Below are 144,179 nucleotides of genomic sequence, written 5' to 3' on the forward strand. Positions count from 1 at the left end.
CTTACAGCTTTCCTAGAAGTAGAACAAGAGCAGGAGAATGATCACATTGAAAATAAATGGAGTCAAGTTTTCTAGGCAGTCCTGATGGCTGTCTATTAGTGGGGATTTACTGCAATGAATGCATGGAATTAATCCAGAATTTAACATTTATGCTAGTTTACATCTGTTTACAAGTCCTACTTCCTATTCAATTGAGAAGCATGACTCTTTTCTCACATCAGCCAGGAATATCATTATTAACTGATAACAACCTCAATTTGCAAATTACTTAAGTCTAATGGGGCTATATTTCATTACCACACTGGCTGTAATTCCAAGCCAACATTCATTAGTGACATAGTTCCATTTTAATGCATTGCTGAGAAGTTATTTATAATATCCTAAATATTTGACTATGAAAGAAATGTGCCCTTTTGGCTAGGAAAAGGGTAAGAAAAAACCCAACACCACTGCATAAAGAAATGAAAAGCTGAATTCAGGACTTCCTTGCCTACAATCATGTAGAACATATAATTAAAGAGCTACATGCCCAGACAAAGTTCTACACAGCGAGGAGGTATTCTTCCCCTTACATATCTGCTTCCTCACCATATCAAGAGCATACTTAGCCAAAACCTGTTCTTCTCTTCCGACTTTCAAGTCTTAAAGAGGCAATTACTGCAGCATGCTATTAATTCATTTCAAACCTGTGCCACACAAGCATCTGGGTCAGAACTCATTTTTCCACAGCACCAGGCAACAGGAGCGCAGCACATCCTTCCACAGAGCTGTCACAAATTCAGTGTTTCTCCAAGTGACACAATACCCTGTGTAAGGAGCAGAAGGATGCAGGAACTGCTCTGGCATCTCTAAGGACAGCAGCAAATGCACCCACAATAAACCCAAGCTGAACAGCTCTGGGAAGTTCACCATTATTTGCAGCTCCATTGCATTTGCAGACTGGATGTGCAGCCAGTCTGGACAGCTGCCTTCAGGACCAACTTCCTGAAGAAGTTATATTCCTCCCAGGGATTAAAGTTTGTGCCTTAACCCGGAGTCTGAAATGCATCCAGCTGTTTTTCAAATTGGATTTTTCTCTGTCAGCCTGATTCCAGTCCTAGAACAGATCAATGTTCTAGTCCATTGCTTCCATTTTCTTCTCTCCCCTTGTACGGACAACTCCTGTTTTCTACCTTTAATTGCATCTTTGTGGATTAATGCTCTCCAGCTCAGACCTGGTTCCTCTCTCCAGCAGCAGAAGATCGAACCTTATCTGGTTAGTCACTCCCACCTGAGAGAGTTACCTGACAGCAAGAAGGCAGCAAATATAAACACAATGTGCATAATCTCTTTCTAGCAGGCCCTTTTCCAAAAATTCTTTTAGATAAGTACAGCAAGTGAAGTTGCACAAGTTTTTCTTAGCTGGGTCACTGCCCATGAACTGTTAGGAAGCAACCCTGGCAATTTACTTTGAATGGGCCTTGGCAAACAGTCAGGAGCACTCAATCTCATGGAGCCAGAGGCTCTTTTCCATTTCCTGTATTTGGGACATTTCACACCTTCCAGAGGATGCTTATTTAAGCATAAGACATCACCTCAAACTGCTTTATCAGGAGCCAGCCATTCAGAGACTGAGACTTTAGTCCCAGAATTCTGCTACCAACAAAGTATGAGCCAGGAATTCTGGACTCAATAATTCATTCAGTAACAATTTTAACTCCAGCAAATGCTCAAATCCACCAGAATCCAGAGGGGAATTGTTTGCAACTCACCATGGTAACAGTGCACCAAGGCCAGCCATAAAAGTTCACCCCTCTCCAATAAATGATTTTCCTACAGGAATAAACAGAGTATCAACAACTCCTTTTGCTTCTAATACAGACGTCATTACCATGCTTTGGAAATGGTGTGGAGGTAATTTGTGGTATTTTGTTGTTGGGTTTTTGGGGGGTGTGGATTTTTGTTTGGTTGGGTTTGTTTTTGTGGGGTTTTTTTTGTTTGTTGGTTTGCATTTTAAATTTTTTTCTTTTTAATTTTTACATTTTTATTTCTGTGCCAAATCAAAACACTGAAGAGCTCTTTGTGCAGCCCCTGTACAAGCCAAGCCTGCTCCCATCAATGCCAACAGAAGCCTTACAATTGACTTCCAGGGAGAAGAGCATATATTACTGTTGTTAAGCACACTAATAATTTGTCTCACCTTCACCCATGTCAACCTCTTAAAAGGTTTATATTTATGGGCAACAGTGTCTGCTCCTCTCAGAAGGGTTTTCAAATGTCTAGCCTTAACCTATCATTTGATTTCCCACTTGATCCTGTGCACATGCTGAGGCAAAGAGCAGCACTGAGGTGTGTGGGTAATGACGCCCCTGGATAAATCCATGCATATTTTACATTACAGGGTGACCCTTGCAGCTTGGGCTCCTTTTTTCCCACAAAAAGTGATTTGCATCAGGCTGGCTTCCTTCCAGATGGAGACCAGGAAGGGCCCAGGGAGGTTCCCACAGGACACCCCCAACATTCCAATGGCCTCAGTGTGACATTTTGAGTGCCATTATGTGACACAAAGCCATCCTTCAGCAAGGACAGCTGCACAGCATTAGGGCTTTGTTCTTATCTGATCCACAGTATGATTTTTAGTTCATTTAGTTTGAAGTAGGAGGCAAGGAGAACATCTGAGTCCCATCACAGTAGACACTACACACCTGCTATGCATTTCTCTGAGTCTTGCTGCTCTGAATCCTCATGTTATCTCCCAGCTTCACCTTACACTTCTGATGTAGTCATTTATTGCAAGAGCATTTCTAGACTAGCCCATTTCTTTCTAATGGAACAGCTGAGATAAAAGCAATAAACAGGCTCAAGAATTGAATCCTTTCCTGCATCTCTACAGAGATTGCTGCAAGCTGCATGTTCAAAATGAATTGCAGTGATGCAGTTCAAGCATGTTTAAAGTAATGATCCATTCATTCCCAGGTATGGGGCTTTGGCAGGTAAGGCAAATAAAACAACTTCTGTGGTTTGCCAGGGAAATGGCTGAGAAACATTTGATTCTTTCCTGCCTATAATCCATGTCTTCTGATGGCACTGAAGGGAGCAGATTCTGTCTCCCTGTGCTCTCTCTCAGGTGGGCTGTGGCACTGCTTTGCCCTTCCACCACTTCCACAGCAGGTGTTCCACACTGATTTCTGCTCTCTGTGCTCTCCCACAGGATCCAAGAATTTGATCCAAAACTTCTGGCAATGCAGGCTTTAGTTAATGCAACTGCTTCACAAACAATGGGCTCTGCCCTTGTGGCTGCTCATCTGTTCCTGGCTACCCCTGCTCCCTTTATTCCCTGCTGGTGCCCACCACTGGCTCTGACTCACCTGATGGGTTTGTGATTCAGTGGTTTTCTCACCCAGATGCATTGCTGCTCTGAAGCACCCTGTGCACACATATTTCACATGAGGATGGCCCCTCTGGGCCCCTTCCCTGCTCACCAGGGACAGCTATACAGTTATCTCTGCCATCAGCCACGGTCTCAGCTCCCTCCCCACATCTGACAGCTCTTTAGAAGGGAGCTTGATAATCCTCACGTTCCAGGCACCCCTTCCAACAGCAATTACTCTGACTGGAGTTGTGGAACTGAGAAATACCTTTTATAATTACCAAATACCTTTTTCTGCTGCAGCACAGGTTCTGCTCAGGCTCCAGGGCTCGCAGGGTTATCCACAGCAGCATTAGGATTTCATCTCCTGCATGAACAAATCCAGCCTTGTGTCCTGTTCAGAGCCCCATGGCACTGCTGGTGCCTCCGGCTCATGGTCTCAGCTTGCCCCCACAGCAGGCACAGCTGCACATCAGGAATTCCTCAGACCACACAATTTGTGATTTTTATAAATATCATGAATGCAAAGTATGGAAACAGATATAGAACTGCTGAATGGAGAGCACAACAAACCATTGCTTTCCCCCATCTCTGCCTAAATTACACCATGCTAGAAGGTAGCAACACTGGCAGAGCTGGTGTTGCCCTATCAGTACTCTGCAATCTCCTATCCAACTCTCAAATACCACTTCACACCTCAAAAATTAACCCTTTACTGACACAGACTATTAACAAGTTAATAGGACTTCAGGCCATTCATCAACAGTCACACAAACTCTGCTTTAATTAATGAGCCATTCTTACCATTTATGTTATGTTCACTGTCCTTAATGTTCAAGCATCTCAATAGAAGCAGATTTCAAAAGTAATTAATATTCAAGTAGCTCAAAGACTTAAATTTGCATATTAATCATGGCTTTCTAAGTCACGTGGAAAGGTATTTGAAAGGCTGGGCTCTGATCCTGTTAAAATAAAAGTGTTAGAATTCTTAGATTTTCAAAACCTTTTGGGCAATGGTTCTGAGATCACAGATCCTCTTTTTGCTTCTCCCGTGACAACTCTGGGTCCTTCAATGAAAACTGGGACTTGAAAGAATTTGAATCTGTTCCTGGTGCAGTCCTAGGAACCAGACTGAGGGTGCACAGCAAAGAAATGTCTGAAATGGTTGAGTTTTCAAAGCAAGACTAAGTACATCCAGGGTTAAAGCACAATGTTGATTTTGCTGCTTGTGTGATTGTAGCAGAGACATTTCCTAGCAGAATTACCTTGATTCCCTCCCATCACCCTGGAGTCCTAAACCATGTAGTATTTGTTAAATTAAAATAGAGAACAACATCCATTCTATTCATGCATACACACACAGCAGCTGAAATGCACTCATAGCCTCTAATGTGTATCTTTAACACAAAAGCTAAAAACCCCTTCAGACATCCCACAGAAATACAGAACAAACACATTTCGCAGCACTGGAGGTCTCTCACAGCCTGGGAGCCACAGGGAAGCAGTTGAACCAAGTCCAGGAACTGAAATTTACCCCCTAAAACACAAGAGCAGGGAAAAATAAAGATCCCAACAGTCTCTGCCAGGGTAAACAAGGATGAGAGGGTGGGAGAGAGGAGGCAATTCCTTACTCCCCTCAAATCTGCCAACTGCACAGCAGATGGCATTGCCAAACATGGGTGGAAAACAAACAGGATCATTAAGATTTCCCATAGGAATAACAGTATGGCATGTTCAGACTCCCATCTTTGTTCCGAGCAAAGAAACAAACAAACCAACCCAACAAATGTAATGATGAAAAAAAAATGTATAGTGGAAAGATAGGAAAAAAGTTATTATTCAATCCTTTAGGTAATTAGTGACAATCATCAACTAAGATAATTGATTAAAAGCAAAAGTTTAACAACTGTTCCTAATCCATTTAAATATACAAGAACATCCTAGGGAATCATATAGCTCCTTCCTTGAATTCATCAAGATCTATTTTCAAATCCTGTGCTCTTTAGCCTTCTGCTCTACTTCAAAGTTAATTTCATAACTTCAGTTGTGCTGTTTACAAATTCAGTTGCAGTGGTGAACTAGCCATGAAAACACTGGACAGAGCACAGAATCCCAGCTCTGCCATCCTTACTGATAGTTTGTTTAAGAACATTCAATAGCAGAGAATAGTGGAAATCTATAAACTTTATTCTCATTGTTTTTCATATTAGAAGAGGCATTTCATTACCACCAGGATTTCACCCATGGCTTCCAAACACAAGGTGACAAGACTAAAAATGTTATCTGGAAAAATACTCCAAAGAGGCACCTCAGAAAGCACAGAATGTTATACAGGAAATATATGTAAGAGTTAAACCAAACTTCCCCCCTCCTCTTCAAGAACCTCACTGGCTGCCTTTTCCAGACATCAGCCCAACCCAAATAACCCCAGACTTTCCCATCATATCTCCTCTACCAGGCCAGCCAGGCACAGCTCTCAGCCTGACTCCTTCCCCTGAAATGGACAGTGTTATCTCAGTTTTCCATCCTCATTGTTTTATACCAGCTTTACCTTCAGCTCTAGTGCTGCTTCTCATTTCCTGTTCCCTAAATGAAGAGAAAATTAGGTTCTCAGTGCACATCCCAAATCCTATCTTCTTTCTTTCCTGCCAAAAATAGCTCATTTCAGCAAGCTCTCTGGAATCATCACACCACTCAGATTCAGCAAGGCTGTTTATAGCCTGTTTAAACAATATATTTGATGACATCCCATCTGCAGCTGGTCTGAACTAAACCAGAAATACTCACACAATATTTGTTAAGCTACTGTCTCCACAGTTAGAAACATAAACTTGGTAACACACGTGGCATTTCCTTCAGAACCCCTTCCCTGCTCATTTCAAACACTTAACAAATACTCAGCTAAAGTTAGACATCAAGATTTGCTATGAAAGCAGAACGCCTTCAAAATCTTCAAAATAAATTTAAAAGAACTAAGTCAAGTTTTGGTTCCACCACAGCATTTCTGGCTACTCTGAAGCTGCATTTCACCTGCAAAGGAACAAATCAGAACATAATCCACAGCCATTGAGCAGCACATTTCAGAGCTGAGTTAACATGGGAAACAGATGGAAATGATCTTCAGGAGCAATGAATGGTTAAAAACCACCACTTTGTACTCCATACAAATATCAAGTGCCTTTTGTCAGGACTCTGCTAGTAAATCTTAACTCAGTGTGTTAGCATCAAGACAGAATTTCAGGTTGTTGGTATTGGGGATTTCCTTGAGCAATCTCTGAGCTAATGCCATCCATACCTTTCACCAATGCACGTTACTCATTCAAGAGAAATCCTAAATGTGCTGCAGCCTTCTTACACCCACCCATTTTTCAGCAAGGCACTAGCATGTCACTGAGATTGCTGCAAGAAATCTCTTACACTGGAAGTTATTTCAGATACTGCATGCTTTGGTTTGGGGAGGTTTTACTCTTTCAGAAAAACACAATTAAAGGCTTTAGGCTCACAGCAGCTGTCAGTGCTTGTTTTTAAAACACAGTCAAGGTTTGCTGTTCCTCAGTAGATTTTTCTTCCAGTCTTACCCCACATATTCTCCACAAAACCTGCTGCCTGCTAACTTTTGCTACTGGCAGTGCCATCAATATCCATCACTTGCACAGGTCTCTCCTCCCCTCTGAGACTGGAATTACAAAAGCTCTTCCTGCATATATAGCTCTGTGTCTTGCAGAGAAGTTCTCAGAGCCCACATCTCATTTTGGTTTCAATAATTTCCAGTAACATCTGACCTTGCTGAGCATGCTGTTGGCAATGGTGGAAATAACACAGCTTTCCATACTCAGTGCAGGACACAAACATCCTTTTCTCTTCTGGCTGCTCCTTCTGCTGCAAACAGTTCTGCTTTTCAGCTTTTACTCTTGCACAGGGCTTTTACAAGGAAAGCAAGAAACAACTGCCCCAGAACATTGAAATGCACATTTATTGCATTCATATTGCTGTTATATTATTATATTCATATTGCTACTATATTATTGTAGAGTCCTGTGCCTTATGAGCAGCTCTTCTCAGCAGTGTTGTTCCTGCTGCTTAGTCAGGGCTCCTCCCAGGCTCTCCCTGACCAGAAAGCCCACCCCCTTTTATCCCAGTTATCTTCATTAGCCACAGCTGCTGCCCAATTAAGGACATCACAGCTGTAACCCATCTAGAACAACTAGGACTGGGGCAATGCCACTTATACAATATGTAGATTTTACAGGGACTCCTACTTCCTCCTTTGCTTTTACTATCAGATATTCAAATACAATATATACATTTCCCCACAATACATGTTTTTACCCCAACACAATACATATCTTTCACTGTGACTCAAAGGCCACGTTAAAATACATACATTTTCCCATGACTCAAAGGCCACACACACAGCTCCTTACTCAAAGGCCATGTTCTTCACAGCTCTTGGCTGTCACAGCTCCTCGACTCAAAAGCTATGTTCTTCACAGCTCTTGGCTGTCTTATCCCCAGCTCCTGGCTCAAAGGCCATCCACAGCTCTTGGCTGTCTTATCTCTGCCAACTATCACATCGGGGCCACCACTTATTGCATCCATATTACTGTTATATTACTGTAGAATCCTGTGCCTTACTAGCAGCTCTTCTCAGCAGTGTTTTTCCTGCTGCTTCACCAGGACTCCTCCAAGGCTCTCCCGGACCAGAAAGCCCACCCCCTTTTATCCTAGTTGCCTTCACGAGCCACAGCTGCTGCCCAATTAAGGACATCACAGCTGGGGCCCATCAAGAACAACTAGGATTGGAGCAAGGCCACTTATACAATACATAGATTTCACAGGGACTCCTATACACAAATTCTTTTCTCAGCCTACTTATATGAAGTGTTAGGATACTGTCAGGGGTTTTATCTCCATTTTGTTACCTGTGAGAAGGTTCATTGCAAGTGTCTTTCCCTACCAGGTATGTTTATAATGCTGGACTTCTGTACCAGCCCAGCCACAGCCATGAACCCATTGCATTCAAATGTGCAGCTCCTGTTCCTGCTGCAGCTCCTCACTGCACAGCTGCCACAGAGGCCTGCAGGCAAATGGAACAAAACAATCTGCTCTTCCCCAGCACTGTGTGGAGTCCTAAACGACCTGGATGGGTTGGGGGATCTTAACTTCTCCCAGGTAAGCTCACATTTTAAAGCTCCCTACATTTCCAGTCCCATATTCCCATATATTCTGTCCACTCTTTCCATTACTCAGGATTTCTGCAGAAGCTCCTGTCTTCACTCAGCCTTTCTCCTGGCTTCATTTTTATCTGCAAACTACAACTTTTAATTTACCTTTCTTTTTATTCTAAGACCCTTCAGCTTCTTCTTCAACATCTCCAAACTTACTGTAGTTTGTAATAATATTTTTATTTTCACTTTCCTATATCTCCTTCAACTGTGCAGTGGAATGCATGCACCTACAATCTTTCACCTGCCAGGCATGATGAACTCTAAGTAAATATTTCATATATAATTTTATATCAAATATCTCACTTGTCACCTTAAAGGATGTCTGCTTTTACAGCTTTGATATAGCAAGGCATGCACCATAAAGAATATGGTCTGTTAGCAAGGCTTGGAACTCACATTCCCTGGAAAGGTCTTCCACAGCCCAAAAACCTCTGTTTTGCTTGATTTGTTACAAGTTACTCCTGAATAAACACCCCAAAGACCTGAGGACTTCCAAAGAGGATTACATATTCTTCTACATTAACAGCTGAGCATTTTACACTAATACCACTGCTTTTGGGCTTTATTTAACTCTGCCCCATCTCCCAATGGCAGAACAATACCAAATTTCTTCTTAGCAATACTGTGTAAAGCATAACATTTATTAATTTATTGTGCTACTTTCCAGGCAAGCCAATCTAATAGACAATGCTTGGGACTAAGCAATATGTATTGTAGTTACCACACATATTACCCCGTAAAAATTCATGTACAGCAAACAGAACAGACACTCATCTCAAACATGCCAGTATAAAACCTTTGCAAACAATAGCTTGTGTTTTTCTGGTATTATTTCAGCTTTAAGTTTATTGCACATCTGTTATAGCAGAATGAGAAAGTGGAATGTGGCCCAAGGACTACTTCTGACAAATCCTTTCCTTTATTAGTAGAAACAATGTTATTCACCATAGAGCATATGTTCCTTTAATTATGTTTTTGAGCAAAATGACATTTTGGCCATATGTCTAGTTATTCTTCTCAGAGTAAGCCTGGGGATTTTTGATACATATAATGGTCAGAAACTTTAATTAAAAGTTTGAGATTTCAGCATCTCTTATTTAAAGTAAAATAGAAGCCAAATGCAGACCCATCCAATGATTTTGAGCAGTACTCAGCTACTCAAAACCATTTTTATGATTTTCCAACATTCCAGCATTATGTAGGCTTTTGAAGAATCTATTTATATCAATGGTACACCTTTATTAGGATATGAATAAATGGAATTTTAAATGTTTACCTCTGTCTATCCTTGTAATTCCAACACAAATCCTTAAAGCATGGGGAAATAAAATGGGATGGAAATTTGAAACAGAACATTCCACTGGTTTTGAGGGAGAAGTAAATTTTGTAATCTGGTCATCGTCAACAGTGTCTTTGCAAATTCTTTCATGACTGAAGCAAGGTATTGAAAAAGGAAATACTCCTAATTATTTCTATGTTTCTTCTGAAAATTCTAGACAATCAACATAGCTTTCAAGAGTCAAGCAACTACCAAGATATTCTATGAAAATTGCACACATGGATTATAATATAAACTTGGATTAGCATTATTCTAGCAATGAAAATAAATAGGCCATACTAAAACCAAGTATAAAGCAAAAAAATAAATAGGCCATACTAAAATCAAGTGTAAAGCAAAAATTCAGCATTTCCTTAAACCATCTGATATCTATATTGTCCTCTTTGCCTGCTTTTGTATTGCATCCTCTGAATAACCAGAGAGAATAATGTTACCTGTGCTTTCTTTTATATCCACGGCTTCCTTCCTTCAGCAATCTTAGAAAATGTGTTCAAAGCCACAGAAGCAAACAATGCTGGTGGTAAGTTTGTTTTTTGGGAGGCTGTACTGTGAATTCCTGAAGATGAGGAGAGCTGCACCAATAAAAATCCCCAGGTACATTAAAGAACAAATTAAAGACTCGGGTCATGCATTCGGTTTGGTAAAGTTTAAACATATGAATTTTGATATCTCTGAACATTAAGTCCAATACCTGGAGCTGTTAGAAAGTTATATGCTTGCAGACTAAACCTGCCTTAATCCTAGGAGTGCAAACAAACTTGTCAATAAAACCATGTCTTAAGCATGGTGGATTTTGAGAAATTGAAAGAAAAGGTAAGAATTTCCTTTTGTGCTCAGCATAAAAGCTTTCAAGTAAATGAAAATACAAGACTTAAAATATTTTCTTATTTAAGTATTATTGCACACCAGATAATATTTCCTTGAGATAATAACAGTTGTTACCCAGAATAGCAAAGAACATCTTCATTACTATAAAAGAGGCATGTCTCCAGGCTGTCATGAAAAATGCTCTCATGATTTAAAAATGAAAATGGTCTTGTTAGTGGAAAATCTGAAGAAAGTTATAAAACAACCATATGAATTAGAAAGTATTGGTCTTCAGCTCATAACTCATGCTGTAAAATCAAAATCAAAATGGTAATTAAAAAAAAACAACAAAAAAGTATCTATAGCCTTGGGAAGCTCAACTTTATCCAAAAAGCACAGTGAGGATTCCTGTATTTCCAAGCTTTTTATTACTAATGGGTAAGGCCAGCTTGGTAGACCTGGTTTTAGAATCAGGAACAAACTTGATCTAATTCCTTCAGAAGTTGATCAATGCTGCCCTGAAATAAAATAAACTGAAGGTCGATACTTCTAATGGCTCAAACAGCACTCTTCCATCATTCCTGATTATATGGGGAGGGAAAAAATATTAAAAACCCCATTAAAACCCCAATTCCAATGGTCTTTTTTTTTTTCCTCCTGTTTTTATCTTCTTACCCTAAAATTCTGACTCAGCTATTACTTCAGGGAGAGTAGGATCAAGCCTTGAATGAATAAAAACACTCAGTGGACATGGAGGGAAATATGTGTCAATCTGAAACTAAATTTCTGTGAGATACTTCTGCTTAGTGCATTTGAAACAATCAAACGTTGCTGCTGAAACCTCAGGACTGCAAATACAGTATTAACTAGTCACAATAATAATGACATAGTTTCAACACATTTTCATTGTGAACCCAGCAGCAAATTAATGAAACCCATCCAGGCCCGTGCCTGATGCTGATCTACAAGTTCAGCTAGCACAAATGAGCAAAGCTATCAGAGTTTCTTTCACATACTCGATAAAATGGAAATATTCAAATGCCCAGGGCCTCCTGACTGGTGCAGGCGATGGTTTCCCTGAAGTGATGCTGCCATCTTGTGAGGGAAAGGCTTAAATCCACTTTTATTTTCATTCCTGAGATGTATCCACAGTAGATCTGGGACACACAGGACAGGGATGGCAGGGAGGGGAGCTGGACATTGGCTCTCCCTGCCCAGAACCAGCTCTTTGCACACAGAGTGAAGAGGACACGCATCCCTGGCCAGAAATTAAGGATTCTTCAAAGCAAGCTCACCCTTGGTGGAGCAGAATATTCAGATTGTAGTGGGACATTCAAAACAAAGAGAACTTGCATTTCAGGTGGAAATGAAAGCAGAGGAACCACGGGCAGTTCACGCTAAAAGTTGGTGAACTCCACTTCCCTTCTTCTAAATTCCACTGTACAGCTGGTACCTTGTGCTGCTAGACTGGGAAACCCAAGCAAATTTTAAAAATGCCTTTTGCATAGCCAGATATTCCATCCGTCCGGCAGCCCTTGACATTAGGGATCAAGGGACAGGGTACAGCTAAAGTGAACAAAGTAATTTCTTGAGTGTTTCACCAAATAACACACCACTGTCATTCTAATTCTGATATAATATCTTACATTCTTCTGAATCTCTGTATTCTAATTCTCCATACTCTCATCCAAATGCACACACACCAGATTTCAAGACAAGAACTAGAAGCACCTACAGTTGGATTGAATTTCACAGCATGGGCTAAAGAAACTGACTGCTATTAAATCTAGAGTGAAATTTCCCAACAATGCTTCTGCAACTGAAAATGTCACTTCAAGTGTTGCATGCACTCAGCGTGAATCTGTTTTGGAAAAGGAATAAAGTAACTTCAGTATGATCAAAATATTCTGACTTCATATTTGTGAATGGAGTATTTAAATCTTCTATTTCCACATTTATAACATGTAATGCAGAAAACACAATTTTATAACGTTTCATTTCTTGAAAGCAACTAGAACATGTGTGGTATTCTAGAGGCCATACACCACAGAGTCTGTGTACATTCAGTTTTCACATGGGTGTACAGAGAAATGTCCCTAAAATTAATTTTATTAGCACACCTAAAGGTTTACTGTTGCTAGAAAAAAAAATCACCTGCTATCCTGGCTGCAAAATCCATGTTTTTCTGCAGACTCCCCACACCAGAAATAGTATCCTGCTGTTTGGGTTTAGAGTTGTAGCTCTAAGCAGTGACCTCTCTGCTCTCCCAATATGCAAACTTGTTATGTTACAAGAAGGTATTTTAATAATCCCTCACAGGTGTTACTGAAATGAATCTGTTCCTTTGTAGTTGGAGCAGCTGGTGAGGAGACAGTGCCCACCACACTGTTAGATTTTATTCCTGCTCTGTCACAGGCTGTTACAGCTCTGGGTCTTCATTTATTCCTCTGGAAAAAGAGTGGAAATCACCATGGTGCCCTGTCCTTGAACAGCACAGCTATTCACACAGAAGTAAAATGTTTTGGAATCTCTGAAAGAAATGACTGCAGCCTCAATTATCAGGCATTTTGGCAGTTTCCAGTTGCAAACTATTTTTGTGGTGTTGTGAGGGTCCTCAGGACAAGGTGAGAGATGAGAATTTGACTCCAAGTTCTCAGAAGGCTAATTTATTATTTTATGATATTATAAGAGATTATAGACTAAAACTGTACTAAAGAAAGAGAAAGGAGACATCAGAAGGCTGGACAAGAATGAATAATAAAAACCCGTGACAGACCAGAGAGTCTGACACAGCTGGACTGGGATTGGTCATTGATTAAAACAATTCACATGGAACCGATCAAAGATGCACCTGTTGGTGAGCAACCTCCAAACCACATTCCAAGCAATCAGATAATTATTGTTTGCATTTCTTTTCTGAGGCTTCTCAGGAGATAAATCCTGGTGAAGGGATTTTTCAGAAGATGTCATGGTGACAAACCATGTGCAATGTATTCATTAGCTTGCAGCACACCCCAGCATGCATGGTGTGAGCCAAGAACACCTTTTTCTCTCTGCTGCTCCTTCAGAAGGGCTGGAAGAAGAGGGGAAGTTCTGCCCCAGGCTTTCCAAAGAACAGCTTTTCACTGGGAAACTGTAAACCAGACAATCTGGTCCTACCTAATTATAAAATGTTTTTGTTTCTTGACTTAACAGCAAGATCTGCTCCTTGTAATTACTTGGAAGAGCACTGAGTCAAAAGATACATTCTACTGCCTCCTCTGTAAAACACGTGGCCTTTTATTCACCACAACAATGGCCCTGAATTTTATTTTTAATTCAATATGCTTAGCGAGTCTGGAGTCTCTACACTCTATATTCAATTATCTAATCTGAAATCACAGCCTAAAATAAACTGTGTTCATCAGAGATTAGAATATGTTGTACTTCTCTATCTGCAAAACTGTTGTGGACTTTGGGCAAGAGCTTCTGAATCCTTTGATGTTCCACATGCCCACGTTAATTCCTGTAAATATGAATGTTTCTGGCCTGAGAGGGGAGCAGGTAAGGGGAAAGGATGATGTGACCCACACTCACAAGCAAAGCCCTCTCATTGTGTTTCCTGGTACTGGTTACCCAGCTGACAAATGGAGCTTTTTAATTTGCTGGAGTCTGAGAACTCTTTGAAAAATGGACTCAGGAGATGTATCTATTTCATTGGGAAAGCAACCTTACACTGCCAGCATGCAGGTGTTCTTTCAAAGCTCAGGGGCTTTGGTTTTAATGTGATTTATCTCTGTATCTCACCTCAGAATGTTGGTCTGCCCTCAGGTATTTCACCTCTCCCTCACACCTGGTCACTGTGGGGACTCAGTGACAGAGCCTGGGGTCACTGTGGGGATGCAGTGACAGAGCCTGGGGTCACTGTGGGGACTCAGAGCTTGGGGTCACTGTGGGCACTCAGTGACAGAGCCTGGGGTCACTGTGGGGATGCAGTGACAGAGCCTGGGGTCACTGTGGGGACTCAGAGCTTGGGGTCACTGTGGGCACTCAGTGACAGAGCCTGGGGTCACTGTGGGGATGCAGTGACAGAGCCTGGGGTCACTGTGGGGATGCAGTGACAGAGCTTGGGGTCACTGTGGGCACTCAGTGACAGAGCCTGGGGTCACTGTGGGGATGCAGTGACAGAGCCTGGGGTCACTGTGGGCACTCAGTGACAGAGCCTGGGGTCACTGTGGGGATGCAGTGACAGAGCCTGGGGTCACTGTGGGCACTCAGTGACAGAGCCTGGGGTCACTGTGGGCACTCAGTGACAGAGCCTGGGGTCACTGTGGGGATGCAGTGACAGAGCCTGGGGTCACTGTGGGCACTCAGTGACAGAGCATGGGGGTCACTGTGTCCCCACAGCCCCTCTGCAGCCCTGGCCACCCAGCCAGCCACAGCCAGAGCCTCCTGCAGGGCCCAGGGACAGCTTTGGCCACCTGGACAACACAAATTCTGCTCCAAACAACTCCAGGAGTTTGGGAACCAGAACAAGAACCAAGAAGTCTGAATCTCTGAGCTCCCCTGAGCTGATTTGAGCTTCCTACAAGAATTCTCATGTCAGAAAAACCTTTCCTTGGCAAGCAGTGAATTTTCACACCTCTATTTGAAGTGCAAAGGAGGTGAAAAGACTAAGGTACTTCCAGAGTTGCAAAATTCTACTTCTGTCTTCTTTTTAAAGCCTTTTTTTCCTTTCTTCTTTTGAAGGAGTGTCAGTTGTGGCTACAAGTTCATGGGGAAGATGTACAGAAGTATCTCCAGCTGAGCTGAGCCAAGTACCCAACATAGCTGCAGGGAGATGATCATTATCGGTACCTGCAACCACCATGAATATTCAGATTTTAACCCTCTGGGTCCCTTCTTCTAAATGGACTTCTTTACAGAAAAGTTCTGTCAGCAAAATGAAAGATCATTTTCTCAAACTGGATGAGTTCTTACCAAAAAAAAAAAAGTTTAGAATGAGAATATTTAGAATGAGAATGTTTCTAAGCATTTTTCAGTAATGCAATTCAGCAACTTGAAATATCCATATGAGTTAAGATATAGCTCCCTGCTCAGCCAAACATGACTAAATAGGAGACATCTTGTTCCCTCTGATTCACAAAGTACATCCTGAGAATACTGTGGTGAAAACTTTCTATGCATTTATTATCTGATGAGTTATATGTGATGAAACTGTTTTTAGCTGTTTATAAGAGTATGGTAAGGGATGCAGAATTCTAAACATTTCCAGGACAGTTTCTGGAAAAAAGGTTATTTCCTGAATCAACACCTAAGGATTCAGACCTATTCAGGGTACAGTTGGCCCTCCCTCAAAAAATTAAACCAAAAGACTAAGTGCTTCACCTTGCTGGTCTAATATATTGCAAACATCAATTAAAGAATGACTACTTACCTCAACTGAGGCTTTAAGAGAGATGTTTTCCTTTTTAATGTCCACAATTGTCAATGCTACACACAACCAATATTGCTACTTAAAATATAATTGTCCAAAATGAGATTTAAGAAAAGCAGCAGACATTAAAGAAAACAAAACACAAAGAAAAGTTACCAAAGAAAGACAATTTTATTTTAATCACAAGGCTGCTCAAACCCATTAATTTCTAGAATAAATTACCTTCACCTGAACTATTCATCATACTTAAGCTTGTACTGGTTAAACGACTTTCTTTTTATTAATTTCTTCTTTGGTTATCATTCCTGGCCGCAGTAATTATTTCTGCACAGCAAATAAACACACAACAATACACACAGTGAAATAATTACAGAGGAGCTAAAAATTAATGGAACCTTTCACCACAGAAGCAAAGGAAAAAGAAGTCCCAAATTACTTGGAATTTTGGGAAATGCAGGATTTCTCTTGCAGAACATCTCTATAACAGCAGGAAGCCTCCAAAAAGTGTAACCCATCCAGCAGAAAGTCCAACACCCAAAGCAGTGGTGCTGAGGTCCTCTTGTGTTTTATAGAACATCTGAATAACAAGTTCTCAGATGAAAAGGCAGGGCAAGATTAAGAGAAGGGCAGCCTACAACTGTTCTGTTGGAGCTATGCCTTAAATAGTTCATGAGGTTACCTCTGAAGGTTTAAAAAAGAATGTATGAGTGATGCAGATTGCTAGATGAAGGAGAAGGATCGTGTTCCCTGCATAGAAATGCAATACTGAATTTTACATTAATACAGGGCTTTCTAGAAAATATACAAGAAGCACCAAAGAACTTTATTTAAATAACTGCATTATTTAAATCAAAACCGAGTAGGAATTCTTTTGATGAATAAGAAACTAATTTGCCATGAAAGATTAACAAGACAAGCAAAATATTTTCCCAACTTATGCTATTTTTGGACTAGTATTTTTCTTAAATAGCCAGAACACAGCATTTCTTTGACATTCTATGAACTCCTTTCAATTTGATAGCTCCTAATCCAACAGTCAGTTCAACCTTCTGCCTCTCTTTTTCTTGTCTCCCAACACAACCAACTGCACAAACAGAGATTTGCTAGGTGTTCCTTGAAAATAAACACATTCCTAAAACAGTCTAAACATGACCTACAGTGAGTTATTGCAGGACTTCACAGATGCCCGGGATGAACACTTGTCACAGTACCAAGGACAATTCCTACAGTGTCAGAAAAGAACAGCACAAAGGTTTTTCTGTAATGCTGACCTTTCTTTCCAGTTACCAGAACCTAACATTAACATTGAAACATGGTTGTTGAGCTTGAGTTATTCAGCTAGAACCTAATTAAACTATTCCCAGCTCAGAAATTAGAAAAAAAGTATATTCTTCTAAGACACCCTAACTGGCTGATGTTGTACAATGGAGCACAGAGGTCTCTGGATGTTATTGTGCAGAAGGCTTGGGGAGAACACAATAAGATAAATCAAACATTCTTTATCTCTGCTAGAGGTGTAATAATTCCAATGTAAGGGCACACTTCTTTACAATCCACTCACTATGTTCTGCTATACTGAAATAAATCAGCCCTAGCAACTGCCAGTGGATCCATGTAAATACATTCCTTGTGGTTTGCTTAGCAGTGGAACGCAAAGATGTTTCAGTCTTATTAAATTCCTGGTGGGTTTGGGTGTTTTTCACCCTGTTTTCTGGCACTGGATTCATGTCTGGTGTTCTGGAAAACCCAGCATCTGAGTAAAGAAACAAGATTAATGTAGCAGCATCTGATCATAACATTAAATATTTATTACTTGGTGAAATCACGATTTTCCCTTTCCTGTGACAACACTACACCTGCAGGAAGATGTTTAATTGGTCCAAATATTTACACATGCTTAGAAAATACGTGGAAATGTTACCAGCATCTCCTAGTGGGGAAAGCACTCATTATCATCACCTCTAATTGTGCAAGGCAAAGGGAGGCCAGCTGGCTGAGTCAGCCTGCAGGTATTTCCCTGCTTCAGGAGGAGTAGGGAAAAACTGTGGATGGTCTCTGCTTGCATTGCTCATTCTCTTGAGGCTGAAGAACTGTGGATGGTCTCTGCTTGCATTGCTCACTCCCTTGCTGGGAAATTCCTCTTCCCCATCTCACTGTCAGGCTAAGAAACCTGACTCTCTTCACCACACATTTCTCTGCTCAAAGAACCTTAGGAAAATTTGTAAAATACTTCTACATCATCGGGGAACGGAGAGGTAAGGGCAGTGGGCAGGGCTTTCAACTTCTATGTGTGTCTATTAAAGTTAGCTTACTGAATAAATAAAAATACTGGCAGAAGCAGCTTCTGGGTTTAAAAAGCTCTGGTCTCTGCTCCAAAGCACCACATTTACCCTGTTCCCAAGGGTCTGTGATGTTAGGAAAATTAATCCACAAATGCCAGAGGTTTATGTCCAAAAAGGAGGCAGAGGAGTCCTTTTGCTTTATTCAAATAAAGGGAGAGGCCGTGGGGCATTTCCCTGGGATCTCTCAGATTTTTGGAGGATGCTGCCTCCTTTTTATCCCAATTTCCCATATTTCCCTTCTCTCATTCCCCATTTCAGAGGTACTTGAGAGGCACAGACTTCCCAAAACACCTGATACCAGAGATTTCCCTCTAACAGATAACCCTCCATTTAATTTTGAATTCTTACAGAATTTAGGAGTTTGTCTTCCCCATTGTTTTTTTTCATCTTTCAATGCCTAATTTCATTTCTCAGCAAACCTAAAGCTTATTTGTAAAAGCAAATATCTTTTTCCATTCATCAACCAGTGGAATCCTTCCCGTTGTTTCTTTTATTCTCCCAGTCTAGTTTTACCTGCAAGGTTGTTTGGAAAGACAAATCTGCTATTCCTCTCAGTGACAAGCTCCCTTACCCCATGGGCTTCCCTGAATGCAGGCCCTGAGCTCCCAGCTCCCATTGCCAGTGCTGTCAGGCTGGATGACAAAAGGGACACTGTGCTGTGCACAGATGTTTATCCCAGTGCCACTGGCTCCCAGTAAACAACCAATAGAGAGTCCTTATGCAATTTCCTGCTCTCCTCAAAGCTCTCTCCAATTGCAGCCCCAAAGCAGCTCCCAGCAGAGCCACAGAGCTCCTGGCTGAAGGTGTCCCACACCTACAGCTGCCTCTGTGTGCCTTATATTAGGCTCAGCTTCTCAGCAACAAGACTATTGTGAAATAGAAAGGACACAGACATTGATTTATTTCACTTGATATTAAAGTTTTAGCGTTTTTATAATATATTTTTTTAACCAAGCTTTCTCAATTGTCACTGTCTAATGCAGTATCAGGAAGTAGCTTTGTTGCTTTTGCTTTCTGTCCTATAAAAGCACCTGGGAAAATGTTTTGGTTCTTCCCAGAATGTCTTAGGGTACAAAAACAATACAAAAAAAGCAGCTGGACAGTGTCCTGCTTGTTCTTTTCAAGATGCTGATTCCTTCTATGATCACCATCATTGCTATCCATGCATTTTCCCAGGGACACAGATTTCATCTGTAGAGGTCACATTTCACTCTCTCTCTTTTTCACTTTGTCTCTCATTATTTTCCAAACTTTTTGGATTTGCCTTTCACCTTGCCACATCCATTTCTGGGGGGTTCTTTATCATCACGTTAACCTTCAAATTTACATAACTTAAGCAAGTTTAGTTCCTTCTTCCAGGTTTAACTGGGAGAGCTTAGGAAAAGAGAGAAGTCTTGAAATTATTGTGAAAAAAACTCCAGTATATACAGTAATTTGCAAAATTTGAAGTGTCATAAGTGGCATCATGCATGGCAAAGACTAATGTTCACATGCATCTATGTGATGCTGTTCCCACACTTCCCACATTTGAAATTTCCATCTTCTTTTCACGTGCTCACTGAGCACAAGGAAACATAGCTAAATATGCTGTTAGAGCACGCTATTAGATTTAAAATAGTCTCGCTGCAGACCCTAAGGAATGTGAATCTGTTCACCTCAAACCTCTTAGCACAGTGGTAGAGGAAGGTCTAACTGTGCTCTCCAGAAAACCTTGGGTTGCTGGTTCCTTTAATGACATCAAGGCACGTTATAAATTCAAAGAAGAAAAAACATCAAGCTGCAGTTAACATTTCACAAAAGGATTCTAATATCTAACTTCTTCTAATGTACAGATACACCCAGTTTATGGCAGAAGAGACTGTCTGAGTTACTCTCAGTTTTGAAAACCAGAAATTTCATTCTCTGGGTAGCAGCACTCATCACTACTCTAATTATCTCAGGATTTGTATACTTGATACAAAACTCTAAGCTCAACTATTCCAGCTGTGACAGTGTGGACTCAGATGTTTGCTAAGTAGAAATAAATAATGCAAATAGGCAAAGGGACTTCCCTTTTAGAAATGGAAGAAAAAGCAAAATTGCTAATGAAATCTAAGGGGATATTCCAAATCATAAACCTCAGCTATTTCCAAGACTCAAAGCTGCAGCAACACTGAACATCTCATGTACCTAAACAATAAATTACAGACTGCTGTGATGTACTGCAGCAAACAGTCAAGGGAACAACAGGACTAAACATAACCTTGTATTCAAAATCAAACTTCTCACCCTCAAGCCTCAAGGCTTTAGACAGATGAGGTAGAAGAAAGTGCCTTGGGTTTGTATTTCATATCTCTCTCTCTAGTTCTGCCTGTGAATGTCCCCCAGCTATTGCAGTTTTAACCAGATTTCTCCACACTGCATATTAGTACCAAACTAACTCTGGTTGAAACACCACCTTCCCCAACTACTGTTTTACAACACAACAGTGCCCAGAAAAATGGCATTAAGCAATCCAAGTAAACTGAGTGGCACCATTCTCAGTCATATGATGGAATTAAAATAGCCAGAGCAGCACTAGTAACTACTCTGGAATCTCAATAAATAATCACTTTGATTAAAGATTTTTAAAAATTGCATGTCCACTTTAATTCTTGGTGCTTTCAGTTTTCCCCTTCCTCAATTAAAAAGAAAAAAAACAGTTAAATATTTCATCCTGAGGTAGTGCCATGGTTTAAGCAGCCAAAGGACCAGAATCAGATTAGCAGTGAGGCTTTGAGAAGCATTTCTTATGCCATAAATTTATTTCCAAAAATTAAATCACAAAAGCATCTTCAAAACACCTTTGTATGAATATTATTTCTGTTCATTTCAACATAGGAATTTTTGGTTTCATTACCTGTCACAAAAAGCTGCCCTTTCAGTTTTCAAAGTGCTGTTACAGCCAAGGACTGTACAAAAGGACTCCCCTGAAGACCCTGTTAAATCTACTTTGGCTGAACAGAAATGTGGAAATCAAAGAGGAAAAAAGTCCTTGGATGTGACAGGAACCACCATCCCCAGGCTGCCAGGAATATGGGTGTTATCATGAGGCAGTCAGCCCAAGCTTCATTAACCTCTCCATGCCTGAAATGTGTACTGCATTAGTGCCATCCTGGGTAAATTCAAATACATGACAGTGAATAGCATGGAGATACAAAAAGCAGATTAACAAAAGACAAACTACACTTTCAGCCTGTCTCTGAAGGAAGAGACTAAGGGAGTAGCCATAACATAAGGAAGAACAGACTGAGGAATGATCAGGGTATTAGCAGAAAATCTGCAGTTAGAAAAGTATGTCATCATCATGCTTTCATTTTTCTTAGAATTCAGAGGTCAGAAGAGATAAAACCCCTAAAAGACAAATACATCTGCTTTGATTATCTTTGTTTATAACTTCTTGAGCAGTAGGGATAAAAAGTTTCTGACAGTCTGAGGCTTGCATTTTCCCCATTTGGGAACCCTGCCAGACTTCAAAAGGACAAACCTGCCTTACAGCCCAGGTCTGGGATGCAGAGCAGGATGGGAGCTTTACTGTGTGTGCAAGTTTTCTTGTAGGCAGAAACAAACCTAGAACATCAAACAGTTGATGTAAGATTACACTAAACCTAGTAAAGAGCATTCCCATCAGCAAGACTGGAATCTGGCTCCCTCTAAGTATTTGCATTGCTGGTGGTATCAAAAGCACAGCTCTAGTACATGTAAGAATTTAAAATTGGTCTGGGCTGCTTAACATAAATCTTTTGCTCCCATAAGGTACACAAAGGTAGCTTCTATGCAAAGGAGCACGTTTCCAGCACAAGGAAGGACACAGATTAATTCCATATGTAAAGCACTGTGGTAAATACTGCAGTGGCTAGCCTATGATTACATCTCTGAGCCTGGCACTGAGACCCTGCTGATTCATGCCCCCCTGCATTCCATGGATGCACACCCCATGCAGCTAATGGTTGCATATTAGTAACCAGCCACCCCAAAACCCCAAGGAGCCCCTCTTCCTTTAACTACTGCATAGAAAAGAATGCTCTGCTGAAGACTTAAATCTCAGGAGAGGATTTGGATTCAGTCCACATTACCTGGAACTTATGTGGATACCTCTGCAAGATGTGCTTACATCCAACAGGCCCAATTAAGAAGCCTGGTTTAAACTACAGGTGAGAGGTAAATGGGTATGCATCTAACTTAAAATAGCCAGCACAATTCACTGCAAATAACTAACAATATTGAAAGAAATCTATTTCCCATACTAAAAGCCAACACAAGATTCCAATTCTGCAGCCAAGCCTTCTAATCCAAATGTTGAAGAAACAACTGCTCTCCAGACACATCTATTCACAAAGGCAATGATGACAAGCAAGAACAGTAGTTACAATTTTTTTTTTTTATTTATCTCATGTTAATTCAGTTCAATCAACAGATAAATTACAAATAAATTACAAATTTGAAAGAAGAAGAATCCATTAAAAAGAATTAAAATTCAGATACATGGGACAAAAATTTCAGAAATTACATTCTCTCAACACTCTTACCACCCATGCTTTGCTCTACTCTTCCAGCCAGAAGAGAGACTCCCAGCACCACGGGATCAGTGCACACCCCACACTCTGACAGCTGCTGACAGTCAGGGCTGAGTACAAGCCACAACACCCAGGAGCATTTCCGTGTCTGTGACCAAAGCAGCACCAGTGAGAGAGACATTTCAAAGGGCATTTCACCAACGTCAGGATACTCTGTACACAAGTCCCTGCCCTGGCTGACTCATGCTGTGTCCACACTGGCATTCCCTGCACTTGTCCTGTGACAACATTCCCCCTGCCAGAGCTCCGGTGCTGGCAGCTGGTGTGCTCTGGCAGCTGACATTTGAAATGCTATGTAAGACCTCTGGCAGCTCCCTTTGCTGCTGCCAAAGGTAAAGCTACGTTAATTAATGCAAGAAAGAGCTCAGCAAGCCCCACAGCAGAGTGGCCCTTAAAGCCCCAGAAGGCTGCAGATGTTCAGGACACACACAGCACGTTGCAAAACAAGGACAAGGTTGAGCTTGGAGAGCTGCAGAGCCAGCAGCTGGTTTTAGACCAAGGCTCCCACCAGCTATGCAGAGACTGCCCAAAAGCTGCTTTAGCAAGGTCCCAGCACAGCCTGCTCCAAGCCCTGGCATGAGGAATGAGGGAAGATGAAAAGCACCTCCTGTCCCATCAGAGATCCTAAACCAGCTAGGAAATAACCAGGTCCAGCCCAGCACTCCTCAAAGTACAAAGTTCCTCCCACCACCAGCAGAATGAAGTTATCTGAGAGCACAGAGCAAAGCAGAGAGTGGTGTCAGCACTGAGAGGAAGCACCAATCCAGCAGAAATGGGGAGACGGAGACAGTCCCCACCTGCCCTCCAGCCCTGCCCAGTCAAGAGGCTGGCAGGTCTGCACTGCTGGGCACTGCCCAGGCCCAAGGCACATGACACCAAATCCTGCTGCACCTACTGTCCTGGCACTCCGTGCCATGGGATTTGAGACATTCTAAAGGTGCCTTTTCTTCCCTCTTCTCAGTGAGGGGATGGGGTGGAACCCAGGCAGCTGTGAGGTGTCTTTACACTGATTATCACGACACCTTAGAAAGAAAAGGTGAAGAAAACAACTTTGATGCAGGGTAAGGCCACCTAGGAACCCAGCTCTGGGAGGATGGAATGTTCTGTATGTGCTAGGGCATGCTGAGGATGGGAAACCACTTCCTGCTTGCCCAAAGAGCTGCAAGCAGCATAATTAGCACTCACTGGGAATATTACACGTCACCAGATGTAATCTGAAGGGTCACTGGGAGCCCCTGGTGCAAACCCCAACTATGAAATTCCCCAGGAGCCAAGGGCAGCTAGAAATACCTTGAGTGTCCATACTGAGAGCTCCTGAGTACCGAGGGCACGCTGAATCCAGGCTGCTCTGTTCCTTTTGCACATGACAGCCTCTTGTTTACTGCTGCCTTTGTGTCCCAGGCTGACTCTGCAACAGCAATTCCTCACATGCAGCAAGTGTTAACTCAGTGCTTTTAAATACACTGGCTGTGGCACAGCGAGCTCTTTTTGAACCTCCAAAGTAACTGAACCATGTTGATGACTAGTTTATTGTCATGGTATGAATTCAAGGCAGCCCTCCTTCCTTCTTGCTTTCCCATGGGCAATATCTGTATCTGCAGACAGACAGTTCACTTATGCAATTCAGATTTCAGAAGAATTGTGGAAAAATAATTACATTTTCCTGACACCTCCATATTTTCCTGTTAACTGCAAGCAGCAGGGAAGGCTCAGGCAATTCTATTTCCCAGGTTCTGAAGTTTTCTGTTAGTGTCCTTCAGGGGAAGAAAGGCAAAACCACAATGCTGAAAATTTTAAGCCAAGCTGGTAAAAGAATTCAGTGTTAATAAAGGAATACACAGTCCTGCAAATCTCTCTGTAGTACTTCTACTTCTTTTTACAACTGTCATTTGAGTTCCAAACTCTTGTGGGAATTCATACATAAGATTAGTGCTATCATGGAAAAGACAACTAACTTCCTAAGCCAGTATCTGAACACTTGGTGTCTTGAAAGTAGAGTAATAAGATAATCTTTAACAAAAATGTTAATGAATCTAGGCTGCTGATTTATAATTAATTAAACTAATCCCCTATTGGTTTTGATCAAAAAGATGTTGGCATGAAATACCATGCCAGAGGAGAGAAAAGCACTTGCCTGTTCATAAAGATTATGGCAGAAAACACTGCTTAGGAACTGCAGAACACAATGTTTAGCACTGAACATAAACATTTTTTTTCCTTAATCTCATGATGTTTCACTTCAGAGGGCTGCTTATCTACCTATTACAACCACAAGACCTGCAACACTGGTCCCTCTAAAGCAAAATAATACTTTTTCCATAGTATGTCTCCCATTTAATGGTTTAATTTTCCCTACCATTCTCAACTCTTTCAAATTAATTCTTTACTTTCCAAAATTCTGCTTCAAAATATTAATCTTCAAACATAAAAGTCTATATTGGGGTTTTAAAATACATATAATAGAAAATAATTTTAAAATTTTTTATCTTTACTGTCTTGATTCAAGTACTTAACACATTCAAGAAACAGTCTACAATACTGAAATATAGAAGCATTTTAATAGATACAGAATAATTAAAAATAATTAGTGTTCTTTTTTCAAAGACCTTATTTGCTCTTTAGCCTTTTATTGATCTGTTTCATACTTAAGGAGCTAAAATCAAAGAGCTTATTATCTAGTTAAAAGGGCATTTAAAGATGCTGAGTTCCATAATTTTCTCTTTTTTACTTCTACTAATTCTATTTATTCTTCCTATTAGTTCTCCCCTCCATCCATTTAAGGGCTGAATTTACTGATTATGTTTTTAACTTTCCTTGTTGAAAGGACTGGATGGTACAGGCAGATTTTCAGAGAAATACTCCAAATTTTGCTGTGCAAGTGGGGAAAAGTGACTTGAGGCTCAAACTGCAAAGTAAATCAGCAGTGCAATGACCTGCTGGACTGTGATATCCTGAACTTTCACACATCTCTTCTATCAGCAGATGTGGAATTGCCAAAGATTGAAAAGGGAAGAGGCCTTGAGCTGTATTTTCTGAGAGTGCTGACAGTGCAGACGAGCTCTGAGTGAACACTGCCAGGGCTGGGACATTTGGGGGAAATGGCAGCACCTTGCCAAGGACTGCAAACTTCAGCTTTAGGGGTTTTGAGAATTGGGGGATTTTTTGGGGTTTTTTTAGTTGGTTGGTGGGAAGGAGGTTTTTTGTAGCTTTTTTGGTTGGGTGTTTTTAACAGGACAATACAGAAAAAAACCAAGCAAGTTGGTTCCACCTCTCAAACAGGCCATGGATGTCCCACCGACGGCCTATTTGAAAAACCAAAACCAGGAGTTTCAGAGAAGACATCCCAAATCCATGGCATCAATCCACACAATCCTCTTTCCATTTCAAAGAGGTAGGCTAACATGCTAACATTCCTTTGGGAAAGACATCAGTTTACAGCATCTAACTGCACATAGGAAAGAGCTAGATGGCAGCACTCCATTTCATTCTCAGAACTTTCTTCAAAACTTTATTAATTATTTGTCAAATCGTGGGACAAGATTCAGTGAGTCCTTACAGACAAGGAGGAATGATAAGTGCACAATCTTTAAGGAGGTATCCCATTCCTACAGACTAATTTACAAGTTCGGCATCCTTTAAAATAGAGGTTTTCTATTTCCTTCAGCACATTGACATTGCATAACTGTATTTCCATTATTCCAGTGCATACATTAGTGTGACAAGCATTGTACTGAAAACAGACACACTGCAGCATTTGTGACTCTCATTAATGTGTCTCTGAGCAAGTCTGACAATCAACAGCCCAACAAATTTACCTGTACCTGCAAATCCAGAATCAACTGCAGTCTGAGGCATCAGTTTTTCTCCTTCAACATTAATAACAAGTTAAACCTGTGCTGTATTAAATAAGCCTTTATGTAAGGCCAGGATTCTCTTAGTGAAACTCAAATACTGAATATTCCTCTTTAAGAAGTCTCACATAAGGAGATTAAATGTTGTAGCATCCACAAATTACAAAAGCTCCTGGAGATTTAATTATTAACTAGAGATTATTACTCCATTAAAGATGTTTTATGCACACATGCTACACTGGACATTTGCACAGTTTTAAAGGCTGAGTGGAGGATCTAACAAAGTATTTATTAAAAAAGCAACTCTAGCAGGCACATATTTATGGTAGCTACCTCTTTATTGTAATAGAACAATATATTTCAAAAAGTCATTGAGTTGTGCAGCTTTTTCCCTTGATATGCACAAACGGCAGCAAAAACAAACATGTAAGATCATCACATTTTAGAGAGTCAAAAGAACTTTCCAAAGTAACATCTCTGAAAGCTTCTTGTCCCTGAATTCTGGATTCCTTACAACCCAGAGGAAGAATCCTCCAAGTCTGAGAGGTTTTGTGGGGTGTGAGTGGGGGAGAGGGGGAATTACAGCAGACAGTAAGACACACACAGTTTTGCCCCAGTGCTTGGATCCCTTGCACTGGAAGCTTGGCTCTGTTCTGGCTCTTCAACTCGAGCACCTGCTCATTCATCTCCTGGGCCTCTGGGCACCTCTGGGCAACTGGAGATCACCAGGCAGCTGAGCTCCTTCAGGTAGCTACACATCTTGATCGTTTCTCACTCCTGCACCTTTTCTCATACCTAGATGCTCACAAGAAAGAATTGTTTCTAATATTCAGTGTTGTTATTTGCTTCCCAGTTCTGCTCAAGAATACCATTTAACGATCAGCACCTCGTTTTGCTAAGCTCCACAAAAACGGAGCCCTTGCCTGACAAAGCTCTCAATAAAACCCCAACTAAATCCCAAACCTTTTAATGCACAACACAGCTGATAAGCATGAGTAAAACGCCTCTTTTCACAATTACAGGAGTTCATTCATTTCACACTGCCTTTCCTATCAAAACCCCTACTATTTTAGATATTTTTCTTCCTCTTGTAGGGGGGCAGCTCTACAAAACCCCGTGCTAACATGAAGTAACATTAACAGCAAGGGACTCACAGGTTCCTGTCTCAGTACTTGATTTTATCATAATAGAGCTCAAAGGTCTAAGATGAGGGGCTTTCAGGTGCAACATGTTTCAAACCCACAGGGCAAGAGCTCCTGTGCCAAAGAACCCTCTGACCTTTACAAGATAAATAACTTGAACCCATTAAGTTACATAATGCAAAACAGAAATATACTTAAAAACTGCTTTAAGTTTTTCAATGAGAGGATTTCTGTGTTTAATTCAAGGAGCAAAAATTTAAGAAAAAACAAACAAACCCCAACAAAGCCAGAAATATAGCATTTCCACAGCACACTTAAAAGATGAAAATAAAACCACTGATGATGTTTACAGAAATTACCATTTTGAAGCCTTTTTTTGAAGCATTAATATACTATAGGAATAGAAACACTACCAACATATCCTAATTCTAAAAGCTGCCACTTATCTATGAGAAAGCAGAGGAAGCTGACAAGTTACACACTTTGAACATGAAAAGCAAAATGAGATCATTCAACTTTATCAAATCTTCAGTAGCCTCCAGTACAATGGGTTTCAAAAATTACCCCAACTCCAAAACTTCATGGACACAAACCAAAACCTATGCTCAGTACTGCATTTTTCCACAAGAGGACACTAACATAATAAGAAAAACAGTTGTGCAGAAATGTACAGCTACAAAACAGCATCGTTCATTAGCCAAGTAGAATGCTTTTCACTTACAAACTATTTTGCAGTGAAGTAGACATCAACTACTTTCCCTCTAAGTGTGCGTTTTAGTCATTCCAGTATTTTGGCTTTTAGCGTGTTTTAGGTGGCACTAAAAAACAGATATAGTTCAGCTTGTTGTGGACAAAACCCAACAATTAAGCAATGCCACAGAAACAGCCTTGCACTCCGTTTGAAAACGAGCTATCAACATTGGATTTACAGCGAGCACATGCTGAACTCCATCGCATGACTTCAAGGAACAACTGGGCATCAGTACGGGCTCGCATGCCAGCGGGAGCGGGCTGTGCTTACGCGTCCCCTCCAGCTGGCACCAGCACCGTAACGGGGCGAGGGAATCGCACGGAGAGAGCCTCCGGTGTCCGCCAGGGGCGGCCGGGGAGCTGCGAGGGCACGGAGCTCGTGTGGCGGGGCCTGGCGCTCCGAGCGCGCCCATGGCCGGGTGCCGACGAGCTCCGAGACTGCCCGCAAGCCCCGCTCCCTGAGCGCCCCCGAGCCCCGCTCCCTGAGCGCCCCCGGCCGGCCCCGAGCCCCGCTCCCTCAGCGCCCCCGGCCGGCCCCGAGCCCCGCTCCCTGAGCGCCCCCGAGCCCCGCTCCCTGAGCGCCCCCGGCCGGCCCCGAGCCCCGCTCCCTGAGCGCCCCCGGCCGGCCCCGAGCCCCGCTCCCTCAGCGCCCCCGGCCGGCCCCGAGCCCCGCTCCCTGAGCGCCCCCGGCCGGCCCCGAGCCCCGCTCCCTGAGCGCCCCCGGCCGGCCCCGAGCCCCGCTCCCTGAGCGCCCCCGAGCCCCGCTCCCTCAGCGCCCCCGGCCGGCCCCGAGCCCCGCTCCCTCAGCGCCCCCGGCCGGCCCCGAGCCCCGCTCCCTGAGCGCCCCCGGCCGGCCCCGAGCCCCGCTCCCTCAGCGCCCCCGGCCGGCCCCGAGCCCCGCTCCCTCAGCGCCCCCGGCCGACCCCGAGCCCCGCTCCCTCAGCGCCCCCGGCCGGCCCCGAGCCCCGCTCCCTCAGCGCCCCCGGCCGGCCCCGAGCCCCGCTCCCTCAGCGCCCCCGGCCATGTGCCGACGAGCCCCGAGCCGCAGCTGGGGCAGTGGCCCCGGCGCGCTCCCTGCCCGCTTGCCTCCCGCCGCTGCATTTGCGCGGCCTCAATCAGTTTAGCAAACAGCTCTGAGATCATCCAGGCCACCCCATGAGCGAACACCCCCGCGGCACGTGCAGTCTTTCCCTAAATAAGCCCGCAGACGGCGCCCACTCCATTTATTGCCTCCCTGCTCCCCCGCAGGCCCCACGGCGCTCCCCAGAGCAGGATAACGTGACGGAGTTATCCCGGCGCCACGAATAACCCGTGCGCGGGGCAGCTCTGGCCCGGCCGCCCACGGAGGTTCCGCGTTGCGGCTCCGACACCGCTCCTCGTGCTCGGTGAACACCGCGCGGCTCGGCCGGGCCGGGCAGCGGCAGCAGGGCCGGGAGCGGGACCCGCCGCGGCCGGGCCGAGCGCGATGAGCGCGGCGGAACGCAGCGAGCCCGGGGTGGGGCGGCTCTCGCGAGACCCGCGCCGGCGGCCATTTTGCCATGGATTGGCGGCGGGGCGGGGCCGCGGCGCTGCCCGCGGGAGCGGAGGAGGTGGAAGCGGAGGAAGAGGAGGAGGAGGAGGTGGAAGAGGAAGAAGAAGAAGAGGAGCAGGAGGAGGAGAAGAAGGGGGAGGATGAGCCGCGGGCGTCCCCCCGCCTCCCGCTGCTGCTGACGACGGCGCTCGGTTCAGCCTGCTGCGGGATCCGCGCCGCGCCGCCGGCCATGGTGCCCAGCGAGGAGAACCAGCTCGTCCCCAAGGAGGTGAGGCGGGAGATGGAGGCGGCGGCGGCGGGCAGGAGGCCCGGGGCACCGGCGCCGCCCCAGGAGGGAGTGGAGGAGGCCCGGCCCGGCCTGGCCTGGCTCGGCTCCGCTGCGCTCCCTCGGTGCGCGGCCCGGCGGGCGCGGGCCTGTCTTTGTGCAGGCCCGGGGGTGATGGTGGAGCGCGGGTGAAGCGGCTGGCCAGGGCAGGAGGAGGAGGCTGGAGCTGAGCCCGGGCTGCGCAGGGCCCCGGGCGGCCCGAGGGCTGCACCTGTCCGTGCCGCGGCATGCGGGGAGCCCGGCCTGCGCGGCGGGGCCCGGCCGGGCCGCTCCGGTGTCACGGGGCTGGGAGGCAGCGCGGCCGCTCCTGCCGGCCCGCGGGGCTGCGGCTGAGGGGCAGAGCGGGGAGCCGGCCCCGGGAACCGGGCGGGTCTCGGCCGAGGGGCCGGGAGCGGGGCAGGGCGGGCGGCAGTGCCCGCGGTGTTTGCCGGGGGGAACGGGTCGAGCAGCGGCTTGTTTGCTCTGCTCTGGGCCCCTCATCTCTCCCCTGCTGTAGGGAGAAGGGGAAAGGCTTGTTTTTGGCCATAGGCTGGAGATAAGAGCCCGAGAGAAAGAGGAAGGCGAAGCCTCTGTCCTGCAGCGATAGGCGAATGACACGTGTCAAGTTGGAGCGATACCGCGCACAGGAAGGAGTTCAAGTGATGGCATAAAATATTTGGAAACAGCTGCTGGTAGAGTAGTATCAGCATAAACTTTGTTTCCTGAGCAGGTACACGTTTTGCCAACTTTTCTGACAGTTCTGACAGCAATTACTCAAAGCCTTCCCGGAGTTTTCGTCGAACGTCAGTAACAAAAACCTCATTTTGTTACATTTACCTGTCCCGTCGTGTGTCCTTACGGGAAGCTTTGTCAGGCAAGGGCTCCGTTTTTGTGGAGCTTAGCAAAATGAGGTGCTGATCCTTAAATGGTATTCTCGAGTAGAACTGGGAAGCAAATAACAACACTGAATATTAGAAACAATTTTTCGTGCATGTAAACACAGGGCATATGTAGGAAAAAGGTAACATTACCTCGTATCCTTACTTTAAATACTAAGGTATAAAAGACTATATTTTGTCTTTTACACGAAAGTGAAATCTCCAGAAACTTTAAAAGAGATGGAATGTAGTAGCTAATATACTTGAATATTGACTTCTAACAAAAATCTTCACAAATATAAAACTAGGCCAGAAGACAGAGTAGCTGATATACTTAAAGATTTAATTTTAAAACCAAAGAAACAGATAAGGGATAGTGGCAGGAGAAACATTGTGGCAGCAGCTGTAGAGAAGTGGAATAGACAAGATATTAATAAAAGCAGCTAGCCAAGGCTGTGTCTTTAGTTATATGTATTAATAGTATCCCCCTTGGCTTTAGAGTTGTATTCAGAATATGCTTATGATTCAGCTGTGTATTTTTAACTGACTCATTGGAGGAGCCTTTTGAATGTACTTTTATCTGTAGGGGGGGAAGTATGGGGAAAGGAAGACGAATCTATGTGATTATAGCTATGGGTATCTTAAACAAACAGTGTGAAATCTATAAACTTTGTACATTGATAATGCTAACGGGAGGAGTTGTTTTTTCTCAGCAAGTTTTGTCAAGTTCTTTGTTGTGTCTCTAAATGAAACTGAACAGAATATTAGTGAAATCAAATTGAGAAAGAAAAGAGATGAACTACTTGTGTCAAGTCCATCTGGTTATATCTATATATGTGTTGTAACAGAAGTTTATCTTCAACTTTTCCAGTGTTTTTCAGTATAACCTCATTTTTTTAGTGATAGGGAATTTTAACATGCTACACTGCAGCATTCCCATTAAGTCCTTCTGAGATTCATTAATAGTCCCATTGCAGAGCACGCTGAGCTATGAGTAAACAGAATTCGCCAAGTCTCTGAGTTCTCAACAGCCTGCTCCTAAATATTCCTGCAATGCCCCTAGGAGCAGTTGGAGGCAGAGCAGATCGTTGGGAGTTTCAGCTGTGCCCCCCAGGGATGGATAGAGGAGCACAGTTGATGTTTTGTCCCTTCCTGGTGGGCTGGCTGGTGTCACTGTGCCGCTTCAGAGATTTCAGCTGGGCGCTGAACCAGCCTCTGCTGAAGATGAGCCCACAGCCAGAGTTGCCTTGGCATTCCAGTGTGCAGGAATGAGAAGAAATGTAATGAGTTTGCTTTGGGCTGGTTTAGGGAATGACTAATCATCCAAAGCAGTGGATGGGAAAAGGATTTTGGTTCTTGTCTACAAGTTAGTGATGCCTTGGTAGATAAGTGGTGGGAGGTGTCTCTAACTCTGCCAGTCTGCATGTGGTGGAGGCGAAGGATGAGTATTAAGTTGATTATGAGTCTTCAATTTGTGTTTTTATCCATATTTTTGTATATTAACAGGAGCTCAGGCTGCTGTTTGCAAAGTAGAATTGCTAGGATGTTTTCATTAGGTTTTGTGAGTAGCACTATGTTTTCATGGATACAGAGTCCATACAAAGGTTCATCTTTTATTAGTCTGTTATGAAAGGTTTTCTTTTGGACATTGCATAGCTTCGCCTGCGTCTCGGAAGTCCGAGTAATCAGGGCCTTGTCATTTTCTCTTGCTCCTAACTTTGAGACAAAGTTCTTTTTCCTTTGGAGGAGATGTATGAAAGCAGGTTCTAATAGATCAGTGTTGGGATTTCTTTTTGCATAAAGGTTTTTGGCTGGGCTATGCAGGCACTTGGTGAGTTCCCTCTTGCATCCCTACTGCTGCCCAGTGCTTTCCCTGCAATGGTGTGACCAGTAATTCCCCATGAGAATCCCTGTTCTCTGCTTCTGGGGCTCAGTGTAAACTGCTCCCTGTTCCTTTCCCTTCCTTCCTTTTCCTCATCCTCGATTACTTTGCTTTCTTCATCTAAAAGATGAAAAGAATCAATTCAGTTTCCTTTTATATCCAATAAAAAGAAGTCACTGAGTAAAAAGTGTTCATTGCTGCACCCTGGTAGCAAAATTTGAGCATATTCTATAAAATTTGCTGTATTAATAGGTGTGGATTTTTACCCAGGAACCCTGGGAAGGGAGGGTGAATAGTATGAGTTAGATAAATATGAAAATAAGAAAATGCTGCTATCAGATGGGAGAACATTTCTATGGCTCTCAGTGTTTCTTACAGGAAAAGTTGACTTGAAACTTATTTTGGGAAAATCTACCTCAAATAGAAAATAATAAAATACTCTTGCCAACACAGTTGGTGAGAAAGATGCCTATGTGTGTTTACTGGTAATGTAAGTGAACTTTACAAAGACTTATCTTGAAAATCAAGATGTATGAGAACTTAGTGAGTATTGGTCATAATATGAGAAGTGTGTTCTGCTATGAGATTTTTGAAGTGTTTGTGCTACTGATTAAATAAATGCTGTGCAGATGCTTTTTCAACATGTTCTAGCATGAACTATCTAAAGTACACCTGTCAGAATGAATAAATAAATACATATAAATATATAAATATATACTTGCTGCCATTAAATTGACCAAGGTGGTGTGAGTTCTCTCAGCTCACTAATGGGAATCTTTTCATCCCTGCACTAATGAGTCCATTTTAATCATCTGCACTGAACAAATCAAATGTGCCTCTTGATGGGTATCGTTCTGACTTCCTCATTATACGAGCAGGAATCTGATTAAGATATTTTGCAATTCTCTTTAGTAAAGGGATGCTGTTCTTTTCAGTGCTGATGACATCCTTGTTTTTTCTTTCCATGTATCAAAAGATTCTACAAGTGGTTACAGCTTGCATAATTTATCCTGCTTTCCTTCTCGTGTGCTCCATTACAAAACATAAAGGAATGGTTGTGACAACTAGAGAAACTGTCTAATTCATTGACTGAGAAGCAATTTTGGAAATCAAATTTAGGAAACAAACAGAAAATTCACAGGGAAGTTCACCAAATAATTTGTTCCTTGCAAACAGACACTTTCTGAATGATGTTCATGTAGATATTGAGTTTGGTGAATAAAGTAGAAAAATTCTACTCTTTGGAGTAGAATTCCAGAGCGTTCCTGCTTTTTTCCAGCCATGGGGCTTCCCAGTGAGCGTTCACTTTCCCTTGCTGTCAGCTGGGTGTTTAATCTGAGCATGGAAGGATGATCAGGACAGGGAAGTATCAGCACCTCTCAATCATCTGATGAAATGCTCTTGCCTGAGAGGTACCAGTGCCTGATGGGCACCCCTTGGTACTGCAGCCTCAGACTGGAAATGCTGCTGGTGGAAGTTACTACCCTGGAGAACAGTCTGACAACTAAATAACTGAATCCTTCTTTTTTCCCTGCAGTGAGATGTTCTGAACATCATCACAAACAATAAATGCTATTTTATGTCATTACCGTTTTGTGTGTCACTGGTGATTTAAAATTTCACATTCAAAAGCATCAGTAGTGAAAATATTTTTTTGGTGCCATTTTCTGTTCTTTTTAAAGCCTGTGGATACAATCAAGGCATCCTTGCATTATAGTTTTAAAATGTTAGTTGTACAATCACATAGTGATTAAAATTATTATTGTGCTGCCTCTTTTTCTGACAGAATGTAGTGATATCAATATAAGATTAAAACTTGTGGTGATTTACTGAAATAAGTTAGTACCTTGAATTTGTGCTACCTTTGAATCACATGTTTCAGTCTTGTCAGAATTAAATGGGAGTGGGGGAAATGTTTTGTTCTAAACCTTCCCCCACCAGTACATTACAACTGGTACTGCAATGTACTATATTATGTACAAATATTCATATATATTCATAAATGTTCATAAATATTCCCAGCTTCATTTTTTGTTGTGTTTGAAAATATGTTGACTTTTACCTAAGAGAATAAAGGAGAAAGCTACGTTTGTAGAAAATGGAGTGATTGAGTTACATGTACATATTCAGCTTTTTTATGCAGTTTGAAAAAGTTTTTTTAAATTCCTTTTTGAACATTTAAAGCTGCTCTTTTACACTTCACCCTTTAAGATTTAATGTGGCATACCTTTGGCTGGGCTGCCATTTATAATCTTGTTATTTTCTTGTCTTGACTGAAATATTCACAAAACAATGCCACTAGTTACTAAAGAACTGATAATTTTAAGTCACAGAATTTTTTTTGTGGAGCTCTGATAAAATAACAATGAACTTGACCACAGTTTTAGGCACTGTGACATGCTGAGATTTTTATTTTCTTTGGTTTCTGCAATGCTTGGCATGTAGTCAGCTTGCACTGAGCAAATGCTCTTGCACAGCATTGGCAGATGAAATAATTTCTAAAAAGGATGTTGTGCATGTTCTAAAAATACTGAGGGGTGAAATTGGTACAGATCATTTGATTCAATATAATTGTTGAGATTGTAATCACAGGGGTGCTTTAGGTGCTTCTGAAAAATGGCAACAGATTATTTTTAGATTGGCATTTCTGTGAATAGCTTAGAGCTGGTATCGTGCTGCAGTTCAGGTGTAGCTTCTCAATAAGCACATGTGATGAAAGCTGCCTCAGTAACACGAGCAAGTGTGCCTGGATTCCTGAGCATTGCTGAATGCTCTGGTTTTGGAGCTTCATGAGAAATATGTTTGATATAGCATGAAAGTTTGCCCAGTAAAATAATGTCTGAACATATAAACAGCATTTTCTGAAGAAGTTTGGCAGTGTTCTGCAGGAGCTGAAGGAATGGAAGGCAGCCATGCTCACTCATTGGGTTGAGATCAGCAACAGTGAAGGAAAAGAAAAAAATAGCAGATGCAGAAACTCTTATGTAGTACCTTTTTTTTTGTTCATCAGTTTGTATATGGAAAAATTGTCTAAGTCCTTTCTCACATGCACATTGTGATGCCTGTTCCTGCTGTGGGGACATTGCCCCAGAGTTGTGTGCTCTCCCTGCAGCCCTTGGTGGCAGTGGCAGCAGGCAGAGTTTATGGTGCTTCCACTCTGGCCTGGATCCTTTGTTCTGTGCAGAGTTCCCAGGGAGCTGCACAAAGAATGCCTGCTCACATACCTTGCTGTTCCGTTTCCATCTTTCCTTCCCCAACAGAAGCTGGACAGCTGAAAATTAGAGAGCTGTTAAAGAATTAAAAACTTTGCCTGCAGTCATGTTTAATGTCTGAACTGGATTTTAATTTTTTACCATACATGTCTGTTGGTGATTTTGTAGGGAAGTAAACTTTCATTTCAAAATTCTCCATGAAGAGAAAGCTCTTCTGAGTACTTATGCTAATATTGCATTTGTAATTCAATCCAGCAGAAAGTTCTTCAGAATAGGAGCAGCAAAGGAAAACATTTCCATAAAATTCATACTTGAAGAAATGAAGGGCAAGTTCATCCACTACTTCTGCAACTCTCAGTAGGAGACAAATATTATAAGTATTGAGCAATATATAAAAGTGTAGTAAATGTCTTGGGCATTCTCATATCCCCATTTTTAGCTTTTTTGGGTTTTGTTTTTTAAGGAAAACCAAGGAGCATGCTGATTAGGAAGGTGGAGAGAAGTTACAAGCAAAGGAAGTTCTATAAAAATGAGGCTGTTTCAGATCTGAGTGTAAAGGTTACACTGTAATAAATGTAGAGAGTCTGGCAGATAGATTGTGAATGTAGAGAACTTCATTGACATTTAATTCTCACAATTATTTTAGTGTGGTTACAAAACCCTTTGCAAGTTCAACTTGGGTCAGAGGAAAGAAAATAGGATCAGCTGAAATTAAAAATTTTAAGAGTAAGAGAGTGAAATACAATATCTAGTGGTTAAGAGATTGCTGTAGATATATAAACTATTCTTTGTTACCCCTGAAGAAAACTTTGTTTGTTCTTGTGTGATCTGCAGGTATGACCAGGAAATATTTGCACACTTTTTTTATTGACAGCTGCTTTGTTTGACTTTTTTTAGGGGAAGTAATTTATCTTGAATCACCTTAATTTACTATATTTAAAAGACCATAAGGAGATAAGTGTAAGAAGACTGGTTCTTCAGGATGTCCTTAGTAAGACATATTTAAAATCTTGCTTTAAATATGAAAAATGCATTCTGTAAAACTGAAAAGTGGATCTTTTGGTCTTTAGTTCAGCTCTCCCAAGGCATGTGTCCCCTTACACTATATTTTTTTCTATAGTCTGGATTTTGCCTGAAGTCTCCCCAGGTATAATGAAGAATTCAGAGATGAGGACAAAGTATGTTGTTGAGGTACTCACAAACCTGATACTTCAAAATCAGTCAGATTCAAGATTAAATGATTGTATCTAAAGGTTGTTCAGATTTTTTTTTTGCTTCAGGAAACATTCCAACATACAATACATCAAGTTAACAGCTCAAAATTGCTCTATTTAAGACATTCTGGGATCTGTGTTTTAAGAAGTGTGTTCAATTTGCCACAAGTGTGCTATTAAATACATCTTTAAGTGTTTTGGTTCAGGCATTGTAACAGGATTCGAAGTGCACTGTTCTCTCATTAAAGACTGGGCTGTGGCAAAGCACCTGTGTTGAGTAACAAACCCCTCAGTGCTCTGACAGGATTAGTTTAGAACCTGTATTTCAAAAAGAAGGTGCTGCTTTCCTCTGAAATAAAGCCCAATGTGAGTCTGAGAGCACCCGCTCAATGCCTCCTTCATGATGAGAACCTTTGTCACCCTGTGTTCCCCTCCCCTGGCTGTACCAGGGAAGTTGGCCTCTGAAAGAGCTTCCTTGGGCTTGGAAACAACCATGGAGCATGGGTAGCTCTGCTGGGGTGGAAGGGGTGGTGGGTTGTTGTGGGATCTCAGCACCTCAGGATGGAGGTGCAGAGTGGCCGAGACCACCCTTGGGGGGCTCGGGAGTCCTGGAATGTTGCCAGAAGTGTCTGGTGGCTGGACTTTGATCCGACACAGGAGACGACACCTGTATGAGGACTGGGAAGGTTTCACTGGGTGAATGGTGAAGGGATAAGTTAATTAGAGTGTAAGACACAGGGTTTAGGATTTCTGTACAGGGGGGTCTAAAGAAGTAAGATGGAGGAATTGGGGCGTGTCCTGTTCTTCTTCTTCTTCTTCTTGGCCTCCATCTTCTGTGGTGATGGTGGCACTTTGGGATTGGTTATTACTAAAAGTGCACGGGTTAATAAAGGTAAAAGGTATTGGGGAAAAATGATAAATATTGTACACGTAACTTCGAGTATAAAGATAGGTGACTGCCCCGGGGGCTCGCAGTGTGCTCATGGCTGACTGCTGAGCAGACCTCTGTCGGGCCAAGAGAAAATCTTTTAGATAAACAATTAATAAACACCGAGACCGAGAAAAGATCTGGAGCCTCTTCTCGTCCTTTGAAGCGCCGGTTGTCCAAGGCCACCCCGGGCCTTTCCAGGTCACCTAAACAGAAAAAACCCGGCAGGTTGTAGGAGTCTGTGGTTCAAAAGCACAGGGTAGAAGGAGGGGGAATGGTACCCCGGTTCTCACTGACTCTTCTCCCCTTATTTGCTGTCTATTGGAAAGATCTCTGATCTTTGCATTTTCTGCAGGAAGCAGTGTTATCAGCGTGTATCCAGTGTGGCATTTAATGGATTGGACCTCTTGAAATAGGTGGGAAAATTCCTAAATTATGGTTGTGGGTTCTCAAGGAGCTGATTTGATAGTATTTGGTCATTGCTGAGAGAGAAAGGAACATTCAGACACTGACAATGGTTCAGCTGAACAGAAGCTTGTTTCAACTGTGATTATACTTCAGAAGTAAAGTTACACATGCAGACTACTTGTGTGTTATTGAAGGTCCCACATTTCACTTGTCCTTGTAACTGCTGGAAATGTGCATCCAGTCATTTACAGCACCTGGAATGTGCACCCCAGAGTTTGCCCAGCAGTGATGTGACTGGCAGTAGTCACTCGTGCACTTCATGTGGGAGTCTGAAGTTGCTGAAGGTACATTAGGTTTAAGAATTGCTGTCTTGGGCTTAATCATCCAAGTAATTCTGTGAATGTGAGCTTGATGTCTGCTGCTTCCTACTGATCTCTTTGTCTTTCCTCTGTACTGCAGTGATTTGTGAGAATTATTTATGGGGTGTGGACATGCAGAGTCTTCTCTAGTGGTGATCCTTTTAAGTCTCAGTAGGCCACTAAGTTTACTTGGCAGTAAAACTTCACACATCTATTAGTTCAGCTCTTGACCTGGAATTTGGAAATATTGGGTAGAATTTGTATGAAGTTTGACCTTAGCTTTAGGTTTTGCTTTCAGTCTCTAAAGTAATATAGTAGGAGTGCTAGTAAAATATCTGTATTGTATTTGAATATCTGTATATAGCCCCGGTTGTTCTAGACGGGCTGCAGCTGTACCTAATGAAGATAACTGTGATAAAAGGGGGTGGGCTTGGCCAGGTAGGGAGAGTCTAGAGGGAGCCCTGACTAAGGAGCAGCAACAACACTGCTGTGAAGAGCTGTGTGTGAGAAAACCACCCAGAAGGTATAGGACTCTAAAAATATGCTAACAACAATATGAATACAACAAAGTAATTTTATAAAAATGAAGCTGGAGTTAAAATAGTGAAACGCTGCTATAGAATTTTAATTAACTCAGTGATTCAAGGCTGAAAAATAGCAAGCCACTTCTAAATGCAGTGTTAAAACCACTGCAGTTGTACATTTGAATATTGTTGTGACAGATCTAGTAACACTCTATTTTTATTGTTCCTTTATTTTCAACAAATACAGAACCTATATGGTCTAAGCAAATGTCTGTCTTGCAGATGGTACTAATAACAATGCTGCCTTTGTATATACAGAAATACAGCAACAACATGCTTTATGCTCTGCAACTTGCAGGTGCAGATCTTTCATGGAAGAAAGATGAAATATATTTTAGAAAGGTACATGGGGTATGAATTCTTGTGTAGCATGGCCCTCTAGAATGTCCACCCAGGTCAGACTTGTGTGTTGATTGCATGTTCCTATTGTAAATTGTCTTTTTTAAGTCTGGTCTAATAGTCAGAAATCTTATACGTGCAGTTTATCATCATCACCTTTCTAGAAATGGAGCAGTGTAAAGGGCCATAGAATGGTGTGGGTTGGGAAGGACCTTTAATATCATCTAGCTCCACTCTCTTGCCATGGGCAGGAACACCTGCCACTAGAGCTGGTCACTCAGGGCCCCATCCTATAGTAGGAGTCCTAGCAAAATATGTGTATTGTGTAAGTGGCTTTGCCCCAATCCTAGTTGTTCTTGATGGGCTGCAGCTGTGATGCCCTTAATTGTGCAGCAGCTGTGGCTAGTGAAGATAACTGGGATAAAAGGGGGTGGGCTGGCTGGTCAGGGAGAGCCTTGGAGGAGCCCTGATGAAGAAGCAGGAACAACACTGCTGTGAAGAGCTGTGTGTGAGAAAACCACCCAGAAGGTATAGGACTCTAGAAATATGATAACAACACCATCCAGACTGGCTGTGAATGCTTCCAGGGATGGGGCATTCTTCTACAACTTCCCTGGGTAAACTGTGCCAGTGCCTCACCACCCTCATGTAAATGATTTCTTCCATATATCCAGTCTAAATTTGCCCTTTCAATGTGAACCCATTACTCCTTGTCTTACCACTACAGTTCCTGATGAACAGTTGCTCTCTGGTTTCCATGTATGCCCTTCAGATGCTGCTGTTATGAGGTCTTTGTGCAACTTTCTCTTCTCCAGGCCGAACAGCCCCAGCTCTGGCAGCCTGTCTTTGTAGGCAAGGCACCTGAGTCCTCTTATCAACTTCATGTCCTGCTCTGGACTTGCTTCAACAGCTCCATGTCCTCCTTATGCTGTGGGCACCAGGAATGTCCCCAGCACTTGGGGTGGGGGCTCAGGAGGGCAGAGTGGAGGAGGATCCCCTCCCCTGACCTGCTGATCACTCTCCATTTGATGCAGCCCAGGATACTTTTGGCTTTCTGGGCTGCTAGCTCACACTGCTGGCTCATGGCAAGTTTTTCATCAGCCATCACCCCCAAGTCCTTTTCCTCAGGGCTGTTCTCAGTCACTTCTCTGCACAGCCTCTAGGTGTGTTTGGCACAGTCCCAACTCAGGTGTAGGACCTTGCACTTTGCTTTGTTGAAATTCATCAGGGTCACACAGCCCCCCTCTCAAGCTGTCAGTGTCTCTCAGGATGGCATTTTTCCATCCAACATGTTGACAGCACCACCCAGCTTATTGTCATCAGCAGACTTGCTGAGAATGCTCTCCATCCCACAGGATTCCCAGCCTCAGCAAGATGGAGTGACTTGGGATCAAAGTGTCAGTGTTTCACTATTTTTTTTAAATTACAATTAACACTTGAAATTACAATTTCAAATATTTGTTGACCAAAATATTAGCCTGAGAAGACTGATGTGCTAAAATAATAGTGGGATGATTTTGTGAATTATAGCTTTAATTAACAGTCTGCAGTCTGTAGTTAATTTGCCCTTTAGGTCCCTATGCAGTTGAGGGTCTGCAGCTTGTTTTCCTAAGCCACTGGTGTACTATGTCACACTTTGGCAAAGTAGCAGCATGGAACTTTGAGCATGGAGCTTTGAGGACTTCTCCCAAGCACTGGATAGATGTGCTTGCTACCTGAGCAGTTGCTCTTATGAGGAAAAGGCAGTAAGGTGTTCCTGCATTTGCTGTGAATAGTGTGTATGTTCATTTGAAAGCCTTGAACTGTGTAGTTAATTGCCTGTTGATTTTGTGAGGTGTAATAAGAAATTGGCTTGGTGCATTCCGGAATAACTTTTATGAGGGTAAAAATTTCTATAGAAGACCTTTGATCTCTTACTTGTACCTTAAATATGTTTCCATGCTGAGAGGAGCTTTTTTGTAAAATGTAGAATTGCACTAGTGGTTATTATAAAGTTTATTTGGAGTGTGAGTGAACACTTTAATTGAAAAGTAGAGAATGAATTGAAAAAGTAGAGAATTTGAGAGATGGACACATCCTTGTGATTTGAGCGAGGCCAGGTGCTGTGTCCTGCACTTGGGTCACAACCCCATGCCTTGCCCCAGGCTTTGGGGAGCCTGGCTGGAAGAGGACATGGGGGTGCTGATTGCCAGCAGCTGGAAGTGCTCAGGTGGGCAGTGCCACCCTGGCCTGTACCAGCAGTAGTGTCCCCAGCAGGCCAGGGCAGTGGCTGTCCCCTGTGCTGGGCACTGCTGAGGCCAGGCCTCGAGTGCTGTGCCCAGCTCTGGGCCCCTCAGTTCTGGAAGGACATTGAGGGGCTGCAGTGGAGCTGGGAGGGTCTGGAGGGTAAAAGCCCTGTGAGAAGCAGTTGAGGGAGCTGGGGATGTTCAGCCTGGAGCAAAGGAGGCTCAGGGGTGACTTTGTCACTTTCTGGAAGTGCCTGACAGGAGGGTGGAGCCAGGTGGGGATCGGCCTCTCCTCCCAGGCAGCCATGGACGGGATGAGGGGACACGGCCTCAAGCTGCATCAGGGCAGGTTGGACATCAGCAGGAATTGCTCCACAGAAAGGATTGTCCAGCATTGGAAGGGGCTGCCCAGGGAGGTGGTGGAGTCTCCATCCCTGGAGGTGGTGATGAAACAACTGGATGTGGCGCTTGGTGCCATGGTCTAGGTGACATGGTAATAGTCAGTTAAAGGTTGGACTCAGTGATCCTGGAAGTCTTTTCCAACCTAAATGCTTTTGTGATTCTGTGACTTGTCTTGTCTAAGAAGCTCTCAGTTATTTCTAAAATTTCTGAACATCATATAAACAGTATAATTTATAAATCTGATTTGTTTGATCTGTTACATGGAATTTGTTTAGTGAAGTAGCTCTTGAAAATCTTCCAGCAGACCTTAAGTGAAAAAACAAGAGCTGATAACCCAGCACAGGAATGTTTTTATAAAATAAGCAACCTGTAGATAGTTCTGTGCGGGCGATAGCTGGAGCCTGTCCTCCCCTTCCACCCTCTGCTGTGTGCAGCAAGTCAAATAGCACACTACAAAATTACACGTGCCCCTGTGTGTACCAGACTTGGATTGCCTGTCTCTGGAGAGAACAAATTCAGGCTGAAGTCAGGGGTCTTTGGAGTCCCTGATTAGGAAGAAAATTTTTTTGTCTTAATTAAGTCCTTGACACAGGGCAATGCATTTGATAACAGTGATAAAATTACAAATCAGCGGTTTCAGATTGGTGGCTCTGGGACTCCATTAACCTTTGTGTCGTTTTAACAAAATGTATATGGCTTTTGATTAAGAGCAGGTAAAACCGTAGGCAGCAAAACATTTAAATTGTGTCATGTAAATCTGAAATCTCTCAAATCTGAAATTACAGACTGGTGTGTAAAGGAAACTGCTAGACACAGTCTTGTCAGGGTAAGACTTCCAAACTGGATCTTCAGTTCAGTTTGTGAAGAAAAAAACGATGCTTTGTGTGTCATCCTGCTGGGAAATTAAATGCAGTGGTCTAATTTGGGCTAATTTTGTAGGTCATTTGGTGGGCAAACAGGGCATGTCAGTAAAGATTTGTCAGGGCTTTTTGTTTTGGTAATCTTTACCAAGGGCACAGTTGAAGGAATTTGGAGAAAATCAGTGATGTTATGAGCATCTTCATTCTCACTTCCTGTTTTTCCTTTCTGGAGAAATACAAAGTGCACCGCTTGAGATTCAGAAACTGGTTAATTTGATGTTTAGTCAGAAAACAATTGTGTGCAGTCAATGTTTGTTGTTGAATTTTTGATGATCCATCAGAGATACCAAGGCAAGATTTCTTTAAGAGTAGTAGAAATAAAACCAATAACTTCATCTCTTTACTACCTTCAGCTGCATACTTAAAAATGGGCTCGTAATAATAAACCTTCCCTACAGGAAATAATTTAGGCAGGAAAGAATAGTTTCATATGAAACTGGACAGCTTCATAATTTATAAATACATTAATAAATTGAACTACAGGGTTATATGCTAATCCTACCCTTGAATCATTTGAGGTAAAATGTTTACCTCTGTCTGTGGCATATTTTAAAGATAATCAAGGAAAGTGTTAATATGAATTTGTATCTTGAATTGTTATTTACATTTTCTTATCCATTCACTTCTTTCTTTAGGAGGTGTAGTCTGTGTATTACAACTTAACTGACATTGTAACGTTGCTCCTATGATAATTTAAATATTAAAATAGGCTATTCCTTCTCGAGTTACTCTGTGATTGGTATTTCCAAACTCAGTAATGATTTTTTAGTAGTATAAAATAAAAGTCAATTAACACCTTTCAGTTATTATGACTTGTTAATTTTGTTTTTATATACTGTAGGATATGTTTTGGAGTTGCAGACAGAGTATCTTTGCTGAAATGAAGAAGAAGTTTGCACAGGTAGACAGATGAAATCAGCTTTATAAAGTGATAACCAATAAATATAGCAGCAGCATGATGCTGTAGCTTCTATTTATTTTAACATGAGCATGAGCTATCGACACTAAACTCTGTGCATGTTCTTGAATACAAAGATGATGTACATATGCAATTCAGTCTAAGTGGTACCTTCAAACTGAGTATGTGTTGTTATGCTTTTACACTGGTGTGTGAGGCTTTGGCTGTCTCTGCGTTTAAAAAAGTCATTGTTTTGCTCTCAAAATATATCAGATTATGTAATGGTTTCAATTAATTTCTGTGTTCCTGTTGTGGATTTGGTTTGCTAACAGCCTGTCAGAATAGCTGAGGCATCTATCACTCACCAGTCTTGCTTTTCACGCTATTTCTGTAGTAAAGTAGCCCCACAGGTGTTGCATTGTCGTCTCCTAGTTCAGCTGGTGTGTGTGAATGCTTTAGGTGAGTAGAGTTGGGCTGAGGTTATTTTTGCTTTATCTGTTTACTCCTAACAACTTGAAGTGGTGACAGTGTGAATGAATGACAGCTTAATACCCTTTGCTGTACTGACCGTGAGTTAGAGCAGTTCAGTCTGTCAGAATTACATCTGTGAAGAAGAAAGAGAGGATTTGTGTGACGTGCTACATCCAGCAACCCAACCAGCAAATCTTCTGTAATAGTCTATAATTTGTTCCCTTAATGTTATTTCCATCCCTCAGATACTGTGTGCCTAATTATTTTCTGTAGCAACTCTAATGCAAGTCACAACTGATTCACCATCCAGGGTAGCAGGGAGAGTGGGAGTGGGAGGAGTTCCCTTCCCAGGGAGTTCCTGCAGGGAGGAGGGGAGTCAGTGCTGGTTATGTAAAGGCAGGAGCACAAGGAATTGAGTGTCCAGTGGAGAACTGCTCATGACACGTTTATACACAGTTACATCGAGTTACAGCATCAATACAAAATCAGCGTGGGGATAATTAAATCCAAAGTACCTTCTGGTTTCTGAGATGAGCCTGTGTGAGTAGTAGTAAATACCTCTTAACCCCCCTGCAGAGTTCTGTAGAGGAGGGTGGGCTCCCACCCACAGCAAGCCTTCACCATTGCTGAGGCACCTGCATGTAAGTATGTGTTGATCTTCCAAGTTTGTTGGGTCTTAGCTGCTGCTCACCTTCTCAAAAAAAACCAAAAAAAGACCACTGAACAAGCTTTACCTTCTCTTCCTAACCACACAGTGAATGAGAGAACTTGCTTTTTCAGCAAAAAAGAAAAAAAAAAAAAACACCAACAAAATAAAAAAGATGCTGTGCTGGGAAATTTCAAGGGAGTAGCCCAGGAGAAGAAATCACTGGTGAAATTTAATTTTAGTCTACTTAAGTACAGCACTATGTGTCCCTGTGGGTGCAATAGATGAAAGTGAGAATATACTATGTCAAAATTACTTGGACTTTCAAACTCTGTTTTCTTCTTAATGTGTGGTTAATGTTTCAGAAATAGTTTTCTGTGTCTTCTTGGAAAGTAGTTCATAAATGTAAAATTCTCCCATAAAGATGAAATATATGAAGTGTTACAGATTTGCTGCAAATAACACTTTGAATCTTTTTGAGCATGCAGTTAATGAAGGCTTCCACACAGGATATTTCATTTATTAAACCTAAAGAAATAGGACTCCAAAGTCTTTAAAAACAATCCCAATGAAAAGCAAACTAATGTCATTCAGATTGGATTGAGGGTGGTTTTATTTGCCTTCCTCTAACAACTTTTTTGTGATGCTGATAGGAATAGATGCTGCAGTCAGCTAACATTTTATTCTATCCCTGTGTGAGCACTGCCAGCAGATCTTGCAATCCCCTGGAATGAAGGCATCAGCTGGAATGTCCGTGTTCCTTTTCCACGGGTTTGGTGATGTAAGAGCTCTCAGAAGGGGCTGTACCACTTTGGTGGTGCTCATCTGTGTTGAGAGGCTGGGTGTGTAGAAACACAGGAGATTCTGAAGATGTTCAAATCTGCTTTGCAGTTCTCTATTCTCTAGAAGCTGCCTGTGATGTTTGGCTGAGGGTTTGGGCGTGAATGTAATTATTGCCATTTATTGTTCTTGTCCACTGAGAATGGTGATAGCACCACATGTGGTTTTTTGCCTTTTTGGGTGCTGTGGCCTTTATCCATGTTCTGAGATTTGGGCGCTTTGACAATGCATTACTAATGCTTCTGTGTGTGACAGCTTGAAAAGGCTGAGTACCTGAAGGACTAATTCCTTTTACTTACCTGATCCTTTCCTATGAGATGTGTATTTAAATATCACTTATTCTTGTTCTATGGTTTTGGATAATTAAGATAATTAATTGATTGTGCTTAGATTTTTGACTTGCTCGGTTTTCAGTGTTGGCAAAGTGCTGTTTTTCTTGACTTACTGGGTCCAGAAACTTTTATTATTATTCCATTACCACTGTCATTCAGGATCATTATTGTTCTGATTTCAGATACATTGAAGTTTCTATTTAAACTCCCTTTACTTTGTTCAGTAGCCATTTGTCAGTGTTGATTTATTCAGGCAGAAGAATATCTCCTGCAACTCAGACAGTTGTGGAGTTAGTAGGAAGTTGGTGGCTTGATTATGAAACTTTTTGTTTAGTGGTCAGCTTCCAAGGTTGCTTGGAAGCTTGCAAATTTTCTGGGTTGCATTCCTGAAAGTCACAAAAGGTATATTCTGCCTCAGCAGGATGAAGTGATGACTTGGAAGTCTGTTCCTGATTTTGAAGGAGTCTCCTATGCGCTTGCTAGCTGGAGTTCTGTGTGGAACCTGAGCGGTTTCTCTGTCCCCACACCAGAACAAATTCCTTCTTGTTCTATAAAAATGAAGCTTGTCTTTATAGATTTTTCAAAACTGGGAGGTTCTTAATTTTCTCATGCTCACTTCAGAAAATAAAGTCCAGTTTTAGGAACCTTAGTTTTTAAAAGTACACTACATTTTATTGGTGAAGTCTCGTTTTGATTTTTCAGTTAAGCTCCTAAATGTTCCTGCTGTTGCTCCTGACTTGTTGTGTGCTGTGATTGCAGGCAGAATGTGCTGCTGAGGAGCCCAGGGTGCTGTGTATAATCCAGGACACCACCAACTCGAGGAGGGTGAACGAGCGCGTCACCCTGAACCTGCCCGCCTCCACCCCGCTGCGGCGCCTCTTCGCAGACGTGGCTGCCAAAGTGGGCTACGAGAACGGCTCCTTTGATCTGGTGTGGGGCAACGGAGACACTGCCACTGCCACGGTAGGGACTGAGCCTGCTGCTCCTCTGGGCTCCGAGCACTTCACAGTGCAGCAAACCTCCTGCTCTGTGCTGGTGAATTCCTGTGATGTTTGGTTACAGCACAGCAAACCACCTCCTTTGCTGGTGCTGTTCAATTCCTGTGATGTTTGGTTACAGCACAGCAAACCACCTCCTTCTCTGGTGCTGGTGAATTCCTGTGATGTTTGGTTACAGTGCAGAAAACCTCCTTCTCTGGTGCTGGTGAATTCTGTAATGTTTGGTTACAGCACAGCAAACCTCCTTCTCTGTGCGAGTGAATTCTGTAATGTTTGGTTACAGCACAGCAAACCACCTCCTTCTCTGGTGCTAGTGAATTCTGTAATGTTTGGTTACAGCACAGCAAACCTTCTCTGTGCTAGTGAATTCTGTAATGTTTGGTTACAGCACAGCAAACCTCCTTCTCTGTGCAAGTGAATTCCTGTAACGTTTGGTTACAGGACAGCAAACCTCCTTCTCTGTGCTAGTGAATTCCTGTAAAGTTTGGTTACAGTGCAGAAAACCTCCTTCTCTGTGCGAGTGAATTCCTGTAATGTTTTCCTGCTGTGTTGATTTGGCTGAATTTTAGTCTCAAAGCATGCTCTTTAATGATATATCTGTTTAATCATTAAACAAAAACTAATATGATCATTCAGATGTATTATTAGTTTTTGTTATCAGTATGTATTTTTAATAATAATACCGTGATAAATAGTCTCAATTTCCTCTAGTCTTGTTTGAGAAATGCTTTCTTCTCAGCAGCAGCATGTTGTGTAGCAAGTCCTGATGTTTCTTAGACCTATTTGAATATATTACATTAAAAAAATTATTTATATCACTCCTATGCTTTATTGTAAATCAGTGTTGATTTTAGTTAATATTATTTCTATAGATGCATCTAGAAAACTTTCTAAGTTAAGAAATAGACATTAGTTTGTTTCAGGTCAGGTTTATGCCTGCTGAAAGTAATTAATTGCTTCCTCTTTTAAAGAAAAGTGTCTGCATGCTATAGAGTTCACTGGATAATGTGATGTTTACAAGAAACTTACAGACTGGCTCCTGAATAGATTAACCAGCTGTTAACATTAGTTAACTGCATTAGACTGTAATGTTTCTTAAACTGTTTGCAAGTTATTTCAGTACTGATGATGTGTTTTGTTTACTGGATAATTATTTATTTTCATGTGGTCTTACTGTGTCAGCAACCACATCAAGCAATGTACTTGGATGGAATCTGTTAATTGCATATAGATCTGTTTCTAAAAAATGTTGTTTCACTCTTTTTTAGCAGACTCCAATAGATCAGAACAGTGACAAAACCATTCTTGATGCTGGTTTTGAGCCAGGGAAGAAGAACTTCCTGCATTTGACAGACAAGGATGGTGAGCAGCCTCATGTAATGCAGGTAAAATCTTCACTCAGCTGCATAACCCAGTGTCGTGGGAGAGGTGTGTGTTCTCTGTAGTGCTTGTCTAAGATTAGAACATGAAATAAAACTGGGCTGAATATTTCATCCTAAGCTTCTTTGGGAACCTTCTCAACAACTTTGACTATATTTACATCTATGTTCACATTTCTCCTGAGTGGGACTAATTCCATTAGTAATAATTTGCTGTCGTTCTGTTCATGCTTGTCAATATTTATGTGATGTTTGCTGCAAGCAATTTTCTAAATCTAAAGTTATATAATTAATTAATCTTTGATACATTCAGAGATAAGTCTTAACAATACATATTTAATCATATATCCAATCCCTTTCCTCTGGGTATTTGAAAGCAATGTTTGGCCTTTCTGGCAGAATTCTCAGAAATGGCAACCCTGCATTGACAGCAATGAGCTGATTCCACATTTATCTTTATGGAAAAATGAATAAATAAAAAAAATTATAGAAGAAGAGTCAGCAGAGTTGCTAGAAGCCACTGTTTGCCATAACAAAGACTTGGAAATTTTCTGTTTCTCAAATACATGATGCACAATGCTACAGTATCATCAAATCAAGGGTTGGATAGACTAGTGATATATTAAGATTTATTGCCTAGCTCCTGTATCAGCATAATGCTGGCTGGCTTAGCCTTTGTTGTGGAGTTTAATTACCTGAAAAAGAGGGAAAAAAAACCCATATGTAAATAATTGTGCTCAAGATCAGAATTTAAAAATGGTTCTGGAAGAGTAATGGAATGAAATTGGTATGTCTAGAAAAAACCTATTCTGTATTGCAGTGCTGAAAACTTGAGGCACAGGAGATGCTGAATTGCCAGCTTGCTTGTTGTGTACATTGTAATAGCATATTTGGTTGTGCAGTGTTCCAAAGGACCTGTCTTTCTGCCAGTGCTAAAGAATAATGTGTCAAGGGAACTAAAGTTACACTGTGTATCTGCAATGTTGAAAAAATTGTGTGATGTGCCTAAGCAAAATTGGTTTCCTAGCCAGGAGAGAAAAGCAGATCTCATAGGTACTTCAGTAAAAACGTTTTGTTTAACTTGTGCACACCGTGGGTGTGTTTGTGTTTCAGGAGGAGTCAGGTTCAACAGAGGATGGTGCACAGGAGAGATTTATAGGCCCCCTTCCCAGAGAAGGCTCCATTGGATGTACCCATGACTATGTCAGTCAAAGCTATTCTTATTCTTCAGTCCTGAGCAAATCAGAGACAGGTATTGTGTTCTCCCTTGTAAAGGCAATGCTAGTTTGTAATTATTTTAGCACATTTTCAAATAGCAGCACTTCAAGATTTTTTTTTTAATAAATTGCAATTTATTTTAAAAATACCCACATCACTGCTACATTTTTTATTCATGTTTTTTATTATATTCTCCCATCCCTTTAGAAATGGAAGAACTGTGTTCTAGCCTTTCCTTACCTGGGACAGGGTAATTCAGACTCTGTCAGGGTGCTCCTTTGCAGTGCTGGACCAGCAGTGCCAGCTCCAGCTGTGCTCACTCCCAGCTGAGGGAGGACTGGATTCCCTGTCACTGGAGGGGCTCCTGCCACATCTCTGCTTGGCCAGAGAATTCCTGCCAGGGCTGCAGGTCTCTGTGCCTCCAGGGAGAGGAGGCTGCCCCTCTTGGAGAGGCTCCTCTGCATCCCCCAGGCAGCAGGCCCTCCTGGGGTTCTGGGGGGCTGCTCTGCAGGGCAGGAGGAGACAGCGCGTTACAGCTGAGGTGAAGGTGCTGAGCAGCCACTAAACTGACACTCTGTTGCACTACTTCTTACCTGTTCGAGGCTTTTTGGCAAATAACAAAGTTTATCTGCCTTTTTGTTGATTTAATGAAACTGAAGAGATGATTTATATAGAGTAATAAATAAAATACAAATGTTCTGATTTGGTCTCTTCACAGAAAATGCCTGTGTGTGAATTAGCTGCTTTTTCATTACTAGTATGATACTGAGATTATTTTTTTTCGAGAATTTTGGGAGTATAAACAAACATTTTTAATTCCTTTATTATATGATGCTTCAGTATATGCTCCTTGCTTATCAGCTGTTGCTAATATTGCGTATTTTGGAGAAAATCTTAATATTACAGCTTAGATTAATATAAGTAAATAATTTCATTTTCAGCTAGTAAAAATGACTTTTAGTAGTTCAGTTAGTTTTTAAAATTAGTTATTTAAGGGGGAAGGGTTTAGAATAGTAGTGTTGTGTGGGCACTTGGGATTTTTTTTTTTTTCTGATTTGAAAACAATAATAAAACCAGTGCAGATACATATTATAATAATATTATTACTGGGATAATATATATATATAATATTATTACTTATATATTATTACTTATATATATTATTATATATATTATTATAATATATATATTATTACTTATATATAATATATAATAATAATATTATTACTTTTAGCAGACATAAAGCAATAAACAAGCTGATACACAATTGATTCTTAGAAAATTCTAGTTTATTCTGTGAAATATTTAAATCTGCTATTATTTATAGTTACCTACACCCCCATTAGTGTAGTATTTAGCATTAAATATTGCTTTTTAATGTGATCAAAAAACAGCTTCATGTCATTCAGGAGAACTATTATTCTCTGTTGCTTTCAGAAGTTGTAGCATTCCCTTCATTTATAGTGTAAATAACAATAAATAACAACAGATGAATGCAGTTCTTAAACACTATCACTATCACAGAATTGTTTTCTTGTCAAGTGTTTTAACTCTTGAATTGATGTGCCATCTTTTTGCATTATTTTCATCTCATTATTCTCATATTTTTAGGTTATGTGGGGCTGGTAAATCAAGCAATGACTTGCTACTTGAACAGCCTTCTGCAAACACTTTTCATGACTCCTGAATTTAGAAATGCATTGTATAAGTGAGTATATAGAATCAACAGCTTCTTAAATTTGTACTGGTTCATATTAGTAGGAGACCCTTTGGAATTTCACTTCTCAAAATTTCCTTGTTTGGATACTGGAAATCATAATGAAAGTCAAGCTGAATAGCTTTATAAATTATATCTGCTTAAAAGCTGCAGCTTTTAAGTAAAATATAAGTTACTGCTTGTGGCATGGACGCTTTTTATAGAATCTTGAAAACATCAAACTGAAGGTTAAATTTGATGCTAAGTGCAGTTCATGTTTATACAGTGAATATCTTCAAAATTTTTGGTCTTATGTTTATGCATTTGAAGAGTATCATTGCCACTTACTGCAGAAATGGAAAGCAACTGCATTTGACTTCTCCCAAGAAAGAGAGCTGCAGTTAACCTGTGATATGGCAGACCTGAAATGTAGTAAATGTTGATTTAATGCTGTTTTTGAGTAATGTTTTCAAAGCAGTTTTATTTGTCAAATATCTTGCATTCCAAATAGGTGGGAATTTGAGGAATCTGAAGAGGATCCTGAGAGGAGTATCCCCTACCAGCTACAGAGACTGTTTGTTTTACTGCAGACCAGCAAAAAAAGGGCAATTGAAACAACAGATGTTACACGGAGTTTTGGATGGGACAGCAGTGAAGGTAATGTGCAGCTGGTAATCTGCTGTGGTTTGCTTCAGCTGCTGCCTGCTAGGGGCTGAACTGCTGTTTGTGGGGAAAAATACCAGAATAATTAAGAGTAATTAATAGAATCGACTTTTTCAGTGGAAACAAAATAGCCTACATGGATACTTTGTTGTGCAGTGTGTTTGATTGTTAAAGAAATGGCATCTGTGAGTTTTAGGCTGTTAACATAAAAAGCATTATTTTTTTGTAATTAACTGTCATTACACATGTAAATGGTTTCTAAAAAAGTAATTCTTTGTGGGAAACTTGCTTTTGTTTTGAATCACGAATGTCAGATGCCCATATTGCATTTATGGAGCTACCCATATTATTGCCTACTTCAAATCAAGCACTGTGTGTGTCTTTTTTACTCTTGGTGTGGAGTAATTTTGCCCCATCACCTGTTGATGTTTCCATCAGCACATGATGATGAGAAGTGGGAAGTTGGGTTTTGGAGAATCACTGTGAAGTGGGACAGAAATCAGAAGCTGTTTGTTTTACACCAGAGTACATCAGCAGTTCTGTATTTTTCACATATTCTTGCTTGTGTACGCAGTTCTTGTTTATGTATAAACATAGTGAGCAAGCTGGTTGCTTATTTTTCTGGCTTCCATTGAGAGGCAGCTGCCTGTGGAATTGAGCACTGGCCCAGTAGTCAATAGGTAGCAGTTGTAGGTACACACTTGAACTAATTAGTTTTTTAGGAAGCATTCTTAGGCTACAGTCAATATTTGGACTAACAACATCTCCTGTTTTAACTAATAATAACTTCAATTTTTAATAGCGTGGCAGCAGCATGATGTGCAGGAGCTTTGTAGAGTCATGTTTGATGCTTTGGAGCAGAAATGGAAGCAAACGGAGCAGGTAAGCTTGGAAAAACTGTCTTCATTCAGTGGTGTAGTATTGTGGGCATTTGTTGGGTTTTCTAATGATTGTAAAAATCATTTACTAAATTTTAAATACCAGCTTGTTGAGAATCTGTGGTAGTTTCCAGTTTTCTGGTTTCTTGTAATAAGCTACTGTGATGTATGACTTTCAAGAGTGTGTTGCATCTGTTTTCCTCCCCCAATTAAAAGTGGAACATTTGGAATATATATATAAAATCTGGAATATTATACTCAGTCTTTATTTGAAGCACAGAAAGTGACTGTGTAACTCCTACAGTAACTTCCTTGCTGTCAGTATTTATTAGGCTTTGTTGTGGCCTCTAGAAGCTCAAGCTCTCCCTTCTTAAGGAGAAAGTTAGGAATATATTCCTGGCACAGGATACATTCTGATAAATAGTCACCCTCTTGTACACCAGTTTTGGTAAATAGGAGTAATTGTAAGTTGTCTCTGGAAATACAGGAAAGGACTGCAGGGTCAGTGTTAACAATGTTTGCAAGATCAGGCTCGTTTTAATATTCAGTTTGGTGCTTTTGTAGTCACTTAAGGCATGACTCTTAAGGACACTGAAACTTATGTAACATCACTTGAGAAGCTTGTTTGATACATGTTTTGGGCAGGGCAAAGTAAGAATTCAGGAGATGGATGTCCTGCTGGGGAATAGCGTTTTAAATGTGTAGCCATGCAATTAAGATTTAATTGACAAGAAGGTATTTCCTTGTAAAACCAAAGAAATAGCCTATTGGTCATTTTTTTTTAACTCCCTGTTGCTGCATCTGTTTGTTTCAGGCTGATCTTATAAATCAACTGTACCAAGGCAAACTGAAGGACTATGTGAGGTGCCTAGAGTGTGGCTATGAAGGCTGGAGAATCGACACGTACCTGGATATCCCTCTGGTCATCCGGCCCTATGGCTCCAGCCAGGCGTTTGCTAGCGTGGTGTGTACTATTATGGTCCTAATAGTGCATCCATACACACATAGAATACATAATGCCCCAGTGGTAGAATTGGTTCCCTGGTAAGTATCATCCTAGATACTCCATCTTGGGGTGTTCGTCTTTGTGCAGTGAACCAGCTAGCAAGTTCTAGAAGATTTTTCTTTTTTTTGCCTTTTTGGTTTATTTTTTGTTTTGGTTTTTTTTTCTTTTGCCCTTCGATGAGTCCTACTGGTGCATGTATAAGGGGAGGGGAAATGAAACTTTATTGCCTTAGGCTGCAGTAATCAGTTATTTTCTTCCTGATAAAATCTTCAGCATTTACTTGAGAGATTTTTATGAGATCACAAAGTTTTATTTGGGTTTTTTTTTTTTACTGGCACATCTGCTAAATTTTCATAGCTTTATTTAAAGTGTTAGTGAAAGAACAGAACATTGACATAAAATTTTTACTTTAATTGCCATGTTGTTGCTGTGCTTTTTAAAGGTCACTTCTTAGATACCAAATACTTTTAATAAGCAATTTGATGATGATTCAAAAATCTTGTTCTATATCAATGTTTGTAGTCTCTTTTGCTCCAGCTTTACTGATGCTGGCAAGCATAACTATTGCTTAGTAAGTCTGTGGAAGTTCTTTTGTTTGAGTTTTTCCACCCTGAAAAAAAAAGTATTACAAGCTGTGGCATTCCACAGTACACTATGGATCGAGTTGTGAGAAAGAATAAGACTGAATCAAACAAATCTTTCAGTAAAGGTTGTTTTAAACAAGCACTTGTGTAATTAGCTTGTTCATTAAACATAAAGTATTTTGCCTTCTGTATTTAGTGTGCTGGCAATATTTTTAAAGCACTAATAGTCCATAATTCTTAACGGTAATTCTGTTAAGAATTGTTAGAATTAATTTAAACTATAGTATAGCTTCAGTGTACCTCATACTTTGAAACTTTAAATATCAGTGTTGAGAAGTAGTAAAAGTGAGGGACATTGCTCTTGTGAAAAGAATTCAAGTTAGTAATGTCCTTTGAATTCTTCTTAAGATCAAAATTTTCTGGAACTATCCAGCTAATGGAAGCTGTCTTAATACAGATTGATATTTTATACAGATGGCTTCCCTTTGCATCTCTTAACCCTTATTTCTAGCAGTATTCCCTGAACTAAATTTTGTAATTTTTATTCAATAACTAGATTTTTATGATCTATTAAAAAGAATGAAAACTATTCAGTTTATATAGTTTAATTCTGCACTTAACAATGTATTTTTTGTATGTCTTAAATGGAAAGGTTTTTTCCTTCAATGGACAAGTCTGTAATGCAATGCTAAAAAAAGACTTTGTCTATTTGTAAAACAAAACTTGAATGAATAAGGACTTAAAGTTCAGATTAGTTTTAATAGTACATGATATTTTTCCTTTCAGTCAGCATTTACTGGGTTTACTACATTGAGGAACGTAGTTTTAAGATTTTTGTTACACAAACTACATGGTTGCAACTTGTATTGATGCTTCAATTTTTGAACTTTTTCAATTCCTATTCTGATTACACTTAGTTGATTCTCCTCCCTGCATATGTATGAACAATAGCAGATGTCATTTTTAGTTCTGTAGTCTTCAGCAGTGGGGAGATATGGAGGATACTTGCTTTTGGAGAAGGGAAAAATCGCCTGTTTCTAAATGGAATTCTCTGAAGGTAGTATCCTCCATTGATCCATAGATGATGTGATTCAGTAGGTGTAGGTAAAAGGGTCTGAGAGATCAAAAACTTGACACATGCGCTAATAGGGCTTATGGAAGGGAATGGAAAACTTTTTAGACCTTGCTAGTCAGCTCCTGAGGGAACTTGCAGCAGGCGACACAACCCAAGATAGGGGATCTAAGGAGGATACTACCTTCAAAGAACTCTAGTTAGAGGTAAGTGATTTTCCATTACTTTCCAATAAGAGAGAATGGATGGATGAGCCTTGAATTAGGTTAATCTGTAGAATGCCATTTAAAGAGCATTATCCCACTGTTTGACATTGTGTATTACCAAAGAAATGCAGATACTTGAAATGTTGCATTAATTTATATGTATATTACTTCTCAATGCATGGGGATATTGAAGAGCTGGGAAGGATAATGTCATGCTTTCTTTATTTCCTACTGTGAACTAATTCTGAAATTCTTCAGTGTGGTCTTAAGGTTTGCATTTAGAATTGTTCTGATTTTCCACTCTATCCCCCAACTCCATGTAGCATAGCTGCAAACTCACTAGGGCAGCTCTGGGGCATTGAGATGTTGTCAGTGTGTGACTCAAGATGGTTTCTGAAAAAGTACTTATGTAATCTGCATTGTTCAAGGGTATGGTGTCAAAAAATCCCTGAATCAGGCTTTTCTTGAGTTCAGTAGAAATCCAGACATAAAAACATATGGCTTATTTCAGGGAGGTAAACAGGAGCAACAATTCACCTTCTGATTTTCCTAGGTACTAGTGTCTTTTTTAATTTAACAGCACTAGGCATAAGCTGAAATGTTTTGTAGTAAAAAAAAAAATATTTTGCAGGATGAACAGTGGAGAGAAAGACGCAACTGGGAACTAGCAGTGATGCTGAAATTATGATACTAAAACAGTGAGAGTTGATTTGCAATACCAGAAAACTAGTAATGATCTAAGTATTCTGGATATGTGGATGTGTAGCCAATGCAGTGGTGTTTTGTTAAGTATTGTTAGTTTTCAAGATCTTTTGTACCATAGCTTTTCTTTTGAGAATGTAAGTATGTGTACAAGTAGTCCTTCTTAGGGCAGAAATTACTTTGAACTTTATGTGAACTTAATTTGTGGTGTCCTTGCCAAACTGTTGAAGGCAGCATATGGATGATGTGATAATTCCTTCTTTGTTTTTAAGGCTAGATCAGTAACAACAAGGTCTTGTATTTTTCATTGAACATACTCTTTGAGCACAGAAAACTGATGACCTTTGAAAAACTGAGACAGCAGTTAGTTTCTAGCTTTTTCCAACAGCAGTTTCACCTAAATGCCACTTGTGTAAGGCTTCATAAAGGTCCTACTCCTCCTATTCACAGGTTTTACAAATTTACACATTTATGAAGGCTTGCAGTAGGGCACTTGTCAAACTACTGACTAGATCATAAGGCATTTTTATGGAGGGGTAAGTTCTCTGCAGTGCCTCTCTTAAGCCAGACAATAATTAGGTTGAATTGTTACAACATTTTAGTGTGCTAAGTGATAGAGATCTCAGAATATTAAAAACTGAATACACTCAGAACTTGGCTGGACAAGGCTCTGAGCAATAAGTCTAAAGTTTGACCTGATTTGAGTGAGGGATTAGGATCAGATGATCTCCAGAAATTTCTTTCAGCCTGTATTGTTCTTTTGATTCTTTGAACTAGAAAGAAGTTTAAATAGCTTTTGTCACCCTAATCTGTAGGTTGATCGCTTAAGCTTTATTTTGAAGTGTGTGTGTAGGGGATTTTGGAAATGGTCAGTGACTCCAAAGGTAGATAAGAGCTGCCACGTTGAAGGGAACTGCTGAGGTAACACTGACTTTGGTGGCACTGCAGGGCAGGGATGTGTGCTGTGAAAGGCTGTGCAGCTTGGCAGCTTTGCCCCTGGTTTTGCTGAGTAAACTGTCAGAGCAGAGAGCAGTGAACTACACTAGAGTAGGAAGGGTATTAAGAAACCTCCTAATCAGCAGAACTAACCTTGGTGTAAAGACTGTGTAAGAGGGAAGAGAGTCAGCCTGAGGAGCAGCAATGATGATTATCCAAGGATTGAAAAATACATGGCTATATATATATATATATATATATATATATAGCTCAAAAGGAATGGAGGTCCCAGGAGCTTCAATCAGGCCTTTCAAAGCACAGCTCACTATGAGTGCTAAGCAGTGAAACCTCAAGAGTGATGTAATAATGCTTCATTGCCTTCTCAGGGGTCTAAAGCATCATCACTTCTTGCCTTATGTAAAAATTTGTAGGGTGTTTCCTTGTTAAATTGCACATCACATGAGTCTACATAAGCATTACACAATAATTTATGCCCCATCCTCCATATATTCCCATTTGTATTCATGTTGATACATGAGCTGCAACTTTTTTCTTACACTTGAAATATATTTTTCTTGCCTTAACTGGCATTTGGCTCACAAGACAGTTCTCTCACTGATTATGATGTCATCATGTGATGTTTTCTGATTCATGTTTTCTGTGTTGGCCATTAACTTCTTTGCTTTTGCTGAAATAGGTATGAATAGTAATCAAAATACAGCAATTCATTTCTTCTGCTTTCTCTTTAAGCAGGTTCTAACTTGTTTAGTCTTTTTTCTTACACTTTAGACTGAGATTCCTCACATTTCAGTACATAATCTTACTAAACACTAGCTGTCTGTGGCCCTGGAGTAAAAAGCGACTCAGCTTCTGTAGCATTTAGGAAGTAAAGACATAGACAGCAGCTCAATTCAGACTCTGAAATGTTTTCATATGTCTGGAGAGTCTCTGCCCAAGAGCTGTGATTTCACACTGTTCAAAAGCCTTTCTGGCTGGCTCAAGAAATGGGAAACTGAGATGACTGCCTTCACTGTACAGTTGTTTTATGGAGTTTGGTAGGTCCTTCATTTGTGAATAGTTGTCACCTGGAATAGAGTCCATTTTTTAAAAGTCCTTTCTCCTAGAATAGCAACAGAGCTTTTGGAAAATACTTGCTTTGTTGTTCTTGCTGATGGCCTCCATTCTTGGAAAGAAAGAAGGGAGGAGAGAAGAACTGAGGGCTTTTGTGAAGAACTTGGCATATCCTTGATTTGTTCCCAAAGTGGGATTTGCCAAACAACACAATTTAGGTACCAGTCATGGCTGCTGAGTTTACTCTGCCCAATTAAGCCCCTTACTCAAAACTTCACAGGAACAGCCACAGACCTTCATTAACAAATGATGATTTAAAAAATGATGGTGCAAATTGTGTTTGCTTTCACCTCTGTGGCTGAACAGAGAACTTCTGCCTTCAACTTGGAGTTCAGAAACCCAGAGCCTATTGGCTTGCAAGCTGACTGGATTATAGGTTTTAACCTGGAACATCTCTGGGTGAAATTCTTCAGTGAGCCCATCTCAGTACTCCTAGTGAATTCTGTTTGAACAAGTTGGTTCTCAAGTATTTACACCTTAATGTGCAGTGTCATTGCTGCAAATTGTGTCAGTTTGGTTGTATTTTGAATATTGATTGCTGTAGTGAGGAGCAAAATAGAAATCATTGAAGTCCTGGGCATTAGTGACAGAACTGGTGGGGTTTTTTTTTTAACTACCCCAAACTAGGCAGCTGTCAGAAGACAAAATTCCAGTTATTGCTTAGTTGCCTCATAAGGTTTAGCTAGGAAACTACTTCTGTCTTTATAGGAGATGACCTTATCTGATTCTCACTCCTTTGGGGGCAAAACTCAAATACTCTTCCCTCTGTCCTCTCCCCAGCTTTCACTTAAAAATAGGATCTTCAAATGTAGTTTCCTGACTCTTGGTAGAGCCAGGACTAAGGCTGCCCTTATGCAGGGCACTGAGAAACTGAGTAACATTTTTTTCTGCTGCTTCCTCTTTCCCCCTCTAAATACCAGATTGGCTCTTTTGAGAAAAACTCCTTTAGAAATGCAGAAGAATCATCTCAAAATTCTGGGAGAACAAGGACAAGGCAGGGTTTAAAAATAAGCTCGTTTTCACAGCAGACGACTTTACAGACACGACTAAATGTGATGTGCAAGGTAACAGGAGTAAACGTAGCTATTGAACCAAAGACAGTTGGGATTCATCAAATGCTCAACGAGATACAATTGACAGTAATTGTGGTTTTGCTGGGTAGAAATATTGATTTCTGGTTATGTTTACCTAGCTATTGTGTCTGTACCAAAGTTTGTCAATCAAATTTTGGTGGTAGATTTAAATGAATTATTTGTATGTGTTTGCAGTCTCGTTGGAAATTTATACCTGCATAGTAAACACTGTTTAAAAATGGGGTAACATGTTTTTATTCTTAGGAAGAAGCACTGCATGCTTTCATTCAGCCTGAGATCCTTGATGGCCCAAATCAGTACTTTTGTGAGCGATGTAAGAAGAAATGTGATGCAAGAAAGGTAAAGACTAGTCAAATGATTTGCAAAAATTACTTTTAATAAATACCAATCCTGCTAACAGGGACATAATCTTGTCCTTGTGCCACTCAGGGCCTGCGGTTCTTGCACTTTCCGTACCTGCTGACATTGCAGCTGAAGAGATTTGACTTTGATTATACCACAATGCACAGGATTAAACTCAATGATCGCATGACTTTTCCAGAGGAGTTGGACATGAGTGTCTTTATTGATGTTGAAGATGAGGTAAGGTATTTGTTTTCAGAGAAAAGCATTTAACTTCCTTCAAGTTTCTCATTCAGGAAATCAAAATTCTAGTCTTATAAACCCATTTTAATAATATTATTCATCTACATATAATGTTCTTTAGCCATGCTAGTGCTATAATTTGAAGATTTTAAGTCTGTCCATATGGATTTTTTTTTAATATTGCAAACAAACATGTTCTCTGTAGAACATGTTTGGCGTTCCTGCTTCCATAAGGAATCTCTTTCAGATTTCTTACATCTTCAATAGACAGATTTAAAGACGTGAGTCTCAGGGCTTCTATATGTACTCCAATTCCAGAAGGGAAGATTTATCTGAAACTTGTGTCTGAATTGTGTTGGTCATAAGAGGTGATGTAAAGTTTCAAAACTTTGAATATTGAAGTTAGTCCAGAAATCATTAATAATTAATTTCTTCCCTCTGAATCACCATGTTGTTAGTGTATACTGTAGAAATAAGATTTTAAAATTTTTATTTTTTCCCATCAGTTTTCTGGCTTTTTACTTTTCGGGTTTTACCAAAATTCATGTTGTGCACTTACATTCACCTAGAAGTATTTACTGTGCATTTTGCATTGAAGACCAAAGTAATTTCTCTAATGTCATTCCTGAAAACATTTGTTGGCTTGCACTGGTGTAAGAGAAATACTGCCTGGATGTGCACATGGAGAGGCTTTTCTGGCTCTCTACAAACCCTTGTCTTAGGAAGGATCCCGTGTAGACAATTTGATACCTCTCAGGGTGGGATAAATAACAATGAAGATTGATCTGGGAGGACAGAACTCAGATAAAATTAAGGACTGTCAGAAAATCAAAACAATTATCCAGAGGCAAGAGGATCAGGTAAGAGATGAGTATACTGAGTGAGCTGCATTCACAGTGTTGGTGACACCATGCTGTTAAGCTAGCAGAGCACTAATCAGTCTTACTGTAATACCTTGGCCTGGTCCAGTGAGTTGAAATGGAAAAAAAAGTCTTTGATCGTGACTGAAAATATTTTCAGTCAGTTCTGATTAGCAGGGCCACATCACAACAGATTGTTTTTTGGTATCAGACTTCCAGGTACTGAATTGGGATAGCTAGTGAGTGGAATAGTCTAGTAACAAATATAACTTTGCCAAGTCTGAAAGCTCCTAATTACTGTTCAGTTGCACACAAACCCCAGGAACACTGAAGAGGTGGACTGAAGACACCAACAGAAACAAGTCTGTTCTTGGTGCTGAATTACAGAGGTCTCTATAGTTTTTGAGGAATTTGATTGCTTCATAGAGTGGATTTTTTCATTTCACAAGCACTGTTATTTCCTGTTCCATGTAACTTTTAATGTTGTAAAATGTCTTATTTTTAAGAAGTCTCCTCAGACCGAGAGTTGCACTGATAGTGGAGCTGAAAATGAAGGCAGTTGTCACAGTGATCAGATGAGCAATGATTTTTCTAATGATGATGGAGTTGATGAAGGAATCTGCCTTGAAAGCAATAGTGCAGCAGAGAGGATCTCCAAAGCTGGCAGTGAAAAGGTATGGGAACACTGGCTGTTGGAAGGGTGGGCAGGAGGCTGCAAGGGGGGACACAGCTGGAAAGGCTGACCTGCATTCACCACCAGGATATTCCATGCCAGATTCCCTCTGGGCACCATCGTGCTCTGCAGGAAAACTGGGGGCTTTCCAAGGTTGCTGTTGTTCAGAGACTGGGGGGGAAGGGGGTGGGGGTGTGCTGAGGAAGGCCTTTGCATCACTGCACTATTAATTTTTTGTATGTTTCCTTTATCTATTAAACTGTCATTGTCTCCAAGTAGTTCCCACTTTTGCTCTTCTGATTTTCTCCGCCATCCCACTTGAGGGGAGTAGTGACTGACTGGCTGGAGGGATGCTTTGTTCTTGGCTGGGGTCCACCCACCACAAATGTAAATGATAAATATATAATTCATTCTGACATTGAAGGTGAGGTGAGAGGTTGGAAGTGTGTGAGTTTATTTGAATTTTCAAAAATTGACATTACAACAAAGGAAAAAATTCAACTAATTTGGAGGTCACCTGAGATACATAAGAGTCTTCCCAGCTTGTCAGACTGAGAATTTCCAATAACTTGTTTTGCCAGCAGACCCTTTAACTGAAGATCTGTTTTGCCTTGTGAGCAGTGGTTTTACTTGTGGGCAGCTGTCAAAGGTCTACCAGATTTAGCTGCAAAGTAGTAGAAGACAATTGGGAAGTTTTGATTAATTTTATAGATGAAGCCAAGGGTCTAAATGTTAAATATTCCTTCAGTCATCTTAATATAAAGGAATTAAATAGCAAGTCAGTCCAGAATAGCAGCCATCCTGCTGTGGGAAATCAGGGTTGGTAGAGATTGCTGATGAACTTGGTTGAGTTTTCATGGAAAATGTTGACCTTTATGGTGATGTCCACAATATGTTATGGACTTCATGTACTGTTGTTCAGTGAACTCATCTGAAGTTAGGCCACTAGCTTTCATTCAGTCTTGGTAGAAAGCTTTTGGGCTTCATCTGGTACTTTTGTAAAGTAACAGTTTTAAAGGCTGACTTGCATGTTAATCTTCACATCTGGCCCTGTTTGTATTTACCTTGAGCCATTTGAGAGGGTGTTTTTGGTATATGTTCTGAATACTGTCAGTCTTAGTTGGAAATGATGAAAAAATTAATTCTAGTCACTTGACTGGAACAAGACCAGAATATTTTGTGTCTGTAATGCAAGTGGGATGTCCAAGTATTGGCCAGTTGTTTCTTACTACTTGTTCTCAAGGCAAGCAAGCTGTCAAGCCAAGCTTTTTGGTTTGGATATCTTAATAATGGCTGTGGGATATGCTGAGAACATAAGTGTTTCTTCTACATAGTCTAAAAATATCCTTGTAACACTTGTGAATCAGTGTGGTTCAGTTTTATTTTTTCATTTATATGCAGCAGTGAAGGCATGTGCTCAGTGCCCTCTATTTCTATCCATTTATCTATGGAAAAAAAAGAGGTGTAAAGCATCAAGTGTGGAGAGGGGTGATAGCAAATAGACCTAAGCTTTGTAGCTACAAACTGCTGAATAAAGTTTAGCATAGCAGAGCCTGGTTTTGTTCAGTGCCTATTGCATTAATTAATCTCTATCACACAAATCCACTCTTTGCATCCAACTATTTACGTACCTGGGTTTGTGTCCTTATTTTGAATTTTTTTTTAATTACCATTTGCTTAGCTTTTCTTCAGTGGGTACGTTTCACACCTTTTTCTTCTCTCCACAGAGTTCTTTGCTGTATGAGCTCTTTTCTGTCATGGTTCATTCTGGAAGTGCTGCTGGTGGCCATTATTATGCCTGTATAAAATCTTTTAGTGATGATCAGTGGTACAGCTTTAATGATCAGCATGTTAGCAAGGTAAAAATAGTAATTTTTGTTATGTTTTGTACTCATACTTTGTGGTTTTTCTCTTAGCTGCCCATAAAACCAGTTTCATTATATATATTTCAAGTATTTCCTTGATTTCATCATCTCCTAATGTCCTGCCATATGCATATGTTTCACTCATCAGCTGAACTGATTTCTGGTGGTTTGGAGAGTCTTTATTTATGTATCTATGTATTTTTGTGTGGTGGGGAAAGGAGTGTTTCTCCTTGGCAGTGGTGGTGGGATGGTTCCTAAAGAAGCTGTCATTCATGTGCAGACCAGGCTGTATTTCAGATTTTGTCTTCTGTACATGTGAAGAGCATTTCTTGCTTAGAGAAGTGTTTGTAGACCTGTTGCAGTCCAGACTTTGCTCTTAAACCTGTCCAGCTGATGGAAGTGTTCCAGCTATCATCCATAGGTACTATTGCAATCAGGAAACTTGGTCTCTTTCTCTAAGAAGTTCCCACTTTAAAAACGAAAAAAGTATGTTATGTTTGCATTCATTGTAAAATGGAGAGCCAAATCACTTTGAAATTGATTTTGGAAGTCAGCAAATAAGCAAAAATAAATTATTCATATGGTGTGTTGTGTAATGCCATGTTTCCTTGTGAGAATAAATGCATCTCGATTAGTGCAAGTTTCTCAAATAATCATTACATTGATTTTCTGTTAGATAACTCAGGAAGATATTAAGAAAACATATGGAGGATCTTCTGGAAGCAGAGGATATTATTCCAGTGCTTTTGCTAGGTTAGTATTACTGTAATGTTACTTTTCTTTCTGGTAGTGTTTTAGTGTAATGAGATGAATGGCCAAGGTGCATATGCCTAACATATTACATTAAAAGTATTAGCAGATGCTTCAGGTGGTTGTAAGAACTACCCTGACTGCTGTTTCAGATCATTAAAATAATGTGATATTTATTTTTAAAAATCATTCTTGGTTAATGTGTAACTTAGATATGATATAGCTCCTTACTGAAAGATAAAGAAACCAGAGCAGCTTCTGAAGCCAGTATTGTCTCCTGAGTGATAAATTCACGGTCTCTTCCCCCAGCTCAACAAATGCTTACATGCTGATATACAGACTGAAAGATCCAACAAGAAATGCAAGTAAGTTCAACAGCTGTATTTGCAAAAGTTGTTTGTTTTTTTTTTTAACTTAAATGTTGCATGTTGTTGTTTTGTTTGTTGTTATGAAACAATGTCATAAAGTACACTAACCTGCATGAAGTGCGGTATTTTTTTTATCATAATATAGTGATAGCTTGAGACTTTTATTATCAACTAATTCACTTTTTGGAAGAGTATTGGCACTTATTGTAAAAATGGATTAAGTGCAGTCATCAGCTTTAGTGTATTTCTCTACTACAGAAAAGCTTTACTGGTACTGGAATCTTTTGCTACTATCACCTTCTTTGTTGCTGATAACATAAGCAAGGGGAATAAAAGACTGATTTCAGTTTAATTCAAATAATATAAAAGAGAACAGGGCATGGTGTAGGTGGGAAATTTATGTGGAAAAAGAGTGGGGTGACAAGACAAGAAAGATAACTCAAATATACCTGTAATGCCTAAAGGTGGAAATGTAATGCTTGCTGTGGAAAAACTCTTATTTTTTAAAAACTATTGCTTTGTTTTTACTGGCAGAGTTTCTTGAGGCACATGAATATCCAGAGCACATTAAACAATTGGTACAGAAAGAGAGAGAATTAGAAGAACAAGAAAAGAGGCAACGTGAAATTGAACGCAACACGTGCAAGGTTAGAATTTCTGCTGGACTGAGTAACAATACATTGCTAGTGGGAAATGTTTCTACAGTAAACAGTGATTTTTTTTTTTACTACAGTGCAAGGGCTCCTTTGTGATAAATGTTTGCACTAACAATTCTTTTAAACGAATTGCACACCTGTTGGAAAGCTGTACATAGTGCAGGCATCTGTTAGAGGTATTCACCAGACATTTTTGTTGAATTAATGTATTGCATGTGAATTTGAATTTGTATTAAAACCAAAACAACTTAGCACTTATTTTAAGCAAAATTACTTCCAAAGAATGTGTAATGCTGCACATTGTGTTTTGTACTGTTAAATCTTTTCATATTGTGACCCTTCACTTTGTGCAGTGTTGTTTCTTAAACTAATTCTAAATAGTTACTTGGTAGAAAGAGCAGAATTTTTTCAAACCCTAGATTTAATGGCAAAGAAAATTGGATCTCAGTGCCTTACAAGCATGGCAGTCAGCTGCTCTATCTATGAATTAAGTGATTTTCTGAGGAAGTTCTCTCATTGCAAAATGTGTAACTCTCTATGCAAAAAAGGAATTTCACATTCATTGTTCATAATGTGCATTTGGCTTTGGAGCATTTGCTCACTGCCTGTGCCCACAAGATGTTCTGGTTATAGAAGCTGTACCCTAGCTGGGAGAAAGATTCAGATGCACACAAATACCTCATGTGCCTTTGACATACTCTGTCTGCAGTTGTATAACAAGCTATAAGGAAACTATCTCACAGCTGAAGCAGAGCTAAAGGTGTATTTCATATTAGATTGCATGGATATGGTGTTTTCAACTTCAATGGAAAGACATTTGAAAATGCCTTCATGATAATTTTTCTTCCTTTTGTATTGCATAGATTAAATTATTTTGCATGCATCCTACAAAGCAAATAATGATGGAGAACAAATTGGAAGTTCATAAGGACAGAACACTGAAGGAAGCTGTGGAAATAGCTTACAAGGTATGCCACGTGTAACAGAATAGTTAAATTGTTTGTAGCGATTTCTGCTTTGTGTCTTCAGATTTTTAATTTGTAATACTGTGGGAGTGTTTGAGAGGGCTTGGCTGTGGGGATTTTTTGGGGGGTTGGTTTTGGAGGCTGCTTCTTGGGAAGTTCTGTATAATGGGTTTTTTGGTTTTGTTTTTTTAAAGGTGTTCTAGTTTGTCATTATTGAAGTTTTCTGCCAGTAGCCATCAGCTGATTGCTGATTGGAGTGATGCAGCCTGCCCTTGTAGAAGGCAGTATGATCTGGCATACCCTTATTTTAAACTCAGACAGTGAGAGTTGCTGGTAACTCACTATGACTTCAGCAAATTGAAAGAATTCTGAACACTTTTATTGGCATTGCAGTAAAAAACCTTATATTAGATACATAATAACAGAGAAGATTCTCAAGAATCTTCCTGGGTAGCTAATTCAGTAACAGGAGTGAACACCAAGGCCTGTTTGATCTCTGCCTTCCTCAAACAGGTGGGGGCTGAAGACATCAATTTTTGCTCACCTACTTGTACTCCTTGCTTCTTGCTGTGTATGTTTTTGGCTAGGAGAGCACCAGCAAGGCATTTACATATTTGGGATGTGCTGACATCTTCTTGAGATGAACAGTTAGTGGATGTGACTCCCTCCAGCCTCTAAGATGCCATCTGGTAGAAGTGATAGGGAATGTATTCCTCTGAAAATACTTCTGGGAAATGTCTTCATGTGCCTCTGTCCATACTTTTCAAAAGTCCCTCTTTTCTGCGTTTTCATGCAGGCATCTATATAGTAGAGGTGGCCTCTGAGTCCCAGTAACACATCTGTATTGTACTTCAATATCTGTATATAGGCCTTGCCCCGGTAGGTCCCAGTTGATCTTGATGGGCTGCAGCTGTGGCTAGTGAAGGTAGCTGGGATAAAAGGGAGTGGGTTGGCCAGTCAGGGAGAGCCTGGGAGGAGCCCTGACTAAGAAGGAACCACATGCAGAAGAAGGAGTCCATGCTGTGAAGATCTACAGCCATAAGAAAACACCGAGAGAAGATATGGGACTCTAGAAATATAACAACAACACATCTATTTGAATTTGGAAACATGTATATATATTGCATGTATAAATGCATATATAACATGTATCTATATTGCAAAATATCTGTGATGTGTTTTCTAAAACCACAGTGGCTGTTGTGAATTCAAGGGGTTCCTGGATGTACGCACAGTGAGGTATTTCTAGCTTGCAGGTTAAGAACTAAACTCAGAGCTAAGCTGTTACTGATGTTAGGGGGGTTCTGTGTGTGCACATTGCAGCTGATGGATTTAGAAGAGGCTGTTCCCTTGAGCTGCTGTCGCCTTGTCAAATATGATGAGTTCCATGACTACTTGGAGCGCTCGTACGAAGGAGAAGAGGATACCCCAATGGGTTTGTTACTTGGAGGGGTCAAGTCAACCTACATGTTTGACTTACTGTTGGAAACAAGAAGGCCTGACCAAGTTTTCCAGTGCTATAAACCTGGTGGTAAGATACATAATTGCAATATATGCTTTTAGTCTATCCTTATCTATATTGTGTGATGGCACAAGCACAGAGCTGCAAAACAGCTTCAGTATGAGGTGTTGCAAGAAAAAAAATCAGATTTTACAGTCAATATTAAGAACTACATAATGTACTGTGCTGCTGACTTTGCTTCTAGTTGAAGCAGGTCTAAGGTATACTAAAATTTGCCAAACTGGAAGGTTTTTTCTTTTTTGGCATTAAATTTGATCAAAAATGCAATTCTGAAATTGGACTGCTTTTTGATTTTTCACTGTTTGTATTTAATGCAGCCCCTTAATTATTACATCAGATAAACATTCATGTGTTTTCTTTGTCTGTTGAATTTTCTCTGTGTATATGTGTGACTTTGTTTTCTTTTTTCTCCTTCCTGCAGAGGTCATGGTAAAGGTTCACGTAGTCGACCTGAAGACTGAATCTGTTGCTCCTCCAATAAGTGTGCGAGCTTATTTGAATCAAACGGTGTCAGAGTTTAAACAGCTTATTTCAAAGGTACTTTACAGTCCTTATGGACTTGTGTTACAGAGTTTTCATTTGTTGTCACTGTGAAGTGTGTCATGATTTCCATACCTCAAATGAGAGCCTGCACCTTTTGCAGATCATGCTGTGAGTCCTGTCCAGCAGGGTTCAGTTAGAAGCTACAGCTGAGTTTGTCCATCTGCTCACTCCTGCTAAGAGCAGCAGGCTGCTTCTTGCTTCCATGCAGAGTTAGTACCTTTAACATCCTCACTGAGAGTCCAGCTGGTGACACAACTAATGAACTGTTACCATACAACTGAACCTAAGTGTAACTTCCCCCCAGCTTTAGCATTTGACACCCAACATCCAAAGCTGTCCACGTCTATATTACAATCCTTTTCTTCCCAGTAGCCCCGTGTTACCAAGATGCAAATTGATTTTTACATGGTTTGAAACCAAGGGACATTACTGCTTCCGTTGCATTGGAAGACACAGATTGCATTTGCACATTTCTGTGTAAAATAATTCAGTAGTTGGTGTAAGTTCATATTATTTGTTATAAAATATGATTCCAGGAATTTGAGTTCAGTCTAAGAATTAAGTGAATACTGTGCAAAACCTGTTGTTCAAGAATATTTTTAATTTTCAGTTGGTTCATACGTTAAAGATAAGACCATTGTCATAAATGATTTTCCAGTTCTCCGCAAAGCCAGGCCATTTCATGCTTCTGACCTTTTGGGAAAACTGACACTTGCTACATATTAAAGGGTGGAGGAAAGGTACTGGGACTGAACAGGTTTGGGAGATCTTCCCCCCTGGGGCCTCTTTTGCAATTTCCAAGTTGATAAACAAACCTGCTCCTTTCCCAGTGAATAATCCCAGAAATGCAGCAGCTTTTTCAATTTTGAAGGCATGTGTGATGCCCATGTTCTGTCCCTGTCCATGTCCTGCTTTAGGCCACACACCTGCCTGCTGAAACCATGCGGGTGGTGCTGGAGCGCTGCTACAACGACCTGCGGCTGCTGAACGTCTCCAGCAAAACTCTGAAAGCTGAAGGCTTTTTTAGGAGCAACAAGGTACCTCCTCTGTTTCTTGAATTGTTCATTCCTTGTGTTTGTGGTTACCTGTTGTGTTATAAAAGGCATGGACAGGAATTGATAATGGATAACTGTCCCGGATTTTGCTCTGTAGTGTGTGGGTTTCTGTGCCTGGTACAGTGGTGCTGGTGAGTACTCTAGGCAATTTATGAAACCAAATGTGCATAGGAGAGAGTGGACTGACAATCAGACATGTGGCTGTTGCTCTGGTTCAGATGATGCTGAGCTTAACAGCCTTGTGAAGAAGACTGTTAAAAATCAAGCATTCTTAGGGAGTAAACTATGAAACCTGCTGTGGATGTGTTTGCTAAAAACACCTGAACAACTGTACCTGCTCTTAGTATTATTAAACTTCTTAAGAAACAAATATCAAAACCAAAAACAAGTTTTCATTGGGTTTCTATCTTAAATTCAGTAGTTTTCACTGTGAAGATTCCCCCTGGACAATTTACATTATTTTTTCAAAAAAGACTTTTAATAAATATTTCCAATAATAATTGTATGATGAATTCAGAAGAAGAGTAACTTAGCACTCAAATAACTTCAACATTTTAAATGCATACATTGCCCTTTTTTACTGCTGTAGAAATAGCCCATCTTTTAGCACATTTTGCACATCCTCTCTCTCTGATGTTGAAGCTCCATATTAAATCATCTTGATGAAGGAAGATTAAGGAAGACTTGGATGGCTCACAGCTGAGCAGAACAGTGGCACTGAGTTGCTATTCAGTTACTTAGAGGCCTTTCTCAATCAATGTTGCTACAACATGGAGCCCTTTGACAAAGGGAAGAGAGCCATTTAATTTGCACTATTGTTGAACATGTATACATTTAAAACTTCTTATGACACTGTACTAGAAAGTAAAGACACAGTCTGCTGCAGTGGTGGGTCTCATTGCTGCCATAACAGTGCTGTGCACAGGTGAAGGGTGCACGTGGTGTGATCCATCAATCCACTTCTGGATGTGTTTCCTGCAGCTCGTCAGTCTGCTTACAGTTCAGTCTTAAACATGGTTATGTAAACAAGGAAAAGTGAAATCATTATTGTACTGCAGACTCCTTGGTCTTTTTCTAAGCGTATATTTTAACATTTTGATTAAAGGTGATGTTTCTTGATGGCATTATTTCTAATGTGTGCTCAACCCCGTGTTTGCTGTTGCATTTATTTAAAAGAACACTACATGGTACAATGCTTCTTTCCTGTTCAGGTGTTCATTGAAAGCTCAGAGTCCTTGGACCGCCACGTGACATACACAGACTCGCAGCTGTGGAAGCTTCTGGATCGCCACGCAAACACCATCAGACTGTACGTGTCGTTGCCAGAGCAAGCTCCTGGCTCTCAGCTCCGACGGGCCCTTTATCAGAAGTCTGCTGGGGCTGCAGGCAACTTGGAGGAACCTTGTGAAAGAGTAAAAGGACCTGTAGGTAATATGAAATCCGTAGAGGCGATTTTGGAAGAAAGCACTGAAAAACTTAAAAGCTTGTCCCTGCAGCAACAGCAGCAGCAGGAGGGAGATAATGGAGACAGCAGCAAAAGCACAGAAGCCAGTGATTTTGAAAACATTGAGTCACCTTTAAATGAAATAGACTCTTCAGCATCAGCAGAAAACAGAGAACTTGACAACCAAATTCAGATTTCTGATGCAGAGAATCTGCAGTCCGAGGAGCGGTCGGACTCGGATGTCAACAACGACAGGAGTACGAGTTCAGTGGACAGTGACATCCTCAGCTCCAGCCACAGCAGTGACACTCTGTGCAACGTGGACAATGCCCCCCTGCCCCTGGCCAATGGGCTGGATTCCCACAGCATCACCAGCAGCAGGCGATCAAAGGCCAATCAGGGCAAGAAGGAAACCTGGGACACAGCAGAAGAGGATTCTGGAACAGACAGTGAATATGATGAAAGTGGCAAGAGCAGAGGAGAAGCACAGTATATGTACTTTAAATCAGAGCCCTACACTGCAGAGGAGGGTTCAGGAGAAGGGCAAAAATGTATGTATTCTTTTTTAAGTGTCTTAAAAGAATTCTGTGGGTTTTACTACTTAATTTATGTGCTGTGTTAAATAAGTCTAATGGCAGCATTGAAAAACTTGATTATAATGTCAAATTAAAGCTAATGGAAGTGCTGACAGGATGTGATGTTCAGCAAAAATCTATTTTGATCTTATTATAAGTGATTACATATTTGAAAAGTGTCTTACTCTTTTGTTTCTAAGAAAATGAACCTCTGCTTAAGTGTATTGATGGTGTTCCCTGAAGAGCAAGCTGAGTTGCCTTCTAGTGAAAGGATCATAGTTGCATCTGCTGCTGCTGATTCACCTGTTTCAGAATGCACTTACTTAATGTGGTTAAAACAGCATATTTCTGTTACCATTTAGGCTAACAAACCTGAAAAGCCTTAGTCATTTGACTGTAAAGAAAATTCAAATACACTTAATATTGATGATTTAATTCACTAACTGAAATACAGTGGGTACAGCGAGGCATATGGCTGACATGAAAGTATCCAAACAAGTGCAGTATAAGAGCCTAAGTGGTATATAATTGTCATAAAAAATAAATAATTTCAACAACTCTCTGTACCTGCATGTGCTTTATGGAATAATAATAGAAGAATAGTAGGATGTAAGATAAATATTTTCAAAGGCAAAGGCTTTCATGTCAATCCAGAAATCTGATTGTAATAATAATAGATAAAGAAGAGTTTCTCACAGAGAAATTGATTTGCATCTACTAAAGCTTTGATAAAATGACTCCTTTCGCTTGGAATGGTCTTTCTTTAGGGCTAATTCTGAACTGCTTTCATTTTTCCCTGTTATGTTTTGGTTGGTCTAGTTGGATTCAGGAACTACTTGTTTGCAGTAATTTTGATGTTATCATAGTACACATAGTACACATAACAATTATCCTGAGGAGAAAGCTTTCTTTTATTTTTAATATAATTCAAATTATTTATTTGTTCACTTCAGTATTCTGGATAATTTATTCTAGAGTCTCATGAAGTTACATAATCATGATGTAGTTTGTAGTGTAGTACAAATTGCATGTATTAAGAAGAACAATTTCTAAAGGTAACTATTCCCTTTACATTCCAGAATTTAATGTTACTACAATTGTTCCTTAATTACAACATTATTCCATGAAAAAGTCCCTTAATCTGGATTTGAGCTTGTCTTGTGATAGCCTGTGGCCTTCCAGAACACAGAATTTACCTTTTTAATGCAGAATGCCAGGAAGGAATATAGAAGGGGCTGGGTGGCTGTGCCCAGCCAGTCCCAGCACCAAAGCAGCTCCCTGTCCTTTGAGGCAGATAAAGCTGGAGGAGGATTTAGCAGTTGCTCCATGGAATTCTGTTTGTTTTCTCAACTGCTGTGTCCCCCAGAAATATCTGCCCATAACCACTTAAAATATAGAAAAGTTTTTAAAGGTTATGATAACATCATTAGATGAAGTGTAAATGTAGCCAGTAACCATAATTCAGACTTTTCAGTACTCTTTTGCTGCAAGTGCTAACTCTGAATATATGGAAATTGTATGTGAGTGCTTTTTTTTGTAGCAAGGTGTTTCATACCATTTTTATCTTTATTTTTGCTTAGGGCTGATGGTGCATGTTGATAAAAGAATTACACTGTCTGCCTTCAAGCAACACTTGGAGCCTTTTGTTGGAGTTCCATCTTCTCACTTCAAAGTCTTTAGAGTCTATGCCAGCAATCAAGAGTTTGAGAGTGTTCGGCTGAATGAGACCCTTTCATCATTTTCTGATGACAATAAGGTTGTTTAGAAGTTATTTTCAATCATTGAAAGTATATTGGTACAATATAGATAAAGTTAATTTGTAACAGGTGAAAGAATTCTTTTGGTCTTGGTAGCACGTTACAAAACACAATTCTGATTTTGATACCAGTTCTAACAGATATTCCTTTTGCATTCTAGATAACTATTAGACTTGGAAGAGCCCTTAAGAAGGGTGAATACAGAGTCAAAGTCTATCAACTCTTGGTAAATGAGCCTGAGGTAAGGCATTGCATGTTTCAATGCTGATTCATGAAAATATTGGTGTGTGCCTTGGCCGAGGTTTTGCTTCGAAATCTCGGAAAAAAATGAAACTGCTTTTCTTCATATTTCTCCACAAGGGATATAGAAAGGATTTAGAGAGGAAGTTAAGAGATTATTTCTGTTCCAAGTAAGCAGTTGGAATGTGATTTACACTATCTCTCAAGTGTCTCTATTTCTGTAGTGTAAATGGAGAACAAGTGAATCCTTCCTTTGTTTCCCTTAAAAGTGTGACAGTCATGTAGCCTTCTCTCCAAAGAAGAAACTGTTTGCTTGTGGCTGTGGTTTCCAGTGATGCTGAACTGATCTAATTCATCCCATTCATGTGCTGCAGATAGTGCTGGTCAGGAGGGTTATCTGGGTAATGGTCCCTCTGCATAAGGCAAGGCTGAAACAAAAGTGCCTCTTTTGCAGTAAGGCAGTTCATGCTTGTTACATCTTCTGGGACATGAAGAATACAGAAGTGGTTATATAGATTGTGGACTGGATAGATTGCAGTCTTTAGAAGTTGATTTTGTATGCACTTCAATTTTATTTTTTGGACAAAATTGCAGAAGATGTATTAATAATGGATAAGAGACTAAGCTGAACTGCTAAAGCAGGGAATAAGATAAATTTAAAAGCAACTTCCATGGATGGAGCTGTGTCTGATCATGAAAGCCAACAAAATGGCATTTTTATGATGGTGTGGCTTATTTAATTTGGAAGCTCCTTTGCCATTGTGTGGAATGTGAATGTAATGGTAGCATTAGCAGCACAGCACAGGCAGTATTTCTGCACAGGCAGGCAGAGGGTTGGAGTGCCCTGCCAAAGGGCTGCTGTTACACTAATTAGTTCCACCCCAGATTAGTGAATTCATTGCCTACCTTGTTAACAAGAAACTTGCTGATCTTTTTGCCATGTGGATGGGACTGGTCACAAGGCATAAACAGTGGTACAGTTTTCTGTTTGAAAGAATTCTGTCCTTTATCTCTTTTTATTTATGTTCACAGCCATGCAAGTTTCTTCTAGATGCAGTTTTTGCTAAAGGAATGACTGTCCGACAGTCCAAAGAGGAGCTGCTTCCTCAGCTTCGAGAACAATGTGGCTTAGACTTGACAATTGACAGGTAAACCTGATGAAATATCATTTTAAAATGTGTTTGGGGATTTCTTTCCTCTTGTGGAGAAAGAAAATAATGAAAGAAGCAGAAATAAATTGCTGTGGTCTTTGAATCAGTTTGTGAATGCAAACACTAATTCAGCAATTCTTTACTTTCATCTCGCACAAAATGAATTCTGTAGGGGATAACATTTACATAGAATTGCCTGCAATATATCTGCAGCTTTAGATCTCTCTAATGATGATTTCCTTCAGAAAGGGGGATGTTAAGTAAATCAGTTCTTAAAAGAGCCACCTGCTCTCTACATGCAGGCCCAGCATAGATCACTGCAGCAAACTGCTTGTGCAGCATCACTGTGTGAGTGTACAGCACTGATCTGGGCTGTCTGCCCTTTACCATAATTGGGTAATCCCTAATTAGGAAATGGTTTTCTTCCTTTAAATCCCTACATATTTCCTGCATTGAACAAGTGCAATGCAGACTTGTTTCCCTTGTGTTTATGAATGATTCAGCACTAAGCCAGCAGTGATGCCCTGCTGTCAGGATTTCTCCTGAACATTAAACTTGTTCCTGTTGAGCTTCACCAAGCCTTGAATTAATGAGTTGTAGTATTTCAGTTTTGTCAGAAAATACTCAGTTTTGATCTCTGCCATTGCTAAGTGTTCATGAGCAGATAGAAACTCTCACTGGGGTTTTTTGTGATGTATTTATAGGTTTCGCCTACGAAAGAAAACCTGGAAGAATCCAGGCACTGTGTTTCTGGATTATCATATCTATGAAGAAGATATCAATATTTCCAGCAACTGGGAGGTCTTCTTAGAAATACTTGATGGTAATGATTTCTTTTTAAATTAGTATTAGTGATGACTAGGTAGCTGAAATATGTACATGCAGATACATAATGCATTTGTATAATTTAAGTTGGCCCAGCAGTTCAGTCATTTAGTAATTTTCAGACAGGATTGAAAACACTTCTGTCAAGGAATTTGGAACCAAAGCTTCTGTTCATCAAAACAATTTTGGAATCCAAGATTAGAGAGCAGAATGTTTCTGAAATTCTGCTTAAATATAATTTAAGTTACGCCATTTCTTAAGCATTCCTTTGCATGTACACTTAAAATTTTGATTCTGAATTCAAAAGTAATTTAAGGGTAAGAAAAATGGGCTATGCTCTCTGGCCTCTAGATTAACAGGTACTACAGTTAATGTATAGATGAAGAATGTGAATTCCATTCACTCAGGAATGTTCTTCCTAGGCATACCTGGTTTAAGAAGTCTCACTTAGCTCTTAGTCAAGTATTTTGGGAGCTGTGTTCAATTCTGGTATTTTCAGTTTTAATAGAATTATGCCAAGGAAGGTATCAAAATTTGAAATGAACCTGGAGATTCAGGAAGCCTGCAGATTCCTATGTATATGTATCAGCTCCTGCTGTACTGTTTCAGTAGTGAGTAGGTCTTGGAGATACAGCTTTAGACACTGGAGCCCACCTACTTCACCTTGCAGATTACAGGGCTTCCAAGTGTTCTGCAACAGTTTCCACCAAAACAAACATGTAATGTTAGACATAAATGTCTAATCCTCATGTTCTGCATGCTAGATGATGAAATTATAGGCTAATTAAAAATAAAAAATAAATCACCCCTTGGATATCATTTCTGCTTATCTAATTGTAATATAAACAGTATTGTTCCATCAGCCAGAGACTGCTCTGAAACCTGGAACAAGGTATAAAAAGGCTGGAGGCAGCAAATACTAAAACTCTTGAAGGTGGTGGGTGAAAAGATTATTTGAGTAACAAGTGTAGAATTGGTGAGGGAAATCTAGAAGTTAAAAGGGAAAAGCTTATTTTGGTAAAGGAGGTGAAGCACATGAAGAAATACCAGATAGCTGAGGAAGGTCTTGTGCAGATGCCAGATCTGGAGTCAGCCTCTGGTTAAGGGGATAGATCTGCCATGGATAACTGAGCTGGGCTTTATGGCAACTGCCCTATGGCTTCAAAGAGATTCTGCCCATGAAAAATTCATTGATAGGAGCTGGTAACAGAAAATTTCAACTAAATCATAGTCTTTTCCTCTTCCCCTTTTTTACAAGTGAACTGCTTGCAGCACACTGGGTTACTTGATTTGTGCGTGTATCTCTAGGGCAGTCTTCCATATTAAAGTATCTTTAAGCTATGGACAAACTCTAATTTAAAATAGGATATTTTGCAATGTTAATACAAAAAATTTCTTTCTTTGCTAGGAGTAGAAAAGATGAAATCCATGTCACAGCTTGCTGTTTTATCAAGACGATGGAGGCCGTCAGAGATGAAATTAGATTCTTTCCAGGAAGTAGTACTAGAAAGCAGCAGTGTTGAAGAATTAAAAGAGAAGGTAAAATGTGTAATATGATGCAAGTTTCTTGTGATGACCAAGAGCCTTATTGATGTTCTCTGGTGGGAAGCACAAGGATGTCACAGCCTCAAAAATCTTGTTGTGTGGTGATTATTTTTCCCTGGGAACTGATAACCTATCCCATCCCATTACCAAACCACTTGAATTATCAACTTTATTTCTTAGTTTCACCTAATGGTCTGGTCTGAAAGTATTTGAGTGAATACATGCAAAAAAAGTCACATCTTGAAGTTTAAGCAGCTTAATAGTACCTTTGTCCCTTATCAGAAAACACACATGAAAGAAAAGCTGAGCTATTGCCCCAAAAGAAAGAAAAGCTGAGCTATTGCCTCTTGGTGTTTTTTCATGTTAGGTTTGGTATTTTGGAATAACAAAACATTTTCAGCCTCCTCGTATTTGAATTTGACAACTGTTGCTGTATCAAGTAGGCTGAACTATGTTTTGGTTGGAAAGAAGTGTGGCTGTGGTATGGTTTGGTTTTACTCAAGGTCAGGATGCCCTAACAGGTAAGCAGACCTGTGTCATGCCCGCAGAAATCTGAAACTGTTTTGTTAATTCAATGTATCACAGGGTTCCACACTTGGAGAAATGTTTATTTATACATGGCAATACCCAGTTGTTAGGAGGCCACCTTGGATGTTAAGGCCAGTAAAAATGCTGGTGTCAGTGACCCTGAGAATTCATGAATTAGGGGTGGTAGTTCACAGGCTGGGTTTGTGTTGTACAGATTAAGCTATGGGCTGCTTTCTTGCATTCCTCAGGTAGAAATGAGGTCATAACTACAGGTTCTTGCATGCAGTCAAGAATTCCTCCTCACTTGTGTCTGAAGAAAGAGTTGGCTGCCTTGTTTTCTTGCCTTAAGAATTGATGTGCAGGGAGCAATTTTCTTTCTTAAAGTTCTGGGAGGAAGTGCAGGTGTGTGGAGGTGGGTCTTAGTCATGCATACTTTCCAGCTGTGCCTGCTCCCAGATTGACTGGATAACACCTTCCACGTGACACAGGGTTTAACTTGAGGCACTTGGTCTCTTTGTATCTTGGAACTTGAATGTTATGAATTAATTGTTTCTATGAACTTTTTTTGTCTCCCCTTCAGTATTAAGAGAAGTGTGATGAAATGCTGTCACAGCAAGCGTCACTTGTGACACACTGGTAACGTCAGAAATGTTAAGAATGTGTACTTGTCACTTCAGTTTTGTACATTGGAGGACTTGAGGATAATTCCACTTCTAGATTTGGCAGCTGTTCACTTTATGTAGACACTGTAATGTTGCTTTGGAATAGTATTAAATGCACCATTTCTCTTCACAGCTAAGTGAAATAAGTGGAATACCCTTAGAAAACATTGAATTTGCAAAGGTAAGTAAAATTTTATGGTTTTTTACCCTTTAATAGCACAGATGTGTGATTATGAGTTTTATTGTATTCACTAAGTAATTGCTTTTTTCAGGGTAGAGGAACCTTTCCCTGTGACATTTCCATACTAGAGATTCATCAAGACTTGGACTGGAATCCAAAAGTATCTACATTGAATGTCTGGCCCCTGTACATTTGTGATGATGGTGCAGTAATATTTTATAGGTGTGTATTTCATTACAGTATAATAAACAGTGCAAAAAACCCCCTGTGATTAACATTTGTGGGGTGATGTAATGGACAGGAACATAAAATACCCTTTGTTACCTTAAAGAAAAGGTTTGAAACATTCAGCTGAAATATTTGTGCTCCTCAGCTTCCTAAAAGCCTGAATATTAATTAAGGTTAAGAAAACAAGAACTGTGTCTTTTTACTCAATCCTCCCTCCTGAACCACTGAAATTAAAGCTAGTTGTTATGCTTGAGTGTGTATCTGGATTTAATTTCTTAAAATAGAACCATATCCCATGTGGAGTTAGTGAGAGTCTTGCTGTAGGTTTTGGAGAGCAAGGATTTTATTGTCTGAGTTTATTCCTTTGAGAAATTAGTATGGATTCTTTTTAAAAAGCCCGTTATGCTAAAAACTCTGTTAATGTGGGAAATGTTGATCAGCTGAGGGCAGGAGTTGAGGACTGAGAGCTTGAATATTGTCATTTCTCCTAAACTTGGTGGGGCAGCCTCATGGACACATTGCTGTGGCAATTTGCATAATTGCATGTGGGCTGGGGAAAACCAGCTGGTTGATAATGTGCTGGTCCTGATGAAAATGACTTGGGAGAACATCTGGTGAGGGCTGGCTAACACACAGCTTCCAGCTGTTGGCTCTGAGACCAAAAGCAAAGCAGAGCTGTGGTTGTCTGTAAAGAACAGGAGTAATGTAAGGGAGATGGAGGAGTATGGGCTTGTTTCTTGCCCTGGTTTGTAGTCAGGCAGAACACTGAATGTTTCTGCTGGAAAAGCAGGTTTGGACACATTGCCTGTTCCTGCAGAATAAAGCAATCCCTAAGAAATATTATGCTTTGTTGTGGTTTTTACGAAGTTGCTCCAAGCCGAAAAAACCCCAGAAGTCTGCTTGTGGTTACTGTATTGATCTGAATTTGAACATATCTTTACATTTTAGGGATAAAACTGAAGAATTAATGGAATTAACAGATGAGCAAAGAAATGAACTGATGAAAAAAGAAAGCAGCAGACTCCAGAAAACTGGACACCGGGTAACCTACTCTCCCCGTAAAGAAAAAGCACTAAAAATTTATCTGGATGGAGCACCAAATAAAGACTTGACTCAAGACTGATACTTGCTATAGCATTTTCCCTGGGGAATTTTTTTTGTTTCCAATCAAAAGGTTCACTACTACTGTGTAGTGCCATTACGGCAGGACATTCATTAGGTGTAAAGCGCTGACACCAGCACAGCCGGGCGGGGCCGGCCGCAGGCAGCGCCCGCTGGCCTCCGTGGGACTTGGAATCATGTTGTGCACTAGAGTCACATGTACTGTAAAGCTAAAAGGGATGTGCAAATAAAAGATTAGAACTCAAAAGTGGGCGGGGAGGGAAACGAGTGGAAATTGTTGAGGACAGTGTGCACATAGTAGCTAGTGAAACTAGCCTCCAACAGGATACTCATAGCTTAATAATAAAAGCTGTGCAAAGGCCATGAAAGAATCCTTTTCTCTGTTTGTTTCACTGATACACGCATTACCTCATCAGAGAGTCTGGAGTAGATGTTAACTCATTGGTTCTAGGACAGTGGCGGGGAAGGGCCGGGCGTGGGAGTGCTGCAAGTGTCAGGTTTTAGAATATTCTTCCATAAAACAGGGGGTCAGAGAGTGTCTGCAGGAAGCTGCTGGCAGGCCTTGTTTGTTTGCAGAAGTGCTGTTGTAAGGTAAAGTGGTTTTTAATAGGTTACCGACGAGCAGCTCTAGTGTATTGCGTTCAGTGTGTAAATAAAATCTGCCCTAGCCATTTACCAGAACTGCAGTTCAGCTATTTACCATGCTATTCTTTACACATATCAACATTCATTGTGTACATTTGGTAGTTGCCTATTTAAATTTGTATTCATTTTATGTTTGACGATGCTGGGTACTTTAGGGTTGTACTTCCCCTTGTTAATGAAGTTTTTGTTCTGTTCTGCTACTTTTTGTACATTTTGTTTTTAAGACTATTACAAGTTTGCATCTTCTCCACCTGCTGAAAGTCCAGTTTATTTTTTCCCAGAGTTGATTCCATAGCTATATGTAGTCAAATATTGGGGCAACCTCTTAACACCTCAACGTACGAACTCGGTAGGTCAGGCTGTGGTGCAAAGACTGATGCAGTCAACATGATTTCATTGCAAAGCCTAGGAACAGCAAGTTTTTGCTTTGGTCCATAAAGATCAATAGAGAACAATTCTCCATAGTTTTTGGAAAAACCACCTGATTTATAACAATCAAAAGATTTTGGTAAACTTTTTCATGCCAGATGCTGTTTACAACAATGAACATGCCAATAAAACATTTGTTCATTCTGTTGTGTTATTTTAATCATTAAATGCTGTGTTTTTTATTTTAAAAATTATGGAATTGTTTCATGGAAATACAGACTTCCCAAGGCAGTGCTGGAATTGCAAGGCTGTGTGTTTGTGTGTATGTGCACACCCCCTCCATGTACAGAGTGTGGCAGGAACTGGTTCATGGCCTGGCTGCTGCTCCTCTTTACATTCACACCACATTTTGCTTCAGCTCTGAGTTTCCTTTTCTAGAACTCAGTTTCTCACCAGTGGAACCTCCAAGTTCCAAGTATGACTGGCAGCTAAATTCTGCTCCAGTGGGAAAGGGATGTTCAGTAACAGAACCTTCAGTTCTTCCTTCCATGCTGGCCTACAGCAACCTAAAAATGCTGAGGGATGTGGCAGCTTGGGAAGCAGGTGTGGCACAGAGGCATTCCCTAAAAATGCTGAGGGATGTGGCAGCTTGGGAAGCAGGCATGGCACAGAGGCATTCCCTAAAAATGCTGAGGGATGTGGCAGCTTGGGAAGCAGGCGTGGCACAGAGGCATTCCCTCATTATTCCTCTGTGCACTGGGCTGTGCTGCCTCTTGGCCAACATAGGTGAGGTTGGAAGTGGGGGCAAAGGGAGCAGAGAGGGAAATACCATCCCCTGGTTAGGGAACTTCACTGAACTACCATTTACCACAGGTAGAGACTGCTAAAGCATCCTTAGAGCTTTTGGAAGAGAGAATGGATCAAGAATTTTCCTTTAACTCTGGTATTTGGAGAGGCAAAAATGTAGAGATCAAATCTGGGGATGGCAGCACCAAGAACCTGAAAGGAGAATAGTGTCCTTAAGAGGGCTGTATTTACAGAGAGTTACTGCTCTCGTGGATGTGGTTTGAAACAGGAAAATAGGAGTGGCATTTAATTCCTTCGCTTTGGGGAGAAGGGGCTGTCTAAAGCACAATGTAATAATAATAATAATTTTATTATAGATAGAAAGGGAGGGTAGACCCAGTGAACTCTCAGAGATGATGTCTGTGTGTGTGTGTTGGTGTGAGAATGGGTTGTAGAATCCTTAAACCACAACTAAGACAGTTACAATGAAATATTATCCTCCCTGTTTATAATTACAATGGCTATTCATTATTAATTTTGGTACCCAAGGAATTTTTTGAAAAGCCTTCTTACACCAGAAGTGGGGAAAGTGGCACAGTCCTATACCTGCTCTGGTTACTGGTGATCTGCTGCTCCAAACTAGACATGAGCAATTGGGATTATCTGGGAAGAAGCACCATGGAAAGTTCCTTGGCTGGACCCTCACATCTTGTTTTACCATGTGCAACAACAGATGGAGAAATCTAGCAGAAAACCATTAATAGTGGAGGAGCCATGGTGGCAAAGTGGTGAGACAGCTGGGAGCTGGGGAGTTTGGGGGGTCAGATTTTACTCTTAGCTGGCTATTGATTTTTTAAATCAATGACCTTTTAAGGTGGTAAAAATAATCACATCTTGTAACATGCACAGATTTGTGCCTTTGAAGTATATTAAAAATACAATTCTAAAGAAAAAAATTTAAATTCCTTTAAAAATTCCTTAAAATTTATGACTGCAATAGTGTCAGAGTAGATGGTTCTTTCCCCAGAGAAATAAAACAACTCTGAACATCCATACTCAAAGATCACTTGTATAGTTTCGAGTAACTTGAAATAATTGATGCTTGTGTGTATTCTTTAATGAGTACAAGTACAAAGAAGTTTATTTCTGACATACAAGAGGAAAGTACAAATCCAGAAGAGCACTCCTACGGTTCCCATTTGGCAGAAGGTTTGAAGCAGGCACTGAATGAATTCCACAGCAGCATGAACTCCACAGGGACATGCAGGTTTGGTGCACAGAGAAGGATGCTCCTTGAAGACCTTGTTTATTGCACTTCTATCCAGTAGTGTGTGTTCAGGGTTCAGACAAGCAAAATACTAAACAAAAATAAATCTAGAAATAACTAACTAAACTGGTGTTTTGGGCTTTAGATTTCATCTCCCAAAACCAGCTCCTGAGCTGCCTCAGGCTCAGCCTTCCAACCTGCTTGGTCCTCCAGGCTTTCTAATTCTCTCTGCACCTCCTGGATGACACTGCTTTCCTCATAATCAGAGAGGAGATCTTGAGGGATCAAGCTGAGAAAGGGCATCTCATCCATGATCAGGGGATCTTCTTTTTCAGTGTGCTGTGTTTCATTGGCAGACAGCTGGCACACAGATGTGGTGCTGTGGCTGTTGGGAAAAGGCACATCTGGTCACACAGGACATCGTTTTGTGTTCTTCTGCTGTCTGTGAAATTCTCCATTCCCTCCCCATAGGCAAACATGTGAAATGCACAATGGATCTACCCCAGCTGACTTCACAAGCACCTGATTCTTACATGCTTGGCAGCTGGTGAGTTATAAATGTGATTTCCACATACAGAGATCCTAACAGCGTAATATGTTTGATCCTGCTAAACAAGAGCAGCGGCCCTCAAAACAAACAGGTAACAAAAAAAAGTCACTTGAATCTTCAAATTCCCATAGAAACTTCTGGACAGTTCAGCTACATTCACACCCCAATTAATTTCTGTGTTTCTGTATCCTCATCTGAAACGTTGTTCTTGCTAGAGCTGACATTTGCTGACAGACCTTCCCTGAGGTTAATGGCACACGAACAACAATTCTGGTTCTGATGGGATAGGATGGAATCAGCTCTGCTTGCTTCCTTTGATGACATTTATGAAACAAAATGTTACCCAATTCCTTTTCAAGCATGAAAAAACACAGAGTTGGACAGAGAAGAGAGAAATATTAATCTGCATCTCTATCCCAGCTATGATGCCTTGTTGGAAGTTAATATGATGCTGGAAGTGTAGGAGAAAACTTGGAGTGTTTATTTCATAGAAAACATAGGTTTTGTAAAAATGCTTTTAGCAAAACTGAAATGATCTCACTTTCTGCCAATGAAATTGCTGACGATAAAAATAACTCCTTTAAAAGAAATATTAAAAGCATCACCCATGAAAAGTTTGTATTAAAATTCTTTTAACATATCTTACATTCTAAAACAAGCAAAAATCTGACAGAAACCCAGTCTCACACAGAGAGTTGGTGGACAGGGACTGCATGCAGAGAATGAAATTGGAATGATGCATTTCAACAGCTGCTAGCACTGACTGATTAAAAAACAGTACCAGCCTCATTAATTCACACACTTAATTCACACTGGATTCATGTGCTGCCAAACTCAATTAGGCACATCTGTGAAGGACAAAGCAAAAACTGTCAAAACCTTTTCTAGTGAGGCAGAATGAGAGTTCTGTAGCTCCTGAGCACAGAAACAGCCCCCTGCCAAGCTCCCAGGCACGTGTTTGCCCAGCTCTGTGCTCACCTGTGGGGCTGGCAGCTCAGGCCCCCTGCACAGGGGCACAGCTCCAGCGCCCCGTCAGGCTCCAGGTCCCAGGTGATGAGGTTCAGGAGTCTGTTGGAAGGATCATGGCAGGGCTCTCCCTCCTCAGGTAAGGGTGTGCACACAGGGAACAGGAGCTCTGCAGGCCAAGGGAAAGGCATTTTAGCTGTCTGCTAAACTGGGGTGACCCCATGTTTAATTCCGCATGCACGACATAAAAAGAGGCTCCATCTCTTTTCCAGTTCCCTTTCGTGACAGGGAGCCACGAGCACGTTCTTTCCACTAGGTGGGAGTAAGGCATTTGAAGTTCATCCTTAATGAGCAAGATCAGCCCACTCAGAGCCTGCTCTCGAGGCAGCACAGCATCCCTTGGAAAATGAACGTTACAGGGAATCCTCTGCAATGAGTAACAGGTTTGAAATCTGAACAGACACATACCTCTCTATCTTAAACCCTGTTATTTGTTTCTATTTCTTTGCAGAGGCTGCAAATACAGAGCAATTGTTCAGAAACTAATGAGCTTACAAGAACTACAACTCAGATATTTATTTTATCAATATTTTATCGATTTATTTTATCAATTCTGCTGTGGGCAAAGCTGTCTGATGGCACCTGGGGCTCGGCACTCTCTGAATTTCAGCCTGTGTAAGACATTATTTAAAAAGGCTGTGTCCTTTGGGTTTCCTCATGTCAGTAACTCCCAATCTCAATCTGGAATTCAGCTCTTCCAGATGTTCCTAGAAAAGCTCCTTTCTTCCTCCTGTCTTCAGTCACCTCATATGGCAGGATGAAATATGAGAAGAATTCAAACTCTAAGTTTTTCAATCAGTTTTGGTCCAAAACCACATATATGTGTGTGCATGCACAGACACATGTGCTTTAATGCACATAACCTATCAGTTCCCAGTCTCAAAACATTATATACTGAGCAGCAAATACTCCACAGTTTACCACAGTTTTATATAAAAATACACAGCTTTATTAGGACAATCATTTGCAACTCTCCAGTGATGGAGAAAAGCCTTGAGGTTAGGCCTGACCTGAGAAACCCTAAAGCCCTGCTAAAGCAGAGAGCCATAGAGAATAAAAATGCATTGCTATTAATCAACAGCACTATTTTATGTTCTAACAAGAGTATTCTATCAATATCCATCAATGTTCTTACCTACTGATATATCTATATATCTATATTTATATAGAGATATAAAACAGTATTCTATCAATATTCATCAATGTTCTTACCTATTATATATATATATCTATATTTATATATAGATATAACATTTTCTTAATTTTAGCATTCTATCAATATTCATCAATGTTCTTACCTACTATATATATGTGTATCTATATTTATATATAGATATAAAATTTTCTTAATTTTAGTATTCTGTCAATATTCATCAATGTTCTTACCTACTATATATATATATACTGAGATATATACATTGAGATATATATCTATATATCTCAGTGTATATATAAAATTTTCTTAATAACTATATATGTTTCTCCTTCCTAACCAAACTTACTTAGCATTGAAGGTCCACTATGCAATGCTCAATTTTAACGTGGGGAAGCTGAGCAGATTCTCTTCACTTTTAAATGGTGCTGGAGCTTTCTCCTTTGTTTTCCTGGAATGCCCTGCAGCCTGATCCACCAGGCCCAGCCATCAGTACAAGGCCTGCTCTGGCTCTCAGCAAGGAAAAAAGCTGGGGCAGTATGTCCCTGGTGTAGGGAGCTGGCTGGAATTGTGTGCTGTCACTACTAAATGAAGGTGAGCTGTGATAAATGCAGTGGGTACGAAACAGCAGAGGAAACTGGACCCCACCAAAGAGGATTGGGGATTGATTTCAGGCCCAAGACCTTCTCCTCTGTGCTCCCTTCTGTAAATCAACTTTCACATTCCCACGTGGAGTGACAGCATCATTCCTGTGTGTCCCTTGGCTGCCTGGTCCCCACTGCATGGTGTGATGCCCTGGAAGGCTCACATGAAACTCGGGCTGTGAAATGTGTCTGCAGCCTGATTCTGATGGGCTGCTTGCTGAGAGGAAGGAGAAGACACTTGCAGCCAGCTCATTAATTCCTTCTGCACATTTGTAATCCTATCACTTTTGGTAATTGTATGTAAATTTGACACAGAACTCCGTCTTAGAAATGAACTTTTTTGTGCTTCTGCTGCTGGTCTCATCTCTAGTGTGCAACAGGCTTTGCTTTCACCAGCATGCATCCCACCAGGCTGCTTCTCACTCCTGATTCTGTCAAGGTTTCCAATGGAGTCAACCCAGTGCATTCCACAGGCCAAGGGACAACAACCTCCTGATTCTGCAGAGATTTAACCACTTCCCCTGTGCAGGCCCACAGGGAAAAGCGGGGCAAGAATATTCTTGGGATTCACATTCTCTGAACCTCAGAGAAAGGAAAAACAATTCTTATCTCACTTGCTGCTCCTGTGTTTGTGCCAAATCGAATGCAATATGGAGATTGTTCACCCACAGGGAGGGTGTCAGGGCCAGGTGTGTGTGTGTGTGTGGGGACTGTGGGTGACAGCCACGGGATTCTGGGCACTGTGAGCAGGTGAGCATTGGCAGATTCAGTTTAGGTGTAATGTAATATATTGTAACATAGTATAGAATAATATAGTATAATAAAGTAATTAATTAACCTTCTGATATGAATGGAGTCAGATGCAAATTCGATACCCCTGGGCTCAGAAGAGCCAAACACCAACAGTCCTGCACTCTGAGCTGGGCAGGACAAAGCCTGGGTACCTTTGTGGAAAGCACAGCAGGTGCCAGGGCTGCAGTCGTGCTGGCTCTCACAGATGGTGCCGTTCTCCCCTCTGGAAATGGATCTCCTGCACTGGCCCCACACGCAGAGCTGCTCCCCACAGCACTCCACATCCCGAGAGCAGGGCTGCAAGGCAAGGGCAGGGCTCAGAGCTGGCACTGCAGCACCCAGAGCAGGGCATCACACACAGAACTGGGCACAGAACTGGGCACAGCCACACTCAGAGCAGGACATCACACACAGAACTGGCACAGCAGCACCCAGAGCAGGGCATCACACACAGAACTGGCACTGCAGCACCCAGAGCAGGGCATCACACACAGAACTGGGCACAGCCACACTCAGAGCAGGGCATCACACACAGAACTGGCACAGCAGCACCCAGAGCAGGACATCACACACAGAACTGGCACAGCAGCACCCAGAGCAGGGCATCACACACACAGAACTGGCACAGCCACACTCAGAGCAGGGCATCACACACACAGAACTGGCACTGCAGCACCCAGAGCAGGGCATCACACACACAGAACTGGCACAGCAGCACCCAGAGCAGGGCATCACACACACAGAACTGGCACAGCCACACTCAGAGCAGGGCATCACACACACAGAACTGGCACTGCAGCACCCAGAGCAGGGCATCACACACACAGAACTGGCACAGCAGCACCCAGAGCATGGCATCACACACACAGAACTGGCACTGCAGCACCCAGAGCAGGGCATCACACACAGAACTGGGCACAGCAGCACCCAGAGCAGGGCATCACACACAGAACTGGCACTGCAGCACCCAGAGCAGGGCATCACACACACAGAACTGGCACTGCAGCACCCAGAGCAGGGCATCACACACGGCTGTGCTCAGAACTGGGCCCTGGGCCTGAGCACCACAATGTCCACTTTAAATAAATGTCACACTCCCACTGGTGAGGTAGAACTGCTTCACTTCTCAGCTGAAGCACACATGGAACTGCTGCCAGGCAGGAACCTGCACAGCAGAGCAGCAGCCCTGCATCCAGCCTGGCCTTGGGCACTGCCAGGGATGCAGGGGCAGCCCCAGCTGCTCTGGGCACCTGTGCCAGGGCCTGCCCACCCTGCCAGGGAACAATTCCTAATTCCCAATATCCCATCTAACCCCGCTCTCTTTCAATTTAAAGCCATTCTCCCTTATCCTGTCACTACATGCACTTGCAGGATGTCCCTCTCCAGCTGTCCTGCAGCCCCTTTAGGCACTGAAATGCTGCTCTAAGCTCTCCCTGGGCTCCTCTCTTCTGCAATCAAACAAAAAATTAATAAATTAAATGTCACCAGTGGAGAACATTACTGATTTTTTTCCATTGTCAAATGCAGTCCGGAACTAAACAAAATTTTCAGAAGAATTGTTCTCAAAGAGCAAAGCAAAAAACAAGTCTTACTAAAACCTGTTTTTTAGTTGTAATAAGAACCAGACCTCATTGGTAACCAACAGTCTTTGAAAAAACTCTCAGAAAAAAATCTCTTTGTGAATTTCTAGCTAAAGGTTGCTTTGTATGACAATTGCCCAAGTGTTTTAACCATACAAACCTCAGGAATCAACCCAGTAAGAGCCGTGTGTGTCACTTTGTTTCCTTTTTTAGGTAGACTGATTAACAATCTTAAACATTCCTAGCAGCTCAGCATTTCAGCAGCTTTTCCCTGTGTGGGCAGCCATACAAAAGCTGTGTTTCTTTTCCAGTGGATCCCACAGGATGCTGAACACAGGGCAAGGAGCAGCACTGCACTGGCACCACTAAAGAGGAAAATGCTCTGTAGCTGTCCAGCTTCTAGGGCAGGGAGGTGATCCCACCTCCCTCAGCCTGGGCTCACTTTACAACACACGATCCAGCTTTTACTTTCTTTAGCCTGCAAGTGTTCTGCTGAGAACTGAAAAGAAATGTGGGGAGGGGGGTCGGTGTTGGGCCATTTCAATCTTGATTTTTAATTACTCCCTGTTAACGTGAAAATTTATTTTACCCTCATGCAGAAAGCTTTGCAGCTTCTTTTCTGTCAATTTTGACTGGCTGACATTAGCAACAGTAACTTACTGAGTTTCTAAAGATCACATGAAACCCCATCTCATTCAGCACTTACTGTGTGCTGGGGCTTGCAGAGCTGACATTTGTATTCCAAGGTGGAGAACTGGCAATACTTCCCTGGTTCACAGTCTTCATCAATGATACACTCCTGGAGGAAAGGATAAAAGAGTGATTTATCAAAATTCATTCTCCTTGAAACACCACAAGTTCTTCACTGATTATATTTCTTATTTGGGAACCAAGACAAAAAGCTTGCTGGGGTTCTTTGTTCAATCACAGCTCTGTAACAGAGCAGTGCCCTCTCCCCGGCTCATCTAAATCCTCTGGCCTCAAATTTCACCTCCTGAGCTTGTGGCAGTGAGGAGAGCACAGTGAGAGTGATATATTATTGCACCCTCATGTCTGGTTCACAGGGAGGGAGGGGGTGTTTTCCCATCTCATGGTTACCTCCTTAAAACTGTGTGATTAACCCTCTTCTCTAAATATTTTTTTTCCTCTGGGCTGGAAACAAGTTAGTCAACAGAAGAATAGCTCCTAGTTCTGAGTCACCTGTTTATGGCCTGCCCAGCGCTGGATTCTACCTTTGTTAGTGGAAAGGAAAAAGGAAAAAAAGGAAAAGGAAAAGGGGATTACACAAAAATGCCTGGATTCTCTGAATTAAGCACTTGACTGCTCTTTGGCACACACTAATCTCACTTGCTGATCAGCTGTGCAAGCTCTACTGAAAGTTCCCACTAAGATTCTCCTTTCCTTCAGATCTCCTCCAGATTTGGGGGTTCCTGCCCTGGGCGAGGCAAGGCTGCTCTGCAGGAACCAGCCTCATCTAAGTTACCCATCCTGGCCACCTCTGATGTTTTCCAGCAGTTTACTGCGTTCATTTTGTGCAAATTCACAGAATCACTGGGTTGGAAGAGACCTTCAAGATCATCCAGTCCAACCCAGCCCCAACCCCTCAGCTGAACCCTGGCCCCCAGTGCCACATCCAGGCTTTGTTAAACACACCCAGGGATGGGAACTGCACCACCTCCCTGGGCAGCCATTCCAGAGCTTTATCACTCTTTCTGTAAATAACCTTTTTCCTAATATCCAATCTATATTTCCCTTGGTGCAGCTTGAGACTGATTACTCAGAACACAGAACAGAAGCTAAACACAGTCTGGGGCCTGATTCTTTTCAAGTCCACAACTCAACATTTAAGTATATGTGTTTATAATTCAGAAGAAGTAATTTTAGCTGTTTTAAGGAATTAGTATCACCAGGCCTAGGCTGTTATAAATTATTGAAATGTTTTTCTGCTTCATTATCCCAGTACTGTGTGGGTTTTGTTTTTTTTTCTTTCTTTTTTTATTTTTTTTTTCTTTTCTGTTGCTACATAACCAGGTGGATCAAAATCCAAATATCCAAATGCTATGCGGTATGTTGGAGGTTTTGTGCTCCAGGTGAGCAGCCAGCCTCCTCTCTTCAGCAGCTAGGCCAGCTTTGTGTTTGTAGCTTTTATGAATGCTCTGTATAAACCATACCAGAACAGACTATTTCAGTGCTGCTCCATCCCCTTTCAGGCACACAGCCAGGTCTTGCTGCCGTCAGGTTTTCCAGCTGTCCTTCTCCACAAAGGAGAAACCTTGCCATGATTGCTCTAAGCTCATGGAATAACTCTTGCTCTAAAACCACCTAACACCAAAGTTGCAATTCTCCACTTGCTGCTTCCTCCTGAATTAATGAGTCCCACACCAAAAAACTTTTTCCTCTTACTGAATTGTGTCCCACCAGTTCAGACATTCAGTTTTATGAGAGTTTCCAGTCAGGGGGAAAAAAAAAATCCCTTTGTGGTTTTCTTTCCTGGCATGGAAAAGGCTTCCCTTCACATGAGCTCTGTGAAATTGTGTGCCACACTCCACAGACACCCAGAGTTCATGCAGAACTCAGTTGTGCTTACATGTATTTTTAAAATTATTTATTTTTCCTTATTTAATCAGGCAACAGAGCTTTTCTGATTCAGCTACCCTTAGACAGAATAATTGCTGGACAAGGAGCAAATCTGAACACCATCATCAGCTGCAGCACATTCTGAATAATCCATTTTTTCCTGGAACTGCAAAACCAAATTTTCTCAGAATATTTTGTCATTGCAGGAGCAACAAGGTAAAGTGAGGAGAAGGAGAGGTGGCCTCTGATGTGCAGCAGAGCACACAAGCTGGGCAGATAACTTGCAGACAGGGTTAGGCACACTGATAATGCTGCACACCTCTCTGAAATCCCTTCTGGCGTAGTAACAGTTAATGCTGTGGCAAAGGAAGAGGCTGTTTGGGATTAATACAGAGTGAAAGCAGCACTGCCTGTTTATCAATGGGTGTACTGGGACACACCAACAACAGAGGCCAGGATGGAGAACCCATGCCATGGACCTGCAAGGACACACTCAGCATCCTGTGGACTCTCACTATAATACTGTGCTCTGCAGTGAATATCCTGCAGCACCTGGAAGCTATTTGGGCATTAGGATCTCTTCCAAAACCAACAGGGAAAAAAAAAAAAAAACAAAACAAAAAAAAAAATTGAAAATAATTGAAAAGGTTCCTATGTCTGCTGAAACAACTGCTGCTGAAAGAAATGTCAGGTTTCTTGTCTTTGGTAGATTATGTCAAAGATTATTGCTTTCCTAAAGAATGATTAGTGTCCATTTTATTTGAAAATACAGCAGTGAGTGATGTTGGTGATAGCTGAACGGGGCAGGTGTGGCTGAGCAGGCCTGAGCTGGGGGACAAGCTTGGACAGGAGCATTTCCCCCAGGGCTCTGCACACAGGGAAAGGAACAGAAGAGGAGAATTTCCTCTCTGTGTGATGTGCCAGCCTGCACCCACAGCATGGGCTGGGCTGGAAGGGGCTGCAGGCAGCTCTGCAGAATGGGCTCTGTGAAAAACACCAATCATCGCTTGTTTTTAAAAGTTTAATAGTAATAAAATGGTTATTAAAATAGTCATATAATTAGAGTAATAATAATTTGGACAATTTGGATTAGGACAATATGAGACAATAAAAACAAAAGAGTTATGGACAGTCCAGGTACCTTTTTCTGGGCAAAATAAGCCTGAAAAAGGACCCACATTAACAGAGGATTAACCCTTAAAAGCAACAGCCTGTTGCATATTCATACACCTCATACATGATGCATAAATTCCATTCAAACACAGGATTCTGTCTGGGCAGTGTCAGCTTCTTCCTCTGAATCCTCACAGCATCTTCAGGGCAGCGTGAGGCAGGAAGAAGTTTATTTCTGATAATGGGGCAATAAATTCTCTTTCTCTGAAAGATTCAGGTGTCCTGTGGCTGCTATCTGGGGTGAATCCTTTCTTTAGAAAAGTATCTTACATAGCATAGATTCTATTTTAACACTATCTTATAACCTAAAACTATATTTAACGCTCTACTTACGAGAATTAATACAGCATCACTTTCTAACATAACCCATATAATATTCATTTCAATATTTGCCAAAAGCCAATCATAAAATAGGCATTTTTCACAGGCTGATGCACTGCACCCAGCCCAGCCCAGCCCAGGGTGGGCCACGTCACCTCTGCCCATACCAGGGAGCAGAAACAGGGACAAGCCAAGAATTCCTCATTTCAAGTCACGAAAGGAGAACAACAAGGCAGAGTTAACCAGCTTTCATACAGAAACCCACTGTCTTTGGCAGTGCTTCTCTGGTTTCTGTGCCTCACTGTGGCAATACCTTTAAAGCTGTTTTGCTGGTGATACAGTATGTACTGAAATAACACTCATTTTGCTTTCATCTTTTTCCCCTTAATCCTTAATTAAAACCCTAACTGTAGACTAAAAAATATTCTGATGATGACTAACCTTCAAGATGGACTCATTGATTTTAAATACACAACTGGCATTTGATTTATCCTTTCCCCACTCACACTCACCCTGCCTCCACATTCTCACAAAGTTCTTCAAAGGTAACTTTAAACAAAACACTACTCATATCTTCAGCCAATATTTGTCTGGGACTGTCTTGAGTGAGACTTTCTCTCCTGGGCTCTTTACGCTTTTGTTTAGAAGCCAAAAAAGCAGAGGAAGGCACAGCCATGACAATAGAAAACATTTCTGTGGTTCTCTGGCATGGGAACGGTGAGATTCACGCAAGAGAACCCCTTTTCCCCTCCCTGTGTAATCTACATGGCTCAGTTTGCTGGCCTGTTGTGATCCAGGTAGAGTTTGTGCCTATAAACTCCTGCAGGAGCTGAGGGGAAAGGCAGGATTGTTTTCTGCACAGCTGGTAAGCCAAAACAGCCCTTCCAAAGTGTTCATTCCTAAACCTCTGTGCACTTCAGGCGCTCGAGCCACGAAGTGTGGGGGCAAAAATCAATGATTTTGGAGAGGTGAGGAAGTTCTGCCAGCAGAAACACAGCACAGGAAACAATTCCACTAGAGCAACTGGTGTGACAATCAGAAAATGAGTTTTAGTAATAACCTTGGAAATGCGTGGGAGCACCTCTCACTGTATTTCGGGACAACTGTCCTCCAAAAGCTTCTCTGAACAAAAGCCCCTTTACATGTTAATTAAAAACTCCTCACACAAAGCAATTCCCTTCTCAAAAACCTGTAACTCTGGTGAAACTCAGTGTTAGCCTCCACAAACCACAGCCACAGGTCCTTCCCGAACAGTGCCAGAGCTGCACCAGTGAGACAGCAACAGCTCCTGCTGTGGCTGCAGTGCCATGGTCACACTGGCACTGGCATCCCTCAGCAGTGAGTCCTCCTAAGAGTTAACATTTCTGTGTTTACCAATCCCCTCCTAGGTTTTGTTTCAATTTCTGCAAGTTGTTTCACGCAGGGCTGCTCTCCATTACTGCAGCAGATGGCAAAAACTGCTGAGTAGTAGGGAAAAAAAAGAAGCATAAAAACCTGTTTTATATTCTACATGTATTAAAAAAAAAAAAAAGGCAGAATTACATAGAATGGAATATTGCTTTATGGAAACTACTACCTAAATTTGAAATGCAGTAGCATTCCAGTTCCTAATCTCTCCGTTGTCTAGACAGGGCATGCAATGCATTTGTCTTTAATGAGATATGGATTAATTTGCCTTGAAATACCTCAAAACCTCTGTAATACTTTCCAGCAGCACAAGTCTCTCACTGCTGTCCTGCCAAGCACACAGCACTGGTAAAATCAGGAACTTCTGTTAAAAAGAGACGTCCTAAAAAGAGCAGACACGAGCTGAGAGCTGTGCTGGGGGTCAGGGCTGTGGGGAACACCAGCTCCTTGGGTGGCTGCTCTACAGGAATGTGCCTGCTGAGCTCAGAACCCATAAACAACACTAAACAAGTCCCCAGGCTCTGCCTTGAACTTCTCCATAGAGCTAATCCCATCCGATTCCTTCTCCCCCATTTCCCGGAAACATTTCATTTGGGAAAACTTCATTTCTGGTTCTCCACACGGGACAATATAAATGGAGGCAAAATACGTCTACATGACATAACTGAAAGTGGCCTGAGCTTGGCTTTAGGTACCCAAAGCAACACAGCTGTGTTAGCCTTAACATGGTGTCAAAAAGGGAATTATTGAGGCAGGCTGTGATCCCCAATAAACTGCTCACCACCAGGGCAAGAACTGCATCCCTTCCTGCACCACCTGCTTATTCCCCCACACAAACAGTGATCCTGGCACTGCTCACACCCTGGTGCAGTTAATGCTCAATGGCAAAAGAGGAAATAAATAAAATACAATCTTATCCACGGCTTCAAGGAATTTACTCCAATGAAAGAAGAAACTACACCCAAAAAAACCTAAATAAACAAAACAAAAAAAAATCCTGGCAAATGCCTCAGAATAGTGAGAAAAATGGTACCTAGGTGCTCTCAGACCATGCTCTGCTCACTCTTGGTCAAAACCTCTCTGTATGCCTTGTAATAATTTAATAGCAGGTCACTCTGCAGAAGCAGCCACTTCATTTTCTTCCCTCACCCTTCTTTTTCCTCAGTAAAAAGAACCTGATCTTGGCAGGACTACAGCTTCTGCAAATGCTCTTGTGTAGGAAACACAGTGCCAAGTACTCATTTCAATCTGGTTTGCAGTGGTATCAAAGAGGGCACATGAGAACTATTTTAATTTAATAAATTATATATCTGTCAGGTAATTAACTTAGTCTGGAAACTAAGAGCTAGCTAACTAGGAAAGGAGAAAAGGACTGTGTCTATGTGTGTGTGTATACATATTTATACATAAGTGAGGTCAAAATACTGATGCACATTTATAAATAAAGCTTTCCTAACAAGTCTGCAATTTATAGTGCTAACTGAGAAATGCATCCACCTGTGGATCTGTTGATGGGAGAACAGCAACTCTTTGATCTTTGATAACCAGAAGTGTCTAAGCACTCGTGCTCTGACAGAGCCTGGGTTTCACTCCAAATGCCCTGAGCTCCAGCAGCAGCTGTGGAGCCACTGTAGGGCTGTGCCACAAACCTGTGAAGTGCCATTCTTAGTGAGCACAGACACAGCTTGGAGGCAGTGATACTCCCCAGGAGCTGGGTCTGACTGCAGGCTGCTCTTGTCTCTGCAGTTGGCAGCTAAAAAGAAGTTCCTGTGATTCACTACTCAACTATGGCAGTTCTGCAAATCTGTAAAAGCAAAACAAGGCAGAGTAGCTGTACGCAGCCAGGATGTGAAACAGCTGGAGGAAAATAAAAGCCTTTGGAAACAGGATTTCTGTACTTAATAGCTGCTGGCTAATCTTCACCACCAAATTAAGAGTAGCACACCAAGAGTAAGATGTTGACCTGTGCCCCGTCCCTCACTAAACTGATTTCAAACCCTGAATCTTATGGGCTTTGTTCCTTTATAATGTGCTTTTTTTGGTAGTCTATGGTTTCAACAGACTTCAACAGATTCTGTTAGAGGTGCCAGCCAAAGACAATAATACTGAACAGCAGTACATTGGTGAGGATCCACATTCAGTGGATTTTGCCCATGGCAGAGCTGACAGTGTAGGAGACTGCTTTTACTGTAGAAGAAATGGAATAGTTTATTTTCCATGAGCTGCAGATGGAAGTAGAAGAGGTTTGAATTACGGCAACAGCATTGAAATAAATTATCTCCAGCATGCAAGGATTTTGGAACATGAGATCCATGTTTACCTAAGGCTGAAATAGATATTTGGGTCATAGGTGTGGACTCTTTGAAGCTTTGTCAAGACCTCCTCTTTGGGGCATTTGCTGGGATTACAAAAGAGCCTCTTTTATTTTATTATTCCCTTAATTTAATTTTCCATCTGAAATCATGTGCCTAGAGGATATTGACAACATGAGATGTCCATGAATATTCATTCCATTTCTAAACAAACACAAATGAGAAAGAAACGAAAAAGGGTCTTCAGCACACTCTTTTTGTCCTTCCAAAAGGAACATGAGAATACAAACATACTGCAGATTTCCAGCATGTATGAAGTCCAAGAGAAACACCAGGGGACCAAAACCTTCCCTTGCTGACAGATGTCAGGTATCTGGGATCCAGGAAAATCACTAAGGCTCCCCTTTGCCTGACACCACCGTGTCCTAAGATACTGCTCCTCCCCTTGGGCTTTCTAAGGGAAGAATTTTGAGGGATTCCTCATATGATAGAAATTCAGGAGCAGGCTCTGAGTCATTTCCACACAGAATAACAAGTAAACAGACCCAGAACTCCCACCCCACCCTGTGTACCTTTAGCACAACCATGCTGCTGCATTACAGTATGTGTGACTGGAAGGGAGAAGGGGATTTGTTCTGAAGGTGAGGATCAGGACAGGGCAGGGGGCTGCAGAGGTGAGGAACCACAGTGATGCCATCACCAGAGTGGTGTCCCTCAGTGCCATCAGGGACTCAGCCTCTCGCAGGCCAGCCAGACACTCGCTCCACAAAAGAAGCCAAAATGCTCCTTGTGAGTCACATGGGGGCAAGGACAAAGTTGAGACTCACTCAGCTGACAGAGAAATGCATTTCTCGAGGCATTGCACTGCATTTCAAACCACCATTCTATAGTAGGAGTCCTGGTAAAATCTATGTATTGTATAAGTGGCCTTGCCCCAATCCTAGTTGTTCTAGATGGGCTGCAGCTGTGATGGCCTTAATTGGGCAGCAGCTGTGGCTAGTGAAGATAACTGGGATAAAAGGGGGTGGGCTGGCTGGTCAGGGAGAGCCTTGATGAAGAAGCAGGAGGAACACTGCTGTGAAGAGCTGCTCGTGAGAAAACCACCCAGAAGGTATGGGACTCTAGAAATATGATAACAACACCATTCTAGAGCTCTCCTTCCTCTCCACTAAACAGACACAACTTCAATTCCCCATTTTCCTTCAATTTCCATGGTTTAGCTTAATAAACCATAGTGCAGAACACCTTCAAGCTGGACTGGTAACATCTCACACCTCTTCCTGACTCTACACAAATGGAAATGCTGAGCAATCACTGATCACCTTCGTTCTCTTTCCTCCTACTCACTGGTGTAAAACCAGTATCATTCCACAGATTTTGTAGAATCTAGCCCTCCTCAAGTCCAGGCAAAGATTACATTAGGCTCATCATATATGGAACAATGTGTTATTGTTCCAACCTCCCAGCCACAGCAAATTCTGCCACCCTGCCTATGACAAGACAGATGTAAGCAACTTTAACCCATTTATCTGCATCCTCTGCATCTATCTCAACCAGTCCAAATTATAACAGAGGCAAATAAAAGATTAAAAAAAAAAAACCCTCTGCAATACATCCAATGCTGTAGCCTGTATTTCCTAAAGCCTTAGCTGCTGTTGTTACCCTTCCAGCTAAGGCTTGCTACTTAATTAGATAACATGGTTTCAGCTAAAATCTCAAATAAGCAGCTGCTGGAGCCAATGGATTAAGTTACGTAATCAAAACCAGTGGAAAAAAAATTCTCATTTGCCTTAAAGCTTTTCCTCTCATGGGTAATTTGCTACATGTGTATGGCAAGAGGAAAGAAACACTGCTGATGAACCTTCAATGGAGAAAATCCATACTATGATCTCTTAACAGATGTCACCAGATCACAAAATTGCCACCAGCACACATAAAAGATTCACTCTTCTGGATGGATGTTACCAGAAAGAGAAGAGAGCCCCAAACATTTCTCTTAGAATAAACAGGTTGATCTAGGAGAGGCAGAAAACAAAATCTTTCATGGTGATTTGCTTTAATATCTCCCTATGACTTGGGCATGGTCCATGAAATCCAGTTGCACAGCCCTGGATCCCCAAACTCGGTATTTAGCTACTCAAAGAGTAACAGCCTAGGGAGAGAAAAACGCTGAGGTGACAGTTCAAACAATTTGATAAAAATATTCTTTTTCTTTGGGGTTTAGCTGGAATAGAAATACCACATTACAGCACATGAGGATCTGGCAAATTTCTTACCAATTCTAAATACAGGCATAGACTGGAATTGCTAATGAAGACTTTTGGAATGTCTATTAGTACTACATAGTTGTGTTTCCCTAACTCAACAGAAAACAAACTAAACTAGACTAACAGGAAATATGAGAGAAATCCTAGTCACTCTTTTACTATTTTTTTCATTACTAACCAAGTAAATTTACTAAAGTTATCTAAACTGCTTCAGACTCCCACTGATACAAACAAGAACAGGATTTGATACCTTTAATTAGGAATAACCATTTTGCTGTTCCATGAGTTTGCTTGTCTGGAAATCTAAGCCACCATTTAAGAGGGGAGTAAAAAAAAACCCAAAAAGCTACTGATCTGTGTTCTCTGACATGGCTGGGTGTGTTTCCAGCCAGATCACCTGCCCGGCTTCACCCTCAGCAAAAGGCACCTTGTTTCTCCTGCCCCTGGTAATTACAGGGATTCCCCACCCTCCTCCTCAGAGAAGTTTCTTTGTGCAGGATCAGGCCTGACACTTGTATTTCAAACTCCTCCTGGCAGCCCTTTGCAGTTACTGAGGCCAGCATTCAGACTGGCTTCTGGCCACAGCCCAGTGAACATCAGATGGCTGTCAAAACCACTGGGTTTAGATACTCTGCCATCCTCTCATCCATGACCTAAATTAAATCCCTTAACAGCTTTTGCATCACTAAGGAGCACTTGCTGCTTATGGAGTTACCTGTGAAGTCTCAGAGATATGCACACAGTCCATCACCCCCTTCATACAAGAATAAGTCCCTCTCTACAACAAGATTCACAGCCTGAAAACACTCCAGATTAATAAGAGCAACTCAGAATGTCAATTGAACAATTCTTCTCATCTTTAGCTAAACCCAGTTTCCCTTTGCACATCATTTTCTACTCTAACAAACACGGGCTACTTGTCCCCATGAACTATTCCCACTTGCCCCAAAGCTTCATATTCTACACCGCTGAGACCAAAACTGAAAAGGGAACCAAAAAAGGGGGCTCAGTAAGACATTAAGAACTGGCTGAGGATGTCTAACCATGCCTGCCTGAGGAGACATGGCTCTCCAAAACAAGCACAGTTCGCCTTACCTGCTCCTCCACCAAGGATCCCCTAAAGGGTGGCTGCTGTGCAGAACAGACCTGCACTGCCCCATGATTAATGGGGCAGAGCAGGCTGGACAGCTAAGAGCAGACTCAGAGTACCAGGGAATGAAATTATTAAATATACAAAACCTACCAGATTTAGATATTACGTGGTTTTTGGCTAGGCAGAGACCTGGATTTCAACCCAGGAATGCACTTACAGTGTCTATTGATAGTTTAAGGTTGTTGAGTGCAAGTCACCAGGGAGTAAAAGTTCTGTGAAAAAAGCAACAAAAAAATTGGACCCAAATATAAGACTGCCCAAAGCAAGTGTCCTCCCTGAGATATCAGGGAGCAGAAGTCAACACTAAAATGCTGCATTTTCAAACTTCTGCCATTGACTCCTCTCCTGCAGTGCTGCTAATGGAAAAATTGCAATTTCCACTCCATTGATTCTTCCTTCTCAGTTTCCAAAGCTTCCTTTCTACAGAGCACTGGTAGGAACTCCTGTCCCTGCAGCAGTATGAGCCTCAGAGAGAGCAGCTCCAGTACATGGTTGGTGAAATCACAGACAAGGTGCCCAAAGAGGAACCAAGTGGTTACCTTGGCAGTGAAATGAGAAATGCATTCTGTTCTTCCAGCTCCCTGCTTCTCACTCCCTAGATACCAGCATCATTAACAATCTCCTTCAAAAAAGAGAATTGAAAGCTAACAGATATACTTCTACTAAAATTTGAGAAAAAAAACCCCAAAAACTGCAAAGAAACCCACAAAAACAACCTAGCTAAAAAGAGGCATTGCTTTTTTTTATTATTTATCATAGTACTAGAGAGAAGAAAAAAGGTTGGGTACACTAGCTTTGAATTACAAGAGAGAGCTTATAATGGAAGAGAGAGTAAATTACTGTTCTGAATGGAAGTGAGAAGAAATGCAACTAATATTTCTGTAGCAAACCTTACCAGTACCAGTTTTGCTTCATTCTATTTTTCATCCTTGCTCTTCCTTGGTTAGGCTAATACATCACACCTGATATAGGCCTAGCCAACGAGCTAGAAAAGATTTTGATTTTCATAGGATAATGAGGAATGCTGTTATTTTTTGCTGTGCTCTGTGCTTGAACTTTTGACTGAAAATACTTTATTAATTTGCAAGCTACCCAACGCTCCCTGAGAAAACAAATTACAGAGTATTTGAGCCTTAAATCCAGCAACAAATGGATGTGAAGCCCTCCACAGACTTTATGCCCATCCAGCTACCTCTTGCCTGTGTTTGGCCTCTATAGGGACACAGAGTGCTGGATTGAAGCCTGACATCCACAGGGGTGCCTGCCAGCCCTCAGTGACATCTGAGACAGTGAATGTGAGTCTGGGAATGCACTTGGGGTTCGCAGAAATGCAGTGCCTCTGAGGAATGGCAACGAGCCCAGCCCCACTCGTGGAGACTCCAAAGAGCCCCAGGCACAAAAGCCCTGCCAGAGGAGCCCCCACTACCAGAGAGCAGCCCGAGGGGAATGCTGCTGGGATGCAGAGCCAGGAAGAGACAGTCTGGAAGGAAAAGCCTGTGTGGGGAGGATTCTCCCTCGTGCTTCTGTCATATCTGCCTTTTATATACGTATACGTGCTTATGTACATTTATTTATCTGCTCTGTGTGTGTATTGGTACCTGCTGCAGGAGGACAAGCACTGGGATTTAAAATGCAGGCACAACCTGTTTTCCATGGAGCTGCTTCTCCAGGGCTGGATTTCTCATTGCGGCCAGTAAGTGGATTTATTATTGCAATGCAGACACTTCTCTGCCTTCGTGTGAGGCTCTTCTGTCATCTCTCAAAGCCCAAAAATGTCACGTGAAAAGCTTTCAGTGATTTCAGAGGCTTATAACTCACAGAAAATAAATGTAAACTGGGGAGGGGTAGGGCTCCAGTTATCACAAATTACTGCAGGAATGAATGACACTGAGCTTAAATTTCAGAGCATGTGGTTTGTGACAGTGCTTGGAAAATTCTTCTTTCTACCAACCAAATTTGTGAAAAGCAGGAGCTGTGGAAACCCCTGACTTGTATAAATAAGGGCTACAAACTGAGCCTGTGGAACCAGTGGAATGACTTTTCCACCACCTGTGGTCTGTGAAGCCTGTGGCCTGGAGAGTGACCAGGACATGTCACAGTGTCTCACAAAACTTCAGGTATGAAAATCTGTGCACATAAAAGTGACCTAAGGGTCCAGTGCAAAGTTTTCTGCAACTCATTTCCCAAGACTTTCACGTTAAGTTTGCAGACCTAAGCAACAGTGCCTTTTCACTTGGACAAAATCTTTCTTCTGCTTCACAGATCTCTCCACAGCACCACTCCTTTCCTTGCTGTAACCCAAATCTTCCCATTCTTAATGGCATTACTCCTACAATATTTCTTTGTCCTTGCAATAGCAAAAGTGATTCATATTCCCCCTTCATGTCTAAAGTTTGCAGGCATTTTCAGATTTGCTCCTTTTAGGCACCTCTTAGTCACATTAATTTCACTCTCTCCTTAACCAAGGACCAAGCACATCTGGAGGCTGCTTCTCCTCCAAGCTGGCAACCTCTAAATAAGGTGTTTGTACCCTGGGCATGCTGGAAGTTCAGAATGAGCGTGAGGGGGGAAATGAGCATTACCAGCGCTGCACCGGGGCTGCCACCACGAAATCAGACAAAAATCATCTGTGCATTCAGCCCTCACATCCTTCAGCTGGAGCTCTGAGAGCACTGGGAGAGCTCTGCGTGCAGCACTGGCTTGGTCAGTGAGGCAAACTTCCCAGATGGAAAATGCAGCTGTACCTTGATATATGAAGCTTATAAGGAACTGTGTATGAAACCTGGAGAAAGTTCATTTAGAAGTAATTTTTGCAGCTGTGAGAATGATTAGCCACCACAGGCAAGCCAAATACATGATGAAAATCACTAGTGTTGTGTTGCAGTGCTAAGAAGGATAAAAAGTTTGCCTTTGTACACTGGGTTTGAAGGTGATGATCACATTTGCTTGGAAAAAAAAATTGTATTGTCTTCATTACTTATTAAAAAGCACTGTGTAGGATGTTAACACTTTGTATAGAATTAGCTGCAGTTTAGAATAGTTAAAATTTATTTTATACCTTGAGTTTTCACTTAAGCTACAAGCATTGCAAAATAGTAAAAAGAAAACAAGTAAAGTTAATAGTAAAAAGAAAAAAAGTAAAGTTGCTTGTGTGTGCTGTATGTTGCTGCTTGCCATTTTCAAGCTTAAATAGCAGTATAAAAACATGAGCCTGCAAGAGGGAAAACTTTAGAAAAGAGGCACTAATTTCAGGTTCTGTATCCATTAGAAATCGGACCTACTGACATAATTTTTCCATAATTACATTTATAAAATGATTTCCATAATTATATTTATAAAATAGTTACAGAGCTGCTTCTGTGAAAGAACTGGAGGTAAGTTCTAAAAAAAGCCAGGATATGTTGAAGTAAATCAAATCACAAACTATTAGTCAGATGAAGCCAGCTCTCAGAGGAAACCTGGCAAGCCCAGTCTTAGTAAGAGCACAAAAAATATTCCACTTTGGTAAGACTATAACCAGAGAAAACCCAATTTTTTAAAGCAGTGGTATGTGCTGAATTTCTCATGGGACTACTGATGTTTAACAAATGTACCTGTGCTTGCAAGGCTCATGTAAAGAATATTATTGATCTTTTGATCTTTAAACTCCTTTGAGAGTCCTTAAACAACCATATTTTTAGGGGAGGGGGATTTATTGTCCCATCTCTCTCCCTTCTCCTCAAAGTGGCATTTCAGAACCAGTTGTCCATCACTTGTTAGGCATAAAAAGCAAATAGAGCCATCTGTTGTTCCATAGATTCCTCATAAATGAATGATTTGGGGTTATTTATTTTCAACTGTTTAAATCTATGAAGCATTTTTTAATGGAAGACAAGATCACTGTTATACAAAGGATTTATCCATACTCACTGGAAAGGGCTGTGTAACTACCTTTGCTATTTGACATTTACATTTGACAGACAAATAGTCAAACATGTCTATTAACCACAACACTGGAACTCTGTTTCCAAGTCATAATATTCTAAAGTTAAACTAATTAAAAAACACAGATGTTTTTGACTGCTTACCCCAATAGTTTTATGTTTGAAAACATTGCAAAATTTTGTTAGGTGAACTCTGTCACAGTCTTCTGAACAAGGAACCCAAAGTTTTTGTTTGATTTTCAAAAGAAAGAAACATGCTCACTTACATGATTCCTTTTGTTTTCTCCATCTCTTATGGATGTGATAACTGTCTCAGAAAAAACTGTTGATCCAGTTTTGTTATCTGTAACCTGATACCGGAAAAGAACAAAATATCAAACTACAGTTTTTATTAGTCCTTTGTTACTCTCAGCCCTACATCCTGCAATCATTAACCCACTCCCACCCCCTCTTTTTTCCCCACTTTGCTGTCACTCTTAATAAACCATAATCAGAGGGGAAAAGTAGATGACAGAGCTACCTCCCTGTCTATTTAAAATGGCACTGTAAAGGAGCCAACTGAGCAGGAGATGGTTGGGTTTTCATTCCTCATGTAATAGCTGTAGCTGTGCCCCATTTTTAGCAGGCCCTTTTTCAAAATAAATTGTTATTTCACACTAACCTTTCGTGACAGGTGTCTTTAACACTGTGACTAGTCAAGCACAGAAGATACAATCAAACCCCAAAGTAATTATCATCAGGAAAATTTACACTCCAAATTATTTTGTGAATAACCATGTAAAACTGGGCTGGGGCAGGGGAGGTTTGAAGAAAACCTGCTTAAGAATGGAGAGCTCACCATATACAAGTTTTCTCATACCTTATCAATTTCTTGATGGGTCTGAACAGTTCTGTTGCCCACTCTGGTTTCCGTGTTGGACTCGTTATGGTAGTTGGGAGGTAAATCCTCAAAGCTGACTTCTGACAGCTTTTTTGCCCCTTCCTCTTCGGCTTCCATCTGCCAAATTATGAAAAACATAACAAAACAACTGAAAACTAGCAAAAATGTCACAAAAGAGGCCGAGCCATGCTTCCTGCGCAGGCCCCAGTGACTGACACTACCTGCTCCAGACACTGCCTGCAGCTGCTCTTTTCAGGGGCCACAAAAACAGAGCTAAACCCTTCAGCTCTGGGCTGGTAAAGCAAAGCCAGTCCCTGGGAGGGAAAAAAGTGTGCAGGCCACTGGCAATTTGGTATCTGCACAGGCTGGTGTCAGTGGAGAGCCCAGCTTTCTGCTCTTTGCAGAAAACTCCAGGCAGACTTTCCATTCTGACAAAGAAGAGAAAATCTCCTCACAAGAGGAGAGAGAAACAAAAGCCCCTTCAAGTCAACCCTGCAGATGAGGGTGCACACATCCAGAATTTAATTCTCTGTTTCAGTTCCTGCTGTTTCTGTGGGATGAAGAAGGGCGTGAATCTTGCAAACACACAAGAATAAATCTGTCCTTTTATTTGCAGAGCTAGGAGGCCAAAAGTTCAACCAGGATGAACAACAGGATTTTCCCCAAGACAAAATCCCTCCTTTTGGTGTGTCTGTTTATTTTAAATAACAGCTGCAAATCTTTCTAAGTGCAAACCATTTATCTCCTAAGACTCTGCTCAAACAATTCACACTTTGCGCTGCACCCAGGCAGCAACCCAGAACCGACTACAGAAAAACAGACAGAAATTCTGATTACACCCTTAACATCTTCACAGCATTGTAAAGAATGGTTTGTCTCAATGTATTTGCAGTCTAAATGAAGTGGATAACGGTGGTAGATTTCAGAAACCATCCAGAGGACAGCAAAAGACCCGAAATTAATTTAATTATAGTAAACCAAGTCTGTTTCTGCAGCAGGTTGTCAGTTACAAGTTTTTGCAGATTAAATATTTTTGAACGAGAGGAGAAGAGAACTTGAAAGGAAGATTCTTAAGAGGTAGAGGAATGAAGAGCCCACAAGAAAGGGGAGTGCAGGGACAAGGTGTTTTGACAACCATATGAGAACACTGGTTTGGGGTCTGGTCTCAATTTCTGGCTCTGAAACAGATCCTGGGCAATTCCGGGCCAGCAATTTCAGATCAAGACATGCAATCGCACCGCAGGCAAGCTGCTCCTCCACACATTCCCAGGACACTTACAGCCCCGAATGCCGGCTCGGGACGCCCTGGTGCTCCTTAGCTCCCGCGGCACAGAGACCATCCCGTGGCTTTTCCCTTCGCTCCTCCCTTCGCCCCGCTCTGTCCCTTTGTCACCAGCCGGACCATGGCCCGCACCTCTGCCCGCCGCCCCGGCCCGGCCCATCCCACCCCATCCCATCCCATCTCATTATCCCATTGCATCCCATGCCATCCCATTATCCCATGCCATGCCATCCCGGGATGGCACCGGACGAGCCCCGAGGGCCGGCGCGCACCGGGCCGGGGAACCCGCGCCGCCCACAGCCGCTCCCTCAGGGCCGCCGCGGGGATGCTGCCCGGCCGGGGAGCGGCGGGAGCAGGGAGCCCCGGCCGCCCTCACCTCCTGCACGGCGTTGCGCAGCTTGTGCTGCGTGTCCTCCATCAGCGCCTCCACCTCCCGCAGCATCTCGCCCAGGCTGGCCGCCCGCCGCCGCCCGCCGCCCGCCGCGGGCCCGCACAGCGCGGCCAGCAGCGCGGCCAGCAGCGCCCAGCGCCGCATCGCACCGGCCCTCGGCTCCCCCGCTGGCCCTGCCGGCCCTGCTGTCCCTCCGCTGGCTCCCCGCTGTCCCCACACGCTGTCCCTCCGCTGTCCCCGCTGTCCCCACGCTGTCCCCGCTGTCCCCACGCTGTCCCCGCTGTCCCCGCGGTCGCTCCGCGCTCAGCGCCGGCGGGCGGGCCCGGCCCGGGCGGGCGGAGCCGCAGCGCCCGCCCTGCGAGCGGGGAGGATGCTGAGAGACGGCGGAGATGCCGAGGGGAAGGAGCAGCGCGAGTTTCCCGCTCAGAGCCGAGACCTTCTCCAATCGGACAGATCAAATCGGACAGATTTGATAGGAAGAGGACGGTGGGAGCTGCGTGGCACCTCCGCCGTGTGCTTTGCTTTCCGAGATGCTCTCGGCTCAGAGGGATGACCTGCATCCGGCTGGCAATAGTAGAATAGTAGTAGAATCGTAGTAGAATTCACCCAGTCGCCAACTTTGAAAGCTAGATACTTCTTTGTAATATCTTTGTGAATTTGGGCCTCAAATCAAATTCCCATAAGTTCCAGAAGGACTTACACTCTAAACAGAATAATTGAGGATCAGAAGGAGTTTGTAGTATTGATCACCTCTTCTGGTCATTTGTTCTACTGTTTTTATCTTGTATGATTAAAGCAACCGAGACAAACTCTACAATTAAAAAAAACCAAACAAAAACAACAAGCCAAACTCATCTGCATTTAATGTAAAGGAACCCTTGTAATCAGGCTCTCTATACCAACTTTTTACAATGGGAAAAATGTCATGTTTATTGAAAATACTGCTTCTGTATGAAAGCAAACAATGAATAGTAGGTTCTTATGTTGGACTGGAACAAAGTCTTGTCCAAAAGGATGTTAGGTAAGTAATGGATGCTAGAGAATGTTTTGGACTATAACAAATTTATATAGTTAAGGTGCAGCCCAGAGAGATAAACTTTTTCTGAGGCAAACTAACACAGCTAAAAGGCATCTGATATATAGCAGAAAAAACATACATCACACAAGAACACATATGATCTTTTTGCCAAGGTATAATTTATTAATTTAGAAAGAACATAATGAGCCAGAATAATCTTAGAATATATACACACATAGTTAGAAAAAGCACATTTCAGAGCTATTACATGAAAGGAATTTGTAAGACTTAAGTGAGTGTCAATACAAGCCCCTGAGAGATGGATTGGAGGCAAAACCAGCCCCTGTCACAGGGAATACACTCTTGTCAAAGGCATCATCTGATCCAGTGATTCTGGAGAATAGAAATCACCTTCTGCTTGGATGAGTTTGCAGACAAAAGACCACGTTCCTGAGAGCAGCAGGGTAGGGAGTCGTACATCTTTGATTTAGTTTTTTCCCACACATTGTTTATTCATTTAGATACAGTATATTATATTCTGTTGTCCATGTTTCAGACATCTGGGGTTTTGCGTGTCCATTTAGCAATTTACTTTATAGTTCTCTTCCCTTTCCAACAATTGTAGTGTGGACAATCTATCAATTGGTCAGCAGCAGAAAAAAGGAATAGCAAGATGTTGTAAGAATGCTTTTCCACTCATAGGAGGTTTTGCAGTATTGAAACTTGTAAATGTTGGGACAAGAACTTTAAGTTACTGGATTATTGTAAAATTTCCTAGTAGTTGGATTATTGTATGTCAGGGGGTCATTAAACACTGACCTACCAGCACACAGGATGCCCTTGGCAGTTTCCTCAAGCACAGCCCTCATGTGGCAGCTGTACTTTACTCAGGAAAAACAGAATTACACTAATACAAATATTGTTCACTTTTAATGGCTCATTATTTAGCGAGGTAGCAGCTATCCATCTGAAACAGGAACAGACTTTGACCTCATTTTTATTGCTTTGTGGGCCGTATTTTCTTTTTAAGGTACTCCAGGTTTTAACTGGTGAGGGCCTAACTAATGCCCAGTGCTTTTTCCTTAGAGTGCCCTGCATTGTGTCAGCTCCTCATGACCAGGTGGAGCAGTGAGTCACCTCCCTGACCTTATCAGAGCTGTGACAACAGGAGACCAGATGAAACCTCTAACCTGGATCTGCTTTCCATCCAGCGCACAGAAATACAGCACATTGAATTTGCCCTGACTTGCACAGACTGCACAGCCTGGCAAGGGCTCTCCTCTGCTGCCACAAGAGCAGATCATGTATGCAGGCAAGCAGCTGCACTCTGGTACCTGGCCTAGACACTTGAAATGCCTCTCCAAGACTTTGCCTCCACTTAAAAATAATGCTGTGTGGCATAAAGGCTCTGAAAGTTTTAAGAAAGTATTTATTTATTTTTACTTGTAATGCATAAGTCCATGGCAATGGATGGGAATATTTTTGCTTCTCAAATGTATTGTCCATGTGCATTCAGGTAGGCAGATGTGGCACTCAGGGATGTGATTTAGTGCTGGGGGTGGCAGTGGAAAGTCAACAGTTGTTAAGGTCTCTTGTGATATTTTCTGGGGTCCCCCTTCATGGGGAGGAAAGATGAATCTGACTCCATGTTCTCAGAAGGCATATTATATTATATTATATCATATTATATCATATTATATCATATTATATCATATTATATCATATTATATCAATCATATCAGATCATATTATGAATGCTATACTAAAACTATATTAAAGAATAGAGAAAGGATACTTACAGAAGGTTTAACAAGACACTAATGAAAAACTTGTGACTTCCCAGAGCCTCAACACAGCTGGTCTATGACTGGTTATTAGGTGAAAACAATTCACATCAAACCAATGAAACAATAACTACTTAGTAAACAATGTCCAAACCCCATTCCAAAGCAGCAAAACACAGGAGAAGCAATCAGATAATTATTGTTTTCATTTTTCTCTGAGGCTTCTCAGCTTCCCAGGAGAAGAAATCCAGGTGAAGGGATTTTCCAGAAAATATGACAGTGACAGTCTCTAAGTGCCCTTAAGGATCTTTTCCCTTACCAATGGTTCTCTGATTCTATACAGTCAGTTCATGCCTTAAAACTCCTGCATGCCATTTTTTTTCCAACCTCCCAGGAAGCACAATATTGTCTGATGAATGAAAAAGTTAATTCTCTTTACACAAGTGTGCACACGTTTTTCCTGGAGAGGGGGGAGAGTGTCAACTGACAATCCACAGACACCCTCGTGAGGACTGTGGTAGTATTTCATGTTTTTAAGACTTTGTGGTTAAGCCAACTGGGAGTGGAATACAGAAACTGTACCTCCTGATGTTTAGCAATACCATAAACATTTATGAAGTTAAGAGGAAAACAAAATTATATATTAAATCATCAAAAACGTAAGTTTTAATTAATTAAGACCTAGAAAAATAGGTCTAATTAATGCACTGTGAGTTTTATTATTCAAATTTTCTTATTTATTACATAGTCAAAACTTAGTTTAATATCACTGCCATTTCAAAATAAAGAAAAATGCAAACAAAGTGATAAAACCTTGTAAAAAAGCATTCATATACTCTGATTTCCCATTTGCTATTTTAAATGTTTTGAACTTATTTCACCTGTGTGTATCTAACATCACATTGTTAATTTCACAGAAGCCAGAACAGAATCCAAGCCAAAATTAGGCATTGTACTTTCACAGGTTTCAGCAGATTTGCCATTATTTATACCCATGTAAGAGGAGCAGCTCCAACAATTCCAGTTTAAAATTGCCTGCCATTGTGAATTACAGTATTTTGTACATCTTTCCATTATGGAAATGAAGCTGGCTTAAATTAATATTTCTTCAAGAATGGGTATTGCTGCCTTTTTTGTTCTTTTACTGTTTCACGCCACACAGTTTTTAATGGTTGTTATGGTGAATAAGTTTGTGTCTTACATGAAAGAGAACAGAAATCCCACAATAAAGGTTAGCCATTCACAGCTGGCTGCTTCCCTGAGGCTACAAAAACACATGAATCCTTCCTTTGCAAAGATCTGACTTTTAAAATCCGTAAATCAAAGATGGTCTAATCCCTCTGCTCAAGGCAGGGCCGGTGCTCTGAGCTGGCTGGGAATCTCCAGAGCTGCGAGAGCCAGTGCAAAGTCACTGCCACGCTGATATTTAACCTGCACATGGTCTTTGTCAAAGTACACAAGATAATGCCAGGCAGTGCCTCAGAACAAAGAAATGCATTTCATTAAGGAAATCTAGGTGCCCTCTCCATCTTGACTGCTTGAGTTTGTGAATCGTTACAAAAACCATTTTTCTTGCATTAGTACGTTTTTTTACTTTAGCACTTCTCTGTGAGTTTGGCTTCTTTTTTCCAGTTTTTTTCCCCAGTATTTTCCTGGCAAGATGCTTACATGAGTTCCTATTGAAATATGGAGGGCAAAGTTCATAATCTATATGGAATATCATCTGCAAAAAAAAGCCCTGAAGCACATTCCTCTGTAAGTTCACATTATCTGCAACCTATTGGAACTGTTATTCATTTTAACTTTAACACAAGTTTATTTGGAACTGTTATTCATTTTAACTTTAACACAAGTTTATTATGCACAAATACCATTTTAAAGCAATTTTCTTTTAAATTCAGGATTTTTAACAATTGAAAGCAAGGACTGGTAGCCTTTGTAGTTTTTGACATGAAAGTTTTTTTTTATGTAAAAAAACCCCATAAATCTACTGAGATAACAGAATTGAAACAGAGTCATTTACAGGAAAAGGTTTTCATAAGCATTCTGATTTTTAAAAAAATCAAATACTTCTGCATAGTTCAATACAAGGGAGGATTCCACTTTTAATGGAGTCCTGTGTTTAAGAATCAGGACAGGTCAGGGGCAGAGGCAAAGACAAAACTATGAAAATTAAAACAAGTCCTTTTGAAATGCTTGGATGCAAGTGGGCCAAAATGCTACTGTGGAGTGAATTTTTGTGGTCACAGTAAAGGAACAGGGCCTGCCAACCCCATGCAATAAAAACCCCTAGGTGACACTGACTTCACAAAGGAGAGATAAAATGTGCTGGGTAAAATGTGCTAGAGGAGTGGCATGTGGGTAGCAACGGCAACAAGAATTGCTGCAAGAACTGTGAAAATAAACAAGCGATACCACGAAAGCCATCTGGCCAAAGCTCCTGGAACATGGAGCTTGTCATTGACCCTAAAATGTTGCTAGAAATGATGGTCAGAAAGTACAAACAAGCAGCAGCAGGAGAGGCTTTGGCAGCAGCAGATGGTGCAGCCCTGCAGCTGGAGGGACACGGAGGCAGCTCGGGTGGGGCAGGAAGGATTGGCCATAAATGTTATCAGAACTCTGGCTGCAGCTGAGCAGGATCACCTGCTGCTGCACAGCCTGACTGACAAGCACTCAGCCTGGATTTGTTTTGCTTTAGGACAAATTTGGGAGAGAACTCTTAAAGTTTTTTTTTTTTTAGCAAAGCAGATTCAATTGGCCTTTCCCCCAACTGGTTTGGGAGAAAATACCTCCTTAGAGAAAAGCGGAAAAACCCCTGTTTATTAAACAATAAAACCTAAACAATATTAAACACTAAAACCCCTTGTTGCTCCAAGAGAGATGACAGACTGAGAAAGTCCCTCCCTGGGGTGCAGCTCAGCTCACTCAGGCTCTGATCAGTCCCTCAGTGCTGGAAATGTCGCGGGCCAGGCCCGGCCTGGTGGGCCTCAGGTGCAGCTGCCGGTGCTGCCCTGGGTGTTCAGGCCAGAGCAGGTTAAACAGGGCCAAAGAAAAGGGAAAAAACCCCACAGTCCAGGGAACTTCTTTGCCTCAGCTAGCTAAACTAACTAAAAGCAAAGGAGAGCTCTGTCCTGCTGACTGTCCATCCACAGACAACACAATCCAGGAGCAGGAATGTGGAGGAGTGAGTGCAGTGTCTGAAAACAAACTGCTGCTTCTTCTCTCCCCCTTCACTCTCTGGAACAAGACTTAAAGGTGCAAAACTTATTATTCAGCATAAACAGAACAGAGGACTGGGGATAAAAGCATCACAAAGTCAACCCAGCACATGGCCCAAAGACAGGGCTGGCCAGGGAGCTGCAAGGCCTGGAGATGCATTCCTGGTGCTGATCCTACACTTGTGCAAGCACAGGCAGAGGAAGGATGGTTAGAAAGAGTTTGCTACATAACACAGGATTTGTGGTTAGAAACTGGCTGTCAGAAAGAATAAAAGAAAGGCTGATGATGGGGCTAGGCTTTAAACAAAGAAAAGGCAAAAGAATCACAATGCCTGCTGAAAAGCAGAATGCTCATTAGCTGTAAGGAATAACTGGGAGGAAAAGAACAAGTTGTGGAGAGAAGACAATTAATCAGAGAAGAAAATTCATCAAGAATATCTCAAAAGCATTATCAATGGCCACTTTATTATTGCCTTATTCAAGAGAGGAAGAAACATCCAGGATTTGCCCAAAATGAATATAGGGGTAAAAGAAATCACCATTTCCTCAAAAGAGAGAATCTGGGGAAACTGAGGGAACATGATGTGCCTGACACAGCCAGGCAATCATTGACTGATTCAAACACAGTCATACTTCAGAGTAAACCAGTGAATCAGCACAATTATCAGCCTGCAGCAAAATCAATCATGGCAACTTTCTGGAGATGAGATCAGAGTGCAGAGCAGGTGTGAGACAACTTCAGGGGCAGTGCAAGGAGGGATTCATGGCACTGAGGTGACCAAGTCATTTTCTAGGCACTTTTCAAAGCACATTCTTTTCACCTAGGAAGCCTTTCTGGCTTTGAGTAGTGTGACTTCCCTGGCCTTTGGAGGTTGTTAGTCTTCCAAGAGCCCACTTTTAATTTCAGCATCTTTGAGCATCAGCAAAGGGGCTGACAGGACCACAGACCCTAAGAGCTGTCTGACCTGTAAGGTGGTGGTGACAGGAAACAATTCCTGCAGTGCAGTAAGAAACAATAAGGACAAAACACTATAGAAATATAATTCAATTTTGTGTAAAGACCCTTTTCTTTTTCTTTTTTTTTCTTTTCTTTTTTTTTTTCTTTTTTGCTATCATCTGTACTCTGGAACAAAATTTGACAAGGAGATAAAAAGAGATTTCATTTATTTGGGTTTTGGTAATCTTTAAGCTGGGCTATATCCCCTGACAATTCTGTTGTATCTATGCCATGAAAACACATCTTGCTGCAGAAATAAATGAGTAATAAAGTAAATGCTGCAGCCAGAAGTTTCTGTTTTCTCCTTATCAGAGCAAAAAGTACTCTGGGCATGCAAGGTATCTTTGATTTCTACATCCTTCCATATCTCAAGGCTTGTGATTTGCAAGTTGAGTTCTCACTTTTTTCCTAGACAGGCAACCTGTGGCCAGGAGCTGACTGGGGACATGCCACCTTCACTGAGCTGGAATAAAACATTCCATACTTCAGCTTCTCCATTTCACAGGGCTGCAGCCTTGCTTCTATCTCTGCCTGACTGCTCCCAAGCCTCCAGTCAGACAAACACTTTCACCACCACTGACCTGTCAAGTCCTGCAAAAGCAAAGCCCAGTTTCTGATCCTGCTGTAACCTTCATCCTTCTGGGATGCATATGTGGTACATAATTCACAGAAGTGGGTGGATTTGTGTGCATTTGCTGCATGTACTGGGTCAGTCATGAAAGAAAAAGGGTTTCACCCTAAGTTATCTACTTTGGCAGCACTGGAATATTGAATCCATTCAAATTTTTTTTTTCCCCCATTTCAGTCACAGTCTCTCTCTGGTTTCTCCTGGGACAATTGAAATGAGGGTTGGGCTGAAGCTGATCCATGGCACACACTGAGCTCACTGCTGGGCGTAAGCCTGCTCAGAACTGGCTCTGCTCTGAGATCACTGGTGTCTCTACAGCTATTCAGCTGGTGAGAGTGGCTTCTAAATGACATTCAAAACTGTTGTAGGCTCTGAGAAGTTTGGTTAAAACTGTTTCACTCTCTCCCATGGTGGGAATGATGTGGAAGGATAAAGATGTGCTGGTGTGATAAGGAGCTGTGAGAATGAGATTTGCTGTTGAGCAGCACAAACCATGATAGTGGTAGCATTTTCATAAAAAGATAAGAGAAGGTCATACTTGCAGCATGGAACACAACAAAGGTGTAACAAAAGCATTTTCTAGTGAGCAATGTTTTTTTTTGTAAAAGCCAGTGTTAAAAATGACTCATTATAAATGATTGTCTTTACTCTTGTCTATAATTCATGTGCTGCTTTGGGCTAGCTCTCAGCTGCTGTGCACCAGTCTCTTTCCAGCTCTTTCACTTTATGTATTGGAAAAGGGATCCCAGCATTGCACATGCATGAAGTTAATTTAGTTTGTTTGTTTTTTTTTTTTTAAAGAACATGTAATTATCAATAAAATTAATTACCTTAATTATAATTATCAAGAAAAGCCTTTAAAACAGAGCTTCTGATTATTTTCTTCCAATGGTGTGTAGTCAAACTGAGACATAAGATGCTCCCCCCAGCACTTGCTATTTTAAGTTAATTATTTTAAGGCAATGGGGTGTTACAGTTTGAAGAAGGAGCAATTTGCTGATAAAAACAAAAAGAGACTGGGCAAACACTTCACTGAAAACATGATGTTACAAAGGGCACCTTCCTTTAAATAAAAATTTTATTTAGGTTGTCTTGGATAATGATTTCCAGCAGTTCCACTGGGTTTTGTCACCAATGCTGGAAAGTTGTCCAGAATTAAACTTGCATGGATTACTGTCTGATGGTTTATTTCAGAAAAACTGCAGGCTGTGGATGCAGTGTCAGTTTTCTTACTTGTGCTGTGTACAAGCAAGCAGATGGGGTTGTAAGTTGTGGGGTTTTATACATACTCTAGCTTAAAGCATGCCTCCAATTTGCCATTTGAGACACCTCTGAAGGAACAAATTAAGAGGGGGACAAAGAAAGCACTTCAGAGAATCCGAATTGGACCTGGTACTAAAAGAAAAGCTAGTTGTGTCACAGAAATACAGCAGAGAGCAAGGAGTTAATTTGTTCTGATGGATCATCCCTACATACTTTTCCCAGTCACCAGCTGAGTTATTTCTCAAATGCCAGCCAAGAGCTGCTTGCAGCTGGCAAAACCCCACAGTTATCAGTGTGATGGAAAAGAGGTGAGACCAAAAAACACGAGCAGTGTGTCCCTGTTGATAGTGAGGTGTGGGTTCCTGTGCTCTTATCCAGTTTGTGGGTGTGAGGGAATGATAAATGGTAAACAAAGAGAACATTTAGGGAATAAATAGTTAACAAAGATAACATTTCTGCAGTGATTCAGCTCAGTGGTATTTGTGATGACTTCCTAGGTCTCTGGAATCTGTTTTGTGCTGTGGAGTGTGTGAAGTTCATGCAGGACCTGTGGAGTTCATGTACAACCTGGTTTCCCTGAGGCTCACAGAAAGAGCATTTTAATTGGAAGTGATTTCAAGAAATACCAAACAATTTGTTCTTCAGTTATGTGGGGTATGACACATTAGGAACACAGAGAGGCAGAGAGAGCACAGATAAAATACTGGTAAAAGAGGACAGAAATATTTAAAAATCATGACTATGTGTGCTCAGTCTGGAGGAAAAGGGGCTGAGGGGTGATTTTATCACTCTCTAGAACTGCCTGAAATGAGGCTGTGGCCAGGTGGGGACCAGTCTCTCCTCCCAGCTGGTGACAGGAGGAGAGGACATGGCCTCAAGCTGCACCAGGGAGGTTTAGATGGGATATCAGAAAACATTTCTTCACTGGAAGGGTGGTCAGACCACCCAGGAAAGTGGTGGAATTGTCATCCCTGAAGGGATTTAGAGGATGTGTAGATGTGGCATTTAAGGACATGGTTTAGTGGGATTTGCCAGTGCTGGGTTAATAGATGGGCCATCTTAGAGGCCTTTTCCAGCCTAAATGGTTCTATGAATCTTGCAAAGAGAAAGTGATCTCTAGCAGATCCCCAAATCTGTGCAACATAAAGTGAAAATAAGGTATATTTCCATGTTCTGATGCTAGCACCTGTGAAGGAAAAAGGACCTCATAAATCTCAACATTTCTGTAGTTTCTTATAATCAGAATAAGTGACAACTCCATGTAGGCCTTGTTCCCATTGCACAGATTGTTACAGACTGGAAAACACTGGGCTGCAGAAAAGGATTTACACATACACAAAATGCAAGTTTCTGATTTTCAAGCACACCTTTTAGAAGTATCCTGCAAATACCTCTGAAATGTAAAGCTGAGTTTAAACCTTGTCTTAACAAAAATCAGAAGGCCATTGAAAAATGAATCTGTGCCCAAAGTCTCACATGTCTGAGATGCTTCACTTTCAAAGGGTGTAGAACTTACTCCAACTAAGGAGCAGGGGGATTTTCACTCAATTTAGGCTCTGGAATGCACCTACATGTGCAAGTGTGTGTGTGCCCATATGTGTGTGTTTGTGCACAGGCACACACTCATCTGGTCTCATGTAAAAAAAAAAATTATTTGGATTGGCTGCTCTTTAACCAGAAAGCCTGCCCCAAACTGAATTAGTTACTGCCCTGAATTAGTACTTATAATGAATTAGTGCTGGTCCAGTCCAAAAGGGGAGAGTCTGAGAGGTGAATGCACTGATCCAGTCCAAAAGGGGAGAGTCTGAGAGGTGAGTGAGCTGGTGCAGTCCAAAAGGAGAGAGTCTGAGAGGTGAATGAGCTGATCCAGTCCCAAAAGGAGAGAATCAGAGAGGTGAGTGAGCTGATCCAGTCCCAAAGGGGAGAATCTGAGGGGTGAATGAGCTGATCCAGTCCCAAAAGGAGAGAATCAGAAAGGTGAGTGAGCTGATCCAGTCCCAAAAGGAGAGAATCAGAGAGGTGAATGAGCTGATCCAGTCCCAAAGGGGAGAGTCTGAGAGGTGAATGAGCTGATCCAGTCCCAAAAGGAGAGAATCAGAAAGGTGAGTGAGCTGATCCAGTCCCAAAAGGAGAGAATCAGAGAGGAGAATGAGCTGATCCAGTCCCAAAAGGAGAGAATCAGAGAGGTGAGTGAGATGATCCAGTTCCAAAAGGAGAGAATCAGAGAGGTGAATGAGCTGATCCAGTCCCAAAGGGGAGAGTCTGAGAGGAGAATGAGCTGATCCAGTCCCAAAAGGAGAGAATCAGAGAGGTGAATGAGCTGGTCCAGTCCCAAAGGGGAGAGTCTGAGAGGTGAGTGAGCTGGTGCTGGTGCAAGCACTCTGAGCCCTGCCCGGAGCCAGGAGTGTCCTGTGGAAATGTCCCCATCTAGTGGGGTTCCCGGGCTGAAAACACACCAGGACACTGCTTCTACAGCAGTTCCACTGTATCTGTTATTTTCCTCAAGGGAAATGAAATTAGGAACCTCCTACTGTCTGCAAAACTATTTCCAATTTTACGTGGGCATTCCAAAGCCACGTACAATGGTTAGTGTGGAGTTTCCATCACAGACTGCTCTGCTTTTTTCACTGCAGACTCCATTATCCCTAAAACACACAAAAATATCTCTGATGGTTTGTCCAGAAATTTTCTGAATCCATTTTAAAAGAAATTAAAAACACTGAAAAGTTTTCAGGCTTGACATACTCTGCCCACAATTAATGCTTTTCTCAGAATATATTTTACGTAAGAGGAAGGAGTTTATTAGGGTTTGAGAGCTGCTATGTTTGCACTTACTTGTTACTGTGTTCAAGACAAATTCATGTGAAAAGATGAAAATACAGTATTATCCTAATGTGAAACATAGCTACAAAATTCTGCATCTACTCCCTCCCCTATCTTTTGAGGGAGTTGTTCTTAGCTGATGGGGGGAAAAAAAGGTTTTTTCTTAGACCCACTAAAATTAGTAGGAGTTTTGACATTAATAGTGTTAGGGCTTAGTGAGGAATATTTCAGGAAGGAAAAGAGCACGACAAAAATGGCAGTACATTCAGTCCCACAGAAAGTACAGTCAGCAATGGTTACCCAATTAATGCTTTCTTGCTTGTCATTCTCAGAAAGGATTAGTGGCTGCAATGGTGTCATAGTTATTTTAGAATGGTTGAATAATGACATCTAACTAATCAGATGCCTGCTGCTGATATTTGTCAGCAAGGCTTCAGGTCCTCCACCATCCCATCCAGGCTAGGTATTTCTGCCCTAAATCCAGCAGAACACCCCAGGCAGAAATTGAGAAGGTTTTCTGGAATGGACCATGTAGCACCTCATGTGGCTGGAACTCTAAACAGTCCTTATCTTTCTTGTTACATCTTTTAATGCTGATCCTGTTATCAACACACAGAACATACCTAGTTTTATACACACACACATATTCCTAGGAACAGGTAAGGTCCTTCCCCTACAAACACACTTATGAGTACATATTGCTTACTCATGTTTTTCCTTCTCACCAAAATCTCCCTCAAAACGTTTTTCAGTGCCCAAGGTGTTGTTTTAACCTGCAGGTTTGAGCTCTGTGGCTGTGAAAGCAGGGGATTAGTATCCCTAGCTCAAGGCAGCCACCATGGGGACAGGTGCCATGCGTGTTTCTCTGGGTAGCTCTGCCAGTGCACATCAATCTTGATCTGCAGCATTCCTGCTATTCCAGTCCTGGGCCCCTCTTGTGCCAAATTTTATAGTTTATTTGTTTACAGCTACAGCGGTGCTTGCAGTGAGGCAGAAGTTACTGTGAATAGCTGTTGTGCATTTTCAGCTTTCACCTCTTCCTCTGCTGGCTGGGTAGGTCTCCTCCTCGTGCCTGCTATGAAGGGAAGGGCCCAGACACGAGGCTGGCTGGCACTGCACTAATCCCATGATTCTACATGATCTGGATGCCAAAAACAGAGAACCCCGAAGTTAATCATTGCTTATGATGACTGACTCAGCCTCTCTAATCCTTTTCCATCCCCAGTCCTTGTCACAGTGCCACTTGACCTGCTTCCTCAGGGCTGCAGAGTGGGGTGTGTGCCTGCAGCTCAGCCTGAGGAGGGGAATGTCGCCACATTTCTCCTCACAGGGAAAAGCAAGGCACAGTTTTTCCCAAGGATTTCTGGGTTTCACATTCTCTGAACCTCAGGGAAAGGAAAAACAATTCTTATCTCATTTGAGATGCTTGAGCACGTCCAGAGGAGGCAACAAAGCTGGTGAGGGGGTGGGAACACAAACCCTGTGAGGAACCCCTGAGGGAGCTGGGGCTGTTTAGCCTGGAGAAGAGGAACCTTAGAGGTGACCTTATTGCTCTCTACACCTTCCTGAAGGGAGGCTGCAGACAGGTGGGGTTGGTCTGACAGAACCAGAGGACACAGGCTCAAGCTATAGCAGGGAAGGGATAGGTTGGATATTAGGAAAAAAATTTTCACTGAAAGAATAATAAAGTACTGGAATGCTCTTCCCAGGGAGGTGGTAGAACCACCATCTCTGGATGTGTTTAAAAAGACTGGACATGGCACTTGGTGCCATGTCTCTAGTTGAGGTGTTAGGGCACAGGTTGGACTCAATGATCTTAGAGGTCTCTTCCAACCTCATTATTCTGTGATCCTGTGAATCTTTGCTGTGCCTGTGTTGTTCCACAGCAGAAAGCAATATGGAGATTGTTCACCCACAGGGAGGGTGTTCTGTTCCCTTGGCCTGTCCGGACCAGGTGTGTGTGTGGGGACTGTGGGTGACAGCCACGAGATTCTGGGCACTGTGAGCACAGTGAGTGCTTGGCAGATTCAGTTTAGATGAAATGTAATGTAACATAGTATAGAATAATGTTTAGATGTAATATAATGTAATATAGAATAATATAGTATAACAAAGTAATTAATTAGCCTTCTGAATATCAGTGGAGCCCTCCTCATCATTTCCTTCCTTTGTCGGGCGTGCCCTGCAAATTTGACAGGGGAAATCATCCTGAAAACTTCAGGGTCACACCAAGAGTCACTGTGAGGAGGGACGGTGACATTGAGCTCCCTGGACATAAAACTTGTCATCTCATGCAGCTGCTCACCCCTCTCTCGCTGTGCTTGCAGCAGAACCACCTCACCTTCCAAAGCAGAGAGGAGGACCCAGTTCCAGACAAATCAGACATTTGGGTGCAGGAGTTTTGGCTCCAGCACCGGGAGGAGAGATGCAATCTCCTGCCACCACCACACCTGTTCTGAATCTGCAGGAGGTCACTTAAATTTCCTTTCATGGCATTTATCAACCCTGGCAGAGGGATAAGGGCAGCAGAACACTGCTGGACAACTGATGAACACATGATGATGATGATGAACACATGATGTATTGTTCTTCACTGAAGACTGAGGTTGTGCATCCCTCAGCTCACACACTTCTGGTACATCCTGTGTACAGAAAGAAATGGAATGATGTGTTTTGCTTCTACTTTACTCACCTTATATATTACACTGAAGAAATGAAACATGCCAAGTACTTGTAGTAAAAAAATGTAAATTTGGCCTTTGTAAAAAAATCCTGTGAGCTGATAAGTTGATTTCTAACAGCTTTCCTCTGTTCTTGCAGGGTCTGAACAGAATCTTTTCCTCTGTTTCTTGCAGGGTCCCCTTCTTGTGCAGAAGGGACCAGCTATTTATACATTACCAGCAAGGCAAAATAAAGTACAGAACTATAAACCACAGGATCACACTGCTGGTATTTCCAGTTTTAAGCAGTACCAAAAAAAAAATCTTGATTTTAGTTCCTTAGAACATCCAGCTGGTGGTGCCAAATAGTAACTGCAAAGGAGATTTTTTTCTGTATTTTGAACGCTTGGAATACAAATTGTTTGCATAAAGTCTTAGACTCTTCTTAGCAACTGTCCCTCTCACTCACAGTGAACTTAGCAGGTCAGCTTCTAAAAGTCAACAGTTGTGTGTTTATGCCTCACACCAAGGGACATGACCCCTTCTACTCTGATTTATTTGAAAGCTTACTCCGTGCATGGGCTGTAGAAGATGCAAACACATGTACATGATCATAAGCAGTGGAAAATCAGGCCCAGGACATTTTGGCCTGGCATAATATGTTTATTACTTCATAAATCACAGGAAACCTTAAGAACACACACACCTGTTTCCCTGGGTGGTGAGTATCTCTGTACCTGGCATTTATAACTTACGTGCCCTGATGTCCTGTCCAGGCTCCTCAAGAGTCCAGCCTGCTGATGAGTCAGCTTGTGACCTTCTTTTTCTGTGAAGTCCAGTAGTTAAAAGTATTTATCTTGAAGAAGATACCTGTTTTCAAATTTAAAAAGAGGCGCAAGGGGGAAGTGGTGAAGGAACACCGTGTTACGTTTCACTGGCCAAACAGTGACCTGCAAAATGTGCTGGTGAGAACAGAAAATGTAATGCACCATTGGCTGCAGCCACAGTTTGTTTTCATTCTTTTTGCTATTTGATGATAAGGGTTAGAGCAGGGGGAAGGGAGTGCTAGCCTGAAGTGCCACCTTTCCTGTGGCTCCCTGCCACCTAAGTCAGGGCTGATTTGCAGGGGTCGTGTTCTTTGCTGCCAGGCACGAGGCAATGAGGAATAAACTGCAGGAGGGCTGGTTCTTACAGCAGGCTGTACTCAGGGCTGGTTCTGGGAGTGCTTTGCCCTGTTCTGCAGGGTGCCACTGCTGCCATGGGCCTCCTGCTTCCCGCTGGGAGATTGCAGCATCTGCTGCTTGCACCAGCCGCGCTCTGCTGAGCGAGGCCAGGCAGGTGGCACAGCGGGAGTGTCACCAGGGAAAGTGTCACAGGGGTGACTCAGTGATGTGGAGAGTGACACAACCCAGCCATGCTGCCTTACCTGGAGCCCAGAGGTACTGGACTCATGGCCCATGCAATTCATGCAGGCACAGTCATTTTCCAGAGAGCAGCTTCTGTATCTTGGGCCACTGACACAGAGCAAGAAAATTGTGGGAACTCAGCACATCACTCCCGATGTCCAGAGTTACCAAGACAACCCTTGGGGGGCTCGGAGATCCTGGAATGTTAGCCAAAAGTACCTGGTGGCTTGACTTTGACCCTTCGAGGGATGTGCCACCTGTTTGAGGACATCAGAATCACTTGGGGATGAATGGTGTAAGAATGATGTATTTACAGAATGAAATATAGATTTTAGGGTTTTGGTACAGGGGGGTTATGGAGACAAGATGGAGGGATCAGGGCGTGTCTTGTCCTTCTTCTTTCTTCTTCTTATCATCCATTTTCTGTGGTGATGTTGGCACTTTGGGATTGCTCCATGGTGAAGGTGCACTTGCTAATATGGGTGAAAGGTATTGGGAAATAAAGGTAAATATAATGTACGTAGTTTTTAGTATAAAAATAGACGACCGCACAGCGGGAGGTCAGAGTGCCCTTGGCTGCCTTGCTGGTCAGACCTCTGTCGGGCAGAAAGAAAATTCTATAGATAAGAAATAATAAACAATCCGAAGACTGAAAATCTGAAGAGTCCAGACTCGTCCTTTGAAGCGCAGGCTGGCCCAGACCCATCCTATGCGTGTCCGGGCAGAGACAAACAGCCGATCCGCACAGAAAATGGCATGTGCTGAGGGAACACTGAGAAGGACCTGGCTCCAAAGGTGTAAGATTCCCACTTGTCCACTTTCCATAATAATTCCTTACTTGATTCCAGGGATAAAGACACTTCAGTATGGGTCTTTATGGTAAAATCATGACACAAAAAGGAATATCAATTACATTGTAAAGAAAAAAATTGTGTATGATTTCTGGTGTAGTAAAATCAATCAGTGTGATTGGTTTGCTCAGTATTTTAAAACATACTGTGCAGTAGAGATATTAGAAAAACAGCTTGCTGTGTTCTGAGATCACATGTCCAACTGGTGTGACTTTGTCTTGTTGTGCTGTGCTGAAGCATACCTCATAAAATCTCCCAAAGTATTCCCTGTGCCACACTGAAAGCTAATGATTTTACTCAGACTCATTAAGAAAACTAAATCCTCCCCAAAGAATTAGGCCCAAACATTCTGCAAGTGTTTTGAAACCCAGTGGCTGCACTCTGCCCCGGGGGCTCTTGTGAAATCCAGCTGTGGTGAAGGTGTGAGGACGGGGCTGGAGCACAGCTGGATGAGCACTCACAGTTTCCCTCCACAGCAGCTCTGCAGGGAACTGGGCAGATCACTGAAATCCTCACAGAACCCTTGTTCTCCTCTGCACAGAGCCTTGCATGTGCCTTACAGCAATGGCCTGGGATGCAGCAAGGAGGAAAGGCAGCATCAACACTGCTGGCTCTCAGATCCACATGGACAGGGAGGTACAAGAGCAGTGCCTGCTTCAGCTCTGGCTCTGCTTTGGCTGCTCAGCCTGGGCTGTGTGGCTGCAGCAGGGAACAGAGGGTGGCCGCCTGTTGTAGTAGGAGTCCTAGTAAAATATCTGTATTGTATTTGAATATCTGTATTGTATTTGAATATCTGTATATAGGCCTTGCCCTGATAAGCCCCGGTTGTTCTTGATGGGCTGCAGCTGTGATGTCCCTAATTGGGCTGCAGCTGTAGCCAGTGAAGATAACTGTGATAAAAGGGGGTGGGCTTGGCCAGTCAGGGAGAGCCTGGAAGGAGTCCTGACTAAGAAGCAGCAACAAGCAGAGGAAGTCTGTGCAGAACTGCCCCCAAGGAATATTGCTAAGAAGGTACGAGACTTTAGAAATATGATTGTGACAGTATGGGACTCTAGAAATATGAAATATAACAGCCTGTCCTTGTGTGCATGCCCAGCCAGACAGCTGGAACCAAGAGTGTGGGTGTACCAGTTGTGGGTTTCTCTGGGTCTGAAGGCACTTGAGACAGTAATTCATGTTCAGACTCAGGTGTTTGTTATTTCTTATCAGTGAAACAGTCTCACTACTGTGAGCTCAGCAGCTTTTCATTAGAAGGCACAAAATGGCCAACAATCTCTTGGTACAAGGGCTTTTAAGACTAAACTATCCAGTTAAGCACTGACACCTGGATTATTTTCCCTTTTAACCCAATAACTGATCCCAAAGAGCTGCAATGGGGACTTTCCTGCCCAATCACAAAATGCCACCCAAACCCATGGAGAAGGAGGAAGAAGAAGCATGAAGAAGAAACCCAGGATGACACCCTGTGCCCTCCATTTTGCTTCCATTCACAACACACTAAAAATCCCAAACCCTCCATTTCTCACCCAGTGATACACCCACACTGCTCTCTACAATCTATTTCACACTTTTGTGGATTCCAGTCTATCTTGAAGTCTGGGAAACTTTCTCCATGGATGAGGGTCAGAGTCAGTGCTGCCCTGGGGGTCAGGGCACCCAGAGCAGACAGGGAAATATTCCCTGTGGTGCCCTGGGCTTCCACACAAGATAAACTGTACCACGGATGGAACTTCTCAAGCTCCCTACCTGCTTAGTTAAATGAGCTTTTGCTTTTCCTGCAGGCCAACAAATAGTTTCTTTTTTTCCTTTTGATGTCTCAGGACTCTGTTTTATACCCTGCCTGCCTTCCCTTAATTCCTTTTGATAAAAGAGCCTTTTATCATGCCTGCTAAAATTGTTGGATAGGTCTATTAGCCATGCCAGGATGAAAATAAATAAGCAGCTTTTTTAAACCCCCTGCATCAGTTCATTTTTCCATGTTTTGTCAATGGATTTTCACAATGTCATGGGAGTGTCATGATTTTTGGTGGTCTGTTTTTTGTTGAGCTACAGCTTCTGGATTTTTTTAACTTAAAAATAAATATGAAAATACCTTACCTATTAAGCTGTGGTTGCTGAAAAGCACTTAATAACCTGCTCAGTTTTATGTGAAAAGCAAATTACAGGCACATTTATTATCAGAAAGCCTCAGACAAGGGCCATGATTATCAAATGCTTGGGATCAATGATATTTAATGCACATATTTTCTTGTTGTTTGTTAGCAGGCAAGCAACAAGATAGGATTACTGAAACATTCTGGATTAGGAATTTAATGACTATTTAGACATATTTACTGACTGTGCTGTCTTAGGCACATGGTAGTTTTCAACATATCTAGAAATGTAACTAATAATTTAGCCAATTATTATAAAAATTAAATGTATTTATGGGCTGGTCAGATGATCTCCTGCTTATGAGTTTTTCTAAACCAGGAATATCAGAGCTACTTAATGAGTGTGGCCTTTAGTTACTAGGAAACACCTACAATGAACACAGTATTTTAAAGAATGACTGGAAAAAAATAGTATTTGTATAGCTTTTTAAAAATAAATTTTTTTATTAGCTATAGAATAGTAAAAAAACCCCTCAACACTTCAAGGTTTTACTTGGAAAAGGGTTTTAATTTTTTCTTCCAAACTGTTGGGTGGCTTGAAAACAGCAGCCTATTTTTATACCCTATCACCTTTCTTTTACACAAATAACTTTGCACTCAAGTTGTCAGTTCTAACCTAATTAACACAGAATTCTGTGCAGTAAACAACAGTAACATATCCTTCTCTGCTGACAGAAGGTGTAGAAAGATGCTTCAATTAGTGCCTTGATTTTTCACTTGTCCAAACTAAATTTTGGAAACTTTTTTGACAGACTGGGAAAGAACTACTATAGACCTTCAGTCTGCAAGGAATTAAGTACCTATGGGAACTTGAAGAATAAGATGTAATTTAGCAAGGTCAGTTCTTTTATTATATTATGACTTTTTGTTATTTTAGCCTCTGCTCCTGTATTTCTGGCTCGTGCAGCTTTTCAAGACCTTAGGATTGAAGCTTTTAATAAGCTACTTTGATGTGAAGGCTTGTTGAAAACCTTGAATTTTGCACCAAACCTCCTGTAATGAGAGAGGGGGAATTTTATTTGTTTATCAGGACTGGAATCAGTACAGAAGCAAGCACAGAGGACACATTAGCTGTGAACCTGCTGTGGGAGCAGGGACATGCTGCTGTAAAACAGTTTTGATTTCATCAGCTGAGTTTTACTGTGTCTCTGCAGCCTGTCAAAGCAGAGTTGGCTCATTGCACAAGGACTGGAAATGAGCTAAGGAGGACAGCAGGCAGTGATGTCCTCTGCAGAAACATCTGCCCCAAGTGTTCCCTCACCAGGGCAAGCACTTCTGCCTTGTGATTTATCAAATAGATGATTTTATAAATAAAGGATAGAGTCTGAACTAAGTTAGATTCTTAATGACATGCTAAAGCTTGTTCCTTGATACTGCACTGTTCAGTACTTGAACAATCACACATTTTCTGACCAGCAGGAATTGATGAACTTACTGTTCATACTCTGGTCTTACCCAGTTTTTCTTCCTCTGGTATCTGAATCTTAATTGTGCACTGATCTACAAAACCAGCATTAATTACTGTTGGGCTTTTTTCCTGGTCTCATTTTTATTGCAGCAAAAAAGTAAAAAAAAATTAAAAAGTTATTTTCTTCCTATTTTGTTTCCAGAACACTTTTAATTTTTCTGTGAGTGTTTATTCTCCCTGTGAGAGAAGATGCATAAGCAACAGGGCAGAGGCTTTCTAATGACAAACACGTGCCTAAACACAGCAGGGCTGTAGCAGATCCCCAGGCAGAAATATCCATGGAAAATTTGATACATTTTTCAATTATCCAATATCAAATCTAGCAGTGACTAAACAAATACTTCTCACCTGACACATCTGTAATCTGCCCAATTTTTTAGAATATATTTTTTTTCTTCTGCTCAGTTTCCTCCTCCCTCCCACAATAACCACACAAAACTTGTTCAAGAAATGCAACTATTTTCCCTTAAATTAAACTTCCAGTGCTTTACACAGAAGGCAAGAGGTCAAATCCACAGCCAGAATTTTTCAGGTGGTAAGGAAGCTCAGCTGAGGGCTGCAAGCACTCATTGCTCAGCTTTTAAATTAGAGAGCAGCTTCTCTCTTTCAGCTCTCCTATTTCTAGTGTTATCTTGATGGCTGTTGCAGGTAAAAGCCTCACAGCATTTGTATGCTGAGGTGTCCAGTTTGGAGGATGAAGGTTGAAAAAAAGAAAGCTTAGCAACAAAAGTGGTAAAACTCTAAAATAGGCATGGGGTCAGGGCAAAGTGCAGAATATTTGTGTCAGGAGAAAGGGACTGGGCTATAGCAGTCTATCTCTTGCAGATTTACTTAGCTTTGCATGCTGATTAAAATCCTTTGAGGCTGATAGGAGTGAATATTTGTGGGTGAATTTAAGCTGATATCTAAGGCTTGAAATGCTGCCTTCCTAATAGTCAGGATCTCTCAGCAGCCACCCTGAATTTTCCTCATTTCTGCTGTATCCTTGATGGATATAACCAAAGTTGGAATTTGTTGAATTTTCCAGTTCTGACCCAGTTCCTCCAACATCCCTTTTAACCACTCACATGATAAAATTATTTGCAAATGTTAAATCTTTGCAGGATTACGATCTAAGGGAGTATTAGAGCCTGATCCAGCTACTTCAGAGGCCTGCCCTAGATTTTGGTGATCAGTGTACCAGAGCCATACTAAGGGGATTAGAATGCTGCCTTCAGTGCTTGCTGAAGGTAAGGTTTGCCCAGTGTCTGACACATCCAGGGCACATTATGTGGAGCAGCTCACCCTGCTGGGGCTGGCACCCCTCTGATGGGTTCCAGTGGCTCCAGCAGCCTTCTCTTTGTTTATGCTTCCATCGTCCAAATGCTTAGCAGTGTAAATATTTCCTCTCTGTGGCTGCACACACACACACAGATGGATTTACTTATCCAGGCTGTGTCTTGGAGAGGTGTCCGGGGTTTGCCAGTGCCTGTGTGACACAAGTGGGTCACCTGCTGCAGTGACAGCATCACCTCCATCCACCTGCATCCTTTCACTTCACCTCCCTGCTTCCCTTTTCAGGAGAAACTCCCCTTTGTTTCGCAGGTGTGGCAAGCAGAGCTGGGGAAGTGATACAGGGAGAGATTTGGCTCTTTTTTCTTTCACCTGATAGCAGGAGATACAGCCAACAGTGAGAGAGGGGTGCCCTGAAGGTCCAAGAACCAGGTGATTGAAAACTAGGCAAAAAAAGGCCTCCCAAATCTCTTTTTCTTGTGGTGAATCCTTTTTTTGTTTTTGTGTTGTAAATCTGCTATTGCACCAGAGAGGCTGGAGGCCTGTTGCCCTGATTTTTTAAGTTTTTCTAAGCCTTCTGATCTTTACATTTTTGTAACAAACTTTTTCACACACTTTATGTAAATAACTTGTTGTTTTGTATTCTTTTCTAGAAAAAGAGAAATTTGATGGGACTGTTGGTTTGTCCAGTGTCATTGGAGAGGTGGTACTGTCACCCTCCAATCCACTGTCACTTTTTAAAATCTATAAATAATAGAGTCAGAAATTAAAAATTCTCTTTTCACCTTAGAAGAGCTGCATGTCCACATAGTGTTATTTTGTGTCCTGTACTGACAGAGGCCCAGAAAAGGAAAGCAGCGAGCCAGACTGAAAGACTTTATGTGCAGGAAAAAAAAGGTATTTCTTTTTCCCCATCTGATTTGCCACTTGTTTCAGACCTACAGAAATGTTGTCTTGTCTGATGTGATGATAGCCCTGTTGTGATGTGTTATATGGTGTGCATGTGTACCCAAGCACTTTCACACCCATCTCAAACACACATTACTTCTGCTAATAGCACTAAGGGAAAAAAAACCCCTTTCATCACTTCTCTTTTGTGGTCAGGGTCTGTGATGTAGCTGTGTAGCATATGGGCATGAAAACTCTGTGGCAGCCAGAATCCCAGTTCCCTTGCCAGACCTCGGTGTCTAGTTTAAGCATTCTTCCTTCCTCATTATGTTACATCATAAGGAACAAATGATATTAACTGGTGTAAAATAATCATTCTTGCATAATACCTTTATCTTTCATCTTGGATTTCAAAGCACTTTACAATCATTAATCTTTACCTCTTAACCCTCTAATCACATGAGTAAAGCCTTCCTCACAGAGAAGAAACATTTCTAAATACTTTTACATCCTGTAGAAGGTGAGAGGAGAAGCCAAGTTTACTCAGACAGGAACTGGGATTAGAACTCGGTGCATCTGCTGTCCTTGAGCATTTTTCTTCCTTTCAAATGTATCTACAGATCCAAAAGACCAAATAAATATTGACATGTAGGTGGTTTTGGTGCATATCTGAAACCTGATGCTGCTGGGGTTAAATTTAGGATCTCCAGCTGACACAGCTCTGTTGCTGTGCAGAGACATCATTCTGTCGTGTCATGTGTGTCACCACAGCTGTCTTGGCCTGGTGATACTAATTCCTTAAAACAGCTAAAATTACTTCTTCTGAACTATAAACACTTAAACCTGAACATTGAGTCGTGGACTTGAAAAGAATCAGGCCCCAGACTGTGTTTAGCTTCTGTTCTGTGTTCTGAGTAATCAAACAGTCTCAAGTTGTGCCAAGGGAGATACAGGTTGGATATTAGGAAAAAGTATTTTACATAAGGGTGATAAAGTTCTGGAATGGCTGCCCAGGGAGGTGGTGCAGTCCCCATCCCTGGGTGTGTTTAACAAAGCCTGGATGTGGCACTGGGTGCCAGGGTTCAGCTGAGGGGTTGGGGCTGGGTTGGACTGGATGATCTTGAAGGTCTCTCCCAACCCAGTGATTCTGTGAATTTGCACAAAATGAACGTAGTTTGCTTGTCCCACAAACAGCTTTCTTCACAAGCTGGACTTTGTTCAATATGCCTTACCAGTTCTGGCCTATCCAGCAGTGTTTGGAACAAGAATAAGCCTTAACTAGATGAAGAATCTTCTCCCATGTGGATAACCAGCGACCCCTAATCCACTCAATCATTCTGTGTAAATTATACAAACAAAATCTATCAATGGGACAAGAACAGAGCTTAACTCAGAACAAGTTGCAGAGTATCAACAGCAAGTTACTGGAAGATTTAAATTCTTCAAAAAACATAAAACATCACTGTGACTTTTCAAAGTCAAACATTATTTGTCGTGTTCTGTGTGCTGATTTTGCCCTGATTAGTGTTGCACTCATTTTTGTTCAAGGGTGAATGGGCTTAGGGCCAGTGTAAATGTGGCCTTCCTGTATGAGGAGAACCAAGAGTGTCAACCCTGTGAATGAAATAATTTCTTCTAGCAGATGTAACTCTGCCACAGAAATCCACAATATCAGGTTTTGATCCCTGCATAGTTACTGTGTATGATCCAGTGCAGCCTTTCCCTATCTGCTTCTGCAAAGCCTTGGTCACCCTTGTGTTGGTTTCTGGTGACCAAAAGCTGCCTCTTTGATATGACATATCTTTAGAAGGAATAGGGTTGGCAACAATTCATTGCCCAAAACCCAGCTGGCACTGAGGCCTTCTAAATATAACCACTTACTGAATTTACTGATTTTATTTTTTTTCTTTATATGGAATTACTTTTCAGCTACTGTACCCTTTTGGACTCGGGCTGTTGTGCTATTTTTTAATTTTCCCATTGAGGAACAGTATTTCAAGCATTTGAACATTTTCTTTTCACCACTTGTAGGAGAGTCCTAGGCTTTGACCCTGTCAGCACCTGAGATGTTTTGAAACTTGCCCACACCTTTATTTACCTCAGGCTGGATTACTGTGAGCCCTGCCAGACTTCCTGCTCAGACACTGCTGTTAGAAGGTTTTACTACAGTCAACACAGTGAGAGCAGAAATTTATAGTATTTTTTAATTTTCCAGTCACTTCATTATTGATTCTTTGCACTGTGTGATGACATGCCCCTCTTGTAATTCATTTTATACACAAAACCATATTTTCAGCTTTGATTGTAGTCCAATACTTCACGGGTATATCTGGGATGATTAAAGAATTCTTTGACCAAGTAGCATTTTTACTGAATTGTAAAAATGGATAAAATGGACTAAAACCAGATGATATACCAGTATTTTAACTGGGAAAAGGGACTTCAGAATAGTTACTTTAAGACTGCCAAAGGCAAAGTCAGACCAAATTCAAGACAGTTTGCAAAAAGAAAAAGAAAATAAATAATTGATGGTGCCATAAACAGCATCAGTTGACTGTTTTATGGGTGATAGAGCTTGACAATGGACATGTAACATGTAAGTGTGGCTTATAAACACACCTATGATTATTGAGTATATTATTAAATTGTCCTTAGAAAATTCCTACTTAAAAAAAAAAAAAAGAGAGAGAGAAATGCAGTGTTGAATACCTGGTTAAATGATAGTAAAGGCAAGGAGACTGTCAGCTCCATAACCAAGCAGAAGAAACACCCTAAATCTGGAAGTAGGAACTAGATAAGTTCAAGCTACAAATAACCTACAGCAGCAGGAGTTTTTTTGTTCTGAGGTAAGCTAGCTCTTGCTGCAATTTCTTCTTCTGCAATTTCAGAAGCTTCTTTAATATTTCAGCCTTTTTAATTAAGGCAAAAATACTTGTAAAAGGGATACTATAATGCTATATACAGAAAGAACATAGTTAAAAATTAACAACTGGTGTTAGACAGGAAATCAAATTAAGATAAAGTTCCTCAGGTACTCATTTATTTATGTATCTTCCTCTGAGTCCTATTTTCCTTCTGATTATCAGTAATCTCTGCTATCAGGGGTATATTCAACCTGTATTGAACTGGTAGAACACATGGCTCCATTCCTGCTATTTGCTGTCTCAAACACATACATAAAACAATTCACAGAGAACTTTATCAGGACTGGCAAGGTAGTGAATTGTTTTAAAATAATCCATCACTCTGAGTATTTTAATGTCCAGTTTCAGCAAATGGCATGGCTTGAGATGCTCCATTTACTTTGCATGACAACTGCATCACTATTGGATAAGGTGCTGCACTTGGGGCAGCAGCAGCCCCCAGCCAAAGGCCATAACTGAGCTCAGAAATCATTCAGCCTCTCCTCTCTGCAGCCTCACCTTTTTGTCATGTGTGTTTGCGGCGTTTGTGCTCCTTTTGGAACTATTTCTGGCATAATTGACAGATCCTTGCTTCTTAAGCGCTCTTAACTGAGGGCCAGCTGATATCTTGCTCCTTGGTGAGGGGTTTAATTGTTCTGTCTGGCAGGAAATATTGATCAACAGCAGTTCTTAATTTGCCTGGTCCCAATGAAGTTTGCTTCTGTGATCTCCCAGGAATGGTGCACAGAATCCCCTGTGGAGGGGGTGTGACCAACCTGAACTCAGGCAGGTTTGCTCTTGGCATCCACATCCAAACTCATCATAGCAGGGCACGGGGAAAGGGCAGAGGAGAAACTAGACAAGTTACCCTGCACAGAAGAGGTGAAGGACTTTTTAAGAACACCAGAGAAACAGGGGCCTTGGAAAGTAACACTGACGCCCAATGTTACTTTTTGTTCTGGACACAACTTATTTTGCTCCATCTAATCTGAAAAATGCAGTTGTATAATGACTTTTTGTTAAATAAAAGGTACACTGTTGAACTGTTTAATTATACTTTGGCTTGTATTTCCAAATCATTATTTTCTAAGAAGTTTAAAGTAGATGGAGTTTTCCAAGGTCTCTCTTTAATTATTTCACCTATGTTTACTTGGGGAGTTTTCTTTTAATCCAATTTCCTCCCTCTTTCCCCCTTCTTTGCCTCTTCCCTCTCTGTTGCAGAATGCAGCACAGGCATTCAGACTTGGGCAGCTGTCCAAATCTATTTTGAAACAAAATTTTAAATCAAAACTTCTTGCAGCTCTGGGGCGAGGGTCACGTGTGCTTGCCCTGGGTCTTGTGATGGTGTTGCAGACCCATCTCTCTGTCCACTCCCAGTAAACATGTGCACCATGTCAAGCTATAAAAATGTTATTTTTCAGAAGAATTCAGGGTGACCTTGTCCCATACAGGACAAGAACTTGGGCTTGGAAAAAATGAGGGACAATGGGTATATATTACCTAAGAAACATAAATTTTTCCTAATTAAAAGAAAAGACTTAGCAAAGCATGTCTGGAGTTAATGAGCAGTTTCATTATTGCCATAAAAATATCGCTGGGTATCTGAGGCAGGAAACTGGAAGCTGAAATGCCAAGAAGAGATGGGAGAAGCCACAGCATTCTGAAGGCAGTGAGACACACACTTTGTAAGAGCAAGTTCATTGCTCACACGTGTCAGTTTTCCATCCTGAACCCCCAGTGAGCATTGCTGGTGCTTGGGACAAAGCTTGGAGCAGACATAGGTGGTACCACATCAGAAACTGCACTTGGAGCTGAAAACGTGCGGGTATTTTGATTTTCCCCTGATGTTTCCATGGCAGTTATCCCTGCATGCTTTCCATGTGCTCTGGAGCTCTGCTTTGGTGCAGGCAGTGAGAGCAGCCCCTGCAGATGAAAGAGCAGCAGTGATAGGGCTGGAATGTGCCCTGGGCCGTTTTTCACAGTGACATTGTCAGCCTGACAGCGACACCCCATCCTTATTTATCCCACGGCTTCTGGCACCAAAGCACGGATGGGGCACCCAAGCCATGCCAGCCATAGGCCCACAAATGGCCTGTCAACACTCTCAATGTGAATTTAGCTCAGTTAATGTGGAAAAGGCTTAATTTCAAAACCCCGTTGTGGAAAAGGTTTAATTTCAAAACCTCAATGTGGAAAAAGTTTCGTTTCAAACTCCCTCTCTCATTTGTAGCTGTTTACCACATTCCTCTGCCACTTCCAACCTGTTTTAAGGATCTGCCTGAAAAAAAAAAAAAAAAACCACAGTGGCATTAGAGAAAGGCTGTTTAATCTCTCTGAAAAAAGCAAACCTAAATAAATTGAAGTAGGTATCAAATGCAGGTAATTCTCTAGCTGTGAATCATATGTGCTCTTCTGTTTAACAGGCCATGATCTCATAAACTCTGAGACATGACTCAGGTTCCAAAGGGTCAGGAATATTCTGGGGTTTTTTAGATTAGGACAAGACTTGCAGGTGATGCTCTCTTTAAGCTAAATGGCTGAAATGCCAGAAATGTGGTGCTTTTACATCTGGACAAAAGGAAACACTTTTTCAGCTGTGGAGTGTGGAAGAACTTCTGTGGTTGTAGCCGTGATGAATCATGCAGATTGCAGCTATGCATCAGTTCTTGTTTTAGGATGGAACTCCATCCTGTTTTTGATAATGTTCCTGCTCTTGAAAGGAGAATTGAGAATGCTTCTGCTCTGTGTTCCAGTTCCATCTCCAATTTTTTTGCAGATTAGTGTGCTGGAGGCGGTTTATGGATTATTTAAATAGTGTTCACTTTTGTACATGGAAAATGTAGCAACATCTCTCATATTCTAGAGCTTAAAAATTAGCAGTGAATTAGTAAATAAGCTGAAAATCACAATTTTAACCAGTTGTAACTCCAATATAGTTTCTTATGCAAGCTAAAAGTATAAAGTGCTTCTTCATAATAATGCCCACCACAGCCCAAAGAAGAGCAGTGGGAGACTTGTCCATGTCAGTTTTTGGCCATTACTTTTGAAATATAATACAGTGGTAGAGTAATTACAGAGATAGAAAGCATTTCACAGTGAATGAATGAACGAAATATCATTCTCGGAGAACAAGCACCTAAGTGCTCCCAAATGACAAGGTGAACCATTTCTAACATGTACCTTAAAAAAAAAAAAAAATCCCAAAAGAATCAGTTTAAAGAGTATTTTGACTCATCAGTCAAGTTTTGAGCATGTTCCTGATTTTCTCCCTAGTTTTGAATCCCATGTTTGGGAAGTGACTGGACTGATTGGCTGAGTCATTTTCTGGTGTCTGAACAGGAAACATACTGCAAAAGGCTTAGGGGGGTTATAAATAGAACATGTTCTGAGGGAAAATTGTTTCTCAGAGAGCAAAGTCTCTTGCTACATGACTGCACAGACATACCACCAGTATTCTTAATGAAAATTTTCCTGTTTTTTTTTTTTTTAATTTAGATTGCTTTAATTACTTAACACTATTTATTACATCTTAATTTTATTTAGATGAGTGTGTAGGGAGAGCAATCACTTTATAACTTAAAATTAAACTTCCTTCATAGCAGTTCTTTTGTTTTCAGGGCCTCTGCTTTTAATTCCAAGAACATGTATTTCTTTAAACTTGTTAAAGTGACAAAATCCTGATTTCCTGTGCACTTCCTATGGGCTTTCTTTTGTGACACAGTCTGGAAATGTCACAGGAACAGAGAGAGCAGAAATGGGACATAAGCTAGATATTCCTGTGTTAATTTAACTTCTGCCATTGGCCAGCCAGGGAGTCACGGGAGACCAGTTTTCCTATCATTTCCTAGAGCTCTGATTTATCTTCTAGAAAGGAGATAACATTGTTCTTCTGGAAAGGTGGGATAGCAACTATTCCTCCATTTCAGAATGCTGAATACAAAGAATGACAGGACACTGGGTGCTTCCCCTGAAGCTAGTGACTGCCCACAAACCCAGAAAGAGGTTTTTCACTCTTTTCCATCCAGCAGCAATTTTAGGGTGCCTATCTGGTCATATTGCAGTGTAATTTACTGACAAATGGATCACTTGACTGGAAAGATCAGTTCTGTCATTGTTTAAAAAGGAGCTATGCTGTTAACACAGGCAAAGTACACTGTGGACAAGTAATGGAAATAAAATCCAAGTCCCATAATTTACAGCTGGATGCAAAGCTAACCCAAAGCCAGTAGGAGTCTTTCCACTGACTTCATTAAACTTTGCATTTTTGTGCTCAGCAGTGCTGGTAACAGAGCCCAGCCAGGCCCTGGGAGATGCTCCAAGGCCTTGTTCTCAGCTGACCCCTTTGGCCAGAGCTATTAGGGTGAAACTGGGGCTGCACACACTATCAGGGGCAGGCAAAATGACAGTCTGGAACAAAAAGTACTGCAGAAATGCTAAACCACAAGCACCTACACATTTAGAAGTAATGACATGCAGACATTAGTTTAGTTTCAGATGCTTATTGGTGCTTTGCAGACTAACGTTTCAAGCCAAACTGAAGGCGAGACCTGGCAAGTTTCCAAAGTCTGGATATGTTGTGAAATAAAAAATACAAAAATATAAATCTTCTCTCCGTGAGCACCCAGCAAAAATCCTAACACTGTGCACTAGGAAAAATGTCCTGCTCTGTCACTGCCTGGAGTAAATGACAAGAGAAGTGGCATGAAGGAAACCAGCCCTTTAACTCAATTCATTAAAATGGGAGCCTGCTCAAAATGCAGAATTTTTTTTTGTTGTTTTTAATAAGGAAGTTTCATCTGTGAAGTTTCACAAGAAACCATTCTCTGAAACAGTCTTGGATAGCATTCCTATTGTATTGAAGTTCAATATGAATTATCCACGTACCATTAAACTTTTGTTTACCATCTGATAACAAATATTTGTCTCTGGGAGTGAAAGTAAAAGGCCATTGATCTCTTGATCCAGGAAGTAAATAGACCATTGGAATCTCTTGATCACCAGGAAGTAAATAAACCATTGGAATCCAGTGGAGATTTTTCAAACTGACTTTTTTTTTTTTTTTTTAATTCTGAAAATGCCTTTTAATCTTTATCTTATCCATTGCTAACCAGTGTGTTGGTGAATGGATGATGGCAGATGGTATTTTGAAAGAGCAGCATGATTGCTGCTCATTAAGGAATTGCAAGGATGCAATACAGGGAGCTGAAAGGAGCACTCACACGCAGAAAGGAGCTTTTTGAGCTGTGCTGTTCCACAGGTCCATCCCACTCCCACGTATTGGGAACTGCAAATATTGCCAGAAAAAAAGGCACTTAAAGAAATGTCAGCTCTGTGAGCAAAGAGGAACAATCCCGGAGCCAGCTGATGGCCAGGGTTTCTGCTGAAGAGGATTTGCCCTGGGAATGAGGTATTGTTAGTGTTCATTTCAGTGGCTGAGGGAATGCACTTGTGCCCAGGCTTTGTTCCCTTCCCGAGTGCTGCTGCTGCCCTTCCAGGCACTTCTAAGTGGTTTTGCTCTCAGTGTGTTCAGGCTCTTCCTCTTCAGTGTTATTTCAGACTCTGGCTGTTGAGGAGCAGGAAGGGATGCCATCTGCCCTGCTGACAAATTTGCAGATGCACAAAACCTGTTTTTTTTGTTTTTGTTTTTGTTTTTTTTTTTTAATTAGAGAATACTCCTTTTTTTTAATGCTGGCACGAACACAAGAAAGCTACTGGCAGATGGTGCAAGCCTGAAAAGGTCTCACCGTAAGCTCTGCTTGTTTGTTTGAAGTTGCCACCATGACATGTTTAAACACTAAATGGTGAAGTTCACACAAATATTTTGCAGGTTGTCAGGAACAATATTGCTGGTGCTGCCATCGTGTGCGCTGAGGCAGCCAGGGAAGGGAAAGGAGGCTGTTCAACAGGCCCTGCTGTCACCCTGGCAGCTGGTGACAACTTGTGGGCTGGCACGGCTCTGCCAAGCACTGAGCTAATGGCCAAGTGCTGGCAGGAGATGTGGTCCTGCATCCCTGGGGAGGCGGCATCCTCAGCATCCCCAAAACCACAGCAGGGAGAACGGCCATGGCCTCATCCCACACACGGTCCCAACGCTGTCAAACACTCACTAAAACCCCTGTTTGGCTGTGCCAGGGGGACTGGGGCACTGGCTTTTCCTCTTGTTAGCACTGCTGAAGGGCATTATCCCCATGGTATTTGCTGGCAGCCCCATGGCAGGAAGGAGTGATGAATCTGGCTCCATGTTCTCAGAAGGCTAATTACTATTATTATTATTATTATTATTATTATTATTATTATTATTATTATTATTATTATATACTTTATTATATACTTTATTATATCAAAGAATGCTATACTAAACTACTAAACTAAAGAATACAGAAAGGATACTTACAGAAGGCTACAAAGATAATAATGAAAACTCCTGATTATCTCCAGAGCCCCGACACAGCTTGGTCCTGATTGGCCAAAGAGTGAAAACAACTCACAGCGGAATCCAATGGAACAATCACCTGTGGGTAAACAATCTCCAAACACATTGCATGTGTGAGCACAACACAGGAGAAGCAAATGAGATAAGAATTGTTTTCCTTTTCTCTGAGGCTTCTCAGCTTCCCGAGGAGAAAAGTCCTGGGCAAAGGGGTTTTTCAGAGAATGTGAATGTGACCATCCCTTCCTGAGCCCCTCTGAATGTGGCGAGGGGTTCTGGCAGTGCTGGTGTCTGTGCACATCACCAAGGCAGCACTGAGCCTCCCTGGGAGCGGGGATGTTATGTAAACCTTCCCCACAGGGTGATGGAAAACTGGCAATGCTGGCAGGGGGCCAGTTTAACTGGGAAACTGAAGTTGACTAAGCTTGAATAACTTAATTCTCCCACAAGGTTAAACAGGTAAATTGCTTCAGGCCCCATTCAAGAAACCAGGGATGAAAGGGTGGAAGCAGAAACAAGCTGCTCTTTTTTTTTCCTTTTCTTTTTTTTTTCCCTGTGATCAGATAAGAAAGAGAAATCTTCAGTGCTGCTGTAGCTGGATAGAAAATTAAAATAGAAAAAAGACTGGAGTTGCAGTGAGTAGTTAAAAAGCAATTAAACTTTGAAGAGCATATTCTTGAGTAGCAGGTTGAGAACATGGCTGTATTTTTACCCAGCAAGAAATGCAATCTTTTGAGGATAATTTTCCTAAGTTTAAGGTAGTGATTAGAGACCTCTAGCTCTCAATTTTATAGCACCAAGTTTGGGGAAAAGTCTCTTCTGTGTGTGTACTATGGGCAGCCTGGCAGTGCCAGGAATACCTTCAGGTTTAGCAGTTGTGTTGCTGCGCTGCCACTTGTTGTTATATTTTCTTTCTTTTGTTTTTTTTTCTCTTTTTTGGCCATGAGCAGGTTCAGATGACAAGTTGGTTTCTGGTCTAAATGAGCATAGCGTTGATTCCAGTGAAATGTAAGAGGCTGGATTAATTTTCTCTCTTAACAATAAGGACAGTAGTGAAAAATATCAATATGCACATTTCCCTGGGCATACCCACTTAACCTCCTGGCCCATGAAAACTGACCAGTTTTGGACAAAATTCACACGTACAATTATTTGTAACATATTTAAATCATACTGAAACGCAAACCTATAGGTAAACCAAATTTTTATCATTATCAGCACTTCTTGCTGAAGTATGTTCAACTATAATGAGCAAAACTTTAGTGGAACCTGTAGGTCTCAGTTATTCCCCTCCTATTGACAGGATCCTCTGACCATAAATGGCATTAAATGTGCATAACTCTTGTATCTTAGCAACCTTATTTTTCAAACAAAGGGGGTTTGAATACATGTAGTTTATTAATTTTATGCTGTCAAGACAGACAATAATGTATAACAGACAAAACTCATGCCCAGCAGTTGCTGGTTGTTTTCTATTATCTCCATAGAGCAGGTCAGAAACATTTGTGTTAGATGATTTTTAAAAAAGAACATATCTTCTTCCTGGCCACTCCTTCCTGGCTGAGCATGAGAAGTGAGGTCACCTCTCCTCTAACACAGTGCAATAACAGCACACTAAGTGATCAGTCACCAGAATGTCCCAAAGTAAACTCTGGCATTGCCAAAGAAAGTCCCTCAGTACCTCCTTCCCCAAGGTTCAGCACCAGCCTTGTAACAGAGCTTTGCTCATGTGTGTGAAATCACAGCAATTAAAGCAGCAATTTCAGTGGTTAACTTCAAAATGAAGACTCTGAGAGACTGGAAGGATGGCACTGAGAAGTGTTGTGGTTTCACCTTGAGTTAGGCAAGTATGTTTGAGTGTTCAGCTGAATGAGAAATGGTGATTTCCCTAAAATATCTCTGCATTCAGACTGATGGTCCTCCCTGGTTCAAACCCTCTGTCACTTTTCCATTAATGACACTCGGGGAAGTCTTTCTTTGTTCAGTAACACCCACAAAACATAAATAACATTTAATTAAATAAAGTCTCTGCTAAGATTTAATATGCTAAGATCAAAGCATGTGGAAAGTGATCTTTGTCTCTGACAGAAGCTTTCCCACAGACAAGAAATAATCTAGATTCTTGCTGACAACACATACAGAAAAGTTAATTTGTATTAAGAATACATTCACAGAATGTTCCCCTTACTCACTGACAGTCACATTCTAGGAACTGTTTCCACGCAGGTGTGTGAGTTGTTTCTATTTTTTGGGTTTGGTTGTTTTTATTTTTTTTTCTCACAAAATTTCCCCAACATGTCTCTCACAGAGCTCTGTTTTTCTCCAGATACAATCTGAACCCTCTCTGCCTGTTTTGCAATGTGACAATCCCTCAAGCAGCTGGTAGTCACTGGCTCATGCAGGTGTTTTAGCACCCCAGCAAGGCAGAATCTATTTCCCAGCTGCACATAGCCTGGAATCACTTGGCTTGGAAGAGTGTGCATTAACTTAAATTCCTTTATCACTTTATCACATCGAAGTTTCATTTTTCTCTGCAAAGCCTCAGTCTGAAATCAGGTATGGCCAAAGTGGGAGCATATTTTCAGAGAAGGTGCTAGCACGGCAGTGCAGGAAGGAAATCTTATCAGCTTTGCTGAGCTCGGTGGGTTGGTTTTACAGAGAGTCGTTTGTCAGCACAATCCAAAGCAGCAATGCTGCAAGCACGGGCTGGGGAAATGAGGCCTGATCCAAAGCCTGCTGGAATCCATGCAAAACAACACCTAATTACTTGATCCTTTTCTCTCTGAAGTCAGTGAGATGTTGGCATTTATTTCAACAGAAGCAGCTCCATGGCTTTGGTATCTCTCATGTATTTCTAAGTACTGACTTCTGCAAACCAAAGCAGAATCAAAAACTTCTTTTTTTATTCTTTTGAGCACACAAACCCAAGTGTCAGAAATGAAAATATTAAATATCTGTGGAATAAACTCTGATGACTTAACACTGATAAAATGAAGGCTTTTAGTGGTATTCCTAAGGGTAATTATAAAAACATATCCTTCTGAAAGACTAAATCTTTTAAGAGTTGACTAAAAGACTGGCTACAAGGAGGAAAGCAAAAGATGCAACTCTTTTTCATAATGGTTTATTCCACCCCTCATAATGTCCACCTTATTTGATTATCTGTCAAGTCTTCTCAAAATTCAAATACACTTTACAAGATTATATGTGCCCCATAAGAGGTTTAAAACTTCTTGGGGTTGTGACTGTTGCTTTTCAGAACTCAAAAAAAGTTTCCAGGATTTGTAATTACAGCATCACCAGAGCTGACATTATCCCTTAATGAAGTAAAATGACACTGAGACATGACTCCATTATAGGAATAAATATGGGACCATAATTTCATGCCTTACTAAAATTAAAGTTATCCTACAGATTCTAAGATTAATTTCTTCTGCCTTCAAAGAAGGAATTTTTTTTGATTCATGAGCTGAAGATTTTGAAGAGGCCGGTGCTGGCTAGCTGGTCTGTCTCTCTCTGAAATTGCATTTAGCAAAGTGTCTTAGGAAATGAATCAATTAATGCTGAATGATACCAGAAGCAAGAGATCATCCTGTGCCCAGATTTGGTGCGTTATTAAAAATTTCACACCCTTTTTAGCCTCAGGGAGATATAGCCAGAAAAGGCCCAAAGAGTGAAATTTCCTAGATTTGTGTCAGTAACATGCATCAAACAAACATCACAGGAGGAAGGCAGGATGATGAAGGATCCATCCCCAAACTCTCCTAACAAATGAACTTGGAGCCTCCCGTGGGAAAAGGCTAGAAAATTAGCTGTGTGTGCTTCACAGGTATTTCTGTCTGCTTTTTTCTAATGAATCAAAGTGTTTTGAACTCTGCCTCAATAGACCTGTATAAATCTGTTAATGTGCTTGGAAACTTGAACACAACTGTTGTTTGGAAGGTGTCTCACACTGGAATAGTTCCTTTATATGCTAAGGGTATTATCTGATACACCCAGGACTGGGTAGGAAGGGCTATTTCCTGCACATGTGGTAAGAAAATCCAGCTATTCCAGGCCCCAGGAAAATTACATGCTCCCACATAAAGAATCCAGCTTCCTTTCCTTAGATCTGTTTTCTTTTCCTCACTCTATAAAGCAAAATTCCTTTAAAAGAACCACCCTAATGGCTTTCTATGTTGATACAAACCAAGCATTAATGAAGGAAGAGAACATGAAAATTTGTATTTAACTACTGATTCTCACCAGAGATGAGTACGATGAGCAACTTCAAAACAAGAGCAGGAAAATACCCATAGTCTTTCACATGATGCAGCAGAATGCCAAAGTTTCAGCCTCATAGGAGGGTTTTATCCTTATAACCCCCATAAGGGAAGGAAGGAATAGAGTGCTGTTATCTGCACCCTACAGATCACAAACTGATACATGATGAATTCTCCAAGTCATAAAGAAAAGAAATGATTGAGGAGGGAGCTCAGCGTGGTCTCCAGGGCACAGCCAGACCATCTCTCTTGTATGAAAAATTCAGTTAACTTTGAAGACACCCACAGTTCATCAGAAAGGATCAGACAAGTTGTTTGAATACCACAAAAAGGGTATTCAAACTGGATATTGTGCTGGATATGTAGATAAGAATCCATTTACAAGAATTTGAATAGACAAGCCTGCACATTTCAGGAAAGGGGGTGCTGCACATCACCAGCCACAGAGTGGGATCAATATCCTACAGCAGAGTTAGCAGCTGTATTTATACCAGCTAATAAGGCTGGATTGTTTTTTGTAAGGACCATTCTTACTCCTTTTTCCTCTCCTTTCAATGCAGAACAGGCTAGGATTGAACAAAACAATTACAAAGCAGCCACAATGTTAAAAAAAGGGTCAGGAACTTGGTCCTGGCAAGGTGAGGCTGTGCAGCACCTGGGGAAGCTGCTCTCTCCCTTTGTGCTTGTGTGTCCCTCACCTCCAAGGAGGGAGGGTGGGCTAGGATATCTCAGAGCCCCATGTAATGCCAGACTGGTGGCTCCTGATTAATGCTTTTTAGTCTAATCTTTTAACTGATGTGGG

At 41.5% G+C, this 144,179-nt stretch overlaps 2 protein-coding genes and 1 long non-coding RNA gene across 7 annotated transcripts; 2 read left to right on the plus strand and 1 right to left on the minus strand.

Moving 5' to 3' along the window:
- The first annotated feature begins 30,410 nt into the window (after positions 1-30,410).
- USP47 (ubiquitin specific peptidase 47) lies at positions 30,411-82,066 on the plus strand. 4 transcript variants are annotated; one of them, XM_058806301.1, is made up of 29 exons: positions 30,427-30,618; positions 44,847-44,906; positions 47,952-48,155; positions 49,459-49,575; positions 50,683-50,821; positions 52,399-52,495; positions 52,995-53,140; positions 53,949-54,028; positions 54,839-54,988; positions 60,999-61,094; positions 61,185-61,337; positions 62,707-62,874; positions 64,601-64,732; positions 65,415-65,491; positions 65,798-65,853; positions 66,391-66,503; positions 67,376-67,480; positions 68,801-69,008; positions 69,421-69,536; positions 70,460-70,579; positions 71,809-72,592; positions 74,197-74,372; positions 74,534-74,614; positions 75,646-75,761; positions 76,469-76,587; positions 77,998-78,128; positions 79,458-79,505; positions 79,597-79,727; positions 80,682-82,066. In XM_058806301.1, exons 1-29 carry the CDS (start codon positions 30,580-30,582, stop codon positions 80,854-80,856), a joined length of 4,137 nt encoding a protein of 1,378 aa, XP_058662284.1. In that variant the 5' UTR covers positions 30,427-30,579; the 3' UTR covers positions 80,857-82,066. The 4 variants fall into 4 exon arrangements, with proteins under 4 accessions (XP_058662287.1, XP_058662284.1, XP_058662286.1 ...); XM_058806303.1 differs by having other exon boundaries at positions 62,710-62,874; XM_058806302.1 differs by having other exon boundaries at positions 30,428-30,618; positions 49,462-49,575.
- A 1,451-nt stretch (positions 82,067-83,517) lies between these two features.
- On the minus strand, positions 83,518-107,542 carry DKK3 (dickkopf WNT signaling pathway inhibitor 3). Its single transcript, XM_058807450.1, has 7 exons — positions 107,339-107,542; positions 105,660-105,797; positions 105,067-105,150; positions 90,374-90,466; positions 88,240-88,384; positions 85,451-85,607; positions 83,518-84,307 (listed from the first exon to the last, which is right to left on the minus strand). Exons 1-7 carry the CDS (start codon positions 107,495-107,497, stop codon positions 84,064-84,066), a joined length of 1,020 nt encoding a protein of 339 aa, XP_058663433.1. The 5' UTR covers positions 107,498-107,542; the 3' UTR covers positions 83,518-84,063.
- A 17,391-nt stretch (positions 107,543-124,933) lies between these two features.
- Positions 124,934-133,680, plus strand: LOC131559428 (uncharacterized). 2 transcript variants are annotated; one of them, XR_009274876.1, is made up of 6 exons: positions 124,934-125,012; positions 126,907-126,991; positions 128,726-128,851; positions 129,207-129,326; positions 129,685-129,791; positions 133,353-133,680. It is a non-coding gene; the product is annotated as an uncharacterized LOC131559428 (long non-coding RNA). The 2 variants fall into 2 exon arrangements; XR_009274877.1 differs by having other exon boundaries at positions 129,732-129,791.
- The last annotated feature ends 10,499 nt before the right edge of the window (positions 133,681-144,179 follow it).

Source organism: Ammospiza caudacuta, chromosome 6, assembly GCF_027887145.1.
Source record: "Ammospiza caudacuta isolate bAmmCau1 chromosome 6, bAmmCau1.pri, whole genome shotgun sequence".
NCBI classification, from domain to species: domain Eukaryota; kingdom Metazoa; phylum Chordata; class Aves; order Passeriformes; family Passerellidae; genus Ammospiza; species Ammospiza caudacuta.

Bases quoted from the DNA above. Each gene is read 5' to 3' on its own strand.
- USP47 (XM_058806301.1), top strand. From the start codon at position 30,580: ATGGTGCCCAGCGAGGAGAACCAGCTCGTCCCCAAGGAG. The intron at 30,619-44,846 runs GTGAGGCGGGAG...TATATACTGTAG, and splicing joins ACCAGCTCGTCCCCAAGGAG to GATATGTTTTGGAGTTGCAG. The intron at 78,129-79,457 runs GTAAAATGTGTA...TTCTCTTCACAG, and splicing joins TTGAAGAATTAAAAGAGAAG to CTAAGTGAAATAAGTGGAAT.
- DKK3 (XM_058807450.1), bottom strand. From the start codon at position 107,497: ATGCGGCGCTGGGCGCTGCTGGCCGCGCTGCTGGCCGCGCTGTGCGGG. The intron at 105,798-107,338 runs GTGAGGGCGGCC...ATAATTTGGCAG, and splicing joins TGCGCAACGCCGTGCAGGAG to ATGGAAGCCGAAGAGGAAGG. The intron at 105,151-105,659 runs GTATGAGAAAAC...TTCCGGTATCAG, and splicing joins CCCATCAAGAAATTGATAAG to GTTACAGATAACAAAACTGG.